This window comes from Panthera tigris, chromosome B1, assembly GCF_018350195.1.
Source record: "Panthera tigris isolate Pti1 chromosome B1, P.tigris_Pti1_mat1.1, whole genome shotgun sequence".
Lineage (NCBI taxonomy): Eukaryota > Metazoa > Chordata > Mammalia > Carnivora > Felidae > Panthera > Panthera tigris.
The window spans coordinates 116,505,698-116,643,755 of record NC_056663.1 but is presented as its reverse complement, the minus strand read 5'-3'; the positions used below and the strand labels follow the sequence as shown (position 1 = coordinate 116,643,755).

The 138,058-nt window shown below is 37.2% G+C and overlaps 1 protein-coding gene, 1 non-coding gene and 1 pseudogene across 3 annotated transcripts; 2 read left to right on the top strand and 1 right to left on the bottom strand.

Annotated features, from left to right (window-relative positions):
- Positions 1-35,988: 35,988 nt before the first annotated feature.
- Positions 35,989-126,555, bottom strand: PPA2 (inorganic pyrophosphatase 2). Of its 2 annotated transcripts, XM_042984094.1 has the most exons (12): positions 126,293-126,549; positions 110,090-110,154; positions 108,092-108,136; positions 103,441-103,494; positions 101,888-102,007; positions 93,552-93,638; positions 81,978-82,104; positions 63,722-63,849; positions 60,814-60,899; positions 53,434-53,503; positions 37,274-37,310; positions 35,989-36,205 (listed from the first exon to the last, which is right to left on the bottom strand). In XM_042984094.1, exons 1-12 carry the CDS (start codon positions 126,465-126,467, stop codon positions 36,171-36,173), a joined length of 1,029 nt encoding a protein of 342 aa, XP_042840028.1. In that variant the 5' UTR covers positions 126,468-126,549; the 3' UTR covers positions 35,989-36,170. The 2 variants fall into 2 exon arrangements, with proteins under 2 accessions (XP_042840028.1, XP_042840029.1); XM_042984095.1 differs by lacking the exon at positions 60,814-60,899 and having other exon boundaries at positions 126,293-126,555.
- Positions 64,836-64,939, top strand: LOC122238245. Its single transcript, XR_006217196.1, has one exon. It is a non-coding gene; the product is annotated as a U6 spliceosomal RNA (small nuclear RNA).
- A 4,848-nt stretch (positions 126,556-131,403) lies between the features above and the next one.
- Positions 131,404-131,606, top strand: LOC102960052 (annotated as a pseudogene).
- Positions 131,607-138,058: the final 6,452 nt, after the last annotated feature.

Below are 138,058 nucleotides of genomic sequence, written 5' to 3'. Positions count from 1 at the left end.
TCAATTGTGTATGGCTATGCATATTTTTTCAAGAATCCTTTCATGCCCCTTACATTTTACAATTTTCTCCATATTATCCTATACATGTCTGGATAACTTTGATATTTATTTATTTTTTTATTGTTGACTCCTAATTTAAGTGGTTCTGGGTCAAGATGGTAACATAGGAGGCTCCTGAACTTACCTCCTCCCATGAACACACCAAATCTACAGCTATATATAGAACAAATACCTGTAAAAGAAATCTAGAAACTAAATGAAAGACTCCTACATATTGGTAAATAAGCAAACACTCACATTAAAATAGGTTAGGAGAGTGACACACAATCTCTTCATAAACCTCACCTCTAGTGCAGCAACACACATCCAGGAGGAAGGTCACTACTCCCAGCTTCTCCCTGAGGAGTGAAGTGTTTGGACCTCACATCTGGTACCCAGTGTTTCAGACTTTGCATCGAGAAAAGGACCCCCAAAATATCTAGCTTTGAAAGTCAGTGGGACTTGAGTCAATGAGGTCCACAAGGTTACTGTAAAGTAGTCCTTAACAAGCTCACATGGACTCACTCTGGCTATCTCCCCAGGGCACAAGGCAGAGGCAACAGTCTAAAGTGGGCCTAGTCATTCTATGAAAGAGGCCTATTTGCTTACCTCATAAGCTTTGGTCTGAGGGGCCGGCTTCTACTTTAGCACACATTAGGGGCAGCTTTAATAATCTCCACAGACCATGGAGGTTGGCAGTTGCCATTTTCATGCTCTCCCTCTACCTGGTTGCCAGTATCTCCTGAAAATGAACTTGTACACATGACTGGCACCCTGATTTTTGTGGCTGCCACCAAGAGGATGCATCCCTTTGTTGCCTGGATCTGATGGCCAGCAGGGTTTAAGTTCAAAGTTTTAACAGGACAGTAGCAAATAAATAAACCAACAAAGTTTTTAACTGACTATCCCCCCCACCCCCCCCCCACCCCCAGGGCTCAGTGCAGAAGGAACAGACAGAAACACTCATTCTCCCAGTCTCCCCTGAAAGAGGTATACTTGCTTATTTTAAAAGTCCTGCCTGCGAGTCTGGCTTCCAATCAGCATGAATCTAGGCACTGATCGAGATCCTCCACCTTGGGACACTGACAGGTCTTGGCACACCCTCAGCTACTGGGAGCCACTAAAAACAAAGAAGCCTAGGGGCACCTGGGTGGCTCAGTCAGTTAAGCGTCCAGCTTCAGCAGTCATGATCTCACGGTTTGTGAGTTCAGGGCTTGCATTGGGCTCTGTGCTGGCAGCTCAGGCCTGGAGCCTGCTTCAGATTCTGTGTCTCCCTCTCACTCTGTCCCTCCCCTGTTCATGCTTTCTCTCTGTCTCTCAAAGATAGATAAATATTTTTAAAAAATTTTTAAACAAAGAAGCCTGCTTGGACAGTCAAAATATTTGAGGGACAACTAAGAGCTCGGGCTGGGTTGAACAGTAAGATTCATCTCCTACGCAAAATAACTTTTTGAAGACTAGGAGAGATGATTGCTTTATGAAATGCATAGAGACCAACACAAAGAGTCAAAGAACATGAAGAGATAGAGAAGTATGTTCCAAATAAATGAGCAAGATAAAACTACAGAAAAAGACCTTAATAAAATGGAGAGGAGTGATTTTTCTAAAAAAGCGTTCAAAACAATGTTCACAACGAAGTCAAGAGAACAATGTGTGAACAAAGTGAGAGTTTTAACAAAGAAAACATGAGAAAGTACTAAACAAAAATCACAGATCTAAGAATATAAAGACAACTGAAAAATTCAATAGAGGGGTTCAATAACAGACTAGATGAAGCTGAAGAAAAGACTGGTGAACTCAAAGAAAGGGTAGTGGAATTCATCTAATCAGAGAAGAAAAAGGAAAAATAATGAAGAAACAAATGAAGATAGCTTAAGAGACTCATGGGATACCATCAAATCAGACCAATATTCACATTATAGAGCTCCCAGAAAAAGAAGAAGAAAGAGTAAAAAACTCATTCGAAGGAAAAATAGAAGAAAACTTCCCTAACCTGTAGGAGGCAGTGACCTCAGTTCTGGGAATCCTAGAGTTCCAAATAACCCGAACCTAAAGAGATCCACACCAAGACACATTTTAATTAAATTGTCAAAAGTTAAAGACAACAAGAGAATCTTAAAAGTGGCAAGGGAAAATCAACTTGTTATGTACAAGGAAACCCTCATAGGACTATCAGCAGATTTTTCTAGCAGAAAAATTATTCAGCAGAACCAAAGTATAGAGAGAAAACAATTACCAACCAAGAATAGTCTACCTGGAAATTTGTTCTGTAGAATTGGATAAAGAGTTTTTCATACAAATAGAAGCTGAGAGAATTCATCACCAGTAGACCAGTCTTACAAGAAATGTTAAAGGGATCTCTACAAGATGAAACGATAGGGCACCAATTAATAACAGGAAAATATCTGAAAGTATAAATCTTAACAATAAAGGTAAATATATACTTAAAGTTAGAATACTCTAATGTAATGGTGGTGAGTTAATTACTTATAAATTTAGTATGAAGGGTAAAATACAGAAGTAGTAAGAATAGCAATTTTTTAATGCATAAACAAAATAAAAAGGTAATGGTAAAATCAAAAACATAAAAAGATGGGAAAGGAGAGAAAAATGTAGAAATTTAGAATGTATTCAAACTTAAGCTGTTATCAACTTCAAATAGACATATAAATATGTTTTATGTAAGCTTCATGATAACCACAAAGCAAAAACTTATGATAGATACACAAAAGATAACAAGTAAGGGATCTAAGCATACCACTAGAGAAAAATCATCAAATCACCAAGGAAGAGAGCAAGAGAAAAAAATGAATTACAAGAAACAAACTGGCAATACTTACATACTTATTAATAATTATGTTAAATGTAAATACACTAAATTCCCTAATCAAAACAGAGTGAATGAATGGGTTAAAAAGCAGGACCCAACTATATGCTGCCTACAAGAGACATTTCAGCTCAAAGGACACAGACTGGAAGTGAAAGGATGAAAAAACATTTTCCATGCAAATGGAAGCCAAAAGAAAGCAGTAAGGGGGTGGTTTTGCTTATATCAGACAATATAGGCCTTGAACACTGTAATAAGAGAGAAAAAATAGTATTATATAATGATAAAGGGGTCAATCCCACAATAGAATCAATCCCAGGAGAGGATATAAAAATGTAAATATGTATTTGCCCACCAGAGGAGCACCTATATACATATAAAAAAAATATCAACAGACCTAAAGGAAGAAGTAGATAGTAATACAGTAATATAGGGGACTTCAACACACCACTTTCATCAATGGATAGATCATCCAGACTGAAAAGCAATAGGGAAACATCAGACTTAAATGCTACATTAGACCGGGGCGCCCAGGTGGCTCAGTCGGTTGAGCATCCGACTTCGGCTCAGGTCATGATCTCACGGTCCGTGAGTTCGAGCCCCACGTCAGGCTCTGTGCTGACAGCTCAGAGCCTGGAGCCTGCTTCGGATTCTGTGTCTCCCTCTCTCTCTGCCCCTCCCCAACTCATGCTCTGTCTCTCTCTGTCTCAGAAATAAATAAACATTAAAAAAAAAAAAAATTTAAATGCTACATTAGACCAAATGGACTTAAAAGACATTTCCAGAACATTCCATCCAAAAGCAGATGAATATACATTCATCTCAAGTGCACATGGAACATTCTCTAAGATATCTTCGGCTCAAAACAAGTCTCAATAAATAAGAAGACTAAAACCATACCAACCATCTTTTCTAATCATGATGGTATAAAACTAGAAATCAATTACAAGGGGAAAAAAAAGGAAAATTCTCACAAATAAATGAACAATACAAAGCATGTTCCTGAACAATCAATGGAGCAAAGAAACCAAAAGAGAAATAAAAAAAAAAAAATCTTGAGATACTTGGAAATATACCAAAATTTGTGGGATTCAGCAAAAGCAGCTCTAAGAGGAAAGTTCATAATAATAAATACCTACACTAAGAAAGAAAAAAAAAAAGATCTCAAATGAACAATCTAACTTTATACCACAAGGAGGTAGAAAAATAACAAATGAAGCCCAAAGTTAATAGAAAGGAAATATCAAATAACAGAGGGAAAATAAACAAAGTAGAGACTTAAAAAGACAATAGACAAGATGAAACTAAGAGCTGATTTTTGAAAAACTAAATAAAATGGACAAACCTTTAATTAGACTCACCAAGGAAAAAAGAGGACTCAAATACATATATTATAAAAGGAAAGAGATTACAACTGATACCACAACAAGGGATTGATTGTAAGAGACTACTATAAACAATTTTATGCCAAAAATTGGACAACCTAGAAGTAGATAAATTTCTAGAAACATACACCTACAAAAACAGAATCATAAAGAAATAGAAAATCTGAACAGAACAATTACTAGTAAAGAGATTGAATCCGTAATGAAAAACCTCCCAACAAATAAAAGTCCAAGAACAGATGCCTTCACAGGTGAATTCTACCAAACATGAAGAATTAACACCAATTGTTCCCAAAATCTTAAGGAAAAAAAAAAAATAGAAAGTCATTTTACAAGGCATTATTCGGATTCCAAAACCAGACAAGGACACTACAAGAGAAGGAAACTGCAGGCCCAAATACTTGAGGCAAAAATCCTCAACAATGTATTAGCTAGCTGAATTCAATAATATATTGAAAAGATCACACAAGCACGACCACGTGGGATTTCTTCCAGGGATGCAAATTAATCAAGGTGTAGCACAATGTGTATTAACAAATGAAAGATGGTCTCTTCAACAAATGGTGCTGAGAAAACTAGAAAGCTACATGTAAAATAATAAAATTGGACCCCTTTCTTACACTATACACCAAAATAAATTCAATATGGATTAAAAAGACATATATGTGAGACCTGAAATAATGAAATTCCTAGAAGAAAATATAGGCAACAATTTGATATTGGTTATAGAAACATTTTTATAGATGTCTCCTCAACTAGGGGAAACAAAAGCAAAATTAAACTATTGGGACTACACCAAAATGAAAAACTTTTGTATAGTTGAATCCTTCAACAAAACCAAAAGGCAACCCACTGAACAGAAGATATTTGCAAATAATATATCTGATAAGGGCTTAATATTCAAAATACATGTGGAATTGTACTACTCAACACACAAACATACACACACACAACCCCAAATAATCCAATTAAAAAATGGGCAAAAGACCTTAATAGACATGTTCCCAAAGAAGATATACAATGGCAGACACATGAGAAGATTCTCAACGTCATTAATCAACAAGGAAATGTAAATCAAAATCACAATGAGATATCACTTCACATCTGTCAGAATGGCTAAAATAAAAAAAGACAAGAAATACGTGTTGGTGAAGATGTTAAAAAAAAAAAAAAAGGAACACTCATGCACTGTTGGTGGGAATGCAAATTGGTACAGCCACTGTGGAAAACAGTATGGAGGTCCCTCAAAAAATTAAAGAAATACCATATCATCCAGTAATTCCACTACTGGATATAAACCCAAAGAAAATGAACAAACTAATTTGAAAAGATATATTCCCCTCTATATTTATTGCATCATTACTTACAATAGCTAAGATATGGAAACAACCCAGTGTCCATTCATAGATGAATGGTTAAGGAAGGCATGGTAAATATATACAATGGAATATTACTCAGCCATAGAAAAGATTGAGATCTTGCCATTTGCAATAACATAGATAAACCTGGAGGGCATAATGCTAAGTGAAATAAGTCAGACTAAGAAAAGCAAATAGCATATGATTTCACTTATATGTTGAATTTAAGAAAGAAAACAAAGAAAAACAGATTCTTAAATACAGAGAACAAACTGATGATTGCCAAAGGGAAGGTATGCTGGGGGGATGGATAAAATAGATAAAAGGGGTTAAGAATACACTCATTGTGAGGTGCCTGGGTGGCTCAGTTGGTTGAGTGTCTGACTTCGGCTCAGGTCATGATCTCGTGGTTGGTGAGTTCGAGCCCTGCACCAGGCTCTGTGCTGGCAGCTCAGAGCCTGGAGCCTGCTTCGGATTCTATGTCTCCCTCTCTCTGCCCCTTCCCACTCATGCTCTGTCTCTGTTTCTCAAAAGTGAATAAACATTAAATAAATAAATAATTTTTTTTAAAAAAGAGTACATTCATTGTGATGAGCACTGAGTAACATATAGAATTATTGAATCATTATATTATATATCTGAAACTAATACACCATTGCATGTTAATTGTACTTTGATTAAAAAACTCAGGCAACTGTCAATCGATGCAGAAAAGGCCTTTGACAAAATCCAGCACCCTTTCTTAATAAAAACCCTCGAGAAAGTCGGGATAGAAGGAACATACTTAAAGATCATAAAAGCCATTTATGAAAAGCCCACAGCTAACATCATCCTCAATGGGGAAAAACTGAGAGCTTTTTCCCTGAGATCAGGCACACGACAGGGATGCCCACTCTCACCGCTGTTGTTTAACATAGTGTTGGAAGTTCTAGCATCAGCAATCAGACAACAAAAGGAAGTCAAAGGCATCCAACTTAGCAAAGATGAAGTCAAGCTTTCACTTTTTGCAGATGACATGATATTATACATGGAAAATCCGATAGACTCCACCAAAAGTCTGCTAGAACTGATACATGAATTCAGCAAAGTTGCAGGATACAAAATCAATGTACAGAAATCAGTTGCATTCTTATACACTAACAATGAAGCAACAGAAAGACATATAAAGAAACTGATCCCATTCACAATTGCACCAAGAAGCATAAAATACCTAGGAGTAAACCTAACCAAAGATGTAAAAGATCTGTATGCTGAAAACTATAGAAAGCTTATGAAGGTAATTGAAGAAGATATAAAGAAATGGAAAGACATTCCTGCTCATGGATTGGAAGAATAAATATTGTCAAAATGTCAATACTACCCAAAGCTATCTACACATTCAATGCAATCCCAATCAAAATTGCACCAGCATTCTTCTCGAAACTAGAACAAGCAATTCTAAAATTCATATGGAACCACAAAAGGCCCCGAATAGCCAAAGTAATTCTGAAGAAGAAGACCAAAGCAGGAGGCATCACAATCCCAGACTTTAGCCTCTACTACAAAGCTGTCATCATCAAGACAGCATGGTATTGGCACAAAAACAGACACATAGACCAATGGAATAGAATAGAAACCCCAGAACTAGACCCACAAACGTATGGCCAACTCATCTTTGACAAAGCAGGAAAGAACATCCAATGGAAAAAAGACAGTCTCTTTAACAAATGGTGCTGGGAGAACTGGACAGCAACATGCAGAAGGTTGAAACTAGACCACTTTCTCACACCATTCACAAAAATAAACTCAAAATGGAGAAAGGACCTGAATGTGAGACAGGAAACCATCAAAACCCTCGAGGAGAAAGCAGGAAAAGACCTCTCTGACCTCAGCCGTAGCAATCTCTTACTTGACACATCCCCAAAGGCAAGGGAATTAAAAGCAAAAATGAATTACCGGGACCTTATGAAGATTAAAAGCTTCTGCACAGCAAAGGAAACAACCAACAAAACTAAAAGGCAACCAACGGAATGGGAAAAGATATTTGCAAATGACATATCGGACAAAGGGCTAGTATCCAAAATCTATAAAGAGCTCATCAAACTCCACACCCGAAAAACAAATAACCCAGTGAAGAAATGAGCAGAAAACATGAATAGACACTTCTCTAAAGAAGACATCCGGATGGCCAACAGGCACATGAAAAGATGCTCAACGTCACTCTTTATCAGGGAAATACAAATCAAAACCACACTCAGATATCACCTCATGTCAGTCAGAGTGGCCAAAATGAACAAATCAGGAGACTATAGATGCTGGAGAGGATGTGGAGAAACGGGAGCCCTCTTGCATTGTTGGTGTGAATGCAAACTGGTGCAGCCACTCTGGAAAACAGTGTGGAGGTTCCTCAGAAAATTAAAAATAGACCTACCCTATGACCCAGCAATAGCACTGCTAGGAATTTACCCAAAGGATACAGGAGTACTGATGCATAGGGGCACTTGTACCCCAATGTTTATAGCAGCACTCACAACAATAGCCAAATTATGGAAAGAGCCTAAATATCCATCAACTGACGAATGGATAAAGAAATTGTGGTTTATATACACAATGGAGTACTACATGGCAATGAGAAAGAATGAAATATGGCCCTTTGTAACAACGTGGATGGAACTGGAGAGTGTGATGCTAAGTGAAATAAGCCATACAGAGAAAGACAGATACCATATGGTTTCACTCTTATGTGGATCCTGAGAAACTTAACAGAAACCCATGGGGGAGGGGAAGGAAAAAAAAAAAAAAAAGAGGTTAGAGTGGGAGAGAGCCAAAGCATAAGAGACTGTTAAAAACTGAGAACAAACTGAGGGTTGATGGGGGGTGGGAGGGAGGGGAGGGTGGGTGATGGGTATTGAGGAGGGCACCTTTTGGGATGAGCACTGGGTGTTGTATGGAAACCAATTTGACAATAAATTTCATATATTGGAAAAAAAAGTAAAAAAATAAATAAATGTCATGGACAGAATAAAAAAAAAAAAAACTCAGGCAACAACAGATGTTGGCGAGGATGTGGAGAAAGAGGATCTCTTTTGCGTTGTTGGTGGGAATGCAAGCTGGTGCAGCCACTCTGGAAAACAGTATGAAGGTTCCTCAAAAAACTAAAAATAGAAGTACCCTAGACCCAGCAATTGCACTACTAGGCATTTATCCACAGGATACAGGAGTGCTGTTTCGAAGGGACATATGCACCCCCATTTCTATGGCAGCACTATCAACAATAGCCAAAGTATGTCCATTGATGGCTGAATGGATAAAGAAGATGTGATATATATATATATATATATATATATATATATATATATATATACACACACATACAATGAGTATTACTTGGCAATCAAAAAGAATGAAATCTTGCCATTTGCAACTACGTGGATGGAATTAGGTGGTATTATGCTAAATGAAATTAGCCAGTCAGAGAAAGACAAAAATCATATGACTTCACTCATATGAGGACAGGATTTCTCAGTTGGTGAGTTTGAGCCCTACATCAGGCTCTGTGCTGACAGCATGGAGCCTGGAGCCTGGAGCCTGTTTCAGATTCTCTGTCTCCCTCTCTGTCTGCCCCTCCCCTGCTCATGCTCTCACTCTCTCAAAAATAAATAAAACATTAAAAAATTAAAAGTTAAAAAAAAAAAGTTGCCAAGAGAGTAGATCTTAAACGTTCTCATCACAAGAAAATAATTGTAACTATGTGTGGTGATGGATGTTAATTAAACTTATTATGGTAATCATATCATAATATATACATATATCAAATCATTATGTTGTATACCTCAAACTAATACAGTGTAATATGCCAATTATATCTCAATTTAACAAATAAGTTAAAAAACGATTATTCATTACATTTTCCAACTAATTATGGTTGATGTAGACAAAAGCTGTTGGCTTTTATATATTTTATAGCCAGTCTTTTAACTTATCTTCTATTGGTACTAATAGTTTTTCAGTTGATTAGTTTCAAATAATAGTCCTACATCTTTAGTCTTCTTACATAACTGCAGTTAGGGCAACCAGATAAAATAAAGGACTAAAAATCATTTGCTCAGTTAAACAACAGATAACTCTCAATTATCTCCCATCCAATATTTTAGAAATATCAATACTAAAAAATTACCTTTGTTTTTCTAAAATTCACATTTAACTGGATACTCTTTACTTTCATTTGCTACATCTAACCAATATAGTTGCATTGCTAGCACAAGAATCATGCCAAATCATAGTGATTATAGCATTGATGGACTTTTTCTGATTTTCCTAGGAATACTCTATAGTATTTCTCTAAGTACTTTAATGATTGCTGATTTTATAAACTCAGCAGGGGTAGGGACCACTCACAAATCTGTAAACTCAGTCCCAGGACAAAGCCTGCCATGTAGTAGCTGTTCAATAGATTCTCGCTCAATGAATGATACGCCTTATTATGTTAGCAAAGTTTGATAAAGACAAAATTAAATAGCTTAAACTTTATTCCTTTGTAAAACTATGTAGGAATGCTTAACTCGAGTGGTAAACAAGATATAAATGCATAATCAGATGTGAAGAAATATAAGAAATCAATAACAATTAGGAGTTTAGGCTCCACAGTCAAACTGTCTATGTTTACATATCACCTCCATTTTTTACTGACTGCCTGATTCTGGGCAAGTTTCCTCTGAACCTCAATTGGCATGTCTATAAAATAAGAACAATGACAGCATCTACGTCATAGAGTTAATAGAAGGACAGGTCAGGCACATTCATAGTAAATAATTAGTACAATGCCTGGCAAAGAGCATTGTAGTAAACGCTACCTACTCACGTAAGCTGTTATCATAGCTACTCATTATTGAATACTCAGCAAGGGCTAACACTCTTCTAATTTTTTTTACATGTTATTTCATTTTAAATAACAAAAATAGCAACTTTCCTTTAGTAATTCATTCTCCGAAAAAAAAAAAAAAAGGAAATGTTTAAACTTTTTCAGAAGTCTGTAAGTTGGTAATAAGACTTACAAAAGAGAAGCCCAGCGATTTTCCAATTGTGTTTCTGGAACCAGCAGCATCAGTATTACCATGTGTATCTATTTTCTACTCGATTGCCATTATAACAAATTATCACAAATTTAATGGTCAAAATAACAGAAATTTATTATCTCACAGTTTCTGAAGGTCTGGTGTCGACATAGTGTGGCTCAGCTGGTTCTCTGTTTAGTCTCACAAGGCCAAAATCAAGGTGTCATCAGGACGGTACTTCTTTCTAGAAGTTCTGGGAATGAATCCACTTTCCAGCTCATTCAAGTCATTGCCAGAATTCAGTTCCATGTAAGATGGAGGTCTCCGTTTCCTTAGGTGTTTGGGGCTGTTCTCCGTTTCCAGAAGCCAACCACATCCTTGGCTTGCAGCCCCCTTCCTTCTTCCTCAAAGCAAGCAAGGATGGTGTGAATGTTTCTCATGCTTGAACTTTCTCTGACCTCCCCTTTCACTTTTAAGGGCTCATGTGACTACCTTGGGTCCGCCCAGATAAACCAAGATAATCTCCTATTTTACAGTCAGTTGATTAGCAACCTGGATCCCATCTGCAAAGACCATTCCCAGCAGTTCCCAGACTGGTATTTGATTGAATAACCAGGGGATGGGATTCCTGGTGGGACATCTTTAGAGTTGCACCACCCCACCTGGGAACTTTTAGAAATTCAAATTCTCTGGCTCCAACCCAGCCTATTGAATCAGGAACTCTCAGAGTGGGATCCACCAATCTGGGTTTTAACAAGCCCTTCAGCTGCTTCTGATTCATGCGCACCAACATTTGAGAACCATTGAGATAAGTGGAAGGGTTAAAGCATATGGTTTGATTTCAGATCTTAAAGCCAAGAAAATCTGTTCTCAATTTTAAAGTGAATCTCTGGAACTTACTTTAATAAATTATTTTAGAATACATGGCCGTATTAATTATATCACCTACTACTGATTCCAGTTTTATTCAATAGTGATGGATCTCAATTTAAGTTTTAATGGATACAAATGAAATTTTTATTTCCCCAAACAAAAAAAATTGTTTGCATATACCTGCTTATAAGAGTGTGATTTATGGAGGGAAGTCCTTAAGCATGAGGATAATACATAATTAAGAACACATGATGAACCCCATACAGGAGCCTAGCAACCCCTTTACTATTTCTTCTTAACTTCTTCTGAAATATCAGTTCCAATTCTCAGATGAAATGAGATTGATGCAGAAGAAATGGGGTGCAAGGGGCAAAAGGAGGAAAAAACACAAAATGCTCTCTCTAGAAAAATGAGTCCCCAAGTTGATTTCTCAATTGGCCAGATTGCATGTACAGTTTGCAAATGTAGGCCACAGAGGAATTACTTCCTAGAATATGCTAAACAAACCCTTTTATCCAATATAACTATATTAAAGTTATATTAAATGCTGTAAAGACATTTTTAAATGAAAGAAGAAGAATGTGGCATAAAACATCTTTGCAAACGAAATGGCAAAAGATTGACTCACTGCTCTAGCCTATCATATAATACACTTGCCTAAATTTTAATGACTCATCGTCACTTAATTTTGCTTATTGTCTATAATATTTGGGGTGTGCAGTCACAGTATGTATTAAACTTGACATATAAATCATTATAGAATGTTTCCTTGAACTTCTTTCCGTACACCTTGAAAAATCTACCAAAACTTCAGTGGACTCTAAACATAAAATTGTTTTCTTTTACCATATCTCACACCATAGGTCCAGGTTCTGAATCAAGGTCAAAAGCCACCACATTAGCCTTCTAAGTCCATGATTGTAGTTGAGCTACTCTGTTATACTTGCCGGAGACTGAAGGTTTGTTTAACCCCAAGATTTGTAATATTAATCCTTAATGCCCAATATCATGGTCTTAGAAGGTGGAGACTTTGGGAAGTACTAGGTCACAAGGGTAGAGCCCTCACGAATTGGATTTGTATCCTCATAAAAGAGACCCCCAAACGTGAAAGCACTGAGAAGACAGTCATCTACGAAACAGGACTCTGGCTCTCATCAGACACTGAATTTGCTGGTACCTTGATCTCAGCCTTCCCAGCCTCCAGGTCTCTGAAATAAATTTCTGTTGTTTACAGGCACCCCGTCTGTGGCATTCTGTTAGAACACCCTGAATGGACTAAGACAAAAATGTTTTGTTTTGCTCATGTTTCAGTTTCTTAAATGCCCAAGACAATTCTCCACCACCAGCTCCCAAATCTCAAGAAAGCATTCATGTAAAACTCCCCACAGAATCAACTCTAACTGAGGGCATACATAGTGAGGACTTTGGGAATGAGGGGTCAGAAATATTATGAAATTGTCTAAACACACAATGGAACTTTTAAAAATATCCCCACTAAAAGCAATCTTCCAGCTGAACTTGTCACTTGGAGGGGGAGATTAGTTAAAATTATATAAAATGGTCGTTCCTGCTAACCTTTTCCTCTCCCTTGTGTGTTTCTGAAGCAGAAACAGTTACAATTCTATTTCAAGCTTAAAAAACTAAAAAGGCTCAACCTCATCCTCCTGGCATTGGACCTGGTTTATCACGTCCCCCCGCAGGCGTTTACGCGGGAGTATTGCCGTTAATGTGGCATGTCAGTAAATTGAGACTCTCAGAGTTAAGGGTTAATCAAAATAATTGAGGTGATAGCAGTTAACCCTCAGGAGAATCGGAGTCCTCATCAGGAACTGGCTGTACATGAGAGGGGAAGAAGAAAAAAAAATGTGAAAGCCACGGCTCTTTGAGTAGAAACCTCCAGGTCCCAGCTGGCGCACGGGCTCAATTATCGGCTTTTAGCTTAGTGGAAAGTCAAGCCTCCCCAAGCCCACTGGTGCTCCAGGCATTTTATTGGCTCATTAAATATAGGATTTTGCTTCTCAGCTCCAGCCAAATGTGATGTGCTATCCAAACAGAAAGTATGAAGACAACTGCAGTAGCTGCCATGTGCCCCTCCTTTTCACTTCTCTGCGCTTCTTTTTTTCCACCCACTTCCCATACACATTATTTGATTTATTTTTTTGGTCATTACTTTTTAAAGTTTATTTATTTATTTATTTTGAGAGAGAGAGAGAGAGAGAGAGAGCCAGTGAGGAAGCCAGGGACAGGTAGAGGGAAAGGAGAGAATCCCAAGCAGACTCATTGCTGTCAGCACAGAGCCCCAGGCGGGGTTCCAACTCACGAACCTTGAGATAATGACCTGGGCTGGAAACCAAGAATCAGACATGTAAGGGACTGAGCCACCCAAGCGCCCCCGAATCACTTTATTACCGTCCCAGGATTCATATACATGTAAACAGCAAGAGGGCTCCACTACAGATTCTGTTCGTTCGTAAAGATGCAAACCTCATTCAGTCACTCAGTAGGTATGCTGTCAGGGTGCATGTGCGATTAAGTCACTCAAATATATTCCCTACCCCAAATGGTTCACAAAGTTGAAAAGGACAGTGAGGAAAATAGACACTGGGGACTTCAATGTTACTAAATAAATATCACTGAAGCAAACTCAAATGTCTAAAAGTCAGAAATCATCCATGAACATGAGAAAACTATGGAGAGCTGCTTCATGAGATTTGGAAAAGTCAAAAAAGAGGTTTGCCTCAACTACTCATCCTAATAAAGAATGACATATTCTCTAGATTAATCTCATATATAACGAAAGTTTGGCTCATTTTGGAGTGGTGACCTGTTCTACGCATGCCTAGGGTTGGACTTTTAACGCTCAAAATAAGTCAATATAATGGGAGTGGGGAACACTGAAGAAAAACGTACTGAAATTCCTGGAGACGATCCCAGCCGACCCTGGAGGGTCCTTCTTTGCACACTTCCAGATTCTTCCTTTCTCTTTTTGAAGTAAGCAGCTTAGAAAAACTGAAGAAATATATCTAAAAACAATCTGCCACACCATTTGCCACGCACATAATCCTCCCAGATTATTTTTAAAACTAATAAATATTAAAACCATCCAACGGATATAAATGAAGTTGTGGTAACATTGAATGCATTCATATGGTATGGCTGGCGTCCTAAAGTAGTGAAACACTTAACTGATGACACCCCGAGAGCAATCTGGTAACATGTATTAAGAACCAAAAATATGTTTATACCTTTTGGCCGAGGGATCCCACCTCAAAGAATTTATGAAAATGAATAAATAAATAGAAGAAAGAGGCATACACTGAAATTTATGTAAAAAAACAAACTACCAAGCCCTGTCTGGCTCTGTGCAAAATACTCACCCCACAGAGATGAATGGGAAATTGCCTTCAGTTGCAAACATCAACCCCTTCAGGGTCTAGTGGGGGAAGACAGGGACATAAAAACTTGCAATATGATGGAAAAAATAACCTGAGATATGTTCTAGGTATAGTAGTTACACAGAGGAGGTAGGAGAAGAAATAAAGGGGCATTTATTCCACACATATTGTGTTGTGCTAATTCTGAGCATAGGCAGTAAGTGAAACAGATAGTCCTTGCAGTTTTAAAGGTGATTCGGTCGCTAGTGTGGAACATGAGTTGGGTCAGACCAGGTGTGGGCAGTAAGACCAAATGAGAGTTTACTGTAATAGCTCAGATGAGAAATAAAAACTTGAACCAGGTGAGAGTCAGAGGGGACAGAGAGAACACCAATTCAAAAGGTCTAGTACAGGGGCGCTTGGGTGGCTCAGTCAGTTAAGTGTCTGACTTTGGCTCAGGTCATGATCTCATGGTTAGTGAGTTCAAGCCCCCTGTTGGGCTCTATGCTGACAGCTCGGAGCCTGGAGCCTGTTTAGGACTCTGTGTCTCCCTCTCTCTTTGCCCTTCCCCAGCTCACACTGCCTATCTCTCTGTCAAAAATAAATGAACATTAAAAAAAAATTTTTTAAAGGTCTGGTACAGTAGGCCTTTGACATTCACAAGGGATTTGTCCTTATAAATCCCAGATCTGATGATCATGTCAGTGTCTATAGAAGTGCCTGGCTTTCTCCCAAATAACTTTCCATTTCCATTTAGAGCTTCCTATGCTGTACCTGTCTAAAGACCATAAATTTAATAATTTTAATTTTTCATTAAATCTTTCTTTTCCACTTGAGTAGTTTTGCACTTAAACTGGAGAGCCCATTGAAATTCTTTCACAATGATAAAGTTGGTTATGGTGCTGATCTGAACCACTGCCAAATATGACATGCCACTCACTAATCTATCCAAATGCTTTTCTTACATTGTCTGCCTTCTCTTCATTTCTGTCATTAGCAATAAGTAGTTAAGTATTAAGTTCTATATGGAATAATGTTTCACGGGAAGTAAAGTTTTGTTTTTGTCACTGTAAATGCTGGGACAAATGACAACCACAAGCAAGAGGCAGGATGGTTTGGGGGAACAGCTCAGAGCAGTGGTTTGCTTCTACATTTTAGCCTGACATTTTAGCCTGAATTCGGCTTCAGGATGTAAGGAAATAATGCTTGTAAAGCACTTGGTAGAGTATCTGGTATAGAGGAAGCATTCAGAACGTGTCAGCAATATAATGTAATTCAAGTCATGCAATTGATTAATTTTGCAGCTAATGAATATCAACCCTCCTCCTCAGGCCAAAAGGACTTTAAGTACAATTTCAGAATACATAGAAATCTACAAAAGAAAGGGCTACTCAGGTATCAAAAAGCATATGCTAAAAACTACATATACCGGTACCCTAGGATGCCAAGATCATCACTAAGTGAAAAAAAGTGCAAGCTGGAGATACATATATGGCACGATCTTATCTATGTAATATAAATATACATTTATATATATAATATATATTGTATGTATATATATGTAATATAAATATAAATATATATATATATATATATATTCAGGAAAATATCAAATTCTACAACTCAAAGTATTTCTTTTTAAAAAAAATTTTTTTTTAACGTTTTTATTTATTTTTGAGACAGAGAGAGACACAGCATGAACGGGGGAGGGGCGGAGAGAGAGGGGAACACAGAATCGGAAGCAGGCTCCAGGCTCTGAGCCATCAGCCCAGAGCCCGAAGCGGGGCTCGAACTCGTGGACCGCAAGATCGTGACCTGAGCTGAAGTCGGACGCCCAACCGACTAAGCCACCCAGGCGCCCCAAGTATTTCTTTTTATTTTCAAAATAAAGTGATGAAAAACTTCGCAATTGTTATAGGGAAAATACTCATGTGTTACTTCCAGGATAACATGGTTTATATTGCCTGACAACATTTTTGGAGTCTTTGAAGCTCTCACGCTGAGCGTGGCTAAGGACGATGGAAAGTGATGTCTCAGTTGTTGTTGAGGGGTTTTACGTTCATACGCCATGAATACGTGTATTCTCAGAGTGTTGTTTTTCTTCTTTTTTAATCTTTTAAGAGTTTACATGTCTGTAAAATGTCATTTAATGCCACTGAGATTCACGCAAATTGAAGTTTTTACCTCCGGTGTAAAAAATAGAGGTTATCACCTACCATGAAAAAATCTGAATGGGTCATCTCTCTGAGGGACTTCTTCACCAGAGGGAAAGTATCAGCACGGCATCACCAATCTATAAGAGCCAAGTCTGACCCCCCCACCCCAGTAAGGTGGAGAATGATTTGGGGCAAGAATGCCTTGAAATGCAAGTGAATATAACTCACCGTTGACAGACTAAGGTCCTGCTACTGTAAGTGGCTTCTAATCAGCAACACAAGCTTCACTGTGGAGCTTAGACTCAGGCTCTATCCCAGACCAACTAGATCAGAATCTACATTTCATCAAGATCACCGGAGGACTTTAAGTGCATTAGAGTTTGAGAATAATGAAGCTTGATTTGGTGGCTTGTTGGGGCACTGTCATTAAAATTTTTCATTAAAAAAATACTTGATACATTAATTTTTTATTATTTACATTACTACAATATGGCTAGTCTAACTACTTGAATATATACCTCTGATGCTCCTGATTTCCTGACAGAAAATTCATTTGTATTTTTTAAAAATGACTCACTAACCATCACTTAATTGAGGGAAGAGATTACTCTAAATGATTTACTTAAAAAAGAGCCCAAGAATAGTGCAAACCACGAGATCACAGGTTTCCTGGGAGGCAGAATCGATCTAATTGGGTGAAACTAGATATGGAGGCAAATGGAAGAGGAATTACTAGGAGTAACTCCTGGGTTTCTGGCTTAAGCATGTGGGTGGAGGCTGAAACCCAGTCATGAATGGAAGGTGTAAGTTTGGAAGGAAGAAACCATGAGTTCAATTTTGGGATATGCTGATGCCTGTGGATCTTCCAACTGGAGATGCCTATAAAGCAGCTAGATACACAGGTGAGGCTCAGGGAAGAAGTTGGAGTTGACAAGATAGTGGCCCACTGGTGCAAGGCCTAGGGCAGGCTCGTCCAGCATCAGGATTAAGGTCTGGTTCCTTCCCTCCATCTATTCTCAACCCTAGCCATTTAGTAACAAGGGCACCTCTGATGTTCTCCAGAACGTCCATGCAATCCTGAACATGTCGGTGAGATGTGATGTACCCACCATGAAACCCTATGTCTTTACTCCCCAGCGGTGGGTGAGGGTCTTCGAAGTCCACTTGATCAAGGCCATTGAGGCGGGTTTCAGGAAGTCTGCACCAGAGGTGGCCTGGGTCCAAGAAGGACAGATATAGGTTCCCGATATTATCCAGACTGAAGACTGGACTCCTAGCCCAAGTTCTCCAGCCTAAACCCAGAGGTAGCCATAGCCACTTCAGTGACGTGCTCAAGATGTGCATTCCTTTTCATAACTTGTGGGCCATGGTTTTCTATGAGATACTCCCTGACAACTGCACTGGCACCCTTGCTTCTAAAATAAATATTGACCTTAGTGAAACCTAAAGTGACCTAAAGTGGAACTTAGCCTCGCGGGGTCAAGTCTGGAAAGTTGCAAGTGAGAACAGACAGAAATGTATTAGGTAATGTCTCCTGCTATGTACTCATTAAAAAATCTTTCAGAGAAAAATTAACTTTTTGCCTTTACTTACATTTTTTTTTTTGGTTTTTAAAACCTGACAGTCCAGCAAGTGAAGGCATTTCTTTAATTTGGTACAATAATACACTCAAATCATCTCAAAGAGAAACTACCCAGCGTGTTTGGGTTATTGAATTTTTCAAAAAGTTACCTGCTATAACAGTACCAATTATGGACACAAGTTTATTGGGATACTATTTCTTTTATAGACAGCACCACCTTGAGACAACCCAACTGCTGCATGTGCAGGAGAAAAAGTGCATTCATACCTATTTCATAATGTTTCTTTAATTAAGGGATATTTAAATTCTAAAAATAGACAGTCGATTTAAGCAGGAATGAAACAGCACATCTTGGGTCGTAGTTTGTGTTTGGTTCAGCTGAGCTTGGCTTTTTAGGGGACTGACTGCTTCTTTCTCCTTGGATGATACTTTCTCATAGCCCAAGAAGAGGGGCTTGTAAAGAGTAAATACTATTTCAATGTTAAAACAAGGCGCTTGCATTTGGACCCAATGTCTTGCTTCTGGTATTCTATAATCTCATCAAAATCAATGAAGGAAGAAAATGCTATTTAACAAAAAAACTTAGTCAAGAGTCTCATGTCTTTAATATAAATGTGAGGAAAATGTCCATATAATTTAGTCATTCTGATTGGTAGCTTTTCAAATAGCTATCTACTATCAGTAAACATATATGGGAATTTCAAGTGAGACACAGATGAACGGCAGGATGTGAGTGTTTGCTGGGTTGGCAGAACTTGATCAGAGAAACATCAGCTACTGAGGTAGCTCCTCCTCGTAGTGGCGACTTTGTTCAAGAAAGACATTTTTCATAAACCTCACACGACAATGTTTCTGCGAGCTTCCTTCTCTGATGACAAGTACAGGAAAATATGATTTCAAAGATTAAGTGGATGAGATTTTACGGTGCTTGCCTGTCAGCAGTTATCTCACGGGCTCCATTTATTAAGCTACGTGCCAGGCACTATTCTAGATACTTCACTACATTATCTCATTGGATCCTTACATTATCCCTAGAAAGTTAAGTTTCAGTTATAGAGAAGCCTATCATTTTCTCTTTGCTTCCACACCTTTATTATTATGTTCCAGGAAGGGGTTGACCTTCATATGACAAGATCCTGATCCACCAGGTCACAATTGACTAGACCAGAGGTGGACACCTGACACCAGGTGGTCTGTGCCAATCAAATGCATATTGGTAGGAATTTGCAGTTGTATATGGATAAAACCAGCTTAATCTCCGCTGAACATTAGAACCAATAAATGTCCTACCAGGGAGGCCATGTTGAGTACATTTGCAAGTCTTTGGGGGAAATGAAGAATGATACAAAGACCATTTGGTCTTAATTGACTCAGAAGTCACATTGGTGCCAGACTGCATTTAAGTTCCTAGATTCATTTGCTTATGAAGCACGCCAACTTCCTATCCTTGGGGGTTCATAAGACACCCCAAATCCTTACAATTATTTCTCCTTTCTTCTTAAATTACCTTGAGTAGATTTCATTCAATACAACACAGTGGTCTCAAAGAGAGTATTCTTACCCCACTTTGATGATGAGGAAAAAGACTCAGAGAGTTTAAGCACATTGCCCACAATCGTGCAGATGGTAACAAGCAGAATTCAAGCCCAAGTCTGTAGGACTCTTAAGTCTGTGCTTTTCACCACTAGATTAATTCAGATCTCAAAATTTCAGCATACATTGAGGACTATTAAAGCCGTCTAAATCTACTAAACTAGAGGCTTTGTGATTTTCAGAAGTTATTGCTGTGTCTTCTTGAAGTTTAATATGCAAAACAAATGTTCATTGGAAACAGACAGGCATAGAGTGTCCATATTTTTATCTACATCATTAAGTCAAGGGAAGTGAAACTTCCTGCTTTCTGGCTGAGTTGGCCTTCTTTCAAGGACCCCAATTCTAATTGCTTTTGCAGAATGTGCATACCTCCAGTAAGTTAGACCCATCTTCTCCCATGAACAAATTTCATTTTCTTCTGGTCAATTTTCTATGCACAATTTATCATCACTAGACCATCCTTATTGTTTATCTTCATGGATTGTTTCCCGAAAGAAACTGGCATATATATTTTTTCTCTTTGTAACTAGCCATGAACCCAGTTACTCATATAACTTCTGAACAGCCCAGCTTCAGAATCTAGCTATTAGCCCTCCTTTATGGAGAAAGAAAGCTCACTTAAGTGATCCTATTACCCTTTCTGAGCTCTCTTGGCTCTTATCCTAGGATGTGAGGCCTCACCAATCTATCACCCCATATAACTGCTTGGCTCACAAGAATCTGGACGTGGGCCACTCTGATTCAGTGATTTTGTACATGGTTTAGGTTAAGATGTTTTTATTGTAGTTCAAGCAAAAAACCATCACTTGCTATAAATCCATCAACTTGCGTTACTTTAAATTTGTTACACTCATAATACTATAGCATCAACAAGAATTTTAAAAAAGTATCCAGATGCCCACCATGCTAATAAATCACCTTCCTCAGTTCGTCTACATTCTTTTGTGTTCTGTTTGCATAAATATACACTTTTTGCCCACTTTTAACCATAACAGATGCTTCTTTGTATTTATCTTCCCTTCACCCAACTTGTCAGGAAGCACTTTTCTGTACTGCTAATATTTAAAATTATCATTTGAATGGCCACATCCACCAATGTTAGATGTTAAACACTTCACGCTTCCAGTTACTTCTTTAAATAATTCTAAATCTGGTAACTACCTAGCTTTTTAGGTGACAGGTTCACCGTCATTCTCCTTACCATGAGCATTGTAGACATTGACCATATGCGAACAGAAGCCAAAATGGCAACAGGGGAGTTGATCCCAGGATACTCAGTTAATCATTTGCCTGGAAGGGGGTAAATATGGGACTATCACTTCATTGGCAGTAATCTTGGCAGAAGATTTTGAGAGTTTCCTTCATAATTAACTTAGAGTCCAAAAGCAACAGAAAAAGAAGCTGGGGAATCATGGCACTGATGCCTTTTGTCCTAAGGGCAACGCAGTTCAGGAGTGGGTATGCATTTCTAATTGAAATTCATATTTTCCATGAGCATTTAAAGTTGTGTGCCTCCAGCTTCTGTCCAAATACATCCCAAATATGTTACAGAGAAATCTAGGAAGGTTTCTCCCTTCTGATCACAGCTAAGACTCAGAAGGACTTGAGGTGTCTCTAGTACTATCAGTGGACATTTTAGTTTTTTTCATCTAGACCCTCAGTCAGTGCTTCTAGAAAGCCTGTGTGCCTCTTTTGGCTAGTAGAAAAGACACAGTGATTTAGGCCTAGAGAAATGTAAATCTAGGCAAGAAAAAAAAACCTAGTGTTTATCCTAAAATACACACACACACACACACACACACACACACACTTTTCAAAACAAATCAATTCATTTCCTTATCAAACACAAATACTTGGATCCACACAATAATAACAAAAAGGGGTAGGGCAGGGAATAAGAAGTATCCTCTGTTTCTTAATGTGTGTTTGCTGATCATCACTCAGCTTTACCTCCATAAGGGGATTCACTCTCATTTTACATCAAGACTCAGTGTTTAAAAAGCTAAACAATTTGCTACTTTGTTAGTCTGTTGCTGCAAGCTGCAATGTGCTCAATTAACCTGTTCTTTCTTCATCTTCAGAGAAGCTTGTCTCTGATCAGCTCCATTCTTCTGAGTCATACTTCTTTCTGACCTGGAGCCACTACATTCACTGAAGGTCTCCATTCTTGTCTTCCTGAAGCAGCCTGAAATGCCCCTCTTTCCTTGCCTTTTGGTAGTGGCCACGATGATGTCCCTTCCAGCTGTTTCTGAGCTGGTTCCTAAGCTCAAGACTAAGTGACTCAGCCTGGATCAGTAACCTTGCAATTAAAAGATCAGACTATTTGAGCCATAACCAATGTGGATTTAATGCAGTCAATCCCTTTACCCAACAATTCTAATTTAATATAGACACACAGAACATGTGTACTAAGAAGACATAAAGGAGGAGACACTATTTGCCAAGTTCCAAAAAGTTTTAGAAAGACATCTCATTACAAGTGATCTGTTGACAATGGTAGATATGTTTAAAGTTACCAGTGGCAACATCAAAAGGTTAATTTTAATAAAGAGCTTTAATTAAAAGTAAAAACTAAGTTCATTGGGCTCTCCCCCACCTCATTCTCCCTGACGACTCCAGCATTCGCACGGCTGGCCACCTACCCCTCCAGCCTGGCCACGGGCCCCATGGCACCCACCACACTGGCTTAGTTTTGCTCTCATTCTCACACACGTCTTCTGTTCCCTTCCCGGTTTCTTCCCATTCCTTCAGGAGGTTCAACACTCCAAATACTTGCAATTATCACCGACACATGGCTTCTTGGTATTAGTTGGGAGTTGCAAGTAATCTAACCTGAACCAGCATAAAAATTTTAAAGATATTTAACTAAAGGTTACAAACTGAGCGAACAAGAACGAACTGAGCCTTAGGAACACCTCGGATCAGGGACTTAAAACACATAGCCTTTATTACCTATTTTGTCTTCTTTTTCTGTACGTCATTTTCATTTTCCGCCATGCAGTCTGAATTTACATTTCTTTTGTTACACAGAACAGGAAGACTGGGCTGTAATGTCTTAGTCTCAATTCCAAATCTCTAAGGAAACATAATGATTGGCTCAGCTTGAGGATAGGTCTTGAATAAATCTATTTTAGCAGGGATTCCATCATAGAAAGGCCTGGGTGCTTGCTTGGATGGGTCAACTATGACTGAGTGGTCATAAGAACATGGTATCTCTAATCGTCACCTCCAGACTTAAGCTCCTACCTGAACACATAAAGAATTGCTGGATATTGTCACGTGCTAACACTTCAAATTTCACAAGCCCGAAAGGGACCTCATCATTCCTCACCCAAACAATATGCCACCCTTGCCCCCACCCTTTCTCTTCATCAGTGAAGAGCACCAGTATTCTTCCCACGTCCGTGGCCAAAACCTTGAATCATCCTGTCCCATCTCTATCTCTTTCCTCTCTGGTACAGACATCTGTCCACATAATAGTAATAGCTAATATTGAGTGGACATTTACTGTGTGCATACATTATTGCATTTAATTCTCAAAGCAAACCCACAAGATAGATACTATTGATAAAACTATTTTACAAAGAAAGGAGACTGAGGCTCAAAAGAAAAAAATTAAACAACTTGCCCAAGATCAGACAGCTACTAAGTAATGGTGCTAACAAACAAATTTAAATTAGTTAGACTTCAGAATCAAAGCTTTTAACAACCATGCCATACTATCTCATTGCTTCTGAAACATGCTTGTTACTTAATATTTCTGATATCTCATACCCTACAGATCCCTCTCCAATCACCTTGTGCATCTACACAAATAGCTTTGGCACTTCCATTCCCCTACACCTGGGAGCCTGGAGTCAAATATGAGATGCCCAGACCATCAGCAGTTACAGTGTTCTGTTCCTTGACAGTTGCATGTTAAAATCTCTAATAGCTGTTCAAAGTTTGTTTTAATTTTTTTTAAGCAGTTAAATGTATTACTTGTTCTATCTTCCCTTTAAACCATTTATTCCTCTTATCCTCCATGTTTTTCATAACTTACCAGGAACCTTACAAAAATCCCAAAGCATAAAATGCTTTAGTTGGACATTATTGATTGCTGACCTATGTGACAGATTTTACCTTTTCCTTGACTGGCTGTCCCTCACTTTGAGACTCCTACTACTATTTCTAAGAAAATCTTTTCCCACAATGTGCCTTAATTTTCGAGAATAATACTTTTCTGGAAATTCAACTCAGTCAAACCTCACAAATTCTTTGCCGGAGTCCATTTTCTCTTGGGACGTGGCGGTATTGAACTCCTGTCATGCACAACCTTCTGTGGGCCTATGTTGAACTTCCACTGGTTATGGTCAGTGGTTGTAGTGGTTATGGTAGGCAGACTTTAAAATGGTGCCCAATGATCCTTGCCTCCTAGTATCTACTCTCTTGTTTAATCCTCTTCCTCAAGTGTAGGCTGAACCCAGTGACTTGCTTCTAACCAATAGGATACGGCATGGTGATGTGATGTCACTTCCATGATTAGGTTACAAAAGACTGTGACAACCAGCTTGCTGGAGCACTATGTCCTTCCTGGTTTGTACATGGAAGAATTAAGCTGCCATGTTGGAGAGGCCCCCATGGCAGGGGACTGAACGTGGCCTCCAAACAATAGCCAGCAAGCACCTCCTAACAATCATGTGAGCCTCCTAACAATCACGTGAGCTTAGAAGCAAATCCTTCCCCAATCCTTAAGATGATCCTGAACTAGAGGACCCAGTTAAGCCCTGTGTGTTCCTGACCCACAGAAGCTGTGAGATGTGTGTTGTTACAGTCTACTAAATGTTGTGATAGTTTATTATGCAGAAACAGATTAGTAAGGTAACAACAGGGCTATTTTTGTTCATTCTCAGAGTGTTTGCAGCCAACGGCTCTCAGTTTGCTTTGCCAGAAACAGAGGAAGAATCAAAATGCAAATCTGAGGCTGTTTTTCCCCTGTCATGCTCCACCATTCAGGAAATGGGAGAAGGCACACCCCGAACACAGTCACGGGACACCTCAATCTAAAAGTAATCTCATGATTATCTCATGTGAGTCTTTCAATATGACTTCTTGCCATGGTCACTCAGCTAACATTCTTTCTCCACCAACTTTTTGATGTAATATTCTTTTGCCGAAGTCCTACACACTGACAATTTAAATTTCAAAGTGTAAAAATAGAGCATTTACTTCAGAGGTCTTGAATAAGTAAGAGTAGCAGGAAAGATTCTTTTTAAAATATGAAATGATTCTAATATTAATCCCAGAGTTAGTGCAAATCAGGCTGCCACATCACCAAATTACCAGTTGCAGTGAAGAAATTAAAGTTATCAACCCCTTCTTATGATGTTGTCACAACATTGGTGTTAATGACCATGTTCTCTGTGACAGTAAAGAGCAAAAAAGGGTAGCCCCTCCCTCAGGTAGGGGCTGAACGTGAAGTTATTGTACTCCTCTTTGCACCAAGTACAGGAAGATAATTGTTTTTGTGAATTATTTTCCTGAGAGCAGAATTTTTACGCTGATTCTGTCATCAAAGGTTTATGTCCTATTAAAGCAATAGTCAGATTTCTGTTTGTGGAGAAAATAAACACAGATTCATTGTTTCTCCCTTTTTTAGTCCAAGAGGTACCTACACCACACGTATGGGTACACACACCAAAACAGTCAAATACATGTTGTAATAACATAATAATATGCTATAATAACATATAGTAATATATGTTATAATAATGTTTGCCCATTCAAGTGGAGGAAAGGGGGGTAAGAAGCCAAATTCCATTTGCATGTACAAAGTATCTCCTTTCTCAAAGAAATTGGTACTCATCTAAACTGAAATTGCATTCTAAGCCGGCCACTTTCATATGCATGTCAGTATCAGCAAATAATTGTTTGTCACAGCCCTCTAACTGTCCAACCCTGAGGCTAGCCCTTCACATTCCTCACATAATATGTTTCTTGTAATAAATTGCAAAGAGCTTTCATGGGGTGGACAATTGGTTAGAAAGGATGAATCTGCACCAGAGAGTATTTGGCCAACATCAATTCCAGCTCCCACGCCACCTGTTTTCTCTGGAATTCTGTCTGTTTTAAATCTTTCATTCAACGCACACTGGAAAAAAGCAGGAAGGAGTGGCAAACCTGATTTGTTGCACTTTTTGTTTTAGGCCATGGGAAAACATCCACCCAAACAGATGCTAATATAAAGACAGTATTTTTGGTGGCGCGACCGGTTACTCTTCCTGCCATTTGCTCAAAGTACTGACACATTGTGAAAAACCTAAGACGGGCCCACAGTTTCATGGCCCAGTGTAAACGTTAAGGGGAAAATAGCCATAGATTTGCATTCACCTCTTTCCTGTTCCTAGTATGGCATACTGGGAGCCACTGGCCAGAAACATGCCAAAGATGAGCAAAGAGCTTATTGTCAGACTCATACAGAAAAATTAAACATAATTTTGCCTGAAAAAGTGGCTGTGAGTCAATCACAAGTGCTAGTTTCCAATTTTCAATAACAATTTGGGCCGTGCTAAAAATCAAATTAGGGTTTGAGAGCCAACCAGGAAGTTCTTATTACAAAAAAGAAATCGCCATATGAAGAATAATGGTTTGTATTAAAACCACAAACATTTTATTTATTTATTTATTCTTTATTTTTATTTTTTAAATTTTTTTTTAACGTTTATTTATTTTTGAGACAGAGAGAGACAGAGCATGAACGGGGGATGGTCAGAGAGAGGGAGACACAGAATCCGAAACAGGTTCCAGGCTCCGAGCTGTCAGCACAGAGCCCGACGCGGGGCTCGAACTCCTGGACCTCGAGATCATGACCTGAGCCGAAGTCGGCCGCTCAACCGACTGAGCCACCCAGGCGCCCCCACAAACATTTTAAATAACCATTAGCTGGGAACAGATTTACAGCCAAGAGTGGCAAAATGTTGCATATGTTCATTTCCACAGTCATGACGATTATTTTTAAACACATACCTCATGAAGGGGCAAGTGAATACCTTTCTACTTTAAAGGTGGCAAAGTTCACCGGAAACTATGACAAATACTAAAAGCTAAATCAAAACACCAGCTTGGATGCAGAAGTCTAGTTTCGGGTCAGTCTCCCCACCTGGCCAGCTAGATGGCTGCAGGCAACTAACCCCTCTGGACTCTACTTACCTCATCTTACATGCAAGATTCTCTCCAGTTCCAAACTTTCCATGTTGTAAATCCTCCTTTGGATTCAGAAAAGCAACCTAGAGCCAATAGCTGTCATGCTTTTGGCAGATTGCCGAATTACATGAAATCTATCTGTGAGTGGTTAAGTATATTCTAGAGACAATACTAATACTACTGAAACCTCCATGTATAGTACTTGTTTTGAGGGCCAGGAGGATAGAGGCTGGGGTGGGTATTGATGAAAATCAAATTGTGGTTTGAGAACCTACCAGGATCTTCTAAAATCTTCATGAATAAATTAGCAATTTTAAACTGCTTTAAAAAAGTAAAGGAGAAATCAGAGGAGTAACATTTGATATTGGAGAAAGAAAAGGGAAAGCTAAATTTTCTGTGAGAAAATCATTCCCTGAAATACGGTTTAGGGTAAGTGGAGTTTTAAGTGTGACAGATGCCCTTTAAAACCATTTTTCATGAGAGTTCCTCAGTGAAACTATTTATATTAGATCCACATGGATTGCATTTTTCTAATTTCTCACTATATAGTTTTCTCATTTGTTCTATCCCTCTCAAGATTATTCAGATCTTCAACCATTGTATTCCTCACAACACTTCTATTTTGAAAATCAAAATGTGTTACTTCTACGTTCAAGTTTGGGATGTTTCTAACATGGATGCTATCATCAACAATTACACTGAAACCCATGTAGAAAGGAACAAGAAGTTTGGCCTTGGGGCCCTGAGCCTATTTTTATTTTTAAGTGTTTTATGTTTATTTTTGTCTACTCCACAAAAAGAGCAGCAGTAAACATGTGATGATCAGCCTTTAGTATTTCCACAATTAACGTATTGTTTTTATGTAAGTTAAACTTTTCTTCCCAGGGTATTAGAGGAATCTTATGTAAAAATTCTCAAAATGCCTTAAAAAGTAATAATAGGTAAGATCCCTTTCAGAGAATCTTTCTTTCTGGATATCATTTGTTCATTTGGGAGGGAAAAAAATAACACCAGTCGTTGCTTCTGAAACCACAAAATATTCTAGGCTGCATTAAAAATGTATATAGCACCTCACATCAATCAGAATGGCTAAAATTAACAACTCAGGCAACAACAGACATTGGCGAGGATGCAGAAAAAGAGGATTTCTTTTGCACTGCTGGTGGGAATGCAAACTGGTGCAGCCACTCTGGAAAACAGTATGGAGGTTCCTCAAAAATTTTAATACAGAGCTATCCTACAACCCAGCAATTGCACTACAAGGTTTTTATCCAATACAGGTGTGCTCTTTCAGAGGGGCACATGCAACCCAATGATTATAACAGCACAATTGACAACAGCCAAAGTATGGAAAGAGCCCAAATGTCCATCAACTGATGAATGGATAAAGAAGATGTGGTATATATATACAATGGATTATACTTGGCAATCAAAAAGAATGAAATCTTGCCATTTGCAACAACATGGATGGAACTAGAGGGTATTACGCTAAGCAAAATTAATCAGAGAAAGACAAATATCACATGACTTCACTCATATGTGGAATTTAAGATACAAAACAGATGAACATAGGGGAAGGGAAGCAAAAATAATATAAAAACAGGGAGGGGTACAAAACATAAGAGACTTAAATATAGAGAACAAACTGCGGGTTGCTGGAGGGGTTGTGGGTTGGGGGGATGGCTAAATGGGCACGGGCATTGAGGAAGACACTTGGGATGAGCACTAGGTATTATACGTAGGGGATGAATCACTGGATTGTATTCCTGAAATCATTATTGCACTATATGCTAGCTAACTTGGATATAAGTTTTTAAAAATTTAGTAAAAAAAAAAGTATATGGAATGCATAAAAACGAAGGATCCATTTTTTTCTTTTTCTTTTCTTTTTTTACACTAGGCAGATGTTTACTATATTCATTTGGGGGCTCCACAGCCAAAAAATAAAAAAAATATATCATACAATTTGGAAAGAATTTCAAGAAAAATCTCAATGAAGAGTACAATTTTAGGAACCAAGAATTGCACAACTTGGAACAAAAGAAATTTAATACTTAACTTTATACCTGAGATTTATGAGGAGTTCTCAAAGTACAGTGATCAGGACCATATATATCAAAAGTAAAACAAGCTGGGGCACCTGGGTGACTCAGTCGGTTAAGCGTCCGACTTTGACTCAGGTCATGATTTTGCAGTTTTTGAGTTCAAGCCCCAAATGGGTCCAGCTCAGAGACTGGACCCAGTTTTGGATTCTGTGTGTCCCCCCTCCCTCCCCTCCTCTGCTCATTCTCTGTGTGTGTCTCTCTCTCAAAAATAAATAAACATTAAAAAAACTTTTTTTAATAAAAAAAATAAATCAAGCTAAATCAAAAGCACTATTAGGGTAGATATGTTAAATCTCCTCTTTTGGAGATCCCTAAAAGGAATAGATTCTTATATTTCAAAGATATTACGTGGGGTTTCATAACACAGCAGATATATCTCTCAAAATGCTTTCAACTGCAGTAATGGAACACTGAGTGCAGATGCTAAAGGCCTGTGATTTCCAGGCATCCACTTAACCTCTAAATTTACTTAGTGTAATAAGTATAATGGAAAGATGCTGTGTCAATATAATACAACAGACATGAATTGTTAATGTGCAAAACAAAAATGCCAAAATTGTCATGATACGATCTCTGCCCTGAGTTTGTAATCCAGTAGTAGAGACAGTATGAACAATTCTGATAGAAGCTGGAATGACCCAAATACTGGGAAGGAGGAATAAATCAATAGTGCTAGTCTCCCCTCACAGAGGAGAAAATGATTGATTTCAACACGAGGGTTGGGGAAGGTTTCACAGGAAAGGCAGCATTTAAGCTGGGCTGAGAGGGTAAGAGTGGGCTCGAGAAGCATCGCAATACGATGGAAAGGACATCACGCAGTCTCAGAGCCAAGAGCCCAAGTCCTGGTGCACTTGCGCCTGCCCTGGCACCGGAAGCTTGCGGGAATCTCCCGCACAGATGGGGCCCTGAGCAGGTGCCTTTGCCCACGTCCCTGTTGGTGGGGACAGGATGTGGGAACAGCAAAGTCTACTTGCTGATTTAACTGTGGACTCTCTGATTTTTATCCACCTGTACATAGCAAGGCTCCTGATGTATGAGATTCTGCCCTGAATCCTAGTACTTACGTTCTTCTCCCCAGGTGGGGAGAACACTTACTGAAGGATGGTAATCCCTGATCTTGCCAACTGCTAAATTCTGGTCGAGGACCACAGAGGCACGTCTGCCATCAGGTGTTAGCTGCTTTGAGTGGATGAGTCTCGCTGTTTGGCACTTTTTCATGATTTCTTTTAAAACTGTACTGGTCCTACTAGATTTTATCCATTTTTAATGTAGAGTGTTAGTCTTAAAACATTTATTTTACTGGGGTGCCTGGGTGGTTCAGTTGGTTAAGCGGCGGGCTCTTTATTTTGGCTCAGGTCATGATCTCACGGGTTCATGGGTTTGAGCCTCGCATCGGGCTCTGCAGAGAGTGCGGAGCCTGCTTGGGATTCTCTCTCTCCCTGTCTCTGCTTCCCCCCACCCCACCGACCCTGGTTGCTCACCTTCTCTCTCAAAATAAATAAGTTAAAAAAAAACAAATATTTATCTTACTTTTCATTTTTAACTTTGGGTAACAGAGATCAAGAAGCAATAACATAATGAAGATAGTCCAATAGTCCTATAGTTAGTCCTGCTTGAAACAAGGAAAGTTAGTAGATTTCACCCCTGCTTCCCCAGTTCACTCAGCATAAATATTTTTAGGGCCCAGGTTTAGATGTTTTTATCTCTTTAAACTTGGATGCAGTATTCAGGATCCAATTTTTGCACCTAAGACTAAAGACATCATATAAGTTGATAAAAACATTAAGATCCAGTAGATAAAATAGGTAAAGAAAATAAACAGAACGTTGATGACACTATTACTAGTCAATATGTAGGAAAAAATTTAAACCTATTTTGAATAACAACAAATATAACAACAACAAAATATCCTATCATAGGAAGGTAGGAAAAAAGAAATTAGAAATCTCATATATTGCCGGTGGCGATAGAACGTGGAATAACACTTATGAAAATCTATCTGGTCCCAAAATGTTCTTATTCTACGATTCTATCTTATGGAACTTATACGAAGAAAATGATCTCAAACAGGGACAATCTGCTTGCCAGTTTACTGGATTACTGTAGAAACCTAAGTGATCTTCCTGTTTCTATCCTTGCCCTGCACTGCCCCCACCCCCTCACTTCCAGCACAGTCTACTTTCAACACAGTGAGTAGTGACCCACTTCTCTGGAGGACCCTTCATGGCTCCTGATTTTATCAGAGTATGAAGCCAAGTCCTTACGTTGACGTACAAGAGCCTGTATACTCTGTCACCTCTGGGTCCTCATCTCTGCTACTCCTGCTGTCCCTCTTGCAAGCCTGCCGTGCACCTGCACAAGGGCTTTTGTTCTTGGTATTCCCTCTGCCTCAGTGCTCTTCCCCCAGACCCCACGTGGGCCCACTTCTGCTTCTCCTCAACCTTTTGCCAGGCTGCCACCTTCCCAGTGTGGCCTGCCCTGACCTACTCAATTTAATATTTCAATTCACCCTCCTACCCCCGAACACAAGCTGGATTGCCAATTCCCCTTACCCTGTTCTTTCTCTTCTACATATGATATAAATTACTACAATGTTCCTGATCTGTCTTCCCCACACAAATGCAAGGTCCACAGGGGCAGGGATTTCTGTATTTATGTTTTGCACTGACATATCCTAAGAACTTGAGACAGTATCTGGCCCATATACAGGTAGTCAATAAATAATGGTTGAATTTTAAAATAGCAAAAAATGAGGAAGCAGTTCTAGAAACAGAGGGTTGGCTAATTAAAAAATCATTGTAGTGGGATGCACTCAGGACTGGAGTAATTAACCCCCCTCTAATCTTTCTGTGCGATTCAACCCTTAGGAACCAGGTATTTTACAAGGGGAAACAGCCCTTGATGTATTGGGCATTCTGAAGAGAGAAGAGATGCTCTGACAGCTTTCCTCTTGGGGTGTACCAAGATACCTTTGGAGTCACGGCACTCAGGGTCTGACTGATGGATGCATTGTTGGTCCCGACACAAAGAGAGCTCAATAAATATTTTTTGACTGAAGGAAAGAACAGTTACGCCTTCCTCTCTAGCTGCCCTGGGCTGCTAGCTCCTTTTAAGTTGGGGAATAACCTGAGAAGTGGAGTCTGTTCTCAACAGGTCATCCAAATAGGGTAAATGTCAGGTCAGCTGCAGCAGCCCTGACCTCGGCTGGGGCTCACACGTTTTATAAAGCTCTTGTGTCTTGATGCCACCACGGTCTTCTGCTGCTCCTGTCAGAGCACAGCCACCTGTTGACGGTTTCAACTCCTCAGAGTCCGTCCCATCAGAAGCAGTGGCTCATCTCTCACTGTGCCTCAGGAAGACAGACGGCAGGTGTGGGGCTGGTGGGGTGTCCAAGTCTTAGGGCATCGGGCTCTCTGCTGTCAGCACAGAGGCTGCTTGGATCCTCTGTTCCCCCTTTTTCTGCCCCTCCTCTGTTCACACTCACTCTCACTCAAAAATAAATAAACATTAAAAAAAAAAGCACAAGGATGATGAAAAAAGATGCTACTCAGAAATTATAGGTGTGATCCACTGTATAAGACAGTAATAAGTAATAAAGATAAATGAGCAGTCACAAGACATACCTTTATCAGGATGCCTGGGTAGCTCAGTCGGTTAAGCATCTGACTTCAGCTCAGGTTATGATCTCAGTTTGTGGGTTCAAGCCCCATGTTAGGCTCTGACAGCTGAGAGCCTGGAGCCTGCTTCAGATTCTGTGTCTCCCTGTCTCTCTGCCCCTCTTCCACTTGCACGCTCTCTCTCTCAAAAATAAACATTAAAAAAAGACATATCTTTACCCATGACAATGCAATGAGCCCTCTTCCAGGGGCTATTAATGAGTACACAAACTGCTAAAAATACATGTAGTTCTTGATGGAGAAATGGCTTTTATGAAATTCAATGCACTCCTTCTGTAGAACAGTGGTGTGATATTAAATATACCATGTATAAAATAATTCTGTATTTAAAAAAACCTCATAAAAATTTCAATTTCAGACATTTGTAATAACAGTAAGTTTGAGAACAATGAATCGATAGTCTACCCACTTTTTCATAGCCACAGGAACTGGTTGTGGGTGTTACCTAACCCATCCATGGATCACTTTTGGTTTCCTAATTAGTTTTAGGCAATTTTAACAATGATTCACTCTATTTTTTCCCAGGAGTTTTCCTTTGTAACTATACAGTATAACATCTATTCAATTTACTTGTTCTCTGGGAAAGGGCTGGCGAAGATCAGATTAGCTCATTTGGAAGACACTATGAAATAGCCATTCAATTAAATATAACTGTCACCATTATAATGATGTCCATGTAGCAATGCAGACATTTATTAGAGAAAAATTAAAATTTAACATTATGTATTTTTTAAGACCATAACTATGCAAAATCATACACTATGAAGACAATTTTGATCAACCATACTGCAGTGAGCAAGGCTCACTAATCAGGCATCATCTAAGTGTCACGGACTTCCAGGAGCAAAGGAGTAAAGCAGGTGTGAGCTACCTCTCTAGACATGGCCTCTCTCTTCCAACTCTTGGGAGATTAATATGCCATATGCCAAGAGCCCAGTAATTTATCCTTTGATAATTTGGCTTATTGTTTACAACTACTGCAGTAACAGTTGTTCCTTATTTTCCCTTTTGGTGTTTTATTATTTCCACAACATAAAAAATCAATGTGTCAATAAATAAAATTAAAAACAACAGGTTCCCTCACATTTTTTGATGTCCTTCGAAGAAGTTTACACATTCCCAAAGATGTCTCAGGTGAACATTACTATGTCACCTGGGCTAATCACTTAAACTGTCCACACCTGTTTCCTCATCTGTGACAGGCATATTCTGGGATTCGCCTACATCCCACAGTGGCTGTATGTGAGAAGCAGCATGCACAGCAGGGTGGGAAAACCAGGATTTAATTTTTTTTTTTTTAACGTTTATTTTTGAGAAGAGAGAGACAGAGCATGAGCGGGGAAGGAGAGAGAAAGAGGGAGCCACAGAATCCGAAGCAGGCTCCAGGCTCTGAGCTGTTAGCACAGAGTCCGACGTGGGGCTCGAACTCACGGACTGCAAGATCATGACCTGAGCCGAAATTGGACGCTTAACCGACTGAGCCACCCAGGTGCCCCGGGAAAACACAGGATTTAGAGCCATGCAGTCAAGAGTTCTAATTCTGGCTGTGAACCTTACTGTGTGACCTCAAGCAAGTTATAGAACTTCTCAGAGCCTTAGTATGAAGTGGGCACTCTCCACCTTACAAGGGCATATGCACACAGGGCCCCTAAAACAGCACCTGATACACAACAGATGCTTAAGAAATGGTAGCTATTAGAACAGTGCTTTGTAAACCTCAAAGCACATTGTGCAAATACAGCATGCTCATAATGATAACAGAAAGGAAGGGGGAGAAAAGATGTGAACAGGATCAGCAAGGGAAGTACAGAACAGGGAGTGTGTGAACACAGTAGATGTGCTTGGGGAGGAGTCAGTGGCATGGCGTGGTTGGAGGGTGGGACTCCTGAGGAAATCAGTCTGGTTTTTATTCTCCAGAACATGGAAACCCCATTGAAGGCTTTCCGAGAAAAATATAACTGGGCAAGACCTATGCTTTAGGAAAATAACTGGAAATGTGGAGGATGGTATGAAAAGGAGAAAAGCCAGAGGCAGAACAACATGTTGAGGAGACAACAGGGCATGAAGTGGAGCTAGGCCAGTGAGGCTGAGGCAGAGGGCTCGGTCGGGGATGCATGGAGAAGAGCCGGGAAGCTGGTAAATGGAGCCAAGTGACCTGATGGGAAATCCAGCACAGTGTGGGTACAAAGGAATGGAGAGGGAAAAGCAACATTTAGATGATCTTCATCAACAAAGACAGGAGAAGGGAGGTTCAATATGATTCCAAGGGTTTGAGTGGGGGGCTAGGAGAATGTTAATTCCACTGTTGAAGGCCCCGGGAAGATAAGAGTACAGTTCCGGACCAGAGGGGTTGAAGGAATTTGAGGAGACATCCAACAGAGACCCCAGACGACAGACCTGGGCTTCTTTTGTAGATTTGGGTGTCGTCACCAGAGGGATGAGAATTGAAACTAAGGGGCCTGAGATTCAGAGAGTTTAGGCCCTCCAAAATACTAAGTTACAGGAAAGAACTTTCATAAATGTAAACACGTACACAGGACTAGTAAGAGGACACAGGTTGGCTAAAGAAAGTTTCCGCCAGCAACTTGCAAAAAGATAATATGGTGTGAAAATGAGAATAATATCTATACAAATCTATTAACTTACTAAATTTAAAAATTCTACATTAACCCATAGAAATAAAGCTAATAAAATGGTTGGGTTCCTTTGGAACCCAGAAATTAGTATAGTCAAAACTCACTGCTTCTAAATTTCTGCTATGAAATTAAACAAAATCTTCTTTTCATACCAATAAATACCCCAAATAATTCAAAAATTTCAGTTTATTTACATATTGTATATCTCAAAAGAAGTTGGGAAAAAAAATGAAGTTTTAACAGGAAGTCAGTGAATTCTCATAGCTCTGCTGGTCTCTAGCATTTGGGGAGAGGGAGTCGTGGAGTCCTTGGAGATTGGAATCTTGATGACAGAACTTCAAATGTTCCAGTCACTTGCCAAGGAAGTGCCATACTTGCTCTGTGTCTGAAATGGCGGAAGGGGGTGTCAGGGAAGGGGTAAACAGCAAGGGAGAGAGGGAGAGATGGAGGGAAGAGAAATTTCAGTTACACCTTGAGGAAGTATTTAGGCAGATAAAAACAATCATGAGCTTGCTATGACACACTTCCCTATTTAAAGTTATTCCGCTTTAAATCCCAAGTTCTCTCATTTGGCTCAAGCCTTATATAAAACTGGGCTAAACACTCCGGAGCCTTTCCATTTTATTTCCTACATTTTTCTGGATCATTTTAGTCTCTACTGAATAACACAGAAGTTAGTGCCCTAGCGTCAGCATGAAAGGTCTAGGGAAAAAACCCTGTATGGTAAAATTTGACTGCTTGTCAAATATCCAAAAAATGGAATAGTATTGCAGAGAAACAATCTGTTAGTTTCCCATATAAGGAATATAGCTTGCTTTCCCATGAAATGTCTATGGATTTGTTCTTTTCTAAACACCGTAGAACTTGACAGAGTAAACAGTTCTCATTTTTCCTCCAACTTTGCAAGCTGAATGCTCTTCTAATGTTTTATATTAAAACAAAGGGCCAAAAATTTTGCAAAGTTTCAAAGACAAATGATATGTGTCTATGCTTGTATTTTGAAATTTTTACTACAGAACATTTTTACTTGTTTCTCAAAACAGCTTCAAATAATGGCAACAAAAAATAAAGTTATTTTCCATCCTACGATAAACTGTGATTTTAAGATATTTATTTAAAATGAAAGATTCATTAAAGTGACAAGATAATTTAAAAAATCTTCCAAATTCAGATTACCTGGAGTCTCATTAAATTTATCAGAATTACCTGAAAATTTTCAGTACTTCACCAAAAGTCGCTAACATAATCAAACTACTGTCTAGCCTAAAAGCAGTAAATGTGCTCCTTCTCATTTTTTGAAATTACAAAATAAATGATTTCATTTGAAAATTTTAGTGACTATTTAAAAAGTTATTTTACTTGGTTTATATAACTTTCATTAATCTATTGTGCTTTTTTGTCTGGTTTCCACCACTATAAACACATCTAGCTCAAGAACCAAAATATACCATACCTTCTTCATTACTTTCCTTATTCGGTGACGAGGACACCTGAAAGATAAAGACAGAGATGAATCCCTGTTATGAATATTTAGATGTGGAAACTACACCCAGAACATTTGTTTTGTTTTGTATTTTTATGGAACTAGACAACAAAGTTTACAAGCAACGGTTCTCTAACCTGAAAAAAGGAAGTACTTCTCTTTGCCTTTAATTATCACTGCTTCTTCTTTTGGATAAACAAACCACAGACTCAGAGTCAAACAGAAAAAGCATGCTTGAAAATATTTCTCTCATTAACCCATGGGAACTACTGAGAATGTGAAGAGAAGAGAGAGAGGTTTCCTTTCAGTTGTTTCTTTGGCCGAGGACTAGGGGACACAAACCCAACACACACATTCATGGATACGTGAGGCACACACACACACATTGTGGAATTTATTTAGCTGTCTTCCAGAGCATTTAAATTAATTTTTCTGTTCATTTCCATGACTGGGCCAAGATTTTTAGAACAGATGCAGTATAATCTGTGATAGACAAGTTTGAAAGAAAAGCTTTTCTGAGATACCAGATTTTTTTCATAATTAAGAACAATACATTTTTTAGTTTTTTTTTTTTCTTTCATCTTGTTTTATTGAGAGATTCCCTCATCCACACAGAGGAATGCACAAAGCCCAAGGATAAACATCTATGCAGTCACCACCCAAGTCGAGAAATGGAATAGGCCAGGCCCTTCCCCAGTCATAACCTCTTTTCCCCTAGGGATAATCACTACCCAAATTTTGTAACACATTTCAGATTTCAAATTTAACAATCAACTTCTAATTCTAGTTCTCTGAATTTGCTCATCCTAAGTAGGAAAGATCTGCCTCTAACACTTGAGGTCTGGGGCAAAGGTACAAATGGAAGACCACATACCACACATGGTAATACTTAAAAGTTATAAATCAAGCTAACAAAATGATAAATTGAACATAAAGTATGTTCCATTCTATTATCTTGATAAATATACTTTTGTGATGACTTGGAAGCCTTGCTTGGCATTCTAGACACCTCAGAGACTGCCTGAACATAGCCGAGTAAGGAAGAGAGGCACAGGGCCCTCAGCCCACCCCACTTCTCTTCTTTCCTCAGGCTCCAGTCTGTATTGAGGGCCTCATTTGTGCAAGGGCAGAAACTCCAGGCCACAAACCTACACACTCCCTTCCTCCAAACAGCCACCCACTGGCCCCTGCAGAAATGATGCAAGCAAATGATTCACACAGGAATGAGCACAGAGCTGGGGAAATGCCCACAGAGGCTGTAGTAACAGGCTTGTAGCAACCTGGGCAAAGAATTCCAGGGTCTTGAGTAGCTAGAGGGTGGTATGGAACGGGCCGCTTGGCTCCTGGTGAATGCACAACTATGGTCCCCTGGTCTTGTGGGGAGGGATGTAACCGGATGAAGGCCAAAGCAGGACCCTCTACAAAGCAGAATGCAAAGTAGGGCTCTCCTTGCTTAGGTATAAGGGTACTATTAAGATCAAGTCAGTAAGGAAGAAAAACTTAAATTTCAGCAATATTAAAATAGTCCCTGTAATGATTAATGTGTTACCTTGGAGGGTGTTTTTAGCTGAGATTAACATTTAAATTGGTAAACTCTCAGTGAAGCAGACTGCCCTCTGTAATGTGGGTGGGCCTCAACTAATCAGTTGAAGGTATGAAAAGAACAAAAAGACCAGCCTCCCAAGCAAGAGGAAATTTTCCAGCGAACTGCCTTTGGACTTCCCCTGCATCACTGGCTCCCCTCTTGTCTCCAGCTTGCTGGCCTACTCAGATTTTGGACTTGTTAAGCCTCCATACTCACTTTTTACATATATCTACATATCCTATTGTTTTTTTGGAGAACCTTAATATATTCTCCTGAATCATAAATGGTTTCAAGTTATTTTTCCCTCTACTCTTTACGAAAAAGGCCAATCAAATATGCTTTATTTTCGGTCACAGAAAAATCAGGTAACAATGTAAATAAATAAAGAAGACCTCTGTATAATGTCATGTAAAACCTCCTTGAGATTTCCAAGTACTTCAAAAAAACAAAAATTCTATTCACCTTCCTAGCACAGAGAAAATGCTTAATCATGGTTGGTTTTGAGGATGATAGAACTTATGTAAAAATTGGGTATGAAAGCACCACCACAGTAATAAAAATTATACTGAGAGTAGGCCCTTGGGATTTGATGGTTCTGTTTTACTACACAGATTATAAAACAGAGTAACCTGTTTATTTCTTGGAAATTGGTATGCTCAGTCAACAGTGCAGGACATCTATCACAAAGTTTGTTGGAAAGTTAGCTGTTTATATTTCCTGTTTAGAATGGGCAGCTGTTTCTTGCTGGAGCTGCCAAACATTTCAGGGGAAGAAAACGTATGGTATACATACGTACATCAGAGACATGGAGAGTTTGGTTCCAAACCACTGCAATAAAGCAAATACTGCAATGAAGTGAGTCAAATGAATTTTTTGATTTCCTACTACGTAAGAAAGTATGTTTGCACTATAGTCTATTAAAATACAGTGTGCAATAGCATATCTAAAATAACAATGTACATACCTTAATTTTAAAATTACTGAGAAAAAATGCTAACTATCACCTAGGCTTTCAGCGAGTCAGTCTTTTTGTTGGTGGAAGGACCTGCCCTCACGTTACTGGCTGCTGACTGATCGTGGTGGTGGTTGCCGCAGGTTTGGGTGGCTGTAGCAATTTTTAAAACTAAGACAACAACGAAGTTTGCCACATTGATTGACTCCTCCGTTCATGAACAAGTTCTCTGTAGCATGTGATGCTGTTTGATAGCATATTACCTACAGTAGAACTTCTTTCAAAACAGGAGTCAGTATTCTCAAACCCTGCCCCTGGCTTTATCAACTGAATATATGTAATATTCTAAATCCTTTACTGTCATTTCAAACATCTTTAAAGCATCTTCAGCAGGAACAGATTCCATTCCAAGAAAACACTTTCTTGGCTCATCCATAAAAAGCAACTCATCCATTCAACTTTTATCATGAGATTGTAGCAATTCAGTCACATCTTCAAACTCCACTTATAATTCTAGCTCTCTTGCTATTTCTACCACATCTGTAGTTACTTCCTCCACTGAAGTCTTGAGCCCTCAAAGTCATCCATGAGGGTTGGAATCGACTTCTTCCAAATTATGACTTCTTCCTATGAATCATAATGTATTTAATGATGTCTAGAATGGTGAATCCTTTCCAGGTTTTCAATTTACTTTGCCCAGATCCGTTAGAGGAACCACTTATCTATGGCAGCTACAGCCTTATGAAATTTTTTTTTTAAGTTTTATTTTTATTTTGAGAGAGAGACAGCCTGAGTGGAGGAGGGGCAGAAAGACAGAATCCCAAGCAGGTCCCGGGCTGCCAGTGCAGAGCCAGATGTGGGGCTCAAACTCATGAAACTGTGAAATCATGACCCAAGCCGAAACCAAGAGTCGGACACTTAACTGACTGAGCCACCCAGGTCCCGTGAAATGTATTTCTTAAATGTTAAGACTTGAAAGTCGAAACTACTCCTTTGATCCATGCACTGCAGAGTGCATGTTGTGTCAGCAGACACAAAAACAACATGAATCTCACTGTATAGCTCTGTTGGCACTCTTGGGGGACCAGGTGCATTGTCAATGAGTGATAATATTTTGAAAAGTCTTTTTCTAAACAGTAGGTCTCAACAGTGGGCTAAAATATTCAGCAAACCATATTGTACACAGACGTGCTGTCATTCAGGCTTTGTTGTCCCATTTACAGAACACAGACAGAGTAGATTTAGCCTAATTCTTAAGGGCTGAAGGATGTGGGGGATGGCAATAAAGTCACCAGCTCCATTAGCCTATTCTTTGAAACTTTGAAAGCCAGGCACTGACTTCTCCTCTTTGGCTCTGACAGTTTTAGATGGCAGCACCTTCCAAAAGAAGGCTGTTTAATCCACACTGAAAATCTGTTGTTTAATGTAGCCACTCTCATATTTTAGCTAGACTTTCTGGGTAACATGTTGCAGCTGCCTTTACCTTTAACTTCTGTGTTATGGAGAGGTTTCTTTCCTAAAACCTCATGAAGCCACCCCCGCTAGCTTCCAACTTTTTTTCTGCAGCTTCCTCAGCTCTGAATTTACAAAATTCAGAAAAGTTAGGGCCTTGCCCTGGATCACGCTTTAGCTTAAGGGAATGTTGTGGCTGGTTTGATCTTCTATCCAGACCCCTCAAACTTTCTGTTTCATCAATAAGGCTGTTTTGCTTTATCATTTGGTTGTTCACGGGAGTAGCCTTCAAGAACTTTTCCTTTGTGCTCGCAATTAGGGTAATTTTATGAAGCAAGAGGCCTACCTTTCGGCCTGTCTTGGCTTTCAACATGTGCATTCTCCGTGAAGCTTTATCGTTTTTAACTTCTGATTTAAAATGGAAGATGTGCGACTCTTCCTTTCACTGGAACACCTGGAGGCCACTGTAGGGTTATTAATTGGCCTAATTTCAATATTGTGTTTCAGGCAATAGAAAAGCCTCTCTATGGGCCAGATGGGAACAGCCAGACAGTGGAACAGTCAGAACGCAGATAACATTTATCCGTTAAGTTCACCATTTCATATGAGTGTGGTTTGTGGCACCCCAAAACAATTACAAGAGTAATATCAGAGTTCACTAATCACAGATCACCATAACAAATGTAATAATAAAAAAGTCTGAAATATTGTGAGAATTACCAAAATATGACACAGACACAAAGTGAGCAAATGCTTTTAGAAAAATGGCACCAATACACTTGCTCAACACAGTTACCACAAACCTCAGTATGAGTACGATGTAGTATCTGTGAAGCACAATAAAGTGAACTGCAATAAAAGGAGGTATGCCTGTACAAAATAGAACACTTGGGCAACTCCTCATTAGCCTCAGGAAAGAAATGGACAAACTACTCTAGCAGAAACATCATCCCATTTTATTTTAAAAATAATTTCTGGAATGTTCTTATAACTTCATTCTTTTTAAAAGATCATTTCTACTTTTAAGTAATCTCCACACCCAACATGGGGCTCGAAATCACAAACCCAAGATCAAGAGCCGCATGCTCTACCGACTGAGCCAGCCAGGTGCCCTCTTATTTCTTCATTCTTAAAATATATTTCTTGGTCCGTAAAAATATTCAGTATGCACAAAGCTTTGTATAAAAGAAAACAATCATCACAAGTCTAGAACTCAGAGATAAGAACTATTATAGTTTCAAGGTCATTTTTTTAACCTTTTTCCATGTTAACTCATGCCAAAAGAGAGATGGATATTTAAATTTGAAAACAACAAGGGGTGCATGATACACAGCCACTACTATTTCATTCTTCACCTAGTCAATGGCCTCCTGATTCATAAACATGACAACAAACTACACCTTCTTACAGGAAGTGGAGTAACTAAGAGAAGCACCTAAAACTGACCCAATCCCAATTCTGTCAGGTGTCCCCATCACTACATCTTCATGGTTAGAAACATACAAAGGATTTTCAGTTACTTACTGGAAAAATGTGGGCACCCTCTAATAATCCAATACAAATTCTCCACAAAAGAGTATTATTTTATACTCTTATTTCAAAATACTATCTTCTCCCCTTTTCCCACTCCAAAAATACTTCCTCATGAATATTAGTATATTTGATTTCTTTCAAACTAATCTACAGTTTGCATTACCAAAGTATGTCTTTTTCTTTGACCCATCAAAGAAAGCTTACTCTAGCCTCTATCCCTATTCATGCATAAACTATATTTTGAGTTGATACGAACCATTAATAAAACTGCTCTGTACTTAGTGTTTCTCCTTCTAAAAAGCCCACTAGGTCCCTACGAGCATCTTTCACTCCAGGTTACATTTGTTCAAACTGACTAACACGATACACCGATTGAAACAATATAAAATTGTGCTTTTACTATATGAGTTGATATTCTTTCACTTTATTATTATAAGGGTTCAAAATTAAAGGGAAAAAAAGTTCCCGGTTTTTCATTCAGGTATAACAGGGTTTTTGGTTGAATTATATTTCCAAAGTTCATAGGGCAGTTGCTCTACATTAATTTTACTTTTATATTCCTTTTCTGATTTTTGCTTTAGAAATCCAGCAAAATATGACCAATTCTTAGTTATCCAGAGACAAAATGTAGAAGTATTTTAAGTCGTGTAAGTTTAATCTACTGCCTCTCCCTTTCAATAATGTATGCAATTGGCTAGAATCTAACAAAATGGTTGATTTTATTTTAATTTCTCTTGTCCAGGAACACCTAGGTGGCTCAGTCAGTTGAGCATCCAACCTTGGGATCATGACCTGGGCCGGAATCAAGAGATGAACACTCAACTGACTGAGCCATCCAAGTGCCCCACTTTTATTTTTTAGAGAGAATATATTTTTAAGTAAAGTAGAAAAATCCCCCTTTTCCTTCTCCTTCCAAGTACTACTCATTGTGCATCCATGAACCATCACCACTGCCATCTCTAAGCTTTGTGTGCTCCAGCTTTACCTGAGACTGCTTTTAGGGGAAACCTGGCCATGTGAAAGCAAAAACAAACACTGCAGCTGCTAAGACTTCTCTGAGAGGCACTCTCTCATCCCAGTTCCAGAAGTTTCTAGTGCCTTCCATCACTCCTATGAGCTAAAGATTCACAGTCTCATGAGATTGGTCCCCTGCAACTGAGCAGGAGTGTGCTTATTCTCATTGCCCTGAATCCTAGATTCTAAGAATTTTAATCCCCATGGCTACCAGGGTGTAGAGGATCTGAGGCAGGTCTAGGAATTTCTTTAACAAAGAGTGTGGTTCTTTGTCGCCCTACATGTACTGAGTTTGTGTGTGCCACCTCACAAAGTTCTTTTTTTATTCCCCCAGTAAAATGACTAATTTCACCAAATATTTAAAAACCTTACAAATTACCCAATTCAGACATTCCCCAATCCATTTCCTCAGAGAGCAGATTACAAGGAAAGTGCTTAAATAAAAGCATGTGGGAGAATTCTGGGTAAAAATTCCCAGATGGGAAAAGTAGTTAAGTATTAGAATAAGTTGTTATATTGTGGAACCTAATTTCTTCTCTTTCCCTCTCCTCTTCTTCCTGTTTAAGTCTCTGAATATAAGACTAATTCTCACTGAATAATTTATATTAGTCACAATGACTTACAATACCCAACAATGGAATGGGCTATCCCATGAGGGAGTATAACACTGGAAATACTCAAGAGGCTGGAATAGAAGGGATTTTTCTCTATGTGGTCAATTTAACTCAACAACATTAATGCCAAGTAACAGTAAAATCAACGTTTATTGAATACTTTCTGTTTCACATTTTACCTGGATTATCTCATTCAGTTCTCTACACTAACTCTTGTAAGAAAGATATTATTATTAGCTCCATTTTATAAATAAAGAAACCAGGCATAAACAAGTTAAATAATTTGCTTTAAGTTACAAGTGACAGACCTGGGATTTGGACCTAGACAGCCTGACTCCAGAACAAACCTTTTTTTTTTCCTGTTAAAAATTTCCTTGGACTAACTCTGACATGAAACAAACTGTGCATACTATATTTATAGCATGTAGTTCTGACACATGTACACACTCATAAAGTCATTATCACAATCAAGATAATAAATATATTCACCATCATCCCCAATTTCTTCCTGTCCCTGTAAGAGAAATTGTAAAATCTTTCCTTCCTGGCTCTCTCCCAAACTCTCCAACCAATGATGTTTTGTGTCATCATACATTAGCATTTACATTTCCTAAAATTGTATATAAATGGTATGATATAATATATATATGTATGTCTGCCTTTTTTCGCTCAACATTTTTTTTGAAACTCAGCCATGTTATAGCACAGATCAAATATTCATTTCTTTTTATTGCTGAGCAGTATTCCCATGCTTAACATACACTCTGAATATACCACAATTCATCCATCCATTCATCTGTTGATCGACATTTGGGCTGTTTCCAGTTTTTGTCTATTACAAATAAAGCTGATATAAACATTTGTGTATAAGTGTTTTTGTATGGACATATACTTCCATTTCTCTTGGGTAAATATCTAAAAGTGGAATGGCTAGATCTTATGGTAGGTAGATATTTAACTTCTCAAGAAAATGCCAAACTGTTTTCCACAGTGGTTGTATCATTTTTCATTCCAACCAGCAGACTATGGAAGTACCTCCACATTCATGTCAACAACTGGGATGGCCAATCTCTTAAATTTTTAGCTATTCTAAAAAGTGTGCATAAGCATGTCACTGTGGTTTTTAATTTGCATTTTCTTAATGATTAGTCAAGTTAAGCATCATCTCATGTGTTTTCAGTATGTCTTCTTTGGTAAAGTGACCATTTGCACATTTCCTTTGGAGGTGAGGGGATGGTTTATCTTCTTATTAATGAATTGTGAGAGTTCTTTATTCTAATACAAGTCCCTTTATCAGGTATATGATTTTCAAATATTTTCTTATACTATGTGGCTTCTTTTCATTCTCTTAAGAGTATTTTTTACAGAACAGAAAACTTTAATTTTGGTGAAATCTAATTTACCATTTTAAAAAATAGGTTATGCTTTTAGTGCCATATCTAAAAAACTTTGCCTAACTACCCAAGATCAAAATAGGTTTATAGTTTTAGGTTTTAAATTTTGGTCTAGGATACATTTTAGACAATTATCATATAAAGTGCAAGGTATGGACTGAAGTGAGGTTTCTTTGGTACCCTATGGAATAACCAACTGTTCAAGTCCTACTTATTTAAAAGATTATCATTTTGAAAATCAGTTGTGCACATACATGTAGGTCTATTTCTGTATTTAATTCCATTCATTTCTTTGTCTAGTTTTACCCCATTACTCAGCTCTCTTGATTATTGTAGTTTTATAAAATATCTTGAAAAAAGGAAATTACTATTCCAACTTTCTTCTTCATAAGGTTGTTTATTCAAGGTCTCTGGTATTTATATATATATGAGTTTATTAATTTGTAAAAAAAAGTGTATTAGAATTTGATGTTGCACTGAATTTATAGATCAAAATTTGAGGAGAACTGACACAACAATGTTGCATCTTCCAACCTATATCTTTCCATTTATTTAGTTTTCCGATTTCTGTTGGCAATGCTTTATAGGTCACAGGTTCTTCACATATTTTTTCCAGTGTTTTCCCTAAGTGTTTCATATTTTTGATGCCATTATAAACAATGTATTTATTTTGTTTCCAATTGTGTATTGCCAGCATATACAAATATAATAGTTTGTTGTATAGTGATCTTGTATCCTGTAACAAACTTGCTAAAGTCACTTATTCTAGTAGCTTTCAGGTAGATTTTATTGAACATTCTACAGAGACATTCACCTCATCTTCCTTTACAAGTTGGATGCCTCTTCCTTCTTTTTAATGCACTGGCTAGAACCTATAATGCTGAATAAAAGTAGTGGGAGCTAACTAGGCCAAGCATTATGCTTATGGAAAGGTTTCTTAAGTACCCATTTAATTTGTTTATGCCTATTTCTTCTTCAGGGAATTTTGGTAGTCAGTGTATTTTGAGGAATCTGTCCATTTCATCAAAGTTGTCAAATTTACTGGTGTAAAGTTTTTCACAGTATTTTCCTTTTATTCTCCTAATGACTGTCACAATCAGCAGTGATGTCACTTGTCTCATTCCTGACAATGAAGACTTGTCTTCTCTCTTTTCTTTCCTGATCATTCTGGCCAAAGATGTATCAATTTTACTGATCATTTAAAAAAAAAAATAGCTTTTAGTTTTATTAATTTTTTCTATTGTTTTCCTAGGCATACAAATTTTTAAAGCTATGAATACCTCAAACAAGCAAAAAAAGAAGACATAACACATATCTACTCCCTACACTTTTAAAATAGTAACATTATTTCAGAAACTTTACAACTGAAGTCTTTTTCTCCGTACTCATCAGAAATAAAGATATTTATTTTCCTTCTCAGAAGTAACTTCTAACCACCATGCTAACACTGGTGTTTACTATTCTTATTTATGTTTCTAAAATGTGAAGACCATATCTGTCCGTATTCATTAAAAACATACGGTACTGCCTTGGGTGTTTTGCATACTATGAACTATGTATGCCTTGGTGCAAAAGCTTTTCTGCCCAACACCGCACTTTCAGGTTTTATCCATGTAGTCACATGGTTCTAATTTACCTATTTCACCTATGGCATGGTATTGCACCACAGAAATAAACTATAGTTTATTTACCCAGCTTTTATCCATAGACATTTATTCAGTTTCCAATTTTCCCACATCTGATCATATTAGTGTCTCTAAAGAATGTGTACACAGAAGGGTAATTTCTGATGGTGGATTATAAGTATCTTCAACTTCACTTACAATGACTTAATTGCTCTTCAAAGTGGCTGTACCAATTTATATTCCCATCAAACATATCAACAAGTATGAGAGGTCTCCTTTCCTCACTTGCTTAAAAACACTTGGAAAATAAGACTTCTAAACGTTTGCAAACCTGATAACCATGAAATTGTATTGTGTCTTAGCGTCATCTCATTGATTATTGGTGAGATACAGCAAATTTTTACAGGTTTACTGGCCATTTAAGAATCCTCTTTTGTGACCTGTCCATTAATATTGTTTGCCCATTTTTATCTGACTAGGTTATCTTTTTCTTGTTGATCTGAACAAGTTGTTAAATCTTTTGTCATTTATATGCAAAGATCTTCTCCCAATCAATGGCTTATGTTTTAACTTATTTTATGGTCTCTTATAACTGTTTACAGGGTTTTTCTTTTTTAACTTCATTTAAATTTATCAATCCCTTCCACGTTATTGCTGGCCCTTTACTATTCCATATAAATTTCAGTATCATCCTGTCAAATTCAATTAAAAACCCAATTAGGATTCTGATTGAAAATAAACTGACTTCATTAACTAATATGGGAGAAATTGCCATTTTCATAATTAACTATTCTTTATAACTGTTATAAGTATATTCGTTTTCTAGTTTTTAACTCGTTACATATACTTTTCTATTTGCACTTTTCCATTGAATCTTGATTTAATATCGATAATTTATATCTTCAACAAAACTGTCAATTCATCTGTTTAGAAAGGTATTGCCAAAAGCATCTGATAGTATTCCCATCTGATTATTTAAATATCTCCTATGTCCATAATTCTGTCTGTAATTCTTGATATATTTATTTGTGCTTCTCTTTCATCATTCTTCCTATAATAGTTTTGTTTATATTATTATTCTTTTAAAAATGTTTATTTTTGAGAGAGTGCAAGCAAGGGAGGGGCTGAGGTGGGGGGGCAGAGGATCTGAAGCAGGCTCCTCGCCAACAGCAGTGAGCCAATGTGGGGCTTGAACTCATGAACCATGAAATCATGACATGAGCCAAAGTCAGATGCTCAACCAACTGAGCCACCCAGGTGCCCCTATATTATTATTCTTAAAGAAAGAAACCCGGCTTTTAACTGATCCTTGCCATTATCTGTTTTCTTTCATTAAATATTTGCTCTACTCTGTAATTTCCTTTCTTATAATATTAAAAGATAAGAAAAAGAACAGAGTAACTATTGAGTTCAATGTTTAGTCTCTCAATTTTCTTCATTTCTGCTATATCATTTTACTGCTCTCAAAAACTATTTTTGCTGCATTGCACAAGCTTTGACATATACTGACCCATTTGTCATTCAACTTTAAGTATTTTATAATTTCTTATAATTCATTTCTTTGAGGCATGACTTATTCAGAAGTGGTTTTAGTTTCCAAACATATGGATTTGGATTTCTTTTCTTTTAATATTTTCATAGCTGATTGGTAACTTTACTGTAGACAGAGAATGTTGTCATTTTTTGCAACTTGCTTTGTGGGCTAATACTCAATTTTTAAAAGTGTCCACATGTACTATATATATGGACTGAGTAATAACATATGTCTGTTAGGTTAAGCTTGTAAACTTTGTTTCAATCTTCTCAACATATTTTCAAAAAATATTTACATAAAGGATCCTAAAAACAGTATCTTAAATCCCAGTAGTCAAATAAGCTGTCATTAATAGCAACTAATATTAGATATGAAAGACAAATTACATCATGTATGCATATACATATACAAACACACATCTGTTCCCTATAAATGTTCTGCACCTTGCTCCTGGAAACGAAACGAAGCCCCAATTGCTAGTCACATGGTCCTCAAGAATTGGGAAGGAATCCCATATTTTTTGGCTGTAAAGTCACATAAATGTTAAAAAACGCTTGACACAATATTCCAAAACACACAACTGGATGGTCTTGTGGTTGAACTGTGACAGGACGTTAGTCCTGTTGTCAGAGACCCACGTTGTGGCCTGGACACCCAGTAAGAGGGCAGTGCTCTCTGCCTCTGAAGATCCCCAGTGCAATGAGATCTGCACAACATCCTCATTCTGACACAGCTTGGCCTTTCATGATTGTAATACATTCAAACATCTATATTCATAAACAACATCCCATAATTCTTCTGATCATTTCTATTCTCATCTTCCTCAGAGCCACTACCCTTAAGATCTCTGCCCTAAGCATGGCAAACGACTGCTGTAGATATTTTCCAAGTTGTTTTTCAAATGCTTCCACATAATACTCATCAGGTTGTTGGCTTTTATTTTTTCTTGGTAATAATGACAATATTTTTTCTAACTGATCTGTACATATTGTCAAGTGACTACTTAATGGTCATTTTTTTTTTTTTTCCTTTTTCGGTCTCAATGCTACTACATTAAATTGTGCTCAATACATATTCACAAGTATATACTTCCTGCAACAGTTCTGTTAATCACTCAAAAGTTTAATCCATTTTTTTTCTTTTTTGTATTTTAAAACTATCCATTCACCAAAGCAGTTAATTTATCCTAAAATATCACCTAATCAACTGATCCTGAATATTCTATCAACATAGATCTTGTTGATTAAACTTGTTAGAATGAGTTCATTCATTCTGAGCCTGCCAATAAACTCTGGAGTTACAATTTGATTCCACACAATTCCAGGACTGCTGTGGTCAGGATATGATGAAGTTTGATGGGTAACTTGAACATCTTAATTTTTTTGAGCAACCAAAGAAAAACTTGGTTTGACATCAGTGCAATGTTCAGTATATAGCAAAATAGAGAGATCTTGGAATATATACCGGAATAATTATGATTCAAACATCTCAGTGTGGTTCTGAAGAGATGAAATGCCAAGTCAAAATGCTTTGACTACAAAGAATTTCATTATTACAAATTAATAAAATCTTCACAAGAAAGTACTATCTAATCTCCTGAATCACTAGATGCTGCTAATAGAGCAATTCTTTGACTTCCACATTTAAAAAAAAATTTTTTTAATGTTTACTTATTTTTGACAGAGAGAGAGAGAGACAGAGCATGAGCGGGGGAGGGGCAGAGAGAAATGAAGACACAGAATCCGAAGCAGGATCCAGGCTCTGAGCTGTCAGCACAGAGCCCGATGCGGGGCTTGAACTCATAGACCGCGAGATCATGACCTGAGCCGAAGTTGGACACTCAACCAACTGAGCCACCCAAGCGCCCCCTGACTTCCATGTTTTTAATGGTGAAATCCCATATATGATATGCTCCATTAGAGGTAGTGAAGAGAGACTGATTTCTTGCATTTTGATTGTCTACTGTGGTGATCTCAGTGAAAAATCAGTATAGCACTCTCTTTCTTCATTATTATGAAGCACAACAAATTTACCAGACCATGTAATTAAAGCTGGATGTTAATGTTTCTGAATTCTAATCTTGTTCCTCACACCTAACTATCTAGATCACATCCATATCCTCCGATTTTTTTTCCCAAAAGGATTGTTTTCCTACTAATATAGGAAACAATTAAAAAACAGGATGTAAGATAGAAACTTTAATCTTGCAGCTAATTTTAAGATAAGAATCTGTTATATCTATTATTTATAAATCCCAAACTAAAATGCAATTGACTTTGTTTTAATGTTCATTTATTTATTTTGAGAGAGAGTGTGCACTTGAGTGTGAGCAGGACAGAGGCAAAGAGCAAGGGAGAGACAGAATCCCAAGCAGGCTCCTAATTGACCTCAGTTGGTCAAGACCTGAGCCCAAATCAAGTCAGATGCTTCCGACTGAGCCACCCAGGTGCCCTAAAATCTGAGATGAGTGAGGGAGACTCCATGGACAAAGATAAGAAGTTTCTTGTTTTCCTTTATTTTTCCCATTAAAGAAGTATACTGATGAGAACTAAGTTCAGAATGCAATCTGTTTATATACAAAATTGAAAACTTGGAGAAAATAAATTGATATTGTGTCCTGCATTACTACAACGGCTTCCCTCATCTTCCCTTCCCTCACTCCAGTCTATTCTCACCCATGCAGCCCAAGTGATCTTGTCAAAATCTAAGTCAGATCCTATTATCCCTCTGCTTAAAACTAGCTAGTGGTTCCGTATGTGATTCAGAATAAGAAACACATTTCTTAAGATACTCTTTACAGACTATTTTACAGGGTCTTTCATAATAATTTACCACCACTTTCACCCCCAGAAGTAAACATTTCTGATCTCACCTCCTATCTCCCCTGAACTCACTCTATTCCACTAGTCACTGTGGTTCCTTGAGTAGTTCTTAAACATATCAGGCATCCTCTTGTCTCATGACCTTTGGGCCTATGGACTGTGATGCTCTTCCATCGGATGGTAACTCGGCACATTCTCTTACCTTCTACAAATCTTGACTCATGTCTGGCTTCTCCTAGTGAGGCTGTCCCTGTCTCTTTTTAATAACTCCAACTCCAATCTGCTCCTGGAACTTCATCCCCTCTGACCTGCTCATTTCATAATAGCATTTACTACATTCAGACACACTACAGTTGATCCTTGAACAATTAGGGGTTTGAACTGCGCAAGTCCACTTACACATAGATTTTTTTTTTCAATAAATTCAGTACAATACTGTAAATGCATATGTATTTTCCTTATGATTTTCTTAGTAATATTTTCTTTTCTCTGGCTTACTTTATTCTAAGAATACGGTATACAATTCATATAACATACAAAACGCGTTAACAGACTAATCATGTTATCAGTAAGGCTTCTGGTCAAAAGTAGGCTCTTAGTAGCTAACTTTTTGGGGAGTCAAAAGTTATACATGAATTCTCAAGTATGCAGGGGGGTCAGCACTCCCAATACTCCCATACTGTTCAGGATCATTGTTCAGGATCAATACACAAGTATTTTACTTGTGCATTTATCTATTATCCATTTCCTCAACTAGAATATTAGCTACACAAGGGCAGACATTTTCACATCTTTTCTTTAATGCTGAATCCCCAGTACCTTGGATCTCACTGCACATAGCAGGTACTAATTAAATAGCTGATGAATTAGTGGGGAAAAAAATTCAAAGCAGCCACAGTAGGTAAACGTTTTTTGATGTTCCTGAAGTAAAGATCTAAATTCTCTAGTTTCTAGCTCATAAGTAGTTTAAGATTAAAAAAAGAAAAGCTTAGTTTATAAACCACTCCTGAACACACTTTATACAGCAATATTACTTAATTATCTGAATATGAATTTTCTTATTTAGTGGTCTCTAAATCAAGCCGTTATTTTCCTAATAAATTCAGTTGCCTCCAGGCAGCCTTATCAATGAGACAGACATGTAAAAATCCAAGATATCACCTTAGCTAGAGGGAAAGCTTGTAAGACGGCCTAACTAAATGGAAATAAAGGAAAAACAGTCTTGTTTCATCTTTCTTGAGCCAAAATGCACCTGTTCCCACAGCCAGTTGCAATTTAGACACTAGATGGTGGGTAACTCAAGGGAACAGAATGGTACAAGGAGAGCAAATACATATAAGCAATAAATTGGTGATATTAAGAAGAGTAGCATCATAGTAAATTGGTTAAGTGGTTAATGTACTTTAGAAAACAATTTAAAAACTAAGCTGAAAGATTTTCAGGTTTTTTATTTAAATTCCCTGGATTAAAAAAGATGGATTCTAATGTTATTTTTTAATTTTATATTTCCCAAAAGACTTGATACACTTCATTGCTAGAGTTTTCAGAACTTCTGCTAGACTTCCCCATGACATTTGTAAGATTAAAGGATGCTTTGCCCCTTACCAGTTCAACTATTGATCTCGCTTCCTCTTGAGTACAATGGAAAGGGCTGTCGCATATCTGCACGTTTGTGCTGGTGAGGAAAAGACAATGTTATTATCAATCAGGATAAAAAATGAGCAATTACCAAACAAGAAAACCAACTGCAAATATCCCACACTGGCTGTGTAACTCCAGTTATTTATTTCCAGCCAGTGATAAAGGACCTGAATGAATATAAACTGAGATGTTTGTACATTCTTTCAGGCAGAGTTATAAATATAGTGCTCCCAGCACCGCACATTCCAGAATATGTTTTTCGTTTAAATAGTGCACAGATCTAAATAATCTCCTTGAATATAAAAGACTATACATCACAACTACACTTTACCTTTTGTGAGGAAAAGAAACTTGACCCATGAAATGATGACTATAAGGAAGAATTTTCCTTTGAGGTGATAAACACTGTTACTGGCTACTGAACGATGCTATGGAATCTTTCTCAGACAGGTGAGGAAAGCTAAGCTAAGAGTCATGACAGGAAAGCACATGATATGAAAACTTGGTTTTCGTACAGGGAGGGAAGGTCAGCGGGGCATAAGACAAGGAAAGGCTCTATGAAATCAAAGCCTTCCCACACAACAGGGAATGCATGCTATCTCCACAAGCATGCTGCCCATTGTGTATTTCCTACTTCCTAGATGAAAGCAAAGGCATCATTCCTCTCAAACATATTAAGACTGATTTTTTAAAATTTCATCAAAGAAATCAGATTAAAATGGATATAGAAAGAAGCAGTAGAGAAGGGAGTTAAAGCCAAAGGAAAAAGTAATTAGCAGATCCCTAAAGAAGAGGAAACACATACACACACTTGTCCCCCAAGTGGACCTAAGAGATATATATTATCGGATACATTTTTATAATGGCTTTGTGAAAAATACATTGGGATATATATGATAAAAAGATCTGCCTAGTTATTTATTTATATAATGTCTGTAATCAGACATTGGGTACATAGCAATTACAGGTAAGTGGTTGTTCTCTTTTCTATCCAGACTCAAAATGTGGGATTTATTTTCATTCTTGGCATGAATAAAATTTGATGCAAGTTTGCATTATCTTTAAGGCTATTTTTTATTCTGTTCTCCACAGCCCATATTTAAGTAAGCTAAAAAATGAAAAAGGGAAGGTGTTATAAGTCAGATATTTCCCTAAAGAATGTCAAAACTAAATTTAAAAGAACAAGGCAAAAAATTAGACACTGTGAAGCCTTAAGTGCTAGTCCTCTGAAGGAAGCATGGTGTATTCTAAACATGCTATATACGATGTTTTTAACGTTAGAACTAAGCCAAAGTAAAACGTACCTTTGGAAATTCTGAAAAATGATGGTAACAGAACAGGGGAGACTTCTCTAAATAGGGCTGCCAGAAAAAATACAGAATCCCCAATTAAATTTGAATTTCAGATAACATCAAACTATTTTTTAGTATGTCTCAAATATTGCATGAGACATTTATATTAAAAAGATGTATTGCTCTGAAATTTAGATTTAACTGGGTGTCTGGTATTTTATGTTAAATTTGATAACCTACTTCTAAAGAAACCCTCTAACTCTTAAATAAAGAGAACAAACTGAAGGCTGCTGGAGGGGTATTGAGTGGAGGGAAGGGCTAGATGGGTCATGGGCATTAAGGAGAGCACTTGCTGGGATGAGCACTGAGTGTTGTAAGTGATGAGTCACTAAAGTCTACTGCTGAAATCATGACTACACTATATGTTAACTGACTTGGATTTAAATAAAACTGAATCTAGAAAAATACAAAAATAAATAAAGTAACCCTCCACTCAACAAAGCAAATCATCAACAGAAACGGCAAAAACAGACAATATTAAAGCCAACTCTGTAAGTTTTTAAAATTTTGAATAACTTTCTAAATATCTCTCATACAGTATCTTGACAAGTAACCAATGGAGCTGAGGAAAGCCAAGAGGCTCTGCCATTTTCGCCTTGGGCAAATGATTAGTATGACTGTTCAATAATGAAATGGAAGGTATACAAACAGACTTGAGAGATTCGTACGAGACAACATAAAGATGAGAGACCATAAACCCTCTTGTTACTATTTCTCCAACAGGCTCTTAGAGTAGCATTTGGTTAGCTAAAAATAGTGCCAACTTCCTCACCGACATTCTCTTAGTTAAAAAAGTATATAATCTGGGTTGTAATAGATGTCCCCCAGGAATTAAAATACTTTGAATGTTTGAAGGCATGTTATCAAGAAACATTTTTATTTTTATTTCCTCTAAATTGGCCCCTATATAAAAAGAGTTAACACTGATTCATATTTATTGATTGATTCAAAGAATTTTTTTTATACTATGTGTTAGGGACATTTCTAGATGCTGGGGATACAGTATTGAACCAAAGAGCTCCCGTGGAGGTTAGAATATTAAGGGTTCTTTTTAGCCTTAAAACTATGAATGTGGCCTGCAAGAGAAGCAGTGTAACCACTTGAAGGATGACTAAGCTAGAGGTATCTATTACAAATGAGATTTAAAATAATGACTGAGAAAAATGTGCTGCTTTCCTTTTTACAGTAAGATACTAAGTATTTTGTTGTAAATTTACACAAATTGTATACCCTATACGCAATCTTGCTGACCAAAACAAGCAGACATGACATTAGAAGAAAAGATCAGCAATACCAAAAATGCTGTGGATGACAAATCAAACTGCATTTAAAAATAATAAAAAGGTGTACTGATACGTAATCGCGCAAAATAACTGATTACATAAAAAGATACAGAAACAGAAAATTACCTGCACATAATAAGAAGACATATAAAGATGAAATTTACAAGGCCAGAGATATGGAACTTTTTAGTAAAGAGAAAATGATTTTCTTCAAGGCAGACAAAGGCACACACTCATGAGAATCCCCAAAGACAGTGTCCAGGATACAGATCTGTCAAGGCCTTTCATTTTCAAGCAAAGTAGTCAAGAAAAAAAAGAGAAAATTTAATTTAAAGAAATAAGAATGACAATGATTTTGAACCACAACCTCCAGAGTCTATAGAAGAAAACTGACATTGAAGTAAATCTATATACAAAACTATATATATAGCTACCCATATATAGATCAGGTACACCTTCCTCTAGAAAAGTAAAATGAAACAATTTTAAGACCTAAACAATTTGGAAGAACAAATCTATATAAATATTATATATATATATATATAATATAGGTTTATATGTTATTTATATATATATAAATACATATTTATAAATAATATATATTTATATATTATTTTTATATACTTATATATAATATATATTTATATAAATTATATATATATTCATATTCATTCATTCATATATATATATATATATATATATATATATATATATTCATTCATTCAGTAAGCATGTTTAAATCACCAGTGGCAAGTCCTGACACTAAGTGCCATGATACAAACTCAATTTACAGCATAAAAAGATAATAACACACTCCAGGTGCTACACAGAGGTGTGTACAGCAGTGATGTGAGGGTACAGGTAATCTTGCCCAAAACAAATAACAACTCTTTGTAGAGGTAGCATCTAAACTGCTCCTTGAAGAATGAGCAGGCATTCATGGAGGAAAAACAGGAGACGGGAGGAAACAGAACATGAGGCTGGAAAAGTAGGTCTAGACATATTAATACATAGAAGAGTAGGATTGGATTCTATGATCAAAGGGAGCCACGAGAAGTTTTTGAGCAAAAAATGACAATCACATTTGTATCTTTCAAATATAATTCTGACAGTACCACAAAGATTTTATTAAACAAGAAAGGAGTTGCAATATAAAACAACTGAGTAAATAAATGACAAGTAACTGAATCAAGTAAGTGAAACTGAATTAATTATTAAATTAAAAACTAAATTTAAAAAACCCAGATGCTCTAGAAGAGCATCTGAGAATCAGTCAAAATTTGAAAAATTTAGATGGGTCAGAATAGATAATGGTTAATGAAAAAAAATAAACTGGCAAAATGAATAGTACATTTCTGATTTCTTAAAAATAAGGTAAATAAGCCATGGCTGAAGAAAGAGCAAGAGGGGCTGAAGAGTAAAACTCAAATGGCAAAAACCTTTATTTCTCCTGCAACACACTGGAAAGTGACTTTAGGGGAGAGCAGAAATAATGAACTTCTCTGTGTTAAAAGAATGTGTAGCTTTCAGAGTAAATATTAAGCAATGGGAAAAAAAAACCCCAAAATAACAACCAAACCTCTTGTGAAGAAGAGGATTACTCAGAGTATCAATTATAGAATTTAATAAATGCAGGGATCTTGGAAGCAGAAGAGTAGCACTAGATTTGAAAACAACAAACATCTGTTGGTTTTAAAATATTAGTCAACAATTTGCTCCAAGAGGTATTCACTGAGTGGCTAGCACATGTCAGGCATTAGGAATAGAAAGATGAATAAGGTATCCTTCTTCATGTGCTTTTGAGGAAGCTACGTGCTAGAGGAGGAGACAAATTAATAAACCACGCAGTTAAGAACTGGTAAGCATAATAACAAAAGGACACAGGGAAGCAAGGAATGCACAGTATAATGGCAGCTAGGCTACGAGGGAAAGCTTCCCAGAGAAAGTGAAGTCAAAACTAAATCTTAAAAAGATGAGGAAGTTAGCTAGTTCAAGAAATGAGAAGATAATCATGGCAAAGGTAACAGCATGAGGAATGGCCTAGAGGTCAACCAGAGCATGGTGTCTGTGGAGTGACAAGTGGTTCTAAGTTGTTGGAACATGAAAGTAAGAGGCAAGAAGTGATAGAAAATGAGGCCAGACAGAGAGCAGGGACCAAATCCTAGACTAGGCCTCGTTTGCTCTTCTATGAGAAGTTGAGACTTTATGCTTTTTAAGCAGAGAGGCTTATCAGAAGCACCTAGGTAGGGAGATTTAAAACATTCAGATTCTTAGACACTACTCATCAGAGACCCTAATTTACTAGGTTTAAAGGAGATGAATGCATCTGAATTTTCCAAGTTTTCCTAGTTAATTATTACGCACTATATAGTGACAGAAATGCTGGGATAACAAAATGTGGGCCTACACTCAACTGAGTAGGGAAAATAGGCTGAAAAAGACAGGGGGAGCTTGCTAATCAGTAACAGTGTACATTTTAAGGAATTAAGAGGAAGAAGCAACTCATTAAGACAGGACATAAAAGCTACTATGAATACATTTTTACAATCAAGTGGTGATAAAAATAAGAAAAAAAAATGGCCAAAATAAATTAAAATTTGAAGATTTTAACTTTAAATTACCTACATGAATAAAATTTATACCCAGAAATGTACACCCTGAAAAATTTTAAGCTAAAAGAAGATTTATTTTGTTGTATTCTCTGAAAAGACAGAAGTAGAATATAGCTGGCAAGAACATTAAGCCTGGTATCTGGCTTAAATGATGGCTCTCCCACTCAGCGTGACCTTAGATCACTTAATCTCTACGTGGTTTCAATCTCATCATGTATAAAATGGAGACAATGATACACATCTTACAGGATCCTTGTATTAGGTAACACATACTAAACACTTCGAACTTGCAAAATAGTACAAAGTTCAATAAATGTCAACTCCTGTTGTTAACGTAATCCTTATCATCACCTAGGAGGCTACAGCAAAATGACTCCAGAGAGTAGAAATAAAATTACCCTCAGAGAAAAGGTAATTAGTCTCAGCACAGAAGGAATGACATCAAGCTACAGAAAAACTAACCAGAGGTAATCTCTACCTGTGTAGCTGAGGAACCTGGAAAACACACAGGCCCTTAAAGGACTGCAAAAACTTTTCCAAAAGTACCATGAGGAAGAAGATGAAAGCAAACAGTGAGCAAATACTTCTTTGGACAGTGAGAGACCCTTTTTACAGGAGCTCACCACATGAATGTCTGACTTAGAATATCATAAAGAATAGCTCAGTCTACTAATTACTAGGATAGTCACGACTAGAAGACATTCACTTATACCCAGTTTTGTTAATAAATTGTACTACTTAAATTAGAAATAATCACTTGATTTTAAGACTCTGCTAAAAAAAAAAAAGGAGTGATCTGCCTAAGTGGTTAAGAAGAAAGAAAGGAGAAAATCAAGGAGTTGACAATGTTACTCGAGCTTACAAAGAAACACAACCTGAAGGTTAATGCCTAAGCATTTGTGTCATAGGCAAGATGAGTCTCTTGATGACATAGATAAAATATATCTTGAGACTAATTCTTTACTCCATGTGATTACTGTATTCTAATGATTTCTTTAATGTCTCTCTTGATTCCCAGACTTCATGCTCCGAAAGGGCAGAGACTCTATTTATTGTAGTCACAGTAATAGTCCTGGAACCAGCACACTCCCTGGTCGCAGATCTTCAAATCAGTGTTTGTTGAGTGAATGGCTTCCCAATTTCTCCTGATTTGGAGAAGGGGACAGTGGAGTTGGGACTCTACAGAATGACACGTGTGTTTGCTTTCTGTAGTTAGGCTTGCCAAAAGTCAGTTGTTTTTGTTTCTAAACCTGTTTATAAGAGCTGTCTTTATTACTACTTCATAATTTAAGCAGTAATTATGCTTACTGAAAAAGAGGATGTGGAAACAGAACTGATTCTTATGAATATACTATGCAGGCCCTAAAAACTAGTAAGGCTAAAAAGCCTCAATAAAGGTGACTCACTATAATAACTTGGTGTCAAAGTAGATGTGGGTAAGAAAACTGTAAAAAGGTTAGAAAAAAGAACCTTAAAAACCTATGAAGGTTTTTAACTGTAAGGAGTTTAAGAATTAGAGGATCTTATCTTGGTTTTCTATTCTATATTACACTAGATTATATATATAATCTATATGGAACTTACATAGAAAAGGTCTTAGCCCTATATCCAAAGATGAGTGAGTACACATTTAAATGTTTTAAAATAAAATGTTTGAGTTACATCTGTTACTGTTGTTTGATTCCCTGTAATCAATCAGCTAGTGACCCAGATCATGATGGATAAAAAGGCTTTGTACTATTTCATCAAGAAATGATGTGGTGTTTACACATAAACAACCATGTCTGCACATTGAAAAATCGTTATTTATTCCCTCTTTGCACATATCACAATGTATTATAATTAAATGCCTGTTTACTCAACAATATCCCCCACTAAACTATAAATCTTTTGGGAAAAGGGGCCATGTCAATTCCCAGTTTCATGGTGCCCACCCAGCACTTGGTAATGCTTTCCATATTGGTGTTTCATGAGTATTCTTTAAATGAAAAAAAATTGTAATTCTCTTTTTAAAAAAATCAAATTGAATAGCATTATATGGATGTTTAGTATCAATTAATAATAAAATAACATTACATAGAAAAGACAAATCCTTACCAATTTATAGCCCCTCCATCACACTTCTTCATAAGCAATGCTTTCCAACATTCATGAGTAGATTTAATAACTTCAAGAGCAAAGGCCTAATTCCAAACCAAAAACAGATATAAAGATCACATCACCATACTAACATGGAACTATTATCACTATGACAGCTAATTTCTAAGAATGTGAGCTCTGGAGTCAAGCAAACCTGAATATAAATACTGGCATCCTTATTCACCAGCTGTGTGACTTTTGAGCAAGTTACTTAATCTCACTAAGTCTTAACTTCTTCATTTATAAATGGAAGGTAATAGAGATATTGTAATTTAGGGTTGGCAAACTAGGGCCTATGGGCCAAATTTAGCTCACGAAAACACCATTTTTATAAATGAAGGTTTTTTTTTTTTTAATGTTTACTTCTGAGACAGAGAAGGAGGGAGGGAAGGAGGGAGGGAGAAAGAGAGAAAGAGAGAGAGAGAGAGCATGCACGAGTGAGCAAGTGCGGGGAGGGGCAGAAAGAGAGGAAGACACAGAATCCAAAGCAGGCTCCAGGTTCTGAGCTGTCTACACAGATCCTGACATGGGACTTGAACTCACGAACAGCAAGATCATGACCTGAGCTGAAGTCGGAAGCTTAACCGACTGAGCCACCCAGGCGCCCCTGTAAATGAAGTTTTATTGAACACAATCATTCATCTGTGCGTGGTTTAAGACTGCCTTAGCACCACAATGGCAGAGGTTAAGAACTTGTGACAAAGACCATATGGCCTACAAAGTCAAGATGCCACACCTAATCCAAAAGGCCTAGCTATTGAAAGGATGAATAAGTTGTATGCAAAGTGCTTAGTCTAGTCCCTTGCTTATAAGATAACCATACACCTATTAACTTCATCATCATCAAAACTATAGTCTAACTGCATAAACATGTTCTAAAGAACATCCACTGTCTAGAGGTGGTAAACCTCCTTAACATTTTCAATTATTTTTTTCTTAGTATAAACTTAAATGGTGTCCGAAAATGCAAAACCAATGAAACACACACACCTCTTGCTAGATATCTATCTAGCAAAACCATCTAAAGGAACACTTGTTCTGTTATTCCAAAGCAGCAAATTCTTTTGATTTTTTTCTCCTTGCTATTTTTTCTTAAGGAGAGTCCTTAGATATTAACTAATTTTACTAGCTATTTTCTCCTTCAATTACAACTAAACATATTACAGTAAGAAATGAAGAAATTAAAGAATCTTTGGAACCAAGATGTAATAATAATGAGAAATCTTCTGAAAAAGAAAAAAAAAGTTTTCTCAGGTCTATTGTCATGTGACATGAAGGAGAATGGCTAAATGAGGTGATATGGGGAGTCCCCTTTAACATATGGTACAAAAAAGCCAATTTGTTGTCAGGATAACACAAGGAAAGATTTTTAACCAAATCATTCGGGTAATTATGATTATTTAGAAACACTTTTCCAGCACTTGCTTAAAGGAGTCAGAAGGAAAAATCTAGATAGCACAGGAGTCACCTTTTCAAACATGTTAAGGAGATGCAACTTAATTTTCCTGAGTTAGGCACTACATTTTAAACAGAAGTGGTAAAAAGCAATGCCTAAAAATGATTATTTTCTGAAACCAGGTTTATAAATAATCTAGTCTTCATTCAGAAAAGAATTAACATTTATCAAAATCAAGCAAAAAAACAAAAACAAACAAAATAAAAACCACCCAAACCATACTCTGAGGCAATAAGGAGCCATAAAAAGTTCAAACAAATTATAACATATTATAACATATTTTTAGAGGAAAAAGACAAAAATTAATTTATCTTATAAATCTTAAATATTTATTTTTAAGAGTATTTAATTGAAAATAATAGCTTTATATCTACATTTAATAAGTCTTAGACAAAGCCCTCAAGATGTTAAGGGTTCTTTCGACGTGCCTTTTAAAAAATACTAGGTTAAGCAATAAATTCTTATATAACAAGATATTTATTATAATTTGTAAGTTTCCATTAACATGGCTTACCTTACTTACAAAACATGTTTTACTTATTAGTATCCACTTAACTGTTGGTGTGTACTGTGTGTAATTTATATGGTGGTAAAAACTTTATTTTTTTTAAATTTTTTTTAATGTTCTTTATTTATTTTTGAGACAGAGAGAGAGACAGAGCATGAGCAGCGGAGGGGCAGAGAGAGGGAGAGTCACAGAATCTGAAGCAGGCTCCAGGCTCTGAGCTGTCAGCACAAAGCCCGACGTGGGGCTCAAACTCACGGAGTGTGAGATCATGACCGGAGCTGAAGTCGGATGCTCAACCGACTGAGCCACCCAGGCGCCCCAATGGTGGTAAAAACTTTAAAAAATATATATTCCATGCCTTAGACTTAACATCCTTAGCCTATTTTCTCCATTTGTATCACATGAGAGACACTTCATGGTAACTTTGTGGTATTCCAACAGAAAAACTCTATTACAGTAGGATAATTTAAGTGCTTTCTTAATTGTTAAACAGCTTAAGTCAGTCATGGTAGAATGAACACTTAGAAGAGAAGCCTCTTGGGATTTACATTAATGGTAAGTTAACTTTCTCCTCTCCACAATAGTAAATGGAAGGTGGTTTGTCATACGTAATATGCAGACTGAGACTGATCATGGAAACCCTTCATTTTCTGAGATGAAGGAGATATCAACAGATAAAGAGATGAATCCAGATATTTATCAAGACTTACTGCTTCACTTAGAGACCTCCTGAAAAAAATCCTTTAAAATAAATTTGACAAAATAATGTCCTTAAGTATTCGAGTCAGTATAAAGCATTATCATGTTATATACAAATATTCACATAAGAAACCCCCAAAGGTGAAAGAAGTATTGTACAAGTATCACAAGGCATATTTTAAAATAAAGATTATCATCTTCACCTTGTTTCTGAATTCTCCATTAAAAGCAAACTGGTTTTCTGGTTTTCCTTCTGGCACCTTATAAAATCTGAGCCAATTAAGCGTAGCTTCCAAGTAACCTGGTTTGTACTTCTTAACATCATCAATATCTGCAAGTGAAGAAACAAAATACTTTGTTAAAAACTGAAATTCATTCCTATTAGTGGTAGAGCACTGGACTGAGGGAGTCCACCTTTGTTGCTAGCTAGCAGCATAATCATCATGTATCAAACCGCCTCTGGACTTGAGGGTTTCTTTCATATGTAAAACACTACTCCTTCATTCTACAAACATTTCTTAAGACCTCCAGATGCTATGTTAGGTACAGGGTATAAGCAGATGAAGACAACAAAGTTATTTTCCTCAAGGAGCTCAGAGATTCCAATTAAAGGAAACAGACAACAAATAGCAATGAAGTGAGATTAAGTGAGATATACTTAAGGATTGACGTCATTCTGTGAGCAATGGAGAGTTTAGAGTAAGGTAAGTTACATCAGGATCTGTGTTTTAGAAATATTAAGCTAAAGGAATATGGAAGATAAAGAGAGGGCAGTCCCCAGAAGAAAACATACTAAAGTCACATGAGAAGGGTTTCACTCACACACACACACACACACACACACACACACACACACACACACCAAATACTGAGTTTTGTTTTGTTTTTTTGAGAGAGCGCAAGCGGGGGAGAAGGGCAGAGGGAGGAGAGATTCTTCAGTAGGTTCCACACTTAGAGTGGAGCCCAACGTGGGGCTCAGTCTCACAAAAGTGAGATCATAACCTGAGCCAAAATAAAGAGGCAGACCCTTAACCAACTGAGCCCCCAGATGCTCCAGTAAGTTTCCCATTATGTGTCAGGCATTGTTCTAAGCAGTGAAATATAACAGTAAACAGAAATAAGCCCTTTCTCTCACAGTTTATACAATAGGAAGAAACAGACAACAAATAAAGAATATACAAAGGTAAGTGGTGAAAAGTCTGATGAAAAATAAAGTAGAATATGAAAGAGAATGCAAACAGGGCAATTTTAAACAAAGTGATATCTAGATGGTTCAGTTTTTACATTCATTTTCTATAATGATTTTCAGAATTTATTTTTAGTTCTACTGAAAACAGCTTAAAAATCGGAATGATAAGAAGAGATTAACATGGGCCCTGCACAAGGATGTGACACAAATTCGTGAAGCATTCTATATTTAAAAAACAAACAAACTTAACCATCACATTCTGAGCATATTTAGTATATTCATTTAAATATAACTGGAAACAGTACCATATTAATAACAGACTCCTCCCCAAAAGAGGTCTCCAAGAAATGTATCCGTTCCAATAAATACCAATTCAAAAAATATGGGAAATAACTAAATGAAAGAAGTCTTTACTCACCACCAGACTGTGACTTACGGGAAACAATATAAAATGACATGGTAGCACTCGAGAAATTAGAAAGGTATAACTAAAAGTAGAAGATGACACCATGCATTCGGATAATTTAAAGATCATTTAGTTTCAGACTAGCTCATCCAACCTTGTGGGAATCCCCAAGCACTAGGCATGATAGGGAAAAGTAAGCATTTTGCAGGCATGAGGTAGACAGGACGCCTGCCTTTTGCCTGTTCTGAAAAGGTTTGGTAAGAGTTACATATGCCTCCAGAAGCCAGATGTTTTGCTTAAGTGAAGTAAGTGTGGTAAGGCATGTAAAAATGGCAGAAACCATGGCAAACAAAAGACTGCGTATATTGCCTAAGGCATTCAAATTTAAAATTTTATAACACGTCAATGGGCCACACATCTATCTAGGGTAATTCTGGGACAAACAGCAGAAATATTGTAACTAAGGGAACAAATAATCACTTGAAACTGAACACAGGGCACACCTGCTCTATTAATCACAGTAAATACATATTTATTAAGTGGTGTAAGATGTTTAGGATAACGAAGTCTAAAGATTAAGATATTTTTAGTAGTATACATTGTATCCTGAGTCATAGAGTTCTTTGTCATGCCCAAAATAGAACACTCAATACTTATTTCACCTAATGCACATTGATTCCTCTTTAAATTCTGACTTTCTACTTATCTAATTAAAAGTGCTTCTTTCTAAAGTGAGCTTTCTATTGATCATTTTCCTACATTCTATATTTTTGCAAAATCTCTCCTAAATTAACTACTACTACTGAGTTCTTCCAATGCATTGTCTTCTTAAAGGGAAAGGAAATCTTTTAGTTCACTGAAGGTGAACAACCAGAAATGTAATTTAATCAATGTCCAAAATAAATCATTTTCTATTACTTAAATTTGATTTATGACTTTATCATTGTACCTTACCAAATCTACCGTTCTCTGTCCCAATGCATAGACTTTTTTTTTTTTTTTTTTAAGGTAAATGTTTTTAACTCAGTGACTTTAAAGGAAAAGCTTAAGGAGAAGCCAGTATCTATCTTGGCTTAGGTGGCTTTCTCTTCAGATATTATGAAGCGAACTTGGTAAAGACACCAATAACAAAAACCCCAACAATTTAATAACGCCCAATAAAACTCTGCAGACATAAGCAAAATGTTTCTATTCTCAATTAGAACCTGGAATAAAAGCTGTATTCTCTCTCTCTCTCTCTTTCTCTCTCTCTCTCTCTCTCACACACACACACACACACACACACACACACAAATCAAAATGAGCAACATTCAGAAAATCTATCAACAGCAAATACCTCAAGCCAAAAATCTTATATCAATACCAATAGTCAATTCAATTACTCTTCTGAAAATATGAAAAATTACACCTATAATCTAGAAACTGATTTACAGTCTATAAAAAACTCAGTTGTTCTTTATAAAACTGAGAAGAGTAAGTATATTCATATTAAACATAAGAAAACTACAACTAAGAAAATGTACAAGATTTCCCAAAATTTATCCAACACATTCATGGTAGAATTAATATTATAAATATAAGTCTTCCATGAATTCTTTTCTTCTATACTGTACAGCTATATTGTCACTGGTTTTATTTATATTAAAAGAAAAGGAAGCAAACCCTGAGAAACTTAACAACAGAAAACAAACTGAGGGTTGTTGGAGGGGAGATGAGTGGGAGATGGGCTAAATGGGTGATGGATATTTTTTTTTAAATTTTTTAACATTTATTCATTTTTGAGAGACAAAGTGCAAACAGAAGAGGGTCGGAGAGAGAGGGAGACACAGAATCTGAAGCAGGCTCCAGGCTCCAAGCTGTCAGCAAAGAGCCCGATGCGGGGCTCGAACGCACAAACCACGAGATCATGACCTGAGCAGAAGTCAGAAGCCTAACCGACTGAGCCACCCAGGCACCCCTGGGTGATGGATATTAAGGGGGACACTTGTGATGAGTACTTCATGTTATATGTAAGTGATGAATCACTAAATTCAATTCCTGAAACCAATTTTACCATATATGTTAACTAGACTCTAAATAAAAATTTGAAATGTATTAAATAAGTAAATAAATGAATGAATGAATGAATGAATGAAAGTGTAGATGTATTTTTTAGTTTTCTTTTTTTTTAATTTTTTTAATGTTTATTTATTTTTGAGAGAGAGACGGCAGGGAGGGGGGAGGGAAGGACAGAGAGACATGGAGACACAGAATTGGAAGCAAGCTCCAGGCTCTGAGCTGTTGCACAGAGCCCTTATGCAGGTCTCCAACCCACAAACCGTGAGATCATGACCTGAGTCAAAGTCGGAGGCTCAACTGACTGAGCCACCCAGGTGCCCCTTTAGTTTTCCTTTACTGTGGTAAAATATACATAAGGTAAAACTTGCCGTTTAATGTACAATTCAGTGGCATTAAGTTCATCCACAATATTGTATAACCATTACTATTCTCCATTTCCAGATTCCATTTTCATTAGATATATTTTTTTTAGAATATATATTAAGAAAAGGAATTCTCTAGTAATGATTTATACCCATTCTTGGAATTAACTTCTTATGGAAGTTTCTACTATAGTTATACAATGCATTTTCTTTTAATATTTATTTATTTGAGCGAGAGAGCACATGCACGCAGGTGCACGTGAGTGGGGGAGGGGCAGAGAGCAAGAATCCCTGATAGCGAGAAGCCCTACACCAGGCCTGAAGTCAGGAACCTGAGTTCATGACGTAAGTCAAAACCAAGAAGAGTCAAACACTTAACCAACAGAGCCACCCAGGTGCCCCACAGTGTATTTTCAAGATGAACTAACCCAACAATAAAATCAGAATAATCTAAAAGAGTTCTATTATATAGTCAATTAATTTATTTCAGTTTGTTTTTAACTACAAATCAAGCTCTTTTAAAAAACTGAGATCTACCGTATCAACTCCCTGAATGATTAACAAAGACTTTCCACTTCCGTAAAATATTTTAACTGCTGTCCATAGTGGTCTGTATGTTGAGTCTGGCAGAAAACTCTGGAAAGAAGTCCACACTTTGCTTCTACCAGTTAAGTTTTAGCTTTATCATGAATCAGGTATGTTTATTCCCAAAGCACTTATGCCAACCGTATCGGTGGTTGTAATTATGAGATTTATAAAATATTATATAAGGCAATGATTTTACCAGTATAAAAAAATTATTTCTATAAAACTGACTTGAATGTTTTGAAAGAATTCAATAAAAACAGTTTGCTAAACATACCTGCTGTCAAATTAGGCCTGAGTAAAAAAATAGTTAAAGATGAGGAAAAAAAAACATACAAATCTACAATTATGCATGTAGATTGCTCTGCATAGTGAGAAAAGAGGATTTTAGATATGAAAGGTCAGGGACAGCCTCTGATAAAACTTTAGTAAATTGTTATTTTTTTAATGTTTGTTTACTTATTTTGAGAGAGAGAGAGAGAGAGAACACAAGCAGGGACAGAGGCAGAGAGAGAGGGAGAGAAAACCCCAACCAGGCTCCATGCTCATTGTGGAGCCCAATGCAGGGCTCGATCTCACAACTGTGAAATCATGACCTGAGCGCAAATCAAGAGAAGGATGCTTAACCGATTGAGCCACCCAGGCACCCCAAGTTTTCGTAAATTCTGGGATGAAGTGTGGGAGCAACTCATTCAAATATCTAGAAGAGGAGAAGTCCTGGGAAGAAGATAGGAAGTGCCAATAATCTGAGGTATGATTGTGCTTAAAATGGTTAAGGAAGACAGTAAGAAAGCCCTGTGTTTAGAGCAGAGTGAAGAAAGAATGTTAGGAGATGAGATTAGAGAAGCAAGCAGCCACAGGCCAGTCACAAGGGACTCTAAGGGCCATCCTTTTACTTTGAGATAAGAAGCCATTAGAGGGTTCTGGACCAAACAGTACAGATTAGGAAGATTGCTCTTTCTGCTGTGTAGGGAAAAGATCATAAAGGAAGAAGTGGAGTCAGGAAATCCAGTCTTTGTAGATGAAATACAATGAGGGCCAAGATAAATGGTAGCTGTATGGAGGTAGTGACAAATGGTCAATTTTGGATATTTTTAGAAAGCAGAACTAAAAGGAATTACCAAAGAAAAAAGTTAAAAACAAAACCCAGTAAAGATCAGACCTATATAAAATTTAAAGTATCAAAGAATGAAAAAGGAATAGCTGGCAATATTAAGTAACAATTTAAATTATAGTACAATCAATTAAGCAGTCACCTAAATATTTATCACTGTAGTTTTTTTTTTTTAAGTTTCATAAAAAGGTGTCAAATGGCCGACTAATAGTGTACAGCCATTATTTACTTTATAACAAAGTGGTTTCCAAACTTGAAAATTTAATTAGAAAAGATTAAATCGAGTTTCCTTAAGAGAATTTTTATGTTAAAACTGGAGATATAAAATTTATAAACAATCATAGTTCTATATAAATTCACTAGAAAATTTATAATTTCTTTATTAAATATTAGCTTTAAGGAAAAACAGAGAATAATGATAAAATATAATGACAAATTTTAAAGTTCAATTTGGCTTCTCCAAATCTAGTACTCTCCAGTTTAATTTAGTTTTCCTTGACTAATTTTGATTTAGGAATTTACAAAAGCAAAGAAATTAATCTAAAAATATCTTAGTCAAAGCCTATCATTCCATCTCTGTAAACATTAGAGGATCATAATAACACTTTACATTTTTTAAAAGCAATCTTTGTGACTTAGCTTTTCCTTCATCGGAGACAGTGGTATACCTTCCATGTAATTAGGTTTCTTCTCCATATAAACCAATTCATTTGTTTTTAAAACCTAAAAGAATGTCACAAATTGTGATCTATTAAGCAAAAAAGAAAAAGAAAGTGGTTTGTGAATTAAAGTTTCTCCTGTTCTTTTTTAATTAAAGATACACTCTTACAGCAGGGGGAGATTCTAGTCACTTCTATTTTACCCAGACTTCAGAAATAAATGATATAAAAGAGGTGAAAACTCAAACTGGTAAGGTTCATTTTATACATACCGCCCATCAAGAATGAAAAAGAAATACCTAAGGTATGAGATCTTTTTAATCTAGAGATACATTAAAGCACTAATGGGCCTAAAAAATGATTGTGAATTAAAAAAAACCAAAATATCAAGAAATTTTAAGCATGAGAAAATTATGACAACACACTTGGTAAGCAAATACAATAAATCTACAGATTAACAATAAAACATTTTAAATAACTCTCTTGTCTTCCAAGAAAGAACCATACCCAGTCCCTTCAACTTTTTGTATAATTAAAAATAGAATATTGAAAAAAAAAAGAAAAATATACTCTTTTGTTATTTATTTAACAAAAAACTTTTTGGTCCAAAAGAAAATAAAAACTCTAAGAATATTCAGAGAACAATGAAAATAAGAACACTCAAAATTTATAAGAAGAAATTAGGTAAATTAGGAAAAACATCCCATTTGGAATCAGCACTAAGTTCAAATTCCAGTTTTGGAATTCATATACTGCATCACCTTGGGAAAGGACATTATTTTGTATATTTTCTTCCATAAAATGTAGAAAATCTAAGCTGTTGTAAGGATTAAATAAAGCAATATATTAAAAATCATTTAATAAAAATAAGGGATCATTCTTAAGAAATATTAATTGTCATCCCTCCACTCCCCTAAAACCTTTTCCATGGAATGTAGACAAAGTTATATTCACAGGCAAACCTAGGTCCTTACATGCTTTCATCTCTCAAAAATAAATAAATAAACATGAATTAATAATTTAGAAAATTACTGAACATTCTTACATTAATACTGACAGTTATTTTATGTTTAATGTGTATGACTCTACTGAGAAATCAATGCAGCCAGGCACAGATATACACAATATAAAATGCACTAAAAATAACATGAAAGGGATGTGGATATACATGCACACACATACACATGCATACTTAATCCTAACAGTTTTCTATAAACACATCTATTCTTATGGTAAAGATGGGGCCTCAAATGCGTTTGTAATTAATTTCTTTTTTTAATTTATTTTTTATTTTTTATTTTATTTTTTTTTAACGTTTATTTATTTTTCAGACAAAGAGAGACAAAGCATGAACGGGGGAGGGGCAGAGAGAGAGGGAGACACAGAATCGGAAGCAGACTCCGAGCCATCAGCCCAGAGCCCGACGCGGGGCTCGAACTCACGGACCGCGAGATCATGACCTGAGCTGAAGGCGGATGCTCAACCGACTGAGCCACCCAGGCGCCCCTGTAATTAATTTCTTATGACAAACGCATTTACCTTTCTTTCTAGTTCTCATAAAGCGTTTTCACTTCTATTGTGTTTAAATTAAACTTAAATAACCATTTTTTAAAAACATTTGGAACAGAAAGGAAGCAAATACATAAATAAAATTCCTTTATTTCTGAAATGAGACTCACTCAATTCAAGTATATTAACCAAATTATCAATAATTAAAAACAATGCCCAACTTTATGAAGCATTTCTCTTCACAGAAAACAGAAACCTTGGTCAAAGATAAGCACTGATTTCATGTTTCAACATACAGGTTAACCAATACCAAGATAAAGAACATAAAAAGAGAAAACCAAAAATACTCAAAAACAAGATAAGCACCCTGTAGACTCAATATGGGACAAAAATGCCTGTTAGGCAAAAGCAAGATGGCCATATGATTTATTGCACATACTAGAATATTTCTGAGACTCCTAATCAAGAGGAAAAACAGCCAACAGAAATCAATCCTGAGACAACCCATGCAAATGAGGGTTTTAAAGTAGTTGTTACAAATATGTTCAAGGACTTTTAAAAAATATGGTTATGATTCATGAACATGTGGAAATCTCAGTTAAGGAAGAAAAAAAAAGCCTACAAAACTATCAGAACAAAAGAACCAAATGAGGAAGTAAATGAAAAGTCAGACGGGTTTAATAGCAGCATTTGGATATGGCAAAAAAAAAAAAAAAATCACAGTAGAAAATAAAACAACAGAAATTATCCTGTCTGAAGAACAATAAGGAATAAAGACTGAAAAGACATAAAGAGAGCTTTAGTGAACTGTGAGACAATAAAAAGTGGTTAAAAATATGTATTAGGAGTCTCAAAAGGAAGGTGAGAGAGAATGGGATGAAAAAAAAATGGCAAATAATTATGCAAATGTGTAAAAACATGAACGTACAGGTCTACAAAGTTCAGTATATTCTAAGCAGGATAAATATAAAAGAAAGGATACTACTTAGTATATCAGAGAAAAATTGCTGAAAATCAAAAATGAGAAAATCTTTAAAATAGTCTGAGAAAAACAACATATACTCTGGGTAACAACACATTAACTGCTGACTTCTCTTCAGAAACAGTGGAGACCAAAACAAAATGGAACATCTTTGTAAAGATCCCTTTAACTCAAAATTCTATATCCAGTGAAACTATACTTCCAAAAAACAGGTCAGAAAAGACAATATCAGATCAATGAAATGGAGAGAATTCATCACCAGCAGAACTACACGGCAAAAAAATGCTGAAGTCGGGGAGCCTGGGTGGCTTAGTTGGTTGAGGTCTTGATTTTGGCTCAGGTCATGATCCCAGGGTTGTGGGACTGAGCCCCGCATTGGGGCTCAGCACAGAGCCTCCTTAAAATTCTCTCCCTCTGTCTCTCTCTCTAAAAATTTTTAAAAAATAAGCTATAAAAAAATGCTAAAGCATTCAAGTTGAAGGTAAAGGACACCAAATGGCAACTACAGATCTTCTGTTTCTGTTTTCTGTAATAAAATATATGGGTATGGACAAGGCAAATATGTGGGTAAATGTAAATGAATACGTGTGTGTGCGCGCACGCTTCTCCTAATTTCTTAAAAAAATTTTTTTTAATGTTTTTATTTATTTTTGACAGAGAGAGAGAAAGAGAGAGAGAGAGAGAGAGCGAGCATGAGTGGGGGAGGAGCAGAGAGAGAGGAAGACACAGAATCCCAAGCAGGCTCCAGGCTCTGAGCTGTCAGCATAGAGCCCCACGCGGGGCTCGAACTCACGGACTGTGAGATCATGACCTGAGCTGAAGTCGGATGCTTAACCGACTGAGCCACCCAGGTGCCCCACTTCTCGTAATTTCTTTAGAAGACATTTTATTATTTAAGACAATACGAAACAAAAGCACAAAGAACGGATGGAGGTTCTGGGAGCAACGGGCTCTCTCCTACAACTGCGGGTGGAAGCGCAAAGTGACACAGCCACTTTGGTAAACAGTGTCACAGGTTCTCATGATATTAAGCATACAATTACCATCTGACCCAGTAACCCTATTCCTAGATATATCCCTAAGAGAAATGAAAACCTATGTTCACACAAGAACTTGTATATAACTGTTCACAGCAACTTTATTTGTATCAGCCCGACTGGAAGGAAACCCAAATTTTCATTCAGTACATCAATAAACTGTGGTGTTATCTATACAACGGAACACTATTCAGCAATCAAATGAAACAAAGCATACTGATTACACACAATATGCAGGAATCTCCAAAGCATTATGCAAAGAATAGATATGTACACATAACAGAAATGTACACACGACTCTAAAGAAACAGAATAGCAGTTGTTGAAAAACTCCAGAATTTTAAGTATAAATATTTTCTCCCTCTAAAATAAGCTATTGTAATGGAAAAATTAGTATTAAAAACTTAGACACGAACCTAACATAGAATATAACAAGATCTTCTTAGTAATCTGTAGAAAAAAATTAAAATGCTGTTATCTGGATTATTTCCACCAGGCTACAACACAAAGGGAGGGTAGCATATCATCAGCTGTGGATTTTTTGTTTTTATTTTTAGATAAAAACCAGTAACATAAATGTAATGCTGTATCTCTTTGCTCATATTATTTAAAAGGAAGAAGATACTAGAAAATGGCCACATGCTTGAAATTTTGTCCAAAGGCGGCAAAAAGAAAAAGGCAAAGGTAAAAAAAAAAAGTTTCCAATTCTATGGGATTTAACCAAAGGAAATAATGCACAAAGCTCTCACTCCAGCACTATAGCTGCTGCTCTCACAGAGCTAAATATGTGCACAACGGGCCTCAAACAAAATCTGTGGGAAGCAAGAACATAACGTTTTTAACGATATCTTACAAGCATTCACAAGAAACAACAGCTCCATTCCACAACACTCATTATATTTTCTGCATCACAAATAGAGGCTCTAGCTCAGAATTAATAGTTTGAATACTTTCAGTTTACTCAGATCTCTAAAAGATTTTGTTTTCCACACTGGTCTGCACATCCATGCTTCATAGTACACAGTCTGATGAACTTAGTAACCCTCATTTTATTGACCTTTCCTTCTCCATTACCCTTTTCTACTAATTCTACTCTTATCAACACCTGTACTAAAAATATACATTAATATCATGAAAAATAATGGAAATTAACACACAACAAAATAAGAAATACCAAACAAGGTAATTCTACACAGAGGCCTATTTGAAACCTCCTGGAAAAGACGTTGGTAGATTTTCTTCCCCCAAAATACAAATATTCATTGCCATTTCACAAGAAACTTTATGACCAGTAAAGTGAAAATCATTCGGGTGCCTTAAACACAGCAGAAATTCAAATAATGTTTCTAACCTGATCTTAACTGGAAGCATTTAACAGAATGGCTAAAAACTCAGGTTTGGGGTCAGACAGACAGACCTCCAATGAAGTTCCAGCTCCATCATCTAAGAGCTACCCTAGAAAACTTAAAAATGTGCCATGTCCCCAAGAAATCTACTTAGTAATCCTTTAATTTAAACTGTGTTTCCTTCAGCACTATCTTTGAAGACAATTTATTTAGATCTTTCCACTTTAAAGGAAAGCTGAAAATAATGAATTAAAAATATTTCCGGGGCACCTGGGTGGCTCGGTCGGTTAAGAGTCTGGCTTGGTTTCTGCTCAGGACGTGATCACACGACATGATCTCAGATTTGTAAGGTTAAACCCCGCATCAGGCTCTGCACTGACAGTGTGGAGCCTGCTTGGAATTCTCTCTTCCTCTCTCTCTTTGCTCCTTCCTCTCATTCTCTCTCAAAATAAATAAACATTTAAAGCAAAAATAAAAATATTTCCTAGAACAACCAAAATTTATGAGATGGGAAAAATGCTAGGGATCATTTACCGATTAGAGGATAAATTCTGCACCTTTAGAGTTGGGGACAGTAAAGCTTCCAGAGCTTATAAGACTTTCCCAAGGTCAGCTAACTAACAAACACAAGAGAGGATTTTAGAATTTAGGCCTCCCGTACCCTTCACCATACCACAAGAGTATCACTGAAACCTAAAAAACACTGGAAGAGGTCAAGGTTTAAAAAAGAAGCAAAATATTCCCAGTGATGTAATTCTATTCTTAATTATAGTACATTTTACTCAATTTGTCCCTGTTCCTCAAACTACCTCTTCCCACACCCCATCCCTACACACCTATGCCTATTGAAGTACCTATTAGTGAAATCAAAGGAATGAAGATCAAAAAAACCATCCTTTTACTGGGACCTCTAATCATAATTAACTCACTGATGCCTACATTATTTAAGAGCAAAGGGTCAGCACTCCCAGAAAGTAACACTGTCCAAGGCCACAGATACATTCAACTACCCCAGTATTTTTCAGAGGAGTGGTGGGATGCAGTGAACAGCACAGGCTCTGGAGACCAACTGGATTCCAGTGGCTCCATGTATGACTTTAGACAAGTTACTAACCAAGAATCCCCCTTCCCCAGTGCCTCAGTTTCTTAATCTGAAAAAAAGGTAGGGGAGACACTATCACATTTTGCCTGAGCTTATGTAAATAAGCTAAACAGATATTCCAAAAGAAACACTCAGCATAATTACTAAACATGCAGTAGTTGTTACAGAAATGTGAGAGCATTTAGGATGACAGTGGTGATATACCAGCCCCCTTCCGGGCCAACGAGCCCGTGCACAGAAAAGCAAACTGAACTCTATTCTTGCTGGTTCTAAAGGATAACACAAATATTTTCCTTTAAGATTTCTATGCTATTCTCTATTTTTTTCTCCCTAAATAACAGTATTAAATTGTGTTTTAAAAAGTAAGGAAATCAAACACCATGTAAATTTCCTTATTTTTAAGATCATAATTGTATGGACACTAGGTGTTCATTCAGCAAATGAAAATTTGAGTCAAAGAGATTTGGTTTTCACATGTTTATAACTGCCTTGAAAGACATTGAAGAACTATACAGTTTTATATGACTTTTAAATTTCTCTAAAAGTAAGCTGAACTTCTACATATATGAAATACAGATAAATTCTGATACTTCTAAGATCAGTACAGTGCTGGCCTTTGAAAAAGTCCCCAAAAGTCCTCATTTTCAATAATTCCCTTTTTACTCATGTAATTTATTCATCCCAGAATGTATCTAAACCAATATAATTGTTCTGATTTCAATTTTTGTTTTCTAATTTTTTGTTTTTAAAAACTGCAAAATCACTGCATAAGCAACAGTTTAAAAATAGAACAGACAATTGTTTTCATTTATTTAAAGATCAAACAAAAAAATCTTTAACAGTCTGCAAGTTGAAGTAGCTTGTAGGCCTAAATTACCTCCTATGAGGTTACTTCACCTGACATAAGGTCCTCAGGCATCACTGGCATTCTGAAGAGGTTCAAACATCTGTCTGGTGAGTATGTGAAGCTCTACATTATAGAAGGTGGTTAATTTAACCCAAGGAGAAATTACACATGCCCTCGCATTTCAATTTTCTTAAAAAGCTCTGAACTTGGTTATTTCATAACCAAGCACTATTATCCCTAATGGCCAAGGCATTCTCTAGTAACAATTTAGGAGCCCTGGGAGTCTTATTAACTCTTTCAGGCCATTAAGGTACCATTAAGAGCATTAGAGCCTGGAACCTAATTACAGGGTATTAAAAGGTCTTAGTGCTCTCCAGGTGTTAATGAGCCAGCCAAAGTGACTGATTTTCTACCAGGGAACACAAGAAATTTGTTTTTAAATGTTATTTAGACTTTTCTTTTTGGAGTTTCACCATGGCTATTTCTGTTTCAGAAGAAAAACCTGGAAGATTTAAATAATAAGATTAAAATTACAGAAATACAGCCAGCAATCACAGTTTCTAACTGAAATACGTTCTCTGATGCAATGGCTAGTTTTAGTTCAGTCATGTCAAAGTTAAAAACTACAAAATATTAGAACAGGTCATTACAGTCTGCACATATGTTCATCTGGATCAAAGAAGTGATTTCGTAATACAACAACCCTAAAACCTCCTTGTAGAATTGTAATAATTCTCCAAAAAATTTTAAAAATATGTATGGAAATAAAGAAGAACATAGTGTCAGTAAATTAAACCAGACTTCTTTTTTTCAAAAAAGAAAACATAGGTACTGATCATGTCAAAAAACAGCTTCTTTTTTCTTAAGGTAGTGGAAATTAATGAGGGATTTATTTTTTAAATGTCTAAACAACACTGAAAATGAACAAAAATTTCTTTATAAATTTCTGTATTACACACATCCTCAGAAAACTACCGAATTGATAAAAATTATAGATAGCTATCCCTTCCCCTACATGATTTTAACCTTTCTTCCTATTGATCTAATAAAAATTCCAAGAAGTAAAGACAACAAATATTTACACTTTATTTACAAGTTATATATTTTACAATAAATATTTACACTTTATTTACAAGTTATAAAATCACTTACTCCTTTGTGATAAAATCCCAACTTATACACAGTAATTTTTTTAAGTTATTGCATTAGGTATTTTAAAGTTATTTAAGTAGAAAGTGACCCCCAAAAAGACCTTTCTGACATGTATTGACTCAGAATCAATCTCCCAACCACTTCATGTAAAAATTTTTGGAAAATGTACACCAGCCAACAATGAAAACGAAAAAGAGGACATGAAAGAATCTAAGAAAAAACAGAACTATTAACCCAGGGCAATGAAAAGAAACCCCGTGATGATCGCTGTGCAGCAAGCTATTCTCTTGTGTCCATAATTAATATGATAAAGGAGGTGAATAATAGTATTATTCACATAAACACTATGAATGTTATTTGTTATTTTTCAATTTTCAGACTCAAGAGACAAAATATGAAAAACAGTTAAAGAACAGAATTCAAATATGATAAAATTAGCCACTGTGGAGCTACTGTACAGGCCAGAGAAACTGGTCTGAAAAGGACAGGGAAGTAGTGCAGAAACTTCCATGTCCTGGTTTTGTACTGGGCAACCACAATTTATTGTTCAAAAGTAATGAAGTGATAAATAATGCCCAAAGTATAATAATTAGAGCTATTAACATAATTGAAGAAGAAATACAGTAACATAATTTAAAAATGTATAAGAAATTAAATTCCTAAGTTTTTGAAGCAGCAACTTGAGTCAAAAGGAAAGACAAAATTAAGAAATACAATGCTTGAGTAGAGAAGCGACTGTGCAGGGGAACTAAAAACATACAAGGAAGAAGATACGAGAAGTCAGACTGGCGTGAGAAGTGGGAAGGAGAATTGTACTTTTTATTTTGTATTTTTACATTTCTGAGTTTTTATTTCCAAGCATATGATTATTTTTATAATTAAAAATGCCATCCAAAACACTGTGTTTGTGATTCTGGAAGGTTAGATGTGGAAGGGACACATAATGAAATGTTTAAATGTTACTTAATTTATGATTAAATATTGTTAATTTTCAAAGATGTAGAGAGAGAACAGCAACAAACTTGATTATCTGTTAGCTAATATTTATTTAATCATATGGGTCCAAATACACATTTTTATCTTACTGAAATAAAATCACAAGTTGTTATAATAGGTATTTCATCTAATCTAGAAATCAAGAAATTGATTCCTTTATTTGTTTGTAAGGTCTCCTCTCTCCTGCCAAAGGTCAATTTTTAATCTGGAACATATAAAATAAGCCACATGCTTACAATACTTAGGCTCTTACTGAACTACACAGTAGGTACCTTGAGAAGATAAATTATTATAATAGAAGACTATTAAATATCATAATCAAATCATATGAACTGTTTTTGTTTTGTTTTGTTTTTTTAATTCCTTCACAAATTTAGGAAGTTTTCCACCCCTGCAATTACGGAGCATCTCTCAGTTCTCATCCCCTCTAATGCCCCACTTTAGTAGGTGGTAATGAAAACACAAACAACAAACACACCAGGCTAAATAATGAAGAAAAAAAAGTAAAATTAAGAATGACTTCTGTCAGGGGCACCTGAGTGGCTCAGTTGGTTGAGCATCCAACTCTTGGTTTTGGATCAGGTCATGATCTCTAGTTCATGGGTTCAAGCACCACATCGGGCTCCATGCTGACCATGTGGAGCCTACTTGGGATTCTCTATGTCCCTTCCCCCCGCTTCTCTTTCTCTCTAATAAATAAATAAAACTTTAAAAAAAAAAAAGAATGATTTCTGTCAATTAACATTTGCTCGAGCAGCAGGACAACAAAATCTGTCTTTTGTCTGAAATAGTTGAGAGAACAGCTGGATCATGTTTGAGAGATACAACAAGTATAAATAAAAACTTGAGCTTAAATTAAAAATAATTAATTAATAATTATTATGACTCTGCCACATAGAGTCATCTAGTATTCCATGATTTATAATTTAAAAAAGTTCTACTATGATTTCTTCAGCCTTTGTGCCTATATCTATTTTTTTCTTGGGTCACTATAAAAAGAAGAGAGAAAAGAAAATTCAATACAGATATGTAGAATATATCACAATAAGGTGAAGGCAAAAGGAATTAAGAATAAAACATTTCAAACTCTTAAAACTATAGAATAACTTACTCTACAAAATCTACATATATGATTACTTAAGGTACTACCCAGAGTGAACAATATGCAAATATCCTTAAAGTAAATAATATCCATTTCCCCCCATATTCCTTACTCATTCAGGAAATAAATACGAAACACAATGTCAGCACATCATTTCAGAGCAAAATATGTCAATAGTACTCAACAAGTTCTTGTAATTATTCTGGTCTGATGTCACCCAACCTAAATAAGCTTCAGTATTCCTTCCGGTGTGTCTTTTTGTACAAACATACACAAAAAGAATTTAGAAGATGCCAAAGTGCAAAGTCATCTCCATTCAGGAAACAAATAGAATTAAAGTAAAGAAAGAGAACTTTTCATTCTAACCCCTAGCAAACTCAAGAGAAACATGAGGTACTTATTAGCCTTATGTAATCTTGTTTCAGTAACACTGCTAGTTACAAAAACCACAAATTACTACAATCAAGTATTAACTGCTTAGTACGATATTATAGATAGACAATGGACTTTATAATCAGACAGAAATGAGTTCAAATCATAGTTCTACTATGTAATGGATGTGCAAACTTGAGCAAATTATTTAAATCCCTAGAGCACCTTTTAAATTAAGAATAATAATATGTACTAGAACAGGTACAAGTGCTTGGCATATGATGAGAGTTCACAAAGTTAAATCACTTCTGGAACAGAACTGGGCTAAAGAATAGTTTATTCCACGTAACACATAGTTTCATTCAGGCACTCAGCCTCTCCAGTGTATAGGGGGCATCCCTTAGCAGAGATTCATAACTTCAGTATGTCATATCACCAATCAGTTAGTTACATGATTTGTTTTGACTGGCTGTTGCACCATTATTTTATCAGTTCTCATTTGAGGAGCAGTTAATGCATTAAAGAATGTTTAACAGTGTATTTTGCTTCTCTTACATACATATATATGAGAAATATACTAAAGAAACCCAGGACAAAATAAAAGACAGACAAGAAATATATATGGTTATGAACTAAAGCCTCATATTTTAATTGTAGTTTTAGGTTTTAGTTTTGCCTCTGAGGTTATTTGTACTTCACCTTATCAGATCCTTTCCTTTCTCAATTACACTCAAGAATGGCATAAAATCTCTTGCTGTTCCATGTGCAAGAAAAGGTTTTAAATGCACATAAAATAAGAGAGGTTAACACTTAAGTGTTAATGAGTTCCCATCTATTCAGAAATGGCATATTTTCTAACCGAGGCCTAGAAGAAACCAGGAACGCGGAAAGAATGAAACTGAAAGAAAAAAGGTTAGAAAAATAGGGGGAAAAATAGAGAATAATAACAGTGGCCATATATTCAACACTTGATATGACAGCCAGATGCTTTAAGTGAATCATCTCTTACTGTGGACAAGCTCACAAGTAGATATAATTATCTCCCTTAATGGGTGACCAAACTGAAATTCACAAAGGTTAGATAATCTACCCCAAATCACTCAGAAAGTAGCACAGCCAGAACTCAAACTGAGGTGTGTCTGACTCCAAAGAAAGTCCACTCTTTATCATAGCAAGCTATTTCTAGAACTTAAATTTCTAGGACATCAAAATTTTGTCAAAGGACAGTTATCTTTCCCTCCATTTTTGCAACACAGGACAAAAACTAGATACAGAAACAGCGTATGTCCTTGATGAACATGCCTTCCTTAGTTTTCTACTTACTCAGATGAACAAGAGAAATTTAAGCAAAAAAAAAGGAAGGAAGGAGGGAAGGAACCTACAGACTGTATTTCTTAGTCTGAGGTACCACCTGTCTATCTAGCCTTTTCTCTTTCTTGTTCTTCCTAGCAATATGACACAACTCAGATACAATCATAATAGATTCTCCTTTATAATCTGTGGATGAAGGGAATAAAAAAATAAAACACATAGATTTAACTTTCAAATATACACATTCTGTTTTACATGAGCCCCCTTTAGATGCTAAGAATTTGAATGACATACTGATTTACTTCTGATTCTGGAAAGTTACAGACTTACCATGAAACTTTGAGGCTTCAGGGTCATTCACATTGATAGCAATTATTTTCCAGTCTGTTTCACCCTGGTCAATAAGAGCCAAAATTCCAAGGATCTTCACACGAATAACCTCTCCACAAGAAAGAACCTTTAAAGAGAAAAGAAATTCAGCATTTTCAAGGCTTTGGAGAAATTTACTCATATATCAGAAAATACATATGAAAGGTTAAAAGCATTACAGAATGAAAATTAATAAAGCTTTAATAATTAAAGATAATACAAAAATAGTCTATAAAGCCTATTATGATATCCCTTTTAAAATTAAGTATCTTGATTCCTTTTTTAGAAACTAAAGTTATTTATAGATCTTGAAATTTAATGTACTAGGCCTAGAAACTCCTACTAAACAGAAAATAAACCCATGCATATCATTACATAGTATAAACCTGGATTTTGCTGCTTGGGGATAAAATAGAGAGCTGAGAATCCTCTTAAAATGCTGTTTTGCAAAACACATTTATCAGTTACAAGTGAAAAGTAAATTTTTAACATATTAGAATACAGCCTTAAGATAATGAATGACACTGGAAGAATTAATATGTTAAAAATACAGATAAAACAGGTTTCATAAAATGCCTTAACAAGATTTTAAAGGAAACCAAGAAACTGCATGATGTTGAAGCAGATGTTCCATGCATTAAAGAAAGTTATTTCAGTGGTTCCTTCAAAGTTGCCAATGCCAAGTTTATATGCATGCATCCTTCCTATATCCTGTTGGCCCTACAGAATTTCACTGCAAGCTAAAATTTGAACACATGCTTCAGAACAAATTCCTGCATGATTCAAAATGCAGCTTTACATTTGGAAAGCAAGGTACGCAAAAGAAAGTCACTTTTGTGTCTTGAAATTTGAGAAGGAAAAAAACCCAGATCTGAAACCATAAAGTCAAATAAGTCCTTTCAGAACATTTGCAAAATGAATCTAAAATCTTAATATAAATCTACAGGAATTTGTAATTAGTTACAACCTAATTACACACAACAGATTAGTACGATTTTATAAAGTAAACTGAAATCTCACTTGTAGGGCAATATGCACAATTATATTAACCAGACTCTCATATGTCTACGCTCTATTAAGTACCCATCACTATGTTAAACACTATGTATCTAAAAAAACCCCTGTTCTCAAAGTTTTCCGATCTTGCTAGGGAGACTTACACACCTCATGCCAGGAGATCCTTTATAAAACAAAAGTGTTCAAATTTGAAGTTATCACATAATTACTAGTGTAAGGCTGGCCACACTGGTTAGCTCAGTTATAAATTAGATTATTGATTCTTGACCAGAGGTAATTTTGCCCTCTTGAGACTATCTGACATTGTCTGGAGACAATTTTCGTTGTCAAAAACAGGGAGGTATTACTAGCATCTAATGGGAAGAAGCCAGGGATACTGAACAGGACAGTCCACTGTAACAGAATTATCCATCCAAAATGTCAATGGTGCCAATAGAGGACCCTGCAGAAGCTGTTGGTGGCAGGGGGAATTCCGAGGAATCATATAGTTTTAAAAAGCACCTTGTAGGGGAGGAGTCAAGATGGTGGAGGAGTAGGGATACCAGAATTTCCCTCATCCCTCAAAGGCAGTACTATTGAGGTCAGAATACTTGGAATTCCAGGAATCCAGGCTACAAACTGACAGAGGCATCTCCAGGGGTATACGGAGACAGCTTGGTGGGACAGAGCCTTATAGTTTCTGATTTGATTTTTGGTCAATTCTTATTATATATATATATATATATATATATATTCTGTTTCTTTTTTTCTCTGTTCTGGTTGTTTGTTTAATCAGGCATTTTTACTCTGTTCTTTTTACACCTTTTCTGTATCTCCTTCTTCTTTATTTTCCTCTTTCTCTTTGTGGATCAAACCCTATAGTTTCTTTGATTCTCTGCCTGGTCTTTTTCTCCACTCCTATCATCTCTCTCTGTTTGGGATACGGTTTCTCTTCCCCCCATCCTTCTCATTTCCAAGTTTACTTCAACAAACCAATCAAAGCACACCTGGTGGATGATCCAATCCACCACTACAAGGAGTGAGATAAAGCAGCCAAGACACAGGAACAGAGTGCACGTAACACACTCCAAAAACCCCTTCTGAACTGCCAGGCCCTGAACAGTGTATGACCCCTTTTTAATACAGTAGTACTCACAGGTACAGGACACATAACAAGCTATTAAAACATGTAAAGGACATAAAACTAGCTAAAATGACAAAATCAAAGAATTCTCAAAAGAAATTCCAGGAAGAACTGACAGCCAGAGAATTGCTCAAAACAGATACAATATATCTGATCAAGAATTTATAATAATAGTCGTAAAACTAATAGCTGGGCTTGAAAAAAGCACAAGAGACAGGAGAGAATCTATTGCTGCAGGGATCAAGGACCTAAGAAATAGTCACGATGAATTAAGAAATGCTGTAAATGAGGTGCAAAATAAACTAGACACAGGGACAGCAAGGATGGGACAAGCAGAGGAAAGAATAGGTGAAATAGAAGATAAAATTATGGAAAATGGGGAAGCTGACAAAAGGAAAGGAAGGAAATTACTAGACCACGAGAAGAGAATTAGAGACCTAAGAGATTCAATGCAATGAAATAATATCCATATTACAGGAGTTCCAGAAGAAGAAGAAGAAGAAAGAGAAAGGGACAGAAGGTTTATTTGAACAAATTATAGCTGATGGGGCGCCTGGGTGGCTCAGTCGGTTAAGCGTCTGACTTTAACTCAGGTCATGATCTCGTGGTCCATGAGTTCGAGCCCTGCGTTGGGCTCTGGGCTGATGGCTCAGAGCCTGGAGCCTGCTTCAGATTCTGTGTCTCCCTCTCTCTCTGCCCCTCCCCCGTTCATGCTCTGTCCCTCTCTGTCTCAAAAATAAATAAACGTTAAAAAAAAAAAATGAACAAATTATAGCTGAGAACTTTCCTAATCTGGGGAAGGAAACAGGCATCCAAGTCCAGGAGGCACAGAGAACTCCCTTTAAAATCAATAAAAACAGGTCAACACCATGACATATCATAGTGAAACTGGCAAAACAAGGATAAAGAGAGAATTCTGAAAGCAGTTAAGGACAAATGGGCCTTAACCTATAAGCGTAGACACATAAGGGTAGTAGCAGATCTGTCCAATGAAACTTGACAGGCCAGAAAGGAAAGGCAGGGAATGTTCAATGAGCTGAACAGGAAAAATATGCAGCCAAGAATCCTTCATCCAGAGGTGCCTGGGTAGCTCACTCAGTTAAGCATCTGACCTCAGCTTAGGTCATGATCTCACAGCTCGTGGTTCAAGCCCCACATCGGGCTCTGTGCTGACAGCTCACAGCCTGGAGCTTGCTTCGGACTCTGTGTCTCCCTCTCTCTCTTTCTGCTCCTCCCCCACTCACACACTGTCTCATTCTCCCTCAAAAATAAATAAAAACATTTTTAAAAATGTTTAAAAAAAGAATCCTTTATCAAGCAAGGCTGTCATTCAGAATAGAAGGAGAGATAAAGGCTTTCCCATACAAACAAAAACTAAAGGAGTTCATGACCACTAAGCCAGCCCTGAAAGTGATCCGAAGGGGTGCCCTGCGAGTGGAAAGCAGCAAAGCAACAAAGACTACAAAGCAGCAGAAACATAATCACAAGCATGAAACCTACAAATAGAATAATGACACTAAATCCATATCTTTCAATAATCACTCTGAATGTAAATGGACTAAATGCTCAATCAAAAGACAGAGGGTATCAGAATGGATAAAAAACCAAGATCCATCTATATGCTGCCTATAAAAGACTCATTTTAGACCTGAGGACACCTGCAGATTGAAAGTGAAGGGATGGAAAACCATCTATCATGTTACGGGATGTCAAAAGAAAGCCAGAGTAGCCATACTTATATTAGACAAACTAGATTTCAAAACAAAGACTGTAACAAGTGATGAAGAATTATATTAATTATATTTAATTATATATTAAATATATAACTATATTTTATCATAATTAAGGTGTCTATCCATAAAGAAGAGGATCAATTATAAATGTTTATGCCCCCAATGTGAAAGCACCCAAATATATGAATCCACTAATCACAAACATAAATAAATTTACAGATAACAATACTGTGATTATTGGGGACTATTTACTATATTTGCTCTATTTACGTCAATGGATAGATCATCCAGGCAGAAAATCAGTTAAAAAACAATGGCTCTGAATGACACACTGGAACAGATGGACTTAGCAGATATATTCAGATCTTTTCATCCAAAAGCAGCAGAATACACATTCTTCTCAAGTGCACATGGAACATTCTCCAAAACAGATCACATATTGGGTCACAAAACAGCCCTCAACAAATATAAAAGGACTGAGATCATACCATGCATATTTTCCAATCACAATGCTATGAAACTTGAAATCAACAAAACACAAAATTTGGAAAGCCTCCAAATACACAGAGGTTAAAGAGCATCCTACTAAATAATCAATGGGTCAACCAGGAATTTAAGAAGAACTTAAAAAATATATGGAAGCAAATGAAAATGAAAACACAACAGTCCAAACCCTTTGGGATGCAGCAAAAGAAGTCCTAAGAGGAAAATACATCGCAATCCAGGCCCATCTCAAGAAGCAAGAAAAATCCCCAATACAGAATCTAACCTCACACCTAAGGGAACTAGAAACAGAGCAGCAGAGAAACCCCAAAGCCAGCAGAAGAAGAGAAATAATGATTAGAGCAGAAATAAACAATATAGAATCCAAAAAAACAGTACAACACATCAATGAATCTAAAAGCTGGTTTTCTGAAAGAATAAACAAAACTGATAAACCCCTGGCCAGACTTCTCAAAAAGAAAAGAGAGAGGACCCAAATAGATAAACTCACAAATGAAAGAGGAGAGATCACAACCAATACCACAGAAATACAAACAATTATTAGAGAATACTATGAAAAATTATATGCCAACAAACTGGACAATCTGGAAGAAATGGACAAACTCCTAGATATCCACACACTACCACAACTTAAATGGGAAGAAACAGAAAACTTGAACAGACCCATAACCGGTGAAGAAATCGAATCCATTATCAAAAATTTCCCAACAAAATAAGGGTCCTGCACCAGACGGCTTTCCAGGGGAATTCTACCAGACATTTAAAGCAGAGTTAAGTTCTCGCAAGCTGTTCCAAAAATAGAAACGGAAGGAACACTTCCAGACTCATTCTACGAAGCCAGCATTACCCTGATTCCCAAACTGCACAAAGACCCCACTAAAAAGGAGAATTACAGGCCAATATCTCTGATGAACATGAATATGAAAATTCTCAACAAGATACTAGAAAATCAAATTCAACACTATATTAAAAGAATTATTCACTATGATCAAGTGGGATTCATTCCTGGGCTGCATGGCTGGTTCAATATTCACAAATCAATCAATGTGATACATCACATTAACAGAAGAAAAGGATAAGAACCATATGATCCTGTCAACAGATGCAGAAAAGCATTTGACAAAATACAGCATCCTTTCTTAATAAAACCCTCAAGAAATTTGAGATAGAAGGAACATACCTTAATACCATAAAAGCCATATATGAAAAGGCCCACAGCGAATATCATCCTCAATGGGGAAAAACTGAGAGCTTTCCCTCTGAGATCAGGAGCACAATAGGGATATCCACTCTCACCACTGTTGTTTAACATAGTGTTGGAAGTTCTAGCATCAGCAATCAGACAACAAAATGAAATAAAAGGCATCCAAACTGGCAAAGAAGTCAAACTTTCACTTTTCATAGATGACATAATACCCTATATGGAAAACCCAAAAGGCTCCACCAAAAACTGCTAGAACTGATACCTGAATTCAGCAAAGTCACATATACAATTGCACAAAGAACCATAAAATACTTAGGAATAAACCTAACCAAAGAGATAAAAGATCTGCACGCTGAAAACTATAGACAGCTTAGTGAAGAAATTGAAGACGACAAAGAAATGGAAAAGCATTCCATGCTCATGGACTAGAATAACAAATACTGCTAAAATGTCGATACCACCCAAAGCAGTCTATACATTCAATGCAATCCCAATCAGAATAGCACCAGCATTCTTCTCAGAGCTAGAACAAACAATCCTAAAATTTGTATGGAACCAAAAAGACCACATGAATAGTTAAAGTAATGTTGAAAAACAAAACCAAAGCTGGAGGCATCACAATCCGAGACTTTAGCCTCTACTACAAAGCTGTAATCATCAAGACAGTGTGGTATCAAGACAGACACATAGAGCAAGGTAATAGAATAGAGAACCCAGAACTGGACCCATAAATGTATGGATAACTAATCTTCGACAAAGTAGGAAAGAGTATCCAATGGAAAAAAGACAGTCTCTTTAGTAAATGGTGCTGAGAGAGCTGGACAGCAACACGCAGAAGAATGAACCTGAACCACTTTCTTACACCATACACAAAAACAAACTCAAAATGAATGAAAGACCTAAATGTGAGACAGGAAACCATCAAAATCTTGGAAGAGAAAAAAGGCAACAACCTCTTTGACCTCACCTGCAGCAACTTCTTACTTGACATGTCTCCGAAGGCAAAGGAAATAAAAGCAAAAACAAACTATTAGGACCTCATCAAGATAAAAAGCTTCTGCACTGCAAAGGAAACAATCAACAAAACTAAAAGGTAACCAATGGAATAGGAAAAGATATTTACAAATGACGTATCAGATAAAGGGTTAGTATCCAAAATCTATAAAGAATTTACCAAACTCAACACCAGAAAAACAAATAATCTAGTAAAGAAATGGGCAGAAGACCTGAATAGACGCTTTTCCAAAGAAGACATACAGATGGCCAACAGACACATGAAAAAATGCTCAACATCACTCATCATCAGGGAAATACAAATCAAAACCACACCGAGATACCACCCCACACAGGTCAGAATGGTTAAAAGTAACAACTCAGGAAACAACAGATGTTGGCGAGGATGTGGAGAAATGGGAACCCTCTTGCATTGTTGGTGGGAATGGAAACTGGTACAGCCACTTTGGAAAACAGTGTGGATGTTCCTCGAAAAAAAAAAATAGAATTACCCTACGACCCAGTAATAGCACTACTTCAAATTTACCCAAAGGATACAGGAGTGCTGATTCATAGGGGTATATGTACCCCAAATGTTTATAGCAGCGCTATCAACAATAACCAAATTATGAAAAGAGCCGAAATGTCCATCGACTGATGAATGGATAAGGAAGATGTGGTTTTATATATACAATGGAATACTACTCGGCAATGAGAAAGAATGAAATCTTGCCATTCACAACAATGTGGATGGAACTGGAGGGTATTATGTTAAGTGAAATAAGTCAATCAGAGAAAGACAGATAGCATATGTTTTCACTCTTATGTGGGATTTGAGAAACAACAGAAAACCATGGGGGAAGGGAAGGGGAAAAAATAATTTCAAACAGAGAGGAAGGCAAACCATAAATGACTCTTAAATACAGAGAACAAACTGAGGGTTGATGGGGGGTGTGTAAGGGGGAAGGGGAAAATGGGTGATGGACATTGAGAAGGGCACTTGTTGGGATGAGCACTGGGTGTTGTATATAAATGATGAATCACAGGAATCTACCCCCAAAACCAAGAGCACAATATATACACTGTACATTAGCTAACTTGGCAATAAATTCTCTTGAAAGAAAGAAAGAAAGAAAGAAAGAAAGAAAGAAAGAAAGAAAGAAAGAAAGAAAATAAAAGAAGCTTGACTGATTAGGAAAAAATTTAAAGATAGCACATTGTAAACTGTTTTATTTTTATTCACAAAAATTAATCTACTTTGAAATTTCATATAATGTAAGAGCAGATCTGAGATGTTTCTGGTTACACCAGCAAACAGGAAACATGTCTTGGGATTATCAAGTTTCATCAGAATGATACATGCTCTCTAATCTCATAAGCAACAGAAAGGGATTGGACAAACCACTGCCTTGCTATAATACCTTTAAAGACTAGAAAGGAAACTGTCAATCAAACCAAAAACTGAGAATAAGATATTTAAGAACAAATGGTAAAATTCTTATGAATCCTCCATAACTCAATTCATTCTAAATCAATTCAACAAATTTATGCAGTAGTGTTAGACACCAAATGAATAATACATGATCTCTCAAGGAACTGCAACAGCCTTAAAATTTTCTGTATCCTGTGGCTCTAACTCTATTATCAACTTCCAGGACTCTGCTCCCTTTCCTCTTGTCCATTTACAGTGTGGTGTTCAAAGATGCTTTCCACTATGATGTTCCTTACAGATGATTTAAGGACTCTTTGCATACCCAGACACAAAAGAAAGGAGCACCATACCGACATAGACTTAGTCTTCATTTTTTGTAAGTGTTTATTTATTTATTTTGAGAGAGGGAGAAACAGCATGGGTGGGGAGGGGCAGAAAGAGAGGGATAGAGAGAATTCCAAGCAGGCTGCATGCTGTCAGTGCAGAGCCTGATGCAGGGTTTAAACTCACAAACCATGAGATCAGGACCTGAGCCAAAATCAAGAGTCAGATGTTTAACTGACTGAGCCACCCAGATGCCCTAAGACCTATTCTTTAGATGGTGATTAACACTTACTTCATATTTACTATTGTTTCAGGTCTCATTAACTAAAGGAATACACTGCACTGGCTGTAAGATAAAACCTATTTTCCCAGTTCCATTATAAAACTATCAGTCTACCCTTCCAAGGAAATCAATGTCTCCAGCAGAGCCTGTTACTAATTCTTGCAGTTCTTGTAGTTCATTCTTGAAAAATGAGTTGAGATTCTCAAACAATGTAGGTGTGCCACAAAGCTTTTAGGAAGAATCAGATGGGAATTATTATCAACCTTTCTAGCTCTTATGGAAAGATTTCAAAACATAGGATTTTTAAGTCATAAATACTATGAAGCTGAATTCTTTCTCCATCATTCGTAAAGGTGTTTGGCAAATTACTTCACACGATGTTTTAGGACTTGGTTTCTCAACAGTGAAATGGAGATCCTATCACTTATTCCTTGAAGTAAAGAGCAAAAGATATAACACATTCATGAACTAGAATGTAAGAGTCTTCTACAGATAATATTTTTTCTCTCTGGGCTCTACCTGTATTTATCAGCTCACACTTGTCAACTGCTAACTTCTCAAGGGCCTGGTATGAGCAGAATATAACAGTGGTCTACCACAAAAGTTCTGTGCTGATTCCAAATTTGAAGGAGGTAAAACTTCAGCTGGACCCAATCAATACAAGAAAACCATGGCAAGTAAAACGGCTTAAAGCCTGTTATCCTGTGTTTCTACTGTAGTATAATGAATTATGACAAACCTAAAGGTTTAAAACAGTTTAAATTTATTATCTCACAGTATTCATGAGTTAGAAGTCCAAGCACAACATGGCTAGATTCTCTGCTTACTGCCTGACAAAGACGAAATCAAGGTGCTGCACAGGCTGAGCTCCGATCTGAAGGTTCTAAAACTGAATCCACATAAAGTTGGTTCCTTGTAGTTGTACAAATGAGGACCCCATTAACTTGTTGGATGTCAACCAGGGACCACTCACTGCAACTAGAAGCCAACTGCATTCCTTTTCATGTGCCCCCTTCTCCATGTTCAAACCAGCAATGGCACATCAGTACTTCTCACACTTTGAACCTCTGAGTTCTTCTCCCACCAGTAAGAGAAAGCTCCTTACTTTTAAGGGCTCATTTAATTACACCGGGTCTGCACGGGAAATCCAGGATAATCCTACTTGAAAGTAAACTGTGCTATATAAAATAATATTATCAAGGGAGTGCTATATTACCATATTCACAGATTCTAGGGATTAGGGCAGACAGCTTTGAGAGGCCAGTCTAAAAACCCTGCCCCCCATATCCAGTTGTCCCAAAAGAAATGAAAAAAGGAAAAGCTATATTCAGGAAAGCCTTTAACTTTATTAACTGTATAACAGAAAATAAACTGGAAAAAATGTCTAACAAAATCAAAATGTTTATATGTTTATCCCAAGAGGAAGAAAACATGGAAAAGATAAAAAAACAAAATGAATTATTGGGACAGCAGGATTGTGAGGGAAGGTTTATGCTTGATTTCATTTCCATTAACATAACTACAATTTTCTTGAACAATAAATATTACCAAAGGGGAAAAAAAAAAAGTCCTAAATGTTGAAGGAATTTGGGTCAAAGATAAAAACAAAACCAGGCAAAAACAAAGATTCTGTTCCCTTGGAAGGAAAATAAAGGTAGATCCAATTAAAGGAAAAGAGCTGGACAAAGGCATGACCCTCAGGCCAACCAATACCTAAGAATTAAGGAGCTTGAAAAAGAAATCAAGAAGAAAACAGAATTAGAGCACAACCAAGATATTATGACACAAAGTCCAGTGAGGAGACTGTTTCAAGAAGAAAGACAAAGTTAACAGTATAAAATGCTAAGGGAAATTCAAGACAGACAAAACCTATGAAACAGGCCTGCTAGATTTGGCTAAAAGAAAGTTAGCAGGGACATTTGTGAGAGTAGTTTCACAGAAATAACGGGGGATGGAAACAATTCTGAAGCAGGCTAAAGATTAAGTGGAAAGTAGCAGATGAAGATGAGTGTTGAAAACTCTTTTTATGAGTCTTCATGTGAGGGGGAAGAAGCCAATAAAGAAAGAGAAGTTGTGAATACAGAACAGAGAAGGGATAAGAAAACTGTCACTCAAGAGGCAGGAAGGGGCAGGATCTAGAGCACAGGTAGAAGCCCAGGTCTCACATAAGAAAGACAGTTCTCACAGTAAGAGAAGAAAGGGAAGAAATAATGTGTGTGGACCCAGGTAGTTTGGCTGTCTAAGAAGGGTAAGGGAGCTCTTATATGCTGGTTTCTAGGGGCTCTACAAAATTTAAAGACAAAATGTTCTGCCTTTAAGTGAGAACGAAGTGTAAGCCGTTGAATGTCTGCAGAGAACAACAAATATTAGCAAGAAATGTGATAGAAGAATAGACCCAAAACACACAGAATTCTAGAAGTAGCAGCAACCTATGAAACTGTAGGTTTTATTCTCCTTCAGTAGGTCTTGGCAACCTGGAAGCAGACACAAAAACAAGAGTACCAGCTGGCTTTACTCAGTATTACATTTCCTGTCTGGATAATGGTAAGGAAGCTAAAGACAAGACTCAGCAAACATTCTCTGTAAAAACTCAGATAGTCGTTATTTTTAGACTTTGTGGATGGCACGATCTCTGCTACCACTCCCCAACTTTGGTGCAAAAGCAGCCATACACAATGCATAAGTGAATGGGCATAATGTGTTACTAATAAAAACAGGTGGTGCCCTATATTTGACTTGCCATGGCTGCACAGTTGACCAACCCCTAGTGTAGGAGAAAGAAATAAAGATACAAAAAGGGACTCGTATCAGAGGGATCAATAGGCTAGAACTTAGAAGAGCTGAAGAACTAAAGAGAACTGAAATTCTACAGCAGGAATAAACTAGAACATATATTAGAATAGCATTGTCTAGAAAACAAACCTTTGAGCCTATTTCACAAACATCAATAGGGTCATTATCTCCACAGCAGTCTGTACTATTATCCTTTCGACAGGGATCTTCCCAAGTCTAAAAAAAAAAGGGAGAAGTGAGGCAAAAATATAGGTTAATACTCATTAAAATGTATCTCAATTTTTCCACATGATCAAAGTTTTGCAGTCGTAATCCAAAGGAAACATTTTCAGAAACTACACAAGCTCCATGCCAACATGCCAGTAAAACCTTAAACATCATAATAATTAAGACATTTACAGTATTTCCTCCCTCCTGCCTCTCATTTTTCTGTGTAATCACATCTGAAAATACAAACATACTCTTCTTCCAAGTTGAGTCAGCATGTAAATTCATGCTCACTTTTCAAGTTTCAGTTCAGAGATTTCCACCGTCTATGCCATTTCCACTGGCTGCCTAAACTGTTGCTTCCATCATTCACTGCTTCCTTTGAGATGGTAACAGCACTGAGTCTAGCTTTCCGTGTTTGAAAATACACTTCCTATTCTTTAAATGACTTCTACTAGGAAAAAAAAAACCAAAAACCAGCTTTGCCTTCATAAACTAAAGAACAAGATAGTATCTACACCAAATAAAAGAAAAATCTATTTTTGTCTCATTTCATTTCAGTTAAAAAAAATCCTCTATTTTGCCATCAAATCTCAAGACCTTGACAAAAACACAAAAAATTGTCAACTCTATAGTTTACTTAAAAGATATACCTTGTTGGTTACAAAATATACACATGGGTATTTTTATAAATGCACACCACTAACAGAAATTTGTTATCAAATTTAAGTATCTCCTAGGCACAATCCTTCCCAAAGAGCCTCATAATTACCTAATTCTAAATGGAAATGTGGAAGCTCCCCAAAATTATTTTCCTCAGATTTACATTACAAGATACACAGAGACTGTGTTACCTCAGGACTGTTATCTAGAGATAATTTCAGATTATCCAAGCTTGGTTCTTCTAATTTTATAAAGATAATTTTAAAAATATACCCTTATTTATAGCTAAACCCTAGATAAACTCCAATATTTTCCTTCTGGTGCTAATTATATTTAGGAATAAATTGAACCCACCCTTACCAAAAAAAAAAAAAAAAAAATCAGTAAACCAAGATGTCACTACCCCAAATACTAATATTACTAGCAAAATATAAGAAGAACTGACATAAACACACTGGTTCTAGGTGAGAGGCACTTTCTGCATGATACACACAACCACCCCCCCCACACACACACATGTTAACTTCATTTTACAGATAAGTAAACTGAAGCATAAAGAATTTAAGTTTGCCCAAGCTCACATTTTCTAAATGGTGGCAATGGGATGAGACTCAAGGTATTAATTATTAGGCTATGATGCCCAAGTTTCAATGGCAACTGATCGGCAATTACTTTCAGATAAAACCTTATTCTATTTCATGGTTCTCTTCTTTTAAATACCTGTTCTTACTCTCAGAATCTCCCAAGTAGGCATCCATTCACACAGTCAATATTTACTGAGTACCTACTCTGGGCCAGGAGTTAGGAACAGAGATGAATAGGACACAGTCAATATCCTGAAGAATGTCATGTTAATAAATGGTACAGCATTTGTCATAAATGCTATAAAATTAATCTTAATGTGCTGGAGAAACCAAGATGGGACTGAACTATAACTGAAATCAGAAAAGCCAGAAGCAGAAGCAGAAAAATATATGAAAGGTTCTTCCTTCCTAATGCAGGAATCCTCTCTTGAACCTCCTTTAACTTCACTCCCACTCTCAGGCAACAAATGTGATAAGCTAAAGTCACTCTGACCTAGATTCTAGTCCTACTTCAGTCACATACTACCTTGGCCAGAACATCCAGACCTGTTTCCTCACCTATTAAAAAAATGGCTAGAGACAACTGCTAGATACATCTCAGTCCTGAGTTCTATGATTGTTAGTTTAGTGGTCATTCATAATCTACATGAATACTACCAGTGAATAGGAAGTTCACAAATTCATGAGATAACTTAGCTCATTTTGATCAGCTTTAATTTTAAGAAATTCTCTCCATGAACTGAGACAAAAATAGTCTTCAAATAAGTTTGTACTCTATATGGTTTTAGTAAGTCTTTCCATTTGTTAATTGGTTGGTCTATATTCCTCTCAGAACTCAACTTTCCATATTATCTATCAATTTATTCCTCCTGTTGAGGAAATAAGTACATAAGTGCAAGCTCTACAATCTTGTCACTTCTAAGGCAAGTTCTTCGTGATTTCGTTTACAGCAAAACACCAGACTGGTTCATTCTATTTCCAGTCCTGTCTTTAATGCTTTATATGCACAGGCCTCAGTTTTTATTACAAAAAGAGATTCACACTAAATGGTTTCTAACTTAACTTTAATATATAGTATAATTTTAAGTAATCACCAGGAGAAGAAATCTTGACAAATTTAAAACTTTGATGACGCCCTCTTGTGGAGTCCTAACTGTATAACTAGGCAGAGAAACAACTAAAAAAACCCTCAATATCCACAAGAGGAAATTCCAAATCTTAGTATTTGCTTCCCAAAAGTTAAGATTAGCATTCAGAACGTAGAAATAACTTCCACAACTAAATAAGAAAAAGGGCAACTCAATACAAAATGGGCTAAAGACAAGAATAGGTAATTTAAAGAGAAAACATGAATGACTTATAAATATATGAAAAGATACCTAGTCTGATCAGAAAAATAAAAATTAAAACCATTAACAAGACACTGTGTCAAAAACCTAAAAATCTAATAATGCAAAATATAGTTGACCCTTGAACAACGTAGGGGTTAGGGATGCTAAACCCCTGCACAGCTGGAAATCTGACTGTAACCTTTGTCTTCCCCAAAACTTAACTACTAACAATCTACTGTTGATCAGAAACCTTACCAATTACATAAACAATTAATACATTTTATATTTTATATGAATTATATACCATATTCTTAAAGTAAGCTAGAGAAAAGAAAGTGTTATCAAGAAAATCATAATAAAGAGAAAATACATTTATAACTCTGTACTATAAAAACTCTGTATATAAGTGGATTCAAACCCATGCAGTTCAAACTCATGTCGTTTAAGGGTCAACTGTACTGGTAAGAATGTAAGGCACCTGGAACCCCATATACTGCTAACAGGTGTGTACACTGTAACAATGTCTTTTGTAAACAGTTGACAATACCTAGTAAAATAAGTGTGCAACGCATAGTAGGCAATCTGACTTATAGGTATATACCTACCAGTACATACGTATGTATACCACCTATATAGAAAAATGTTACCATGGACCCAAGAAAAACATTAAAAAAATGAGAAACTATCAGCAGAAATATAAATAATGTTAATCTCATAAAAAAGATGACTATAAAGCTATGAAAATAAATAAATCAAAATACAAAGATTATTGATCTAGCCTAAAATAAATCTTTCTCAACCTTGTGCAGGTGTTTGGTATCATTACTTACAATCTATAAATATTAATCTATACATCTGTAGTCACCATGCTCTGGGCCTTAGGTCGAAACATAACTGACTTGTACAGAGCTGTACATACAGGTGCTTCTTGAGAGCTACTTCCTGGTTAATCAGGATTCCTATAACCAGATCAAAGGAAGTCGGATCTACCTAGCCACTATCTATTTTAATAGATTCGATCTGAAGCAAAAGCCTCTATGAGATGTTTTACTATTAGCAGCTACTATCAGCAGCAACAGTGTCGACATTGAAATAATATTCTTGAAAACTAACTATGGAACTAAAACATTTGCTTTGATTATCCCATTCAATACTGACAATAACCTTCTGGGGTGGGTGGTATGATGACAGAGATGTACAAATAGGCCTAAAGAGATTGAGTCACTGGTTCCAGGTTATAAAACTAATAGGTGGTACTAATCGATACTTGGGGTCAATAAACCACATTCATAATGAAATATGAATAATAAACACAACAGCATTACATTAATACTGAAGAAATCTTGGGGATGAGGGAAGGGGTGGGCAAAACGGGTGAAGGGGAATGGGAGGTACAGGCTTCCAGTTATGCAATGAGTAAGTCACAGAGATGAAAGGTAGAGCACAGGGATAGATCAGTGGTATTGTAACTGCATTATATGGTGACAGACGGTAGCTGCACTTGTGGTGAGCAGAGCATAACCTACAGAGTTGTCCAATCACTATGCTGTACAGCGGAAAGTAACATAACAGTGTGTATCAACTATACTTCAACTAAAAAATATTGTTGTTTATTAAAAAAAATTACAGAAAGCTAAAATTTCATGATTCTAGTCCTTTAACATTACCCAGTCCACTAACATTAACAGGTCTTCTAAATATTCACTCAGAAGATATAAAATTGGAATAATCCATTATACATGGAAATATAACTGGGAGAAAACAAAGCAAGCTTCTGCTCAGGCCAAACTCAACCTTTGGGGATGGCACTACTGCCAGCGAGGGAGAAGTTATCAAGGTTCAACAGATCTGAACTAACCACAGCACACTGATGAATCACCAGTAAGTGAGAGAGACTCCTACTTAAACAATACTCTACAGCTTAATGTTCTTCCAAGCACGGTTGGCTTGGTAACTGCTCTTAACACACATCCTGCTGTTACAAGACAAAGCATAAGAAAACGGCAAAATCCAATACTATACAAGCTTATGAAACAAATGCAACACACACAATGAATTCATTACCCTTTCTCAAATATTTATTAATCACCTACTCTGTGCCAGGCACTAAGCTAAGCAGTTAGTTGGAAAATGTCAATGCACAACACAGAAAGAATCCCTATCCTCCTGGAGTCTGCATTCTAGCTGGAAGAAATTAACAACAAATATAATAAATAACTAAATCATGGAACGTGTTAGAAGTTGGTAGGTTCTATAGAAAAGGGAAAAAATAAAGTATGAAGCAGAACAAAAATTCAGGAGGCAGGGTTAAAATTCTAAAGGATCATCAGGGCAGACATCATGAAGAAGGTCATTTATGAGCAAACGTTTAAGGAGGTAAGCCATGTGGGGTGCCTGGGTGGCTCAGTCGGTTGAGCGTCTGACTTCAGCTCAGGTCATGATCTCATGGTTCATGGGTTCGAGCCCCACGTCGGGCTCTGTGCCGACAGTTTGGAGCCTGGAGCCTGCTTCAGATTCTGTGTCTTCCTCTCTCTCTCTCTCTCTCTGCCTCTCCCCTGCTCACACTCTGTCAATCTCTCGCTCAAAAAAATAAACATAAAAAAAAAAAAAAAAAAAAGCCATGTGTGTACCTGAGAAAGAGTGTTCCAAGCCAGAGGACACAATAAATGTGAAGGCCTGAGGCACAAGTGTGCCTGGGGAACAAGAGGAATTGTGCAAAGGCCAGTGTAAGAGTGAGGGAGCTGGAGGAGAAGGATGGGAAGCTGGAGATGAAATAAAAAATGTAAACGGGATCAGGGGCTGGCTATCATTTTAAAAGATTAATTCTGTCTTGGCACTGACAATGAAGCAAAAAGATATTAGATACAATTATCCCGTCCCATCAACACTTGGTCTAATTTCAATTTTGTATAAACATTAATCAATTTAGGGGTGCCTCCATGGCTCAGTCAATTAAGTGTCTCACTCTTCATTTCAGCTCAGGACGAGATCCCATAGTTAGTGAGTTCGAGCCCTCCATTGGGCTCTGTGCTGACAACGTGGAGCCTGCTTGGGATTCTCTCTCTCTCTCCCCCTCTGTCTGCCCCTCTCCTGCTCACATTCTCTCTGAAAAATAAACTTAAAAAAAAACAAACATTAATCAACTTAGTTATTTTTGTTTGGTAAGTAACTTCAATGCAATTGACAGTATATTCTTTTGCTAAAGACTAACACACTCTTTTGGATTTGGGTTTAAAAAGATAGTAAAAATTTCCAGTTAAAAATGGCAGAGAGTGTAATACAGGTCTATTCTTCCTCACTTCCATTCTAGCCACACTGGCCTTTTTTCCTGTTATTCAACACAGTAGGCCTACTCCTACCTTGGGACCTTTACAACTTGCTGCTTCTTGCTGGATTCCCCTAGGGGTCCATACTACTTGTCCCCTTACTTCCTTGAGGTCTTCACTCAACACCTACTCACTGAGGCCTTCCCCCTATCTAACACTGCAACAATCCCAATATATTATAGCCCCATTCCCTGCTTTATCGTTCTCCAACACACTTATCACCATCTGACACACTGTACATTTTATTACTTTTTTTTGCCTTGTCACTCTGTCCAGAATAAAAGACCCAGAAGGATCTTTGTCATTCTGATTACTACTTTAACTCCAGTACTGACAACACTGCCTCGCAACATCAGGCGCTCAAAAAACATGTACCGAATGAATGAACAGCTCTGTGAAGGCTTGGTGTAGAAACAAGAGAAATTGGAAACACTGAAGGAGTCGCTGTGGTAAAATGGAAGCAAGAAAAGACAACTGTTGCAAAACGAGGCTGGAGCACAAAGCAGAGGCCAAATTGATTAGGCAGGGTGGAAGAGCCATGTTAAGAATATCATGTTTTATCCTTTTGGCAATATGAAACCACCAAAAAGGTTCTTAGAGGAGGAAAACATTAGCAGATTTAAGTTTTAAAATGTTATCTTGGATGCTGGATGGAGTATTAAATTTCAGTAGGCAATAGTTCAGGATGCATTAAGAGACTGCCACAGTCTAATTCTGTTATAATTAAAGTAGAGCTACTGTACCTAACAGACTAACATAATCGAAGGTAGAAGCATCTTGAAAATTCAAACATATCTGGAGGAGTAAAAAAATTTGTCAGGACTTTAGATAAACTACAAAAGCTCATAATTAGTAGATGATTAGTAGCAGTTATTATGCTCTATGGGGAACCAGTGGTTCAGTTGCTGATTACCCCCATGAGATTGAATTCCTTCAGAAGAAAGATCATATAATAAAAGTACCAGTAGATGTAATAATGTGATCCCTATCCATCTGGCACTCTTCTAAGATGAACGTGCGATAACTCACTTAACCTCAACATGACCATACGCAATAGGTATTTTATCATCTCTATTTAACAGGTAAAGAAAGTGAGGCACAGAACGACACAGTAAGTTACCCAAAATCATATTACTATTACATGGCAATATGGCTCCAAAACCCACATTCTCAGTCACGTATTTTGCTGCCTTCATTAATATATATTTGCTGCCTTATATTAATATATCATTTTTCTTTGTATACCCAACACCCATACACTGCTTAGCACATAAATACTTAATAAATGTTTAATGAAACATTAACATGTTTCTTTGTTAATGCCTACTTTGTCTCTGTTTTTGTCTTTCTCTAATTCAAATGCTTCTCTGGCCTTCCCCTCATCCATATATCCTCTCCCACAGACAGTATCCCCTAAGCTTAACAAATTTTTTTTTTTACCCTTTTACTGCTAGGTCAAACCGAATGTCTACTTAGGCACCTGGGGAGTCAGAACACCTGCCTTCATGGTTTCAACAGGCCAGACGTTCTTTTTCTTAGTACATCATTTTAGAAAGGCTTGTTTTAACCAAGAACGTATCCATGTGGGTGGTCTAAATGCATCAAAGGCAGGCTGACTCTTTAGAAAACAATTTTCTTTTTTCTTCCCCTGTAAATATTTATTCTACAAGGGCAGCTGGTTTTTTGAGTTGGATAAAGCAAGTCTCCCTTTTTTCAGACTCCCTTTTTTCCCTATTTCTCCAAAATAATTTGTAATTTCATGTAAAATATTAAAATTAATAGATAAAATAAAAATAGAAAGCTTAAATATCCAGATAGATGGTCTAATATAGATGGCTCTTATAATCATACAGACAAATACTTCCCTATATCCACTAAGCCTAGACAAAATTTTCATTCTATATACTCTGAGTTTCACTCACTAAATAATTTGGAAGGAGATATCATTTTCCAGGAGTGAGGAAACATGAAAAGAAAACAAAATGGGAAAAGAAAGGATGCTATCACATATGAAGGTATATAAAAGCATAACTTGTCACATTCAAAGAAATGACTGAAGATAAAGCAGATAAAACATTTTTCACTGACTCTTAATAGCCAAGCCCAGCAAAGGAAATATGTTCAAAATGCCAAATATGAGTGTTCTATATCCCTAACTCCAAGAACTTGAGTATAGACATATATATAGTTTGAAAAAAATTTATAGATACAATGAAACTCCCCATTAAAAAATTTTAAATTTACAAATCTGTCAAACTGACACGTCCTCAGAACCAATTTAACTTCAAGTAGTCCACAGGATTTACAAGAAAATTTTTTCAGAAGACAGAGAAGTTTTATTACAAGAATGTTACCTGAGGGAGGGCACCATAATTCCATATATAACCCTTGTGAGGGAAGACATTCGCCACATAGCGTAGCTTGCCATCCTTTGTATCTTGTTTAATGGGATTCAATGGCTCCTTCGTGGCAATCTACACACATCATGGAAAAAAGGGGGAAGGAGAATGAGAAATGATTAATCCTATATTCAAATTGTATGTTTTAAATCTGGTATTATCAGGTTAAATATTTATATTCTAACTTACTGGTCAAAGACACTGTAAAATAAGCTAAGCCAGCTCTTATTTCTAATTTACAGTGTTGTGTAAGAAAAAACATCTGGAAAGGAAACATCCCATTATAGACTTAGGTATTCTATTATTTATGCATTCATTTCTAATACAAATAACAGAATGACTGAAATGGCAAGAGGATAAAGATTAACCTACTTGCTGTTTTGTTTTTGTTTTTTTTAATTACTAAAAATTAGTGAAAATACTAATTTTGGGCATCTTATCATCAATCTTATGATAAAAGGGTTAACTTAAAGTAATTTTCACCAAGTAATTTCATTTGTTTTCTTTCTATCAAACATACTCAAACTGCCTTGTTAAAAAAAAAAAAAAATCTATCCTATAAAGAATAACTGAAGCCATTTTTTAGTGAATAAACACTGCTTAAATTAGGTAGATTCTCAGATTCTTGATCCTATACCTGAGGTAGAAAATAGCCAGAATTCTGAAACATTCTGAAGGAAGACCAAAAAAGAACCTATTATTTTTACTTTTCCCTATCAAAATATTAACCAAAGCAATGCTAGTAATTAGTGACAATTCTCTAAATTCTGAAAAATACATACCTACATAATAATCTTTAATTAAAATACTTTAAATAGTATTTGCCATTGCATCCAAAGCTATAGGAAAAGACTTAAATAATGAAAGAAACTAAGGGCCACAAATTAAATTTCACTCAGAACTTTAAGGGATCTTACCTAACTGAAGATGGAACAATAAAATTCTGAAAAGCAAAAGGGAAGTTCTTGATAGGTTCATGCCTCATGAAAAGATAGAAAAGAAAAAAAAAAAAAAAAGGTAACCAGGGGAATAGCAGACACTCTTAGTGCTCATTGATCAAGAGTTGGCCAATAAAATGTTTTCGTTCCTGGTAGAGTAAAATCTAAAGGACAATTAAGTCCTTACAAACTAAACTTGCCATGATTCCCAAATAAGTATACTTCAACTGTATCTATGAACAAAAATATATCTCAGAATCTGTTTAAATAAACCTTGAAAAGATTTGTTATTTTCAAAGACAGAAGAGTCAAAGAAAATTAAATAAATATGTGTATAACAAACTAGAATGGCAAAAATAGAAAACACGTGCTTCAAAGTAAAAATTCAGCTCTATTTTGCTTTTAGAAATGAGATTCAAAGTTCACAAAAGTGTTTTCAATTGTTTGTATCATAAAGTAGTTTGTCAACCATGCGAAATTCAAAAATATTATGCCAAACGACTTGAAACAAAGTTTTTATATCATTATTACTTATAATTTCCATTTGATATTAATAGAAAATATTCATACCTCCATTTTAGCATTTGTCCACCGAGGTACTTCTACAACCATATTAAACAAAGTCTGCAGTTAAAAAAAAACAACAACAAAAAACAAAGAGAGATCGTTTTTTAAATTTTACCTATCCTTTATCACTCACCTCTTGTGTGATGATGCTTCAGTTTCTTTCCCTACGAAAATGTGTGCAGACTGTATCATACATCTGCATATGCCGTAAATTTCCTCTGAAAAATTAGAGAAGCTGTCTAAAACACAGCAGAATTTAAGCCATCATGTCACTTGAACACTGCTGCAGTGTCAGAAGTTGCTATATTTCTGGAAATACCTTCACAGTATAGTGACACAACTAGAATGGGGTCAGGAAACCAGTTTCAAGTTTTATTTTCCCACTAAAACAGGAGTGATAGACAGGGTCCATCATGTGAGTTGAATGTCTCACTTTTCCAATCTGCAAAGTAAGTGTAAATACTCTGTCCTACTCACCACCTACGTAAGGTTGTTATAAAGATCAATTATGTAATTTAAATGAAAATACAAAAAAATTATAAAATATTTTGAAAATCACAAAGCACTATTTAAATTCAAGTTACAATGATCATAATGTGAAATTAAGGATATCTGCGTAGGTAGGTATCAAGTTTACAAGGAGAAACGCCTTTCTACACTTAGTTTGCTTATCTAGTGATCTCTGGTTCCCTAAAGTTACAAAAGGACTACTACTTCTTTTTATCATGTTTGAATTTTGCACTGTTTAAAGCAAAGGAGATTATAGGTCAATGGTTAGCAAAAATAATTTCCCACAATACTTAGGAATACAAGGCTATAATTTCCTGCAGTTTGGGCCTTATAAAGAGAAAGTCTCAAGGGTAAGGTTGCCTTGCATGCCATTTTGATATCAGTAACTAACAGCTTACCATAGCACAGTAATGGTTTAAAACAGTGTTACACCAACTGTGGCCAAGAACCAGAGCTAACTGCAAGCTGACTGTTATAGGTTCATTTAGAAACATTTACAGCAATTTGATGCAGTAATTTTTAGGTCTGTTGAACCCTGAATTACACTTTTCTTTAATTACACTTTTCTAATAATAATTGTATTTTTTAAAAGTATCGGTTCACAACAGATTAGAAATAAACCAAAAAACTAACCCTTTAGTATAGATCATTTGAGAAAGCAGTGATTAAATATACTTCCTCTCAATTGTGCCACACATCAAAATCACCAGGAGAGATTTTATCAATTAAAAAAAAAAAAGCTTCCTAGAGCCCCACCCCCCACATACCCACTTATTTGAATTCAATGGTTTTGAGGCAGGGCACTGCTTATTTTTCAAAGCTCTCCAAGCAATTTTAATATGTAGTCAGAGTGGAGAACTTCTGGTTTGCAGCATTGCTAAACAGTATCTGAGGGCTTTCCAAGTGAAACACAAATGCTATTATTAATTCAAAGGATGCCATTTACACAACTAAGTATAAATTTAAATTGAGCCGCAAAAAACAATGATGGTTGTTCAATTTTTCTAGGTAAGACTAAAGTTTACCAATGACAGAGCTGCATATCCATAATGAGATGAAGAACAAAGCCAAGAATGAATTCTCAACAATTGCTCCTTAGAAGTATGTCTCATACCTATCTTAGCAACCTCATACACAGTCTTGCTGTTCTGTTTCATTTTCTATGCTCTTTCATGAGGTATCCCAGCACCTGTTTAAATATGTCTCAAGTAGCTGTTAAAAAGAAAAACCTAAGTAAATGGCAGATGTTCACATAATTTATTCATCCTTGAAAGCCTGGCTATAAGAGGACAAAGGCATACAGATGAATACTCAGAGGTGATAGAGAAGACCAGGCTAGTGGCAATTGTTTTACACAATGACACTTACCAAAACCACTCAGAGACTTGAATTAGGCCAAAAGAACAAAAGATAAGGTTTGAATCTTAAGCCTGCAAACCATCTCCCCTCATCATTTGTTCCGATCTCTAAAGAACAAATTTCCAGTCTGCTTTTCTTCTTTCCAGATAAAATGCATATAATCTATAATTTTTCAAAGCCAGTGTTAGTTGGGTTATCCTAAGACTACTGTTAATTATAAACCAGTAACAGTCTACTGACATCTAGTACAAAATCACAAAGACACAAGGGGACACATTTCCACCGAGAAAGTTGGGTATGAGCTAGGACCATTTACCTCCTTCAGTTATCTCCTCCATTTTTCCCTGCTATTTTTGTTGCAAAAACCAAAAAGATAACTAATAAGATACGAAAAAAGTCAGTAAATTTTATATGCCTTTGGGAAAAATGGGAGGAAATCACCCTTCTTTTCTCTTTCCAACTCTTAAAAGATCAAATAAATTTTCGTTTTGATACTAAAAGCAAAGGCAACAAAAGCAAAAATAAACAAGTGATACCATCAGACTAATAAACTTCTTCATAGCAAAGAAAGCCATTAACAACATAAAAAGACAATCTAGAAATGGGAAAATACGTATTTGTAAACCATGTATCTGATAAGGATTAATATCTGAAACATAACTCCTGCAACACAACAGGAAAAGACCAATCTGATTAAAAGATGCGCAGAGGAATTGGACAGTTTTCCAAGAGACACACAGTCAACAGGGACATGAAAAGGTGCTCAACATCACAATTATCAGAGAATGAGATATCACCTCACACCTGCTGGAATGGCTGTCACCAAAAAGGTAAGAAATAACAAGTGTTGGTGAGAATGTGGAAAAAGGGGAACACTCTGCACTGTTGGTGGGATGTAAATTGCTGCAGCCACTACAGAAAACAGTATGGCAGTTTTCCAAAAAATTAAAACAGAGCTATTGTATGATCCAGCAATCCCACTTCTGGGTATTTATCCGAGAAAAAAAAGAAAACAGGTATTAGAAAGATACCTGCACCCCCATATTCACTGCAGCATTACTTACAATAGCGCCAAGATAAGGAAACAACCTAAGTGTCCATCAATGAATGAACAGATAAAGAAGATGTGCTTAATATATACAGTGGAATATTATCCAGCCATGGGAAAGAAGGAAACCTGCCATTTGCGACAACAATGGGTAGACTGTTAGGGCATTATGCTCATTGACATAAGCCAGACAGAGAAAGACAAATACTGCATTTTACCACTTATATGGAATTCTTATATATGGAACCTTATATATGGAATTCTTTAAAAAAAAAGGGGGGGGGCAGCCTAATTCATAGAAACAGAGAGTAGAAAAGTGGCTGCCAAGGGCTTGGGGTTGGGAAAAATCGTTCAGAATTATAAATAAATAAACACACAAACCACAAACAGACTCAAATCAGGCAGTCTCTGACAAATGAACCATGTTCTAAGAATTAAATTTTAAGTTGGCTATATGCTCTCAGAATACATTTTCCCCAATGAGAAAACTATTTCCAGGTTGATACATAAAGTCTCTAGGAAACTATAAAGCCTCGAACCCCTCAATGTCTATTCACCCAACATCTAGGGCAGTGGTTCTCAAACTTCAGTACGTGTAAAATGCCCTGAAACACTGGTTAAATATGTGGACTAACTAGTCTCCATCAAGCAGAGATTCTGGTGTAGTAGATATGTAATTAAGGCCTGGATCTGAAGTTTTAACAAGTGTTCTACATTATTCCAATGTATGTGGTTTAAGGACCATTTTAACAAACACCAGTTTAAGAGAATACAAGATGGACGGCAGGCAATGGTGGTGGGGACTGAACAACACCCAGAGCTATTTGTGGAAGTAGATTCAAAGGCTGGGGTCATGAGTTTCAGTTGAAATAGAGAAAAAAAAGATGGAAATAAAGTTGAAGGGAAAAGAAGGCTGAGGAAGGTGATAGGAAAGGCTGTCTGGCATCAGTAAGATAAAAAGGCATCAACAACATGAGATGAGATGACAGACATCAGTCAGACGTTCTGGGCCTAAGTCAACAACTATTGAAGGTTTGACAGTCACATATTTAAAAGATATATTTAGAACATGTTTATTCTAGCATATAGGCGGTCTTTTTTCCTCCTCTATCCCCAAAAAGATTTGTCCCTGCATTCTAAAACAGCCTCTCAAACCACCTTTTTCCTTATAATAAAAAAAAATGACAAAGTGACCAATTTTCATAAAGTACCTTTACTTTAGACTATCTACCATGATAAGTAACTTGCTACTAAAACCTGGGTTCTGTTCCTGACTCTCTCTGGTTTTTCACTTATAAGATGAAATGTTAAGGGGATTCCTAGAATAGTCAGATTCATAAATAGAAAATGGAATAGTAGTTACCAGGGGCTGGGTGAAGGAGGGAACGGAGAGTCACTGTTCAGTGGGCAGAGTTTCAGTTTGAGAAGAAATTCTGGAGATGAACAGTGGTGATGACTGCACATGCGGAAGTACCTAATTACACTGAACTGTACACTTTAAAAAGTGTGCAATAAAGAAAACGGTAAATTTGATTTTATAAACAAGAAAAAGAAATGAAATGGTAAGATCATCCCTAGCTGCCATACACACATATTGGAAGAATAAAAACATCAGAACGCACACAAAAATCTTCATAGAGGGGAAAAGTTTAGAAGCACTTTACAAATGCAAACAATCATCGAGGTCTTTAACGGACAACAGAAGTGATTCACAAAAATAAAAACCTTTAGATATACCTCATATTCATCATTTCGTGCTCTCTTTGTAGGAATGCCATTTTCCTATAAAAGAAAAGATGGTATTTGTGATTGTAATATCTCATCAAAGAATACAACTGCACTGCAAAGCAATCCAAGTAAGCCTACTACAGAAATATTCCACTACAGAAGCTGTCCAGACACCGGGTTCGAGAACTACCGAATGCCCAGTTTCTTTTCTCTCAGCATTTGCATCCCCAGTGCATGAGCATCAAGGTGTTTCATAAAATAAATTATTAGAAAAGCTAAATCTCTTTCAAGTATATTTTCCTAGTTTTTATAAAAATAAGCAAAGGCTCTGTTTGGTCTTAAAGGAAAGACTGTCAGTCTCCCGTGATTACACTTAAAACAGTCATTTCATTATTGAAATGAAACTCTAGGGAGCATGACTAACAAGCCATGAAAGTACTCAGCTACACCTCCTGCCTGTAAATTCCACAAAGGTGTGATTACTACGCCTCCATCAAGCACTTTTAAATTAAAAAAGACTATATGATGAGTTGGGAAGAAAAATTACTCCATTCACAAATGCTCACACTTACATGTAACCTTTATACACCAAAAAAACAAAAACAAACAAAAAACACCAAAGAAGGAAACAAAACAGAAAAATGACTATCCCAAGTAGGCCCTGAAACATTATTTCTGTTCCTAAAACAACCACCTCCCAAAGTACAAGGTGCAACAGTTCTAATCATTAGAGGGTGATCTAATCAATAACTATCTAATATTGATCTAATCAATAACTATCTAATCAATAGTTGAGGATGGGAGAAACTTATGTACACAACCACTGTATGTACCAATCCCCACGTGCCCAGAATTCACAGGCGTATCCTGTTCTATGTTAGTCCTGCCCTATTCTCAACTTTCTCATATTCCCCAAAACCCATTCTCCTTAGGCAGAATATCATGCCGACTGCAATGTTTCTAGTTCACTCTTTGTTCCACCTCCACCCCTACCGACTGCCTGATTCCACAAAATATTATCATTTTGTTAGGTGAACAGATTTTGTCATGGTACACCCACACATGAAGCAGCACCCACCAATCACTCCTTTCATTATCCTGTTCTAGTTTTACAGCACTTAACATTCTCTGATTGACTTGTTTCCTGGTTGTCCACCTCCTTCCATCGAGTGGGAACTATATCTCCTATCTATCTTACTCACTGCTGCAACCCTAGTGCCTGGAATGCCGTCTAGCTCATAATAAGCCTGCAAGAACTATTTACTGAAAGAAGAAATTAGTAAGTGAATAAATAAATGCATGCACTTTTGGCCAAAAGCAAGCAGTGGTGTTGGGAGACAGGAGATATTTGGGTTGGACTGTTCACCGGCCAAAACAAAACACATGGACACACATACAGTAAAATGGAGTTCTTTCTGCCCTCTCTTTGCCTTCTTTCTCTCTCCAGATTATATGACCTCCTGTCCTGCAGCTGAATACTACTTAGAAGTAATGAGCTGGAATGATTGCACAAGAGCAATTAAGAATACAACCTTTGGAGTTAGAGCACCTAAATTCATATCCCACTTCCCACAATAGATGATAGATTTGTGACCAGGGGCAAGGTACTGAACCTCATTAGCAAAATAAGGGTAATAACAGTAGCCCTAGCTGTACTCAGATAATGCAACTCAAGCTCTGAGCACAGTGCTTGGACAAGCACTATGAGCATTCAATAAATCTTCACTATTATTCTCCCTGCAGCCATCTTATTGACAGTCCAGTCCTCTGAAGGGCTGGAAGGCAGCACCAATCCCACATCAGTGTTCCATAACCTTCCTCCTGGAATGATCCTATTCTCACACTAATTCTAATTCATGAAGGAGGCTTACAATCCTGTTGTGATAACTCTGTTATCCTTCTTGACTTCCAACCCACATTCTTTCCTTTCAAAATGCTTCTAAAAAGTATTTTGTGGTGATACTAGAAGTACATGTTGTCACCCCCAAAACAAGTTAAAAACTATACCTCTGTAGAGTCCACCCTCAGAGGAATATCATGAAAGGGGGAAATGTAGTCACCAGCTACATTCTCTGCAAAGGAAAAACAAAAAACAAAAATAAAAATACAGAATTAAAGCAATGGACTATCCTGTTCTTCAGAGCAATTATATCCTTATCCACTTTTAAACCTAAAAGGAGTTTTTAAAGTTTTTTCGAAATTAACTTTAACTCCCAATTTAAAGTTTAATTCAACTTTTAAAACTTGCCCCAATATGATGACCACAGAGAATACATACCAAGTAATCCACATTTGGTTTACTGAAATAATTTACAGTTGACCCTTGAACAACATAAGTTTGAACTGCTTAGGTACAGATTTTTTTTGATATAATACTGTAAATATATTTTCTCTCCTTTATGATTTTCTTAGTAACATTTTCTTTTCTCTAGCTTACTTTATTGTAAGAATACAGTATATGATACATGTAACATACAAAATGTGTGTTAATCTACTACTTGTGTTATGAGTAAGGCTACCAGTCAATATAAGCCATTAGAAGTTAAGTTTTTGAGGGGCGCCTGGGTGGTTCAGTCGGTTAAGCGTCCGACTTCGGCTCAGGTCATGATCTTGCGGTCCGTGGGCCCGAGCCCCGCGTCAGGCTCTGGGCTGATGGCTCAGAGTCTGGAGCCTGCTTCCGATTCTGTGTCTCCCTCTCTCTCTGCCCCTCCCCCCTTCATGCTCTGTCTCTGTCTCAAAAATAAATCAACGTTAAAAAAAAAAAAAGTCAAATTTTTGAAGAGTCAAAAGTTATACATGGATTTTCAACTGTGAAGTGGGCAGGTGCCCCTAACCCTGCATTGTTCAAGGATCAACTGTACTTCTCTCTCTAGCTTAACACATCCAAAGCAGAAAATGTCCAAAATTGACTAAAGCCCCAAATATGAAATATCTCACTTGTGAACAGATACTCATTAATAAGTGACTGGATAAAAACTGATGTCACTTTTCCAAAGAGTAATCTAACAGAATTCCCAATTTCTGTCTATTATCCTATGAACAGGATGTAAAGATCCTACCCAATTAAAAGAAAAGAACAAATCATTTGTTTCCACTCAGTGATAAGAATGTTTATATTAAGGTAAGCTTAAAACAAAAACAAACTTTAATAATAGAAACTGTCTTATCTTCACTGCATATAAAAATGCATATTTTAAAAGCTGGGCTTAATACAGCCATAAAAATTTTTCAGTTTATAATTACCTAAGTCAGGGTATGTTTTATTTCTGCCCTGCTACCTCTTTGGCATAATTTTCAAATTTAGACTTTAAAAAAAAAATTTAACAAAATAAAACATGAACTGGCTGACAGCCTAATAGCAATGAGTATACTCAGCTCCCAAATCTTGGGTTTCCAAGTACTATTCTCCAGTAAAAAGAACTAGGACTTCTTAAAGAAGAGGCAGATTCTAAGGCTGGGACAAAAACTATACAAGATGAACCCAATGGATCCTGTAGGACCAGAAATCAACCAAGTGCTCAAAGAAACAAAAGGTTGGCTGTATGTCGAAAGGAAATGGAGCCAATCTACAAGAGCTCCCAAAGGTCAAAGGTGGAACAAACTGAGGAACAAATAACAGAGTATTCAATCACAAACCAAATTATTAAGTAAATAATACAAGAGACCCACTAATGCAAATAAATGATTGTTTAAATAAATAAATGAGGGAGAACAGACAAACATTTCTTACAAAAAATTCCAAGAAATATATACATATAGATGTCGCCCCTCCAAGAAGGAAAGCTTACCCTGCTCTCCCAGAGTGCAGACTAAACTTAATGACTGACTCACTTCAACATAGAAAGGGAAAAACAATAACATTACAGTAGAGAACTCTGGCAAGAAGTACCCTTAACTGAGTGATCAAAGTTGACATCACCAGGGAAAAGTCATGTTAATAACATGTACCTCCGGATACGCTGTGATGAGAAGGGTATGTACTTCACTTGTATTTTTCCCCCCAAACCCATAACCCCACTCTCATCACAAGAACGACAGCAGATACATCCAAACTGAGGGACGTTTTACACAATATTAACCAATACTGTTTAAGAGTCTCAAACTCATAAAACAAATAAGGAAATACTGAGAAATTGTTAGATTGGGGAGAATATAAGGAAATACAATAACTAAGTATAATGTGTACCCTGAACTGGATTCTGTAAGAAAAAAATGACATTAGTGGGAAAACTAGTCATATCCAAATAAAATCTGGAGTTCACAGTTGGTACCAATGTTGGTTTCTTAGTTTTAAAAAATGTACACTGTTAATGAAAGATATTAACATTTGGGGAAAGTTGGTAAGAGATATACTGGAATTCTGTACTATCTTTGCAACTCTGCCAAATCTGAAATTATTTCACAATAAAATTTAAATAAACAAAAACAAGCTGTGGCGTCAGCCCACTAAAGTGAGAAACATAGAATTTAACAATGGCCCTCACTCCACCAAAACTGCATTTCTTCTTCTCATGCTTCACAGGCTTTCCTTAGCACTTATTACTAAAGTTCTTGCAGGAAGGAGTTTCTGTTGTTTGTTTTCATTTGTTCTGTTATGCTCTCTCCTCAGTCCCCAGCATCCAGAAAGTACCCAGCACTTAGTAGGCATTCAATAAATACATCTCTATTACGATTTCATTTTTCCCTCCAAAAAGTTCATGTAATTTTTCTTTTCCCACTCTAGGAACAAGGGAGTTGTGCATGAAAGATCATGTACAAGGTAGGATAAAGTTGACTAAGAGTACATAAGTGACAAAGTATATGAAAAGCTTGCCATGACCTATAAAGCTCTTTTCATTAGTTAAAAAAGATGCATCTTAAAAAAATTCTTTTCCATACCAGATCAAACATCAAATTCTCTGCCTGAATTTAAAATCCTCTATGAGTAACACAAGAAACGAAATTATCAGTTTGCTGCATGATTATTTACTTTTCTATAAGTAACACAGATACTTAAATGGGTCACCTTTATTTTCTATTAAAATAAATTATGGCAGGGGGCGCCTGGGTGGCGCAGTCGGTTAAGCGTCCGACTTCAGCCAGGTCACGATCTCGCGGTCTGTGAGTTCGAGCCCCGCGTCAGGCTCTGGGCTGATGGCTCGGAGCCTGGAGCCTGTTTCCGATTCTGTGTCTCCCTCTCTCTCTGCCCCTCCCCCGTTCATGCTCTGTCTCTCTCTGTCCCAAAAATAAATTAAAAAAAAAAAGTTGAAAAAAAAAAAATTAAAAAATTATGGCAGTGAAAACTGAAAATGATACAGACACTTTGGAAAACAGTGTGGCAATTTCTTATAAAGTTAAATATTTGACCCAGAAATCCTACTGTTAAGCACTTGACCGAGAGAAATGAAAACTTATGTTCACATGAAAACCTGTAAGTGAATGTTTATAGGTGGCTTTATTCAAAATCAAAACTGGAAGCAAACTAAATGTACAAATAGTAAACAGATAAACTCTGCTACACCCATATAATGGGTGTTTTACTCAATGATATATTAGTCCCAAATAAAAAAGAATGAACTATTGCCAAGTGAAAGAAGCTAGACTCAAACCATTCCATTTAGATGACATTCTGGAAAAGGCAAAACTATAGGGATAAAGAGCAGATCAGTGACTGCCAGGGCTTGAGGGTGCAGGGTAAGGGGGCTAAAGAGAGACCACAAGGAAACTATTTCGGGGTAACGAATGTTCTATGCCTTGACTATGACAGTGTTTAAATGAATCTATATTTTATCAAAACTCAGAACTGTTCACACAAAAAAAGTGAACTAATGTATGCAATTTAAAAAATACGGAGCAAAAAAAATCGGTTAAGGAAAGTATGTATTAAAGTATAAATAAAGGGCGCCTGGGTGGCTCAGTCAGTTAAGCATCCAACTTCAGCTCAGGTCTGATCCCACCATTCGTGAGTTTGAGCCCCGCATCTGTGCTGATAGCTCAGAGCCTGGAGCCTGCTTCAGATTCTGTGTCTCCCTCTCTCTCTGCCCCTCTCCTGCTCATGTGCGCGCTCACTGTCTCTCTCTCTCAAAAATAATCATTAAAAAAATTATTTTTTTAATTTAAAAAAAGTATAAATGGAAGCTCTTGTTCCAATGAGCAATCAGTCTGTAATTCTTCGCTTTAAGTCACAAAGATAAGACAGTTTTGAGAAAAATGCAATCCTTTAGCAGATTATATCAATAATTACATTTGAGACCTATCACTGTGATGGGAATTAACAATAATCCCAGCTCTAAGAATTCAGGATGTTGCACAGACCAGGGAACTTCATTATTAAAATTAAGGAAGTATAGGAAATTTGACAAAATAGCTGGGCTGCCTTTGTAATTAAGAGTGAAAAATACCTCTAGCACACTGATTTGGTGTTAAATTTCTCTAGAGCTCCAATGCTCTTGTTAACTGGGGACAAGCCCCAACAAACTAAGATTTAAGATGAATGCATGTTACTCAAGTCTGAGCGAAAAATGGGACTAGCCTAAGCTGTGATTGCTAAAAGCTAAAGATTTGTGAAGTGTGCTTAGGTACCTATCTCTTTAAATTGCAATCTAAATGTTATATTCAGGGGTGCCTGAGTGGCTCAGTCGGTTAAGCATCCAACTCTGGATTCCGCTCAGGTCATGCATGATCTCACAGTTCGAGAGATCAAGTCCTGCACTATCAGCACAGAGCCTGGTTGGGATTTTCTCTCTCCTTCTCTCTCTGTCCCTCTCCTGCACAAGCACACGTGTGTGCTGTCAAAAAATAAAAAAATACGGATGCCTGGATGGGTCAGTTGGTTAAGCATCCGACTTCAGCTCAGGTTATGATCTCACAGCTTGTGAGTTCAAGCCTCACATCAGGCTCTGTGCTGACAGCTCAGAGCCTAGAGCCTGCTTTGGATTCTATTTCCCTCTCTCTTTACCCCTCTCCCACTCATTCTCTCTCTCTCTCTCTCTCTCTCTCTCTCTCTCTCAAAAATAAGCATTAAAAATTTTTAAAAAAATAAACTTTTAAAAACAAACATCATATTCAAACACTATGGTAATGCCAATACATATGTTTAAGTGGTATCTAATTGGCATCTTGGAAGGTAAAAAGAGTTATTAGTGAATGAGTGGTCTCAGATAACCATACCTACTGGAAGCCATTTGGATCACGAAACAGTACAAATAAAAATGTACTAATGAGGAAAAAAGAATAAAAGAATTACACACACTAAAATAAAAATAAAATATGGCTTTAAATGTCAGATAATGATAATGCTTTGATGAGCAATACACCAGTAAATTCACACAGAGCAATGAATACAGAGATCAAGATCCTGACTTCTAGTTAGTGAGCTTGATAAAGTCACTCAATTTCTCTGAAACTTAATTTTCTCAATTTTTTCAATTGAGCAATGTACAATTTGTACGTAAAAGGTAATGTACTAGATGCTGGAATACAAACGTGCTAAAAGTGAGCTATATCCACAGCCAAGAAAGGGAATGCACTAAATCATCTACATAAGCATTATCCAGTAAGTGCAAAGACAAAGGTCCTCTTGGCATCATTATCAGAAAGCTAATCACTGACCTAATGCACAAAGGAACGAGAACCCATTAAAAGTTTTCTAAGGTCAGTGCTATGTTAGTATGCTCCATATAAAGAGTATGGAGAATCTCTAAAGGTAGATTTATTTTTTTTAAGCTTATTTATTTATTTTTGAGAGGGCAAGAGAGCAAAGTGGAGAAGAGGCAGAGAGAGAGAGGGAGACACCTAAAGCAGGCTCCAGGTTCTGAGCTGTCAGCACAGAGCCCGATGCAAGCCTCAAACCCATGACCTGAGCCGAAGTCAGAAGCTCAACTGACTGAGCCACCCAGGAGCCCCTAAAAGTAGACTTAAAGATAGGTAGAATCTATCCTGATCCTCTCTATACAACAAAAAGGGTAATCTATATTATACATACGCGCCATAGAGAGATGTGGTATATGCAGCAAGCACTGTGGCAATGTATGGCACTTTGTAAAGGTAACAGAACTGAGGCACAGTACAGACAGCCCTTTCTCAGAGCCTCAGAATAATAAATTAGTAATAAATCTTGAGTGAGAACTTCATTATATGAAGTTCAGACTGGTTGTTTCTTTAGATTTTAAAACCAAGTTGTTGCTATCAGTTTGCTTTTTAAATACCTATTTTGTTGTTTAAACAAAGCAATGCATATACATGGTTAAAAAAATGACATCAGGGGGCGCCGGGTGGCTCAGTCGGTTGAGCATCGGACTTCAGCTTGGGTCATGATCTCGCGGTTTGTGAGTTCGAGCCCTGCGTCAGGCTCTGTGCTGACAGCTCAGAACCTGGAGCCTGCTTCCGATTCTGTGTCCCCCTCTCTCTCCACCCCACCCCTGCTTGTGCTCTGTCTCTGTCTTTCAAAAAATGAATAAACATAAAAAAATTAAAATTAAAAAAAAAATGACATCAGTACCCACCTCTCTCTAATTCAGATCCACTTTTAGAACAACCTACTTTCACCTTTTTAACTTACCTTAGGTCTAGTGATTATCTACATCTCCCCAAATAATATATTTGTATGATAATTTTTTACTTTACCAATTTTAGAGATTATCTACTGTTTCCAATGCTAAGAGAAAATTTTGTTTCATTTGACCCCAACGTATTCCTCTTAAATTCTCTACTGACCAATCTTAACACACTATAGCTTGATTCCAATGTTCCACCAAACACAGTATTTCTCGACCCTACTAACTGGCTTTTTACCTCATTCTCCTCATTCTTCTTTCTCTCTCCTAATTTCTATCTTCTGCATTTTCATTTTTTCTTCATTTCAAGGTGGTAAATGTTCTACAATCACACTGAATTTTCTGTGCTTTTCCTATTAGTGTATTTCCAAAATTTTTCTAATCATAGGAAAAACTTGGGAGTGCTTGTTTAAAAAAAAAAAAGTCTTTGGACCCCCCCATACCTAGGGAACCAGAATCTTTTTTCAAAAAAATTTTTAATGTTTTATTTATTTCTTTTGAAAGAGAGAAAGACAGAGAGCAAGCAAGGGGCGGGCAGAGAGAGAGGGAGACACAGAATCCAAAGCAGGCTCCAGGCTCTGAGCCATCAACACAGTGCCAGACGCGGAGCAGCTTGAATCCATGTACTGTGAGATCATGACCTGAGCTGAAGTCAGAGGCTTAACTGACTGAGCCACCCAGGAGACCCGGGAATCAGAATCTTTTTTTTTTTTTTTTTAACGTTTATTCATATTTTGAGAGACAGAGCGTGAGTGGGGGAGGGGCAGAGAGAGAGGGAGACAGAATCTAAAGAAGGCTCCAGGCTCTGAACTGACAGCACAGAGCCCGACGCGGGGATGGAACTCATAGACCGTTAGATCATGACCTGAGCTGAAGTCGAACGCTTAACCGACTGAGCCATCCAGGTGGCCCCCCCGGGAATCAGAATCTTTAGAAGAGATCTGGATATCTAGATTTTTAGCAAGCACCCGCAAATAATTCTTACACTGAAGTAAGTTTGAGAAGCATTGTCTATGTGCTGATTTTTGGCCAAGTATAGTGTTACAGTTAAATTTCCTTTCCATGGGGCGCCTGGGTGGCGCAGTCGGTTAAGCGTCCGACTTCAGCCAGGTCACGATCTCGCGGTCCGTGAGTTCGAGCCCCGCGTCGGGCTCTGGGCTGACGGCTCGGAGCCTGGAGCCTGTTTCCGATTCTGTGTCTCCCTCTCTCTCTGCCCCTCCCCCGTTCATGCTCTGTCTCTCTCTGTCCCAAAAATAAAAAAAAAATAAAAAAAAAAAATTTCCTTTCCTGTTTGGCTTCTATTTTGACTTGTGCTTCTAATTATGTTTCTCCCATTGTCAGTCATAATCATATCTATAAATTATTCAAATGCCTCACAGATTCCACAGAGACTATGGAATTCTCTCTTTACACAGTTCCCTTTGAAATCGCTATCCTCTTGGTGCAACACGGACCGAATGCTTTTTTGGCACCCTAAGATTTTGCTTCTTTGGTCTCCAGCTCAGCTCTGTTTTCTGGACCCCATGCACTCATCCATCTTTTTTGGTTTACTTACTTGTTTTGCTGGAGCTTATCCCTAATTTGTGTTCTGTAAGAAAGGATGCATACAAGGTAAATTTCCCAAGTCCTTAAATGTCTGAAATATCTTTATTTGGTCTTCAGTCTAGATTAATGTTGTCTGGATAAATTGTAGGGGGGAAATTCTTTTCTCTCAGAATTTTTAAGGCACTACTCCAGTCTTTAAGCATTCATTTATGCTGGTAAGTCACATACCAGTTTGATTATCATTCCTTTGCAGGTGACCTGTTCTCCCTCCCTCCTCTGTCCCCAGCCCCAGGACTTTCAGAATCTTCTTTATAAAAGCCTCAGTTTTCTGAGATTTTATAATGCATCTGGGACTAGGAATGCTTAGGTCCTTAAATTCTTAGATCTCTTCTGTTATCTATCCCTTTGTAATTACCTCTCCATTCCTTCTGACACTTGTATTAGTCAAATGTTGGGACTTCCTAGATTAAATCTCTACGTCTCCTCTTTCTACCTCATTTTTCTGTCTGACATTTTCTTCTACTTTCTCATAGATTTCTTTACCTTATATTCTAACTTTTCTGTATTAGTTTTCCAGGACTGCCATAACAAATGATCACAAAGTTGGTGGCTTAAAACAACAGAACACCATTTGTCCCACTACACCTTCTACAGAGTCCTTTGTTTCTACAATCACACCATTTTAATACATCCGTGATTATCTTTTCTTCATACCTTCCTCTTCCTTTTTAAAGGACGTAGGTTTCTAAAATCTCACAGGATACCTGTTGGACTACTTAAAATTCGAATTCTCTTCTTTCCACTTTCTCTTTTTCCTATTTAATTCATAAGATTTCCTTAAATGCATTCATTGGATATTTACCAAACACATATACTATACCAACCAGTTTTAGGTCGTAGGTGTACAAATTCCTTGTTCTTATGAAATTTATATTCAAGTAGGGGCGTAGGTATGGAACCAATGAAAAGGTATGTTCTAACTATACGGGGTACAATAAGTACCACAAAGGAAAACAAACAAGGGCAAGAAAGGAGTAAGGGAAGGGATAAAATCTAAACTGAAAGAATGGAGATCTCACCGGTAGGTAACATTTCAGCACAGTCAGAAATAAAGTAAGGAAGCAGGTCAAACAGACATCCATGGAGGAATGCTACGGGAACAGCAAGGAGGCCAAAATGGCCAGAGCAGAATGATCCAAAGGAAGAGTGGTAAATGACGAATTCAGAGAGGAGCCCCAGCAGTAGGTCATACGGGACCTTGTAGACCTTGTAGACTGTGGTGAATATTTAAAATTTATTTAGAGTGAAATGAAAGTCACTGGGGTTTTGAGCAGAGCCTGGACATGAGGTGACTTCCACTTCAAAAGGATCAAGGGGACTTCTATATGGAAAGCAGCTACAGGAGGACAGAGGGGACAGCAGGGGAAGAATACGGTGACTGCAGTCGGTCAAGGGAAAGATGGATAGAGTGGCAAGGGTGCAAGTGGAGAGAAGTAAACATCACCTGGATACATCTCAAAAGCACAGATGAAGGGAGAAACTACTGACCTAGAAGGGAGGTAAGAGTAAGAAAGGCAACAAGAATGGTTCCTAAATTGCTGGTTACACATATGAGGACAGAAACAACCAACTGAGTGGAGACTGGGATCAGGAGTCCTGTACACATGAACCTTGAGATGTCTCTGAGACAATGAAATGGAAATACAGACTGCACTTACTGGATGTGTAAAAATGATTTCAAGATACAGAGTGTGCTTACTGGATGTGTAAAAATGAGTTCAAGAGAAATTCAGGCTGTTACACATCTGGGAAACACAGATGGTATCTAAAGCTAAGGGACCAAAAGGGATCACAGAGAGCAATGGTTATAGTCAGCAAACTTTGGCCCATGGCCTGTTTCAGTCTGTATAAATAAAGGTTCGTTGGAACACAAAGCCATGTTCAGACTTTTACTGTCTCTGGCTGCTCCTGTGCTACAGGCAGGGTTAAGTAGTTGTGGCAGAGACCTTATGGCCTGCATAGGCTACTATTTACTATCACAGCCCTTTACAGAATATTTGCCAACCCTTGCCCTAGAGAGAGAGATGTGAGCTAAGTACTGAATCCTGGAGCATTTCAAAAGTTAGAGTTCAGAAATATGAGGATCCAGAAAAGAAGACTGCTGGAGAAGCCATCAAAATAAAAGAGAATGTTATCCTAGAGATAAAAGAAAAAAAATGTTTCACGGAAGACAAAGTAATCAACTGAAAAGTTCTATTGATAATTCATGTGAGATGAGAACTTAAAACAACATTATAAGAGCACCTGGGTAGCTCAGTCAGTTCAGCATCCAACTCAGTTTCAGCTCAGGTCATGATCTCGTGGTTTGTGAGATCGAGTCCTGAGCTGGGCTCTGCACTGACAATATGGAACCTGCTTGGGATTCTCTCTCCCTCTCTCTCGGCCCCTCCCTAGCTTGTACTCACTCACTCTCTCAAAAATAAATAAACATTAAAAAAAAAAAAAAAACCTGGTCATTATATTTGCCACATGGAAGTCACATTTTGACAAAAGCAGTTTGGTAGAATAGTAGTGATGAAAGCCTGCCTGAGGGTGATCCTTAACAATTTCATTGACATTTAAGAGTAAGAGACTAGAGGGGTGCCTAGGTGGCTCAGTTGGCTAAGTGTCCAACTTTGGCTCAGGTCATGACTCACAGTTGATGGGTTCGGGCCCTATCTGGGGCTCTGTGCTGACAGCTCAGAGCCTGGACCCTGCTTCAGATTCTGTGTCTCCCTCACTCCCTGCCCCTCCCCCACTCATGCTCTGTCTCTGTCAAAAATGAATAAACATTAAAAAATTTTTTTTGAAAAAATAAGAGATTAGAAAAACGGATGTGTAACCAGGAGAGGCACATAATGCCTAAGAAGCTGGCTACTGCACTGGGTGGGGGTTGGGGTCGGTAGGAGCCTAAGTGCTAGAATGTAGAAGGCTCTGCTGGGGCAATACCATCAGGTTGTTCTACTTCCCTCCAAACACTTTCTTCAATTTCTGTAGAGGAAACCAGCCAATCCCACAAGTCCTAAACCTGCATGGTAAGCATCTGTGTGCTATTCCATAATAAAACTTATATCGACCCCTCGATAAGTGCCACATCCCACCCACAACCACTCTGAGGTTCTGCAAGGAGCCTGGCTTCTTCTTAAACTACAGACCCTTGACACATATACTTAAGCTGGGATTTCATACATGCTGTTTCATCAACAACCACAGTTACATCTATTTTTCATGTTCCATAAATATTTTGAAATCTCCCGCTCTGATGAGTCCTTCTTATTTGTTGTTTTAGGGTTATCCTTTTTTATTCACTTACTATCAATTCAATAGGAAATTTATTAGAGGGAAAATCCAACAAACAACTGTAGTCACCCTACCATCCTGTCTTGATATTTCACTTTGTCAAAAATCAAACTGCATCCCTGAGCATAAACTAATGAATTCTTTCAGGCCCATCAATATACATACACTTGACATCGCCAATGTCAAAACTTTCCCTTCAACTAGACTGAATTGAGATTTTATTCTATTATTTTGTAAATTACCTATGTTTTTCTCTCATAACACCAAGTTGTATCAGGATCAAAGTTTATTAATGGTATTAGTAAGTTTATTAATGGTATTAGTAAGTGAGAAAATGGAATGGAATGCAAAACCGGTATTTGGTTACATGTACATATACAAAATAGCCACATGGATGCCAAGTACCAACAAACTATTACATATTATTACTAAAAGCATTTCTAGAGACTTACTGGAAGCTTTAACAATGAAGAATACCAAGTACAAATAATTCTTCAATATTCACACAATAACCATAATGTTCTACATGTTCTACACAGAATTCAAATTCCATGGTATGAGCCAACTTAAAAAAAAAGGTTACAAAACTCATATATTTAAGACTCAAACACACATTGTGTGGATTATTCACAGAAAATTTTAGTAAGTTCAAATGTATGGTACATTCAACTGCAGATTCTATCACCTACCACTCAAATGATGTACTTAAAAGAAAACCAGTAGTAATTTTAACTTAAGCACACAGTTACTATAAATGATAAAATAAATTCATTCATTGTTAAAGAACTGCATGATTCATTCTCATGCTAAATAAAGCAATGTGAATTACCTACAGCATTGTTTCTCTAAATAAACCAGTCACTTGCTCCCTACTATCCCATAGTAACAAAAGTGCAAACTATGAAAAGCATAGCTTCTACTCATCTTTTGAGAAAATGTAAAAAACCTGAAATATTGAATTTTCAAGTTATTAGCAAAACAAAAACATACAGACTATCAAAGAAACATTGACATGCAGTGCTTATCTTTGGTCCCATATAAACAAGTCTAACTTCATCATGATTTCACAATTAATTCAAAAGACTGCAGGGCAGTATCCATTAAAACTGAGGCCTAGGAATTAATACATCGAGACATATTCAAAAGATTCAATTTTATCCGCATCCTGTTGTTTTCACCCTTCACAGATTATGACAAGAATTTTGGTCTTATATCTTGAACTCAAAAAAAAAAAAAAGGAAATAACATAAGTTAAATATTTACCATATGCCATGTGTGCGACACTGATCATATTTACACATTTAACTACCACAGCAGTTCTATAATATTATTAGCATTATCCCCATTTTGCTGATGGAGAAATTGAGCTGAGGCCCAAGACCATTAAGACATGCCTATTAGTGTAGAATTGTTTCTTTGATACACACATGCTTTGGGAAGTTTCAGAAATCATCTCACCCAGTGCTTCCCCAACTTAATTCCATAAAACTCTGGAGTCACTATGATATTAACAAATGTGATGAGAAATAAGGGCTCTAGGAGTCAAAATTTTAGGACAAGTTACTTCACATCAGAACTTCCCAGAACTTTAATACGCACACTGTGACTCTCCAAGATGGTGATAAAATGGGAAGTGTTCTGCTCATTTATTAAACCATGAAGCCCTCTGTTTAAAGAAACCTAATAATAAACTATGGTACATCTGTGCTCAACTCGGCACAGTTTGGGAAATGATCATCTAGTCCAATTTCCTCTTTCTATGGTTTAAAAAAATGAATTACAGATAAGTTAAATGACTCACTCAAGGCCACACAGAAAGTTAATAAAGGGACAGGGCTGGCACCAAAGGGGCCTGGTGATTCCCTGCAAGATCCCTTTTCCTCTACATCATTCTGTCTCACTTCACTACTGTTTCTAAAAAGTCCACACTAATTAAAAAGGAAAAAACAAAGAAAGTATTAAAGTTATCATTTATTCTGATTCTTCTGAATAGCAGTAAAGAGAAAGCATTTGCAGATATGAAGCTCAAAAATGGTCTACCTCCCAATGCAGTAGTACTTCAGGGAATTGGGATATATTTGGAAATGTGGGAAATGATCCCACTGTAATAATGCTGAATAACACTTTTCAGCCAAGTGTTTATTTTTTTTAATGCTTTTTTTTTTTTGAGAGAGAGAGACAGAGCATGAGTTGGGGAGGGGCAGAGAGAGAGAGAGGGAGACACAGAATCCCAAGCAGGCTCCAGGTTCTGAGCTGTCAGCTCATAGTCTGACACGGGGCTTGAACCCACGAACCACGAGATCATGACCTGAGCCGAAGTAAGACGCTTAACAGAATGAGCCACCCAGGCGCCCCTCATATTTTTCTTTGAAGTCACGTACAACTACACTCTACTACTGCATATAGACACTGCCAGAGTTCAAAATACCCAATCTGAGACCATCCTTAAAAGGAGCAATGTGTTCACTGTTTTCCTCGTACTCCCTCACACTGAAGGGGCTTCCTTTCACTTTTCCTACCCCTGCCAGCAAGCAGTACACAGTCCTGGGCCAAGGATGCCATCTGGTGTTTTGGTTCAGGAACTGTTTAACCCCACATAACCTTCCAATTACAACCTCACCACCTGGCCCCTCCCCCAAACCACCCTTCCTTCCAATTCTTGCACATTTACCTCAGGAAACCTTTTTTTCTGTCATTTATCCTAACTGGATAAAAAAGATATCTCTAGCGTTCTAGTTAAGGACAACTCATGAGTCTGAAATACACTTGTAGCTAGAGAAACCAACCATGGTGAGTGGCCAATTCTGCCCTGGAGATGGCCTAATAGAGGCCCTGTCCAAGAGAGAATGTCAGAATATCTAATATTGATCCAACACCTTCAATCAATGAATGGCAGCACCAACAAGGACCTTGAAGATCAAATGCTAGGTCAACTGCATTATTTTACAACTAAAGACACTGGCCCTGTATGAAATGAAGCAATCACCTGCCCAAATAACAGGAAGTGAGAGCTCATACCGCAAAGTCAGGATTAAGGACTCTCCATTCCAAAGCCAGTGCTCAGTCAACTATGTCATATACTCTAGGCTCCTCAAGATATTTTTTCTCAGCCAACATGCAAGTAAAATATTTTTCAGTGTCTTTATATTTTCCTTAATTACTATATAATATAATAATATAATATATTGGTATTATGACTCTCATGAAAGCAGGGCCCATAATGAAAATCTCCCCAATGCCATGTCTAACAGTGTCTAGCACACCTCATAAATACGTACTGACGTTTTTGGTCTACTATTAACTGTACTTCTTGCAAATCTAGAATAATTTTACCATGCCATGTATGTTAGACAAGCTTTTATCTACTCAAAAACCTAAATGCCATTTCATAACACTCTTTCAATAGAAAACGGTGCCCAAAGTCATCACATCATACATAATCTTTGGGAACACATCCATTCAGAAACTTGGGACTTCTTGTTAAGGGTTCCTCTCCACCTGATCAGTCTTGACTAAACAAGGATGTAAAAAAAATATGTACCAAAGAGGAAAAAAGCAACCAATTTTGAAGAATATGGGTATTTCACTATCAGTTGCATCATAATCCTAAGAGTATACAAATTCAGTTTCCTTTTCCATAAAATACCCTTCGACGCTAAGTTCAGTTAAGGATACGTGTAAACATTTTATAAATTACAGGTATCAATAATGAGACAGGTATTATTAATAACAATTTATATTCTATACACTCTGACTAATCACTACATACACTTCACCATGTAATCTTTACAGCCCTGTTTCACAGATAAGACAAAAAACAAGGCGTAGCAAAGTCAGAAACTCATCAGAGGTCACAGAGCCAAGAGCTGAAAAATCCAGGATTCGGGCTTAAATCTGAAAGCCTCCAAAGCTGGTGCTCCTACGAGATGGGCGATCAGGCAAGGCCGACTTCACAGAAAGAGTACTCCTCCCCTTAGGGCTCTGAAATCAATGAGGCATGAAAGCAACTGGACCAACCTCGCTATTTTCACGTTATTGCTAACCTACACGGTGCAACATGGGGCTGCAAAGAAAAATGAGAATAACGGGAACCCGGGTCATTTTCCGACTTGGCCGGCCAGCTCAGCGCCCCGCAATTCGTGTCGCCCTCTGGGGCTTGTTCAATGTGAGGAGGACACTGGCTACCCTGAGGCCCACTAGGCTCTTGACGCAGCACAGCATTCAAAGTGCCAACCTGTGAGTATAAATTCATGCTTCTGAGACAAGATCCTTGGCCAGAGTCGCCCCAGAAAAAGACCCACGGGACGAGACACTTCCAAAGTTCTGCCTGCCTCTCCAACTGCAGGCGGCCCTCCCCGGGAGGAGGAGCTTGATTACGCGCCCGAGAAAGCCGTCCAGAGGGCGGATTCTGCGTTTCCCTCCCACGACTAAATTACGTTGAGCCCGGAATGGCGGCAGGGACTCGCCTAAGGCTGCGCGGCCGCAGCGGGGTACCGCGGGCGCCCCTGCGCGCTCCGCGCCCGGCTCGGAGAGAGCGGTTGGCCGCGCCCAGGGCGACTCGGCGCTGCGCCGCCGGCTGCGCTGCGTCTCTGCGCTCCTCATTTGGGGGTTGGGTTCACCGTCCCCTTCGCTGGCTGCTCCGTGGCTCTGCGCGGGCCCCCGCGTGCGGGCAGGCGGCCTGGGCCGCTCGGCCACCCAAAGGACGGAGGGAGGAGGCCGCGCGGACCATACAGGCTCCAGCCCGAGCCTCCTCTAGGCGCGCCGTCCGCGGGAGTCCCCGCGAGCTACTTACTGAAGAAGAGGCGGTAATCGGGGGTGTAGGGCTGGCCGCGCTCCTCCGTGCGGTAGAGGGCCATGGCGCGGTGCGGCCCGGGCCCTGTACTCGTAACCGGGGGCAAGCGGGCAGCAGCTGGGGCCCACGCGCGCCAGCCCCAACCCGTGCGCAGGAGCGGCAGCAGCACGCGCATGGCGTAGACGGCGGTCCGGCTCTGCGCTGGGCGGTGCTGGGGTCCTGGCAGAGCCTCGCGCCGGCGTCCCCTACTGGCCGGAGTCAACACTCTGGCCCCGGGTCTGGATCTGGATCCCCCACCCCAGCCAATCTCTGGTTGGAGAAACGGGAGAAATGGGAGTGCCCAGCAAATTGCAGTAAGGTACACTGTATATGAGCAGTGAGGTCAGGGTTCAAAGGTAAACAAGACAGCGTCCAGCACCCCTGAGGAGCTCATGGTCACTTATTAATGTGTATATGCTTTCGTGCCTTCACCAATCCAGTCAATATTTACTGTCATAATATTATCTTTATTATAATGATATATTGAGTGATAATTATGTGCCAGGCATCCTGTCCAATGTAGGAGACAAGCATCACACACACAAAAACATCGTAAGAATGATCAGACCTCCTTGTGAAGATTTGACCTTGACACTGACTTCTAGAGCAAAAAAAAACATTAACTTCTTCTGTGCAAAGATGTTTGTATCATCAATGCTATCTCCTGCATGAAGCCTTTCCTATTTAACCAAACTAAAGGTGATTTAGCCTTTCTTTTTCCTATATTTTCACTTCTACAGTGGCACTTGGTACCGTACCCAGGTCTTTGTAAACATATTTCACCCTGACCAACCCACTGGATTGTTAATGTGCTAAACACTTAGGAATTAAGATTTAGTATCCTTGCTGGTTGTGGCAGCATGCCCTGCATAAAATAATGGCTCCTTTGTCGTGGCGGCAAATTGCTCCTGGAAGTCCCTTTTTACCAAATTTTTCTATTAGCATATGAAATTCTAGTTATTCACTTTCCAGAAAAACTTGTGAAAACAGTTGTTGCTAAGTGGTATCTCCACTTCACATTCTCTCCCCATCTCAATTCAGATGAGCTTCCTCCACCTTCTTAAGATCATCAATGTCCTCCTTGTCAATATAAAGTTCAATTCTCACAAATCAAAGAGAGAATCCAGAAGAAAGAATTAAAAAAGTTTTTTTCATTAGAAATTAAAACTTAATGTTAAATATCTGTTATTCAGTTAAAAGTGAAAGCAAAGAGTAGCAGTTTTACAGAAAGAGGCAAAAAAATGCATTCAAGATCTTTGTGAAAACTAAGTGAAATGGTTTTAATGAAAAGAGAAGGCATTTTTAAAATCATCTCTTAAAGCACTGTAATAAAAATTGGCTTCTAAGTGAACTGTTCCTGTGCTCAATGAATACATAAATTCATGAAAAATATAATTCTAACTTAAAATCACGCCTCTTACAAGACAAACATCTTTGCACAGATTGTTAATTAAGTTACATTGATTAAGTCATGATTATGGATCTGATTCCAGTCTAAACTAGCTTTTTTTTCCTCTGTTCTATAGCTACAAGTACATCCCCTGGTTCTCGATGTTAACAAGATAGACAAGATTTTTAAAAAATTGGCTGAAACAAACCTTTACTTACAAAATTCTGTAGGCAGAAATGTTACCAAGATGGCTCTATAGCTGTCATGTAACTTTATAGAGAGAGAATAATACTTATATCTAGATGGTGGTCGGGATTTTGATCAACATAAATGTCTGGAGGTAGGTGAAACAGAGCTCTCCCATATTAGAGACCCAAGTTACTTCTATTCCGTTGCTCTTCTGTGTTTGATTTCCATTGCTAAGGTCACCCTAATAGTTTAAAATGACTACTACAGCTCCAGCCATCACATCTTCATTTCACCTAGTAAGAAAGGAGGAAAAAAAACAAAAACAAAAAGAAGGGTGTGCCCCTTCCCCTAAGAACACATCCCAGAAACTATATATACTACTTTTACTTGCATTGCATTGAGCAGCACTTAGTCTATGGGCCACAACTAACTATAAACTAGGAGCCTTTTTTCTGGGTCATCAGAGGCCTAGATACAAAGTAGGAGCCATACTACTACAGACGAAGGGAAAAATGAATAATGGAGGACAAACTTCAGTCTGCCACAAATGTCATTTTCTTTCCCAACAGTCCAACTTCCTTGGAAAGGTCTGTGGGAATTCTACATATTTCTACTGCAACTGTGAACTGCGTTCACACTCTTTGCTACTGAGCACCTGAGTTCTTTCAATATCACAAGAATTATTTCAGGACAGTTAAAATTACAAGACTGGTCTACCCAATTTCCAGAAAGGATCTCTAGAAGATATTGTTAATAACCATTTAGATTCTCTACTTAGATTGTAGATCATAAAATGTTTTTGTCAACAGTGGTGGCTTTGTAATGTGTCAGCTTCCTTAAGCTAATCTGTAGGGCGGGCTCTCCCGTAAAAGGTCGGGGCGGGGAGTTTCTTTTGTGCATACATCACAGTGGCTGTATAATTTTATTGTTTCCTCATGTAGAAAAAAAAGCTTAACTGTTCTATTAACTTTTGAAGTTCAGATGTTTCAACAAGACAAACCCCACTGAGACAAAATTGTGGGCTATTTTCTAATGATCTATAGATTCTCAGAATAAGATTAAACCCCACAGAATATTCTGGAGCTTAAGTAGCTCCAGTTAGAATTGTCAGAGTATAACCAAAATCACTGGGCCTTTATACTCCAGTAATTGGATATGGGCTTCCCTGGAAAGGGTATGACATGGGCAAAGCAGCTAAGGCCATCCCTAAGAAGGCTGACAACTAAAGTGAAAGACTTTCGTTAAAGATGGTACAAAACCAGTGTTTTCCACAGCTGTGAAACTGTGCTAGAGATAGGAGTTGGAGCTAGACAAAAATGAGATAGTGATCCCAGTTCTGTTTTTGCTTTTAGCATTGGTAAGTGTAATACAAAGTCTAACTTGGATAGAGTTGTCATTTTCTGAAATGCTGAATTATCCTAATGGGAAATAAAAGAATTTTGGACTTGTGGAGTAGTCATTTATGTGTAATATTTTGTAAAAACAGCATATGTCTCTCAAATTCATTATTATCCTTACCTATAACAGGTAAATAAACAGATTTAAAAATGTACTAGTTGCCATTGCTCGTGCTTGCGAGCCAATCAAAATACGACAGGGGCCCTTGGGTGGCTCAGTATGTTAAGCATCCGACTCTTGGTTTCAGCTCAGGTCATTATCTCGTGGTTGGTGAGTTCAAGCCCTGCATTGGGCTCTGCGCTGACAGTGTGGAGCCTGCTTGGGATATTCTCTCTCTCTCTCTCTCTCTCTCCTCTCTCCTCTCTCTCTCTCTCTCTCTGTCCCTCCCCTACACATGCTCTCTCTCTCTGTCCCTCCCCTACACATGCTCTCTAAATAAATAAATAAATAAATAAATAAATAAATTTTGTAAAAAAGTGGTTTAATACATACACACACACACACACAAAGAACTCTTAAAAATAAGAAAATAAACAATTTTAACAATGAGTAAAAGAGGGGCACGTGGGTGGCTCAGTCAGTTAAGCAACAGATTCTTGATTTCCACTCAGGTTATGATCTCATGGTCGTGAGACTGAGTCCCATGTTGGGCTCTGTGCTGAGCAAGGAGCCTGCTTAATATTCTTTCTCCCTCTACCCCTCCCCCCTTGCACTCCCTCTCAAAAACAAAACAAATAAATAAAAATAAAAATGGGTAAAAGAACAAAATAGAAATACTACAAAGTGATTGAATAAGTTTGTGGGTGATAGAGGCTAATAGTCCCCCAACATCAGTACTCCCCTTCTTTTATAACAAAATAATTTTTTACTTTTCCAAATAAGAACTGTACTTTCCAGCTTCCCTTACAATAGGTATGAGCATGTAACTAAAGTCCACCAGTGGGATATCTAGGAACATTCTTCAGTAAAATGTGGTGTACATATATACATAACAATATTATTCAGTCATGAGAAAGAAGGGAATCCTGAAATTTGTGGCAACATGGATGGACCTTGAAGGCATTATGCTAAGTGAAATAAGCCAGGCAGAGACAAATACTTCATGATCTCATTTATATGAGCAATATTTTTAAAAAGGAGTTGAAGCAAACTTAGGAAGAGTAGAATGTAGCTGCCAGAGACTAGCAGGTGGAGGAAATAGGGAGATGGTGGTCAAAAGGTACAAATTATAAGTTCTAGGGATGTAACGTACAGTATGACGACTATACTTAGTAATCATTATATACTTGAAAACTGCTAACAGAATAGCAAGAGATCTTAAATGTTTGCACCACACACACAAAAAAAGATAATTATGTCAGGAGATGAAGCTATTAACTAAGCTTATTTTGGTAATCATTTTGCAATACACACACACACACACACACATATATATATATATATGCGATATACATGTATCAAATCGTCACACTAGACACCTTAAACTTACACGATGCTATATATCAATTATAGCTCAATAAAGCTAGGGTGGGGAAAATAAGGAGGCAGGTAGATCATCCTTTACCTTTTCCTCTTCATCATTTCTTGCATTCTGTTACTTAGAACTTGGATGCTCCCTTGTCCATGAAGATAAGGGTCACACCTTTGAGGAATGGAGCTGTGAACTGAAAGGAGCTTGTTTGTACCCCACAGGACTTTGTGGAGCAGAGCTACCGTATTAGCTCTAGAATACATATCCCTGGACTTCTACATGAGAGACAAATAAATATCTTATTTAAACCACCAATATTCTTTTTTTGTTTCTGTTTTCTGGTTCTCCCAGCTGAATTTAATTCTCATCTTAATTTTCTTCTTTTTGCAAAACAAAATTTGTTAGGAGAAATTCAGACTAATTGAAGACCGACCCCCACTTTACTACCTATCTAATTTCATTCAAAATATTGTGAAAATATTCCATGAACTGTTACTTATCAAGTATTTAAACTAAGTTACTTGTATTACTAAGGGAAAAAATATGTAATGATTTCAACTCTAAAAGCCAAATGAAATGATATTACAAGAGAACTTTAGGCCCTCGGAGCCCGGCGCGGCCGTCATGTCTTCAGGGGCCTGCGTGAACAGCCTTCCACACTGGGTGGAGCAGCTCAAGCTGGTGGAGAGGGTCAAGGGCTCACAGGCAGCTGCAGAGCTTCAACAGTTAACTGTGCGCCGAATGCCTGCGAGGGTGCCCTGTAAGTTTAAGGTGTTCCATCTGGAAGCAACGCCTTCCAGGAGCCCAGATCCTGTGCTTTATCCTAAAGGCTGTAGGGAAGAAGTTCACTAGGGAATGCTTTTAAGCACAAAGTGATGAATAGCTGCCTCCAAGTCACAAGAAAACACTTTTCTCCAGCCAAATGACTTTAGATATTTCAGACCTTTCCTGTGGCCTGGTGCTATAGCCAAAATTCTATAAAAATTGATGAATTTTTCCACTCAGATAAGGAGACTGGGTGAAGGAGTAGACTTTAAGTAATAATGGCCTGAGTTCTTCTCAGGCCATTTTATTCTATAAAATAAAGTTCTTTTATATGTAAGACAAACAAAAATGTTACCACCAAATACACCTCTTTCATAAGCGAATTACTGGTGTTTCTATATGCCTGGAATATTATGTTCATTTTATTTACTGGATGTTTACATTTTGGGAAGGAAAACATTTTTGTTTGTTAAAAAATTGAATATTTATAATTTGTTGTTCTTAAGATTTTTATAGCATATCAAAACTTGTTCATTTCTTGTGAATTTACAGTTTCTACATGAAGACAAACAAGTATAGAAGAGGGGGAAGAATAGGCTTTATCAATCAATTGACGTCTGATTTTTCTATTTTTTTAAAATGTTTATTTATTTTTGAAGGAGAGACAGAGTGTGAGTGGGGGAGGGGCAGAGAGAGAGAGGCAGACACAGAATCCCAAGCAGGCTCCAGGCTCTGAGCTGTCAGCACAGAGCTCAACTCAGGGCTAGAACTCACAAGCTGTGAGATCATGACCTGAGCCAAAGTCAGACGCTTAACTGACTGAGCCACTCAGGCGCCCCATGGTCTGATTTTTCTAAATGAGAAGACTATTTTATTTGTAACACTAAACATCGAAGCTATTTCTTAGCAAACTTGTTATGGAAAGATTCATGTTGGGTTGTGTATTAGATTGCCCCATCCTGTGTGTGAAGCAGAGTTGGTCTTTGTCTTCTTAAGTTCCTCTATTTTATAGTTGTGGTTGTACTTAAAAAAATTTTTAAAAAGGAAAAAAAAAAAACCTTACATTATGTATTTAAAAAGATGTTTAAATGTGATCTTCGCAACATTTTAAAAATGATTAAAAACAAAATAATGTGAAAATACTACAGCCTAAATGAATTTTTAATGTCACAGGTAGGTTTTACTTTGATGATGTGCCTTTGATTTAATCTGGGACACTTTTAAAAGGATACTTTATTTGTGTTTGTCATGATCTTTGATGAGCTTGGAAATAAAAACTTCTGCTTAATTCATCATTTTTTTTAAAAAAGAGAATTTTAGTTGAAATCTTAAGCAGATTGGCAGAAAATTTTTACAAAACACATATCTAATAAGAATCGTATCCAAAATATACCCGAAAAACTCAAAACTCAAAATGAGAAAACAAATAACCAAATGAAAAATAGGGAAAAGCCCCAAAGAGACACATCACTGTAGAAGATATGCAATGGAAATTTGCATATGAAAAGACACTCTACATCGTTAGTCATTGGGGAAATACAAATTAAATCCACAATGAGATATCACTATCTCAGAATAGCTGACATTCGAAACACTGACAACACCAACTGCTTCCAGGATGTGGAGCAACAGGAAATCTCATTAATTGCTATTAAGAACAGAAAATGCTACAGCTACGTTGGAAGACAATTTGGCGGTTTCTTACAAAACTGAACATAGTCTTACTATACATGTCAGTAGTCATGTTGCTTGGTATTTTATCAAATGAACTGAAAACTTATGTCCACATGACAACCTACAGATGGATGTTTATAGCAGCTTTATTCATAATTGCCCAAACTGGGAAGCAACCAATATGCCCTTCAATAGGTAATAGGTAAATAAACTGTGGCCCATCAGGACAGTGCCAAAAAGGAAATGAGCTATCAAGCCATGAAGAGACATGAAGAAACTTTAAATGCATGTTACTAAGTAAAAGAAACCAATCGTAAAAGGCTACATACTATATGATTCCAACTGTACGAAATCTGGAAAAGACAAAACTGTTGAGACAATAAAAGGATCAGTGGTCGCCAGAGGTTGGGGTTGGAGGGAGGGATGAACCGGTAGAGCACAGAGGATTTTTAAGGCAGTGCAGCTGCTCTCTGTGATTCCATAATGATGGATACATGTCATTATGAAGCCAACTCAGCCCTCCAGCCAACCTAGTAGTCTTCAAACCTTAGCAAACAACCTTAACCTGCGTGACTGATTAACATTTCTTTGTGTATCTATGATCATTCATAGTTCCTAGAAAAAACAGAACACCTCTGCACATCAGGAAACAGAAACCAGACCTCCAGGCACTAAGGAACAGACTTTCTTATACTGAGGAGGGATCTTGGGGCAAGCTGAGGGCAAAATACAGGCTGGCACACCCCCCCCCCCACTCCCCACCCCCCAGCAGTTGGACTTTGTGCGATATTCCTCAGACACTCATGGCTACCCAAGAACAAAGAAAAGGAGTTGAAGTGCTTGCCATGGTAATGTGGGAAACTAAGACAAATGAAAAATTAAATTCTCTTAACTGCCTATAGCGCAATGACGAGTCCTTGAGACCAGCAGACTGACCTCCCTCTAGGAGCTCAGCTGCCTCAAGGGTAACACTTTGCTGGGGGCAAAAGAGAACCTTAGCTTAACATTATCCCAAACTTGAGGATCAGGTAAGTCAACTTCCTTTATCTCAACTGCCCTAAGACATATGCTGGCAATCATACTCCAAGCTTATGGCCCCTCAATATACATCTAAAGGATCTCATGACTGAGGTGTTATTAAATGATAATAAATGGTGTTTCCTAGCAACAACTAGCCCCTCAAGGTCCTGGAAACCTTGCTTCCAAAATTCCTTAGAGAGTTACTGTATCCCTGACACCCTCCCAACCTGAGGGTATATAATGAGTTACCCATCACAACCCCAGTGCAGCTGTTCCTAACCATGGGTCCTGTCCCCATGTTTTAATAAAATCACTTTTTTGCACCAAAGACATCTTCAAGAATTCTTTCTTGGCTGTCGGCTCTGAACCACCCCACCATCACCCCAAAACCTCATCAATACAAGCTCCGAACACTGACATAATGTCTGTAGCCTGTACCATCTAGTCTGTATGTAATCAAGAAATGTTAACTGCCCTAAACTCCTTTAAAAACTCCTGAGCCAGGCAGAAACCTCAGAGTTGGCCTTTGGACAAGAGTCTGCCTTCTCCCCAGGTGGCCAGCCTCCTGAATAAATCTCATATTCGTTTCCGATCAAAGGAATCTTGAGTGTTGGAATCTTGTCTCTTGAGTGTTGGCTTTTCGAGTGACAGGAAGCCAAACTTGGATTTCGGGAACAATCATACATTCGTCAAGATCTATAGATTATACAGCACCAAGAGTGAATTCCAATGTAAATGAAGGAATTTAAGTGACAATAACGCATCAATGTAGGTTTGATTGTAACAAATGTACCACTCTGATGAGGAATATTGATAGTGGGGGATACTGTGCACTTACGTGGGGTGGAAGGGATGAGGGAAGCCTCTGTACCTTCTGCTGAGTTTTGCCGTGAACCTAAAAGTGCTGTGAAAAATAAAAATCAATAAAATAAAAAAGATTCCAAGAGACTTTACATCTCAAAAACTTTTGAAACAATTTTTAGTATAGCCATTTACATTTAGAAAATATATAATTTCTTTTCTTTTGTTATTTTATATCATGTTTTATTTTAACTTCCTAACTAATAGTGCCTGTTAGAGTGTCACTAGTACCTTTAGATGCTGTATTTATAACATTTGTTCTTAACTTAAATTGCTGTTGCTTTAGCATGGGCGTATCACTTTTGCAGGCTAGTCTGCAAAATCATTAATCATTTTAAATTAGGTGGAAGTAGGTTCACCTGAGGGCATTCCATGACAATTTTGCTCTTCCAGAGAATTCTAACATACCCTTCCTTATTATTATTGAGAAAATTGTGCATTGTTTATTTTTAAGTGAATGTCCTCATTTTTATTTTACACAATTTTACCCACCTCCTTCATCACCCTCAACTCCAGTAGCTTGATAGAAAAGCTTAAATTATCAGACGTCCTTTTCTGATGAGTTACTGAACACTTACTTTGAAATATAAAGATTTTCCCACACATACAGCTATTAAATAGCAACTAATTTTAGCTCTCACTTCAAAGGCTTCTTAATGTAGATAGGAAGGCTTCTGAATGAGGCAATAGTTCACTGGTAATCATTTTTCTCTTCATATTTCACAAATATATATCTGCCAGATCCATACCTGTATGATAACTCAGCAGGATGTTTTTATGAAAATTCTCAAAAGGATTGTTCAACTCAAATATTAGGATGTAGCTCTGGTACCTTAAATCAAGAAAGTGAAAAAGAATTGGTCCAAGTGAAAAAGAAGTTCCCAAAGGGTCTGACGCCTCTCATCACCTGACAGAGAGCAAGTGGCAGACAAGTCTCTGTAACCTCAGTCTTGGTGGCTCAGCCTTTGGGATGCCGAACAGCAAAGTGTAAATTTTGTTTTCTGAAGTGACATTGTGTCCAAGTTTTACCTAATTTCCCACTATCAGAAGAGTCCCTGGGAACAAATCTTGGAGAAAAGAACTGTGGGTATCAATACCATACCTGCCTGCACAACAGAACAAGCCAGGACTTAGTGCAGGGGGGCGGGGGGGAGGGGGTGAGGGTCCTGGGCAGGGCTGCAAAGGGCAGCTTCCAGGGCCCATGCATTTTTTTTAATCTTTATTTCTTTTTGAGAGAGAGAGAGAGAGAGAAGAGAGGGAGTGATAGTGTGTGAGCAGGGGAGGAAGAGAGAGGGAGACAGAATCCGAAGCAAGCTCCAGGCTCTGAGCCACCAGCACAGAGCCTGATGCAAGGCTCGAACCCACAAACCATGAGATCATGACCTGAGCTGAAGTCAAAGGCTTAACCAACTGAGCCACTCAGGTGCCCTGGGTCACATGTTCTCTTTGGGTCACCAATGCCCCCATAGAGGCCATTTTTAAATTGCCAGGGTGTTTTCTGATGTTACAGTGATTGAGGAACATTACTGCCATTTAGTGCATAGGGGCCAGGGATATTGTCCATGCTACAACACTTTAAGAAAGCCTTATACAATCAAGTGTTGTCCTGTGTCCTTCATTGCTCTGAAATGTCCCATCAGACATTTGTATAAGTGCAAATCCTGTTTTTTAAAAAATTATGTCAGCCTAAAAACTAATGATATTTTGTATATAACACAAAGTATTTATTGCATTGTTTTAAGATGTGCATGGTATTTCAGACTCTAATATTATATACTGTTCTAGTCTGCATTTGTAGCTTCTTAATTCATGGTGATTCTACATTTGGATGCAAACATATGACCATTTAATATGTCTTTAATATTAGTGCCTAAGCATTTGCATATTGAAATACATATAATTTTGTTACAAATTATTTTACTTTTGTGTTTGCTTTATAAGATGGTTAACCATTACATCAATTTTTTTGAAATTATCCATGTAGTAGGTTTTATCATCTATCAATTTTGTTTCAAGAGAGTAAAGACATTGTTACAAAAGACTTCTTATTAAAATAAAAGTTTAGGGGTGCCTGGGTGGCTCAGTCAGTTAAGCATCCAACTTTGGCTCAGGTCATGATCTCGCAGTTTGTGAGTTCTAGCCCTGAGTTGAGCTCTGTGCTGACAGCTCAGAGCCTGGAGCCTGCTTGGGATTCTGTGTCCCCCTCTCTCTCTGACCCTCCCCTGCTCATGCTCTGTCTCTCTCTGTCTTTAATAAATAAATAGTTACGAGAAAATTAAAAAAAAAAAAAAGAAAAGTTTAGTTTATCCATTCACCCATAAGAAGAAATGAAGTTCTGATATATTCTTGTATGAACATCAAAAACATTAATGTTAGGGGCACCTGGGTGGCTCAGTTAAATGTGACTCTTGATCTCAGCACAGGTCATGATCTCATGGTTTGTGAGGCTGAGCACTTTTAGTGCAGAGCCTGCTTGGGATTCTCTCTCCCTTTCTCTCTGCCCCTCCCCTGTTTGTGTGCTCTCACTCTCTCTCAAAATAAACTTTAAAAAAAGAAGCATTAATGCTAAGCAAAAGATGCCAGACACAAAGAGTCACATGTCATATGATTCCTTTTATTTGATATATCCAGACCAGGCAAGCCCATAAAGACAAAAAAATATTAGCTGTTGTCAGAAGTATGGGGGGAGGGAGGAATAGGGAGTGATTACTTAAAGAATATGGGGTGTTCTTCCGGGGTGATGAAAATGTTTTGAAACTAGACAGGCGGTGGTTGCACAATATTGTAATCGCACTGGACGCCACTGAATTGAACACTCTAAAATAGTTAATTGCATATTATATTACTTTTACCTCAGTTCTTAAAAAGGGAAAAGTTAGGTCTATTAAGTTTGAAAATAACTACCTTAGGAGTTCTTAACCTCTTCTGTTCCATGGACCCTACTAAGTAGCCTTGGGAA

Excerpts from the sequence above, each read along its gene's own strand:
- PPA2 (XM_042984094.1), bottom strand. The coding sequence starts at position 126,467 with ATGCGCGTGCTGCTGCCGCTCCTGCGCACGGGTTGGGGCTGGCGCGCG. Across the intron at positions 102,008-103,440 it reads GGACAAATGCTAAAATGGAG|ATTGCCACGAAGGAGCCATT; the intron begins GTATGAATATTT and ends TGATGTGTGTAG. Across the intron at positions 37,311-53,433 it reads CGAGATCAATAGTTGAACTG|GTGTCCTCGTCACCGAATAA; the intron begins GTAAGGGGCAAA and ends TTTATCTTTCAG.